Source organism: Salvia hispanica, chromosome 4, assembly GCF_023119035.1.
Source record: "Salvia hispanica cultivar TCC Black 2014 chromosome 4, UniMelb_Shisp_WGS_1.0, whole genome shotgun sequence".
NCBI classification, from domain to species: domain Eukaryota; kingdom Viridiplantae; phylum Streptophyta; class Magnoliopsida; order Lamiales; family Lamiaceae; genus Salvia; species Salvia hispanica.
Window position 1 is genome coordinate 43,631,927 of NC_062968.1, and position 141,285 is coordinate 43,773,211.

Consider the following 141,285-nt stretch of genomic DNA (forward strand, 5'->3'; position numbering starts at 1 on the left):
AAGGAAGCTAGACCCACAGCCCAGTTCACATGGTACCAAAGAAGTCAGGAATACAAATTGTGGAAAATGATAAGAATGAATTGGTGCCTACTAGATTAGTGACTGGATGGAGAATGTGCATTGATTACAGGAAGCTTAATGAAGCCACTAAAAAGGATCATTTTCCTTTGCCGTTCATTGACCAGATGTTGGAAAGGTTGGCTGGAAAGCAATATTTTTGCTTCCTAGACGAATACAGTGGATACTTCCAGATATATGTGGATCCGGAAGGTCAAGAGAAGACAACTTTTACCTGCCCGTTTGGTACTTATGCATATAGAAGAATGCCGTTTGGACTATGCAATGCACGGGGAACATTCTAGCGTTGTATGATAAGTATCTTCTCAGACTTGTTGGAGGTATGTGTTGAAATTTTTATGGATGATTTCACGGTGTATGGAAATTCCTTCGATGCATGCTTGGCCAATTTAGATCTAGTGTTGAGAAGGTGTCAAGAGAAGAATTTAGTCCTAAACTTCGAAAAATGTCATTTCATGGTACCTGAAGGAATAGTCCTCGGCCATGTAGTCTCCGAGAGAGGGATTCAAGTGGATAAAGCCAAGGTGGATGTAATCTCGAAACTACCCTACCCCACGAATCAGAAGGAGGTCAGAGGGTTCCTGGGTCACGCAGGTTTCTATAGGAGGTTCATCAGGAATTTTGCAAAAAATGCCCAACCGCTAACGCATCTCTTGCACAATGATGTGGAATTTGATTTTGATGAAGGATACAAGAAGGCGTTCCAGATGCTGAAGGATAGACTTGTCTCCGCCCCGACAATCCGCGCACCAGACTGGAATTACCCCTTCGAAGTAATGTGTGATGCGAGTGATTTTGCAGTAGGAGCAGTCCTAGGTCAAAGGATTGACGGGAGAAGCTATGTCATTTTTTATGTCTCGAAGACCCTCAACCAGGCTCAGAAGAACTATGATACCAATGAGAAAGAGATGCGGGCAGGGGTGTACTCATTCGAGAAATTTCGACCGTATCTGTTAGAGTCGAAAGTAATAGTCCACTGATCATGTTGCGATTAAGTATCTCCTGGCCAAGAGGGAGTCTAAGCCAAGGTTGATTAGATGGGTGTTGTTGCTACAAGAATTTGATTGGGAGGTAAAAGACAAGAAAGGGACGGAGAACAAAGTTGCAGATCATCTGAGCCGAATATTCAAAGGGGATACGGATGAAGCTATACCGGATGCCTTCCCCGAGGAACATCTTTATTATATATGGAAGTCTGCTAGGTCTATTGACTAGGAAGCAGTGTTCACAGCAACAGGTCTAGGAACATCAGACAGGGGGAAGCGTCCGATGAATGCAGAGCCATAGTTCGTTGACCTGGCCAATTACTTAGTCACTGGAGAACTACCAGGGTCCCACGAAATTTTCCGGGCCTAGAGAATGAAGCTGAAGAGTGAAGCCAAATACTACTTCTGGGATGACCCTACCTCTGGAAGATGTGCTCAGACCAGGTTATCCGACGATACATCCCGGAGTGGGAACAGAAAGATGTTTTGAACCACTGTCATACTTTAGCCTGTGGGGGGGCATTTTGGGCCTAGGAAAACTGCCAGGAATGTTTTGGACGGTAGATTTTATTGGCCGACTCTGAACAATGACTCTTTTGAATTTTTTCAAGTCTGTGAGAGAAGTCAACTGACCGGGGGAATTTCTAGAAGAGATGAGATGCCGCAAAATCCGATAATAGTTTGTGAGATCTTCGATGTTTGGGGCATGGAATTTATGGGCCCTTTCCCATCTTCATATGGGAATACATACATTTTGGTTGCGGTAGATTACGTATCCAAGTGGATAGAAGCAAAGGCTACAACCACCTGCGAGTCAAAGGAGGTAGCTAAATTTCTGTGGGCCAATATTTTCAACAGGTATGGGGTGCTCAGAGCCATCATCTCGGATCAAGGTACGCATTTTTGTAACCGCACAATAGAAGCTTTGATGAGAAAGTATGGTGTACTGCTAGGGATTGGTGCCTCTTGCACAGCGGAAGTCATGCATACACAAATAAATCAGATCTACAGATCTATTTGACCGATCATGGGATTAATTATCTACATATTAAACAATCAAATTGCATTCAAGAACACAAATAATTCATATAAAAGGAATTAAAAACCCCAATTCATGAATTTCCTACGGTTTAGAATTACCGATCTGATTCTCCAAAGAATCGACGATTGCTTGCGCCTTCTCCACGTGATGTTCTTCATACTCAACCACGAATCTTCTAATCTGTATCCCGAACCCATATAATGACCTTTGGGTGGGCAAAGCTTGTCAGAATCGAAAGGGCTTGATTAGAAAGAAGATAGAACTTCAGTTCTATGAAGAACTGAGAAAACCGTTCACTCCAGAGAGGGGAGAACGAAATTTATGTGTTGAATAACATTAAATCTCCTTTCTAATCTCCTTTTATATTGAGTTATGATGGGCCACTGTTGGACTTTTACTAATTAAATTGAGCCCCAATTTAATACAGGTCCAAACAGAATATTATTATAATCCACTATAGTATAATAATATTGATTGTCCGTCCAATCCCAAATTACGAGTAATCCGGGCTTTACCCCTTTAATTTATTATCTCCCGTATTTAAGATATAAATACCAATTAATTAATTTAAGTCTGCTATTTGACTTTAATTAATTAATATCTTTTTCCAAGAGTTGTCTAGTTCAAAATCTTTATTTATTATTCTGGAATAAATTCCAACCGGCCGAGTTTCTGAATAATAAAACCTTTTTCGAACACCTCTTGAGGATATTATCAAACTGGACTCACCCAGCACACGATTCATTGCAATAACAATACTAGCACCTCTAGACATTGATCACCACCACCCAAAATATCAGGATTCTTGGATTGCGAAGAATCCGCACCATTTGATAAATCAAAGTAGTGCATAATCAATATCGTATGCTCAATGCTATATCAACAATGATTAAGAAATAACAATCACCGAGACCTCGTCTTTCAGTAAATAGCAAGAAGGACTTATCTCAACTGTTAGATCCTTCAGTGTTATACCACACCAGTGTCGTTTATTTCCTAAGGTAAGGAAACATGCGGACTGACACTGCAACCTTTCATGATAGGTAGCCAAAGCCTATCTAGGTTGTGAAATTCTATTTCTCTTCTACAAAGAACCGACTGCGTCACCTTCTGTGAACGTCGTTCACGACCAGTCTACTATGTAGAAGAATTAGACTTATTTGCTTCTTATACATTTAAATGTTTGAGAAACATCTTATAAATGCACAAGCAAACATCAATGCGATAAAATTACTTCTTCTCGCCTTGGGTTAAAAGTGGATTGTAGAATTTATTGTATACAAGCAATTCTATCCGTGCAACATGCTCGAAATATGCTTTTCAGTATACCAATCCTAACATGTACATCATCGGTTATCCACACCCTATCATCCCTAGTCGAATGGTCAAGCAGAGATTTCGAACAGAGAAATCAAAAACATCTTGGAAAAGACGGTGAACACCACAAGGAAAGATTGGAGTAAGCACCTCGACGATGCTCTCTGGGCATATAGGAATGCTTACAAATCGTCAATCGGGATGTCACCGTACAGATTGGTGTTCGGGAAGATGTGCCATTTGCCCGTGGAAGTGGAGCATAGGGCTTACTGGGCTGTGAAAGAGATGAATATGAAGGCACATGACTGTGAAGAGGAACGGAAACTGCAGCTACAGGAATTAGAGGAACTAAGACTGGAGGCATTCGACTCGGCCATGTGGTATAAAGAAAGAACAAAGCTCTGGCATGATAAGAATCTCCGAGTCAAGGAACTTCGCGTAGGGCAGAAAGTACTCCTTTTTTCAATCCCGGCTGAAGCTAATGCCTGGTAAGTTGAAATCCATGTGGATAGGGCCATACACGATCATTGGCCTTCGAGCAAATGGAGCTGTAGAGATTCAAGGAAGCGCCCCAAACTCAGTTCCTTTCCTGTTAAATGGGCACAGAGTGAAGGTATACAGAGATAATACAGATATGCATGTGGTGGAAGAGACGCCACTACATGCATCTGCTATTGTTTCTTAGGATGGTCAGGCAAGTGGATATCCTTAATGAATTCCTAGGTCAGGTAAAGTGGGAAACAAAAATTTATTTTTGCACTGACCTATGAAATCTTGAGGATACTCATTTACTATGTAAATAATTCAGTTGCTTTCTAAAAACAAGAAAATCCAAACAAATTAAAATTTTAATCTTCTAAAAATATTTTTCGAAGCACCAAACTCCTTGGGGAAATTGCTTTGTCACTCATGATCTCCGGCCCAGGAATTTGGTGTTTCATTTCTTTTGAAATTCGAATTCCGCTTTTCGAGGAACGTACGGTTGCTTACATCATATTGCAACCGTCCGCCTGCCATACTGAAAAGGGCTGGAGATATTTGATTTTCAATCAGAATCAATCGTTCACTTTTCCTTATACTCTCACAATTCTCTCTCTAAATAATTTTCCCTAAAATCGTTTCTAACCCTAACCAAATCTACCCCAGAAAATTGTGAGTCTGCAGGTAACCATGAAGAAAACACAGGCAACCACAGCGAAGAAGGGAGACCCAGCCGCCAAACAACTGCCGGCTCAGCCGACTTTCTCGGCACTCGATATAGGTTCAGAATGGAACCCGACTTCTGTGCCAGATTCCTCTACCGTCAAAAGTCCCGATGAGGAGGCATTCTTGAAGGAACTGGAGGAGAAGTTCGGGAGTAAGGAAGAGGCCGAGAAGCTTTTCTCCTATTTCTCGATGTTCCGCCATGAACCGCCGGAAATTCCTGAAGAATCAGTGGCCCAACAACCGAGTTCAAACCCAGAGGACTCCAAAACCCCAGATCCGACTCGTGCAGAAACTGGGCCGAACCCAGACATTGCAGAACAGGGTAAAGGCGGCAGCGGACTCGAGGAGGAAAGCGTCAGCGGATTTGCAGACGAAATTGACAGGATGGCGGTGGATCACTCTTTAGATGGAGTCGCAAGGGAAGGTAACGCATTTGATTTACAGTTGATGGAGGGGGAAATCCCTGTGGTTGAAATTGTGGGAGGGGGGGGAACCCCTGTTTCTAAGAATGTAGAGGGGGAAACCCCGAGTTTATATGTGGAGGGGAGAACCCCGTTTGATTCTGAGGGGGCAACCCCAACTTTGCTTGTTGAGGGGGAAACCCCAGTTGTGTCCGAGGGAGAAATCCCTAACAAACCTGAGGAGGAGACTCCGATTAAATCTACGGGGGAAACCCCAGTTACGTGTGCTGAGGGAGAAATCCCTAAGAATTCTAGAGGGGACGAGTTCCCCGTTGATGTTGCAGGACGGAAACCCGAAGAGGGCGGGCCGTTGGATGTAGTGGATCTAGAGGAGGTACCAGAGGACTCACCCGCTGATCTGCGAGCGTCAAGGAAGATGGTACGGCGAAGCTTGCTGGACGAGGTCGATGAGGATGACCAGACGAAGGGATCAGGATTCCTGGCCCCGGGGGCGACGAGCATGCAGGAGGGAGAGACTCCTGACTCTGAAGATGAGGTAGACGCCGCGGAAGAGCGTGGAGTGGCCAGGGAGCACAAGAGGAAGGGAAAGACAACTGTCGTCCCTCAACCCAGGAAATCTCAGAGACTCATCTCGGTCGGGAAATCTCCCCGCCCGCTCCCCAAGGCCTCTGGACTTGGTGATGAAAGTAGCGAGACCGAGGAAGAGCTCGAGGAAGAGGAGGAGACCCCAAACTTCGAGCGAGAGGAGATCTGGATCATGAAGAAGCTCTTGGGATCTATGTCTAAGTTCAACGACTAGAAAAGGACACAGACATACAAGGATCGAAGTGCAGTCGGGAAACTGGCTAAATCAGGGAAGAGATACGACAGGGACTCGCTGAGGGAGATAGAGTGCGAGGAATAATTCCTTGGTCACATCAAGGGAACTTTGAGTGGCTCTTGAACCATAGTGAACAGGAGGTACCAGTGGAAGCGGCCCGGGAATTTTTCTCCACCTTTAAATTCAAGGCAACTACCGATCCAGATGCGAACTCTATCTCTTTCCGTCTTTTCACCATCGAGCATACCATGAGTGTGAGGGAGTGGTCTTTGAGGATGGGGCTATTTACTAAGCAGAGGATGACGAAGGAATTTGGGATGACAGAGTATACGGCCCACCAAGAGACACCCATGGATTCTCATCACAAGCTGCCTGGGAATACTTGACACACGCTAGGAGCGGAATTTTCAAAACCAGCATATCAAAAGGGATCCACCTCACCGACCATCTTCTCCGCTTCGCCCAGGAATTCATCGGGTACAATCTGATAGGCACGGCCAGCTCCAGCATCACCACCACCGAGCTATACTTTACTTGGTGCATGTCTAAACGCATCAAGGTTCAGCTTGGATATTGGTTAGCCCAGGCCTGCCATCAGATGACTGCCAACCCCTCCCGCCACATGTACACTTGCCACCTTCTAGGCGCCTACATAGAGCGCAACTTCGTCATGAAGATTGGGAAGGCAGGGCCGAGTGTTACAATGTATGAGCCCCCGGAGTTATTCAGCATGGAGTACTTTTTCAACAAAGGGCTCTTACATATGGAAGGGAAGGAGTTGTGCTTCTACAACATAGGGGCCAACGTGGACAAGGTAAAGCGTGAACCGGAGCTGGTGGAAGACGTGGTGAATGAGGACGTGTCGGAGCTGCGGAAAGAAATGGCCGTGGTGAGATGAGATATTGGGGAAGTCAAGAAGGCGCTACAGGAGATCAAAGGGAGTTTGGATACCCTGGCTGGACGCTCATCTGCCCAGAATGAGAGGATGACCGAGGCGGTCAAGCTTATGCAGAAAATGGCAGTATGATTGGGAGAGATGTTTCCCCACATCAAGGAGAAGCGGCAGCCCGGTCCGGGAACTTCCTCCCAACAGCAGCTTCCACCCTCTCCAAGCCTTCGGTAGCCCCACTCGTGCCTCCATCCTTGGCGTCTGTCTCTGTGAAGAAACCCCTGTCGAGACCCCCCGTTATTACTGAAGAGGAAGCGTCGGCGTCGCTGGCAAAGAAGAAAGAGAAAGTGAACCGCCCCAGCATACCATCCAAGTCTGGCTCCCAAGGGAGCCGGACCCAGAATTGAATCCCCCCGTTGACCAAGTAAATTTTACATTTCAGTCATTTCATTTTGTTTTCTGTTTTTGTATATCCGTGTTGTTTGTGCTGAGCATGTTTAATTGTTTTCTTATGTTCTCCCACTTAGCCCAATCTTTGGTCTAAGTGTGAGAAGTTTATATGTTTCTTCAGCATGTTTTTTTTGTGATTAGGTGTTCATCTCCCACTTAGCCCAATTCTTGGTCTAAGTGTGAGAAGTTGTGTATATATTCAGTATGTTTGTTCCTGTTATGTCTTTGTTGTCTCCCACTTAGCCCGTTGTTCGGTCTAAGTGTGAGAAGTTTTATTATGTTTTATTTTGATTGTGTGCACCAACTCCCTCATTTCCCCCCTTCACTAGGATAGCTTGGGAACAAGCTGGAGTGAAGTGGGAGGGGGTGGGAGAGTTAGTGCAGTATGTGCTCAGCATGTGAAGAAGTTCTTAGGTCTAGGAGTTCTAGTTTTTTTTTAGGTTATGTGTTTAAGCATGAATTAACAAGGATAATAAGGCAAGATTCCCTTAAGGAGAGTAATTGAAGATAGGATGCACTACAACTTTGAGGTCTCTTTCCTTGATAAGCTAAAATCGGTTTGAAGGAGGCAAGAACGATAGAAGGTGCGTTAGCTGACCTAATTGTGAAGCCCCACTATTAATGTGAGTTAGAAGCCTTAACATTGAGTGCTAACATAATAAAAGGGGTTGCTACCTGATGCTTAGGGAGAAAAATTTAGAGAGGAGATATTAAGAAAATAAAAAAAGAGAAAGAGAAAGAATTTCAAACCTGGAGGCATAAGCTGGACAAAATCCAGAGGAGGAAAATATAAAAAAAAATAAAAAAATGAGGATAGAAGGAGAAAATTCTCATAACCCGAAGCATCAGTAGCAAGAACTAACTATGAGCGATTGATCCTAACATCCCTGGTAAGGAATGAGTGATCGAGCGAATCTAACAATTAGCAGGCTAATGGCTATCTGGACGAGCTGACAAACCAATTAGGTGGAAGAAGGGAAGGGGAGGATTTGGAGAGTGTAGACTATTGGATTGACCTTAAACTTGTGGGGACAGCTGCCCAAAATCTGAACTAATTCATGCCTATGTGCTTTATTAAGTGTTATTGTCTTTTCTTTTTCTTTCATGATTAGTGTCTAGGTCTAGGAGTTCTCTTTGGTCAGGGAATAACCATGCATTGAAATTCGCCTTATTTTTCTTTTCTTGTCTTTATACTTGAGGACAAGTATGTTTTAAGTGTGAGCAGTTTGATAAGGCTAATTTCATGCATTGGTTATAGGGATAAATTCTGTGATTTCCCGGGTCTAACAAACCTTTTTGAGCCAGGTGTGTAGAGAAAATCATCTTTTATTTTTCTGTCTACTTTTGGTATTCGCCGAGCCCTCGTTGTTCGAGGCTCGGCCTTGTCTATTACTATCGTTGGATACTTCGTATTTTGCTATGAATATCACTGCTTTTGTTTCATTTATCTTATCGTGATGTTTGGGTTTGATTTGTTGATTATTGTTGGTTGATCTGAGTTTGGAGTTGTTTTGCAAGAAATCTGTTGTTGATCGGTTGAATCTACGTAAACTTGTGAGGATTGGAGATGGAAACGATGTTTGGTTGTTGCGGATGGCTTGGATCCGGAGTGGATTAAGCATCCCGTGAACGGATTTGATTGTTTTCTCTTGATTTTGTTGTTTAAATTCTGCATTCTTGTTTTACCTCGTCTAGTAGCCGTAGATCTGCTTTAGTTTGAACTGTTCTTCAATTTGTCGGTTTAAATTTTGTTTACTTTGTTTCGATCTTCGTTTTACTCTATTTTAGCTGGTTGTTTCGTGAAGTATATTGGAGAAGACGATGTCGCTGTTAGTTAGTCCTTTAGTTAGTTATTTTGCAGCTTTTTAGTCGTACTCTACCTTTTCAGAAAATGGTCCCCACGTCTAGTTTCTTTCCCAGGTCTAGGTTAATTTAGGAAATTGTTCGTTCGATCTAGCAATTGTCTCACTCTATTTCGGTTAATATGCATGATTTTATGTCTCTGCCTAGATCTATCTGTTAGAGTAGAATATTTCAATTACCAAGTCTAGGAATTAAAGCTCAACCCCAAAAGTTGCATGGCAGCAGCCAAAAATAATAGTCCCCGAGTCTTCGAACATGTTTACTTGCGCATTCATCTCTGTGGATTCGATCCCTACTTCCATGTACTAGTTTTTCTAGCTAAAGCGGGTTGAGGGTTTTGAAGAGGGAGTTAAGGGAGTGATTGTGTGCCCAACGACAGGTAGCTCAAGGTTCTCTGAGTTCCTAGACCCAGTGTCTAGCGGATTTCCTGGACCAAGGGTTTTCTTCATTATTTTTTAGAACACGCTTTCGCTAACCATCATTAGCTTCTAAGTCAGCTCTTCAGAGTCCAGAGAGTCTGTTTCTCCGGCGGCGGACCGCCGCATGGCTTCCGGCGGTCGCCGGACGAGACTTCTCTTCCAAGCGTATTTTTCCGAGGCGGACCGCTGCATTGATCTGCCCGCCGAGCGCCGGCGGTCGCCGTCTGACTCCAGATTTCCAGACTTTGCGTTTTGGCTCTCTTTTTCGGCTCAATTATGCACATTTCTCACAAAACACGTCAAAATACCAAAATAGACAAAATATGCAAATAATGGACGTGTAGAGTGACTTTGACATCGAAAACAGACCAAATAATGGCCTTAAAATAGTGCAAAATCCGAGCGTATCACGGAGGGAAGTATATGTTTGGTAATAGCATGACCATTGTGAGCTTTGACTAGGTGGAGTCATTCGGAACTTACTAATTTTTGTGCTTTATCAGGTTGCATAGTTTTTGTATTTCTAGCTGATTCTCTTAGATTAAGTTGTTCCAACTGACAATGAGGCAGGTAAATATTATCTGAGTACGTGGGAATTGTTAAAAAAAAAAAGGGTAAATTAATAGCTACATTTGAATGAATGCCTTCGTTTGAAAATTATTTCTGATCCATATGTTGATATGTTTGGCTTCTTTCAATTATTTATGCTCACATTTGTTACTTTCCTAGTTTGCAAAGGCTACACAGATTTAGTTTTAGTCAAAATTGATTAAGGAAGAACTGTTTAGCAACTATCTATGTTCTTGATTAGAAAACAAACTGACTCTACTAGTATTTGGAAAATATAGCCCCTACACTAGTTTTTTTTTCTGTGTCCGCCCATATCAATACTACACAATGTACTATACTAAAATATCGCTAGCCGCTTTGAATCCTCCTTTCAAGGTTATTGTCTTTTTTGTTTGTCTCATTTTTGGCAAGCGCGGGTTCCAATTCTCTCTCGATGTTGAACTTATCTTCTCTCCCTTTCTTTTTCTCGCTCTCTATTTCTCTCTATCTACATCATAGAATCATTCCATACCTTGCTCAATGATCTGAAGATTTCCATATTATATTTGATTGTCGAAGGTCATTGTGGTCGTGTTTATGAAATTGTTGTTCCGCGAAACAAAACGAATGTCATCAGTGTGGAATGTGTTTTTCGATCATGACAGTATAGAATACTGTTTTGTTTATCTTTTTTTTATGTTTCCAAACTAATTCTTTGAAAGCATTAATAATGGCCTTTGTTTTTTCTTTAGGGCTTTAAAATTTAAGAAACTTTTCCTCGAATTTTACACGAAAAGTTCGGTAAAATAAATAAGGTAGGGAGAAACCTAATTTTCTTTTGTATCCAAATAGGCTTCATATATAACCCTATTTCAAGTCATACATTTAGGATGATCATGTTTTTATTTGAAGTTAGTGATTCTCATTTTCCGCAATGATATTTTGTTTTCGGACACTTGAGGAAATTAAGCATATTGCTAATGTAGATGCCGAACCACGTTTTTGGAAAGTTTTAAATAAATTTTCATCATTCTTTTTGTTGTTTTTTTTCTCTGTTCTTGCTTATAATATTTTTTTTCTAAATTTGTAGCAGTAATAGTTTTTATTTGATATCCAATAACTAATCAACATTTATGTACATGCTTTAATAAATAATTTTTTTCTATATTTGAACTCCCAATAAGATTGAGTCATAGTTTGCAAACGCATTGATTGCAAGTAGCAATGGTTCAAATAGAGAGTCTCAATAAAATACTGGTGAAGATACCACGTGGTACTTTTAATAAATTCATCCATTTATTAATATCTTTTATATTCATTGTGATTTTTTTTTCTATTGGGTTGTTTATCTCCCTATTTATGAATTATTCTTCGAATTCTTAATCTATTTTCGTTTCATTTTATATTACTTTTTACAACACATTAATCATATACTGCATATCATCTTATATACAACTTTTATCATTGTTGCACATAACTAAACAATACTAAACACTTCTAACAACGTACACTATTTGAACAATTTTTTTTTCTTTTTATATAAAGTGATAGCTAAGTAAACAAAATAAGTCAAACATAAGTAAATTACAACCCCTATGATAACGAAAAAATGATGTATGCATACTAATTAAAATAAAATTATATTCTCCATACCCAAATTTCTATTGAGTGACAGTAAATTTGGAGTGAGAAGAATAGAACTAATGTCAAAATTTCTATTTCGTGAGAGTAAACTTGGAGTCGGATTGATACAGGAACAATCATCATCCATTTGACCAAAACCAATTTGTCTAACACTTCTCTTCATCTTGGAGTAGTGTAGGAAAAGCTTCTCCTTCCATAACATGATCAAAACGTCACCATTCTTGTAAACTTTAATAGGCTGAAGATAATCGGATCTATATTCACCATATATACTATAATCCTTGATAGGAATATGAGTATGCAACTTCCTCCAACATTTATATTCCTCAAACAACCAGATATTGACACAAGCATTACACTCTTTAATAAAATACAAGCAATCCCCCAAAGCATGCAACTTCCCATATCTTATTTCCGAAGGTGGAGAAAAAGTGCTAAAACATTCCGTTTCAACATCAAAACAACATATATAAGACATCCCATTATTTGAAACCAACCAATGAAGATTTCCATTAACAAATGCACCAACGGGGCCGTGCAGGCAGGGATCAAAGGAAAGGCTAGTGGCTTCAACGCTTCTCCAAGAAGCTCCTTTTTCAAGAGTGTATACGTAACATCCGTATTTAGGGTTAAGATAAATAACCTTATGTTGCCCGCTAATTTTGCTCACTCCAAATCCATAAGAATCTCCCCTAGGGCTAGTGTGAGGCCCACGAAGCTCGACAAATTCACGGGTGATCGGATTACATACATAAAGATGAGCACGGTAAGGATTTTTTAGAAGAAGCAAGCCGTTGGCGCAACCTTGTATTGTTGATGCTCGGGGAAAATCAAACTTGGTGATTGTATCCAGCTTGTGCTTGGGTTTGGGATTTTCTTCCAATTTGAAAACAGTGAACTGATTTGAATTTGTAGACACCGGCATCGAGACGACTACGGCAGGAGCGGATTTAGAAAGATGGGACTTGAGAAAATTGGTACTCTCAATTTGACTGAGCCATGGTTTGCAGACGCATTTGCAAGCTGCAATGGTTCGAAGAGAGAGTCTCAACAGGATATCGGTGAAGATTTCTGATGATAGGTATCTAAACAAATCTTGCTTCATTTTTTGATGGAGATAGAAGCATATCAGAATTCCTCTCTCTTCAATCAATGACCTATATATAGGGATTTATGAGCTAATTTAGGAATTCCTATCATGACCAGGTCACCGTCTCCTAATAATCGGAATATCTAACAAAATTGGAAACCCTTGTATCCAAAAATATCATGATTAAGATAAGCTAAAAAAAACACAGATAACAAAAAATATTTATATCAAAAACAAAAACCTCGTTTCTCTAATTCAAAATGAGAATTTCGAAAACAGATAGTATTAATTGAAGCGTATAGATGTGCGAACTCATTATTGTAAAGACAGATTAGAGAGGAGATTACCTTCGAGCAATGGAGGGATTATGGTGTATTAATTAAAATACTAGATCATTAATGTTAGCAAACTCAGTTATAGTTATATGTATTCTACTTATAATTGGCCCCTCGGCCTCGGCCCCGGCCCAACAATTTTAGAAAATATTGGTATTTTAATAATTTCATATATTTATTGATATTCTTTGTATTTTTCAATAGGAGATTACCTTCGATCAAGAGAGAACAACTGAATTTTGGGGAAGAGAGAATAATAAATGCTGTATAACAATATATAATCCAGAATTTTCAAAAATTTAGTTATATTTATTTAGTGGTAATTGGGACGATAAAGTATTAATTATTTTATGTGTATTTATACCTAAATATTATTTTTTATTATAGTCCGACCCTTAATAATATCTTCTTTCTTTAATTATGAGACTATTTTCTATTAACAATATTTCAAGCAATTTACTTTTTTTATTTTATTAATTGTATATTAAAATCCATACTATTTCTAAAATTTCCAGTATTTTGTAACGACGAAGTGAAATCTTATTTACAATCTATTCTATATTATCAGTGCGTCAGTGCCCACCACTAAACATGATTAAAAATAGGGGTGACAAATCGTACGTGTTGTGTCGTTATCGTGTCGACACGATAACGATACGACACGATAACAACACACACGAACACGACCCATTAAGAAAACTCAAAACACGAACACGAACACGACCCGCTACTCTTAAACACGAACACGACACGAATACGACACGAACCCATTAACGACACAAACCACTTCGGGTCAACACGACACGATAACAACAAATATATGACATGATACAATAACGACATTATAATAATATTATAATATATAAATATTATTTCTTGTATTAAATTTTAAAATAAATAAATAAATAAAAATATTATAATATATTAATATTATTTCTTAACGTGTAACACGAACATGACACGATAAGGACATGAATTCAATAAGCCACAATATTATTTCGCAACGTGTAACACGAACATGACACGATAAGGACATGAATCCAATAAGCCACACATACCCATTAATTTTGTGCAGATTCGTGTCATATCAAAAAATTATCCGCCCTAATTAAAAACACTACTAATGATTCCAAAAAATTGTATAGCACGGATTGAATTCTGAAAAAATAGTGAACTTGAAATGAAATAAAGGGAGTAATAAATTTGTCGGCAACATATATAACTACATGGCATTTCGTCTCTTCAATGCCGCAAACTGGACAATAAAATTGTGGATATTTTTTCAAAGCTTAAATTGTGCCTTAAATCTTTATAGTGACTACGACAATTTAAAAGAGAAAATCTTTTAAAAAATCCTTATATTTTCTGACAATTGCAATCAAATTGTTTGTATTAGTTCTCCTTTTACCTGGTTAGTTGAATAATTGCAGTATTTTTTATTTGTTCTAAAGTAATCAAGTCGTCTTTTTAGCTTTTTAAATTTTTTTTTTAATACTCTTTCTGTTTCAATTGATATGAAATATTTGATTTTTGATATAATATTTTATGCAATACAATTAAGTTATGAGTTAATGAAATTGAGAATAAAATAAAAGAATTAAAAAATAGAAATATTAATTTTTTTTTTAGCTACTTTATTAAATCTTTTAAATTTGGCGTGGTAAATGACGGTGTCGGTGGGCACTGGGCAGAAATAGCGAGATGGATGGGTCCCACACTCGCAACTCAATAGACAGGCTGTGTCGACTTTCAAGTTCAATTCCCCAAAATCTCATCACAACCGTTGATTTTGCTCGTTGATATAATAGGTGAAGCTGAAACAAAAAAAAGCTTAGTTAGTTGTCGGTTGCCTTTCCGCTCGCTCATCTTCTCTGTCACACTAAATAAATCTTAAATTTTCCTTGCATTCTGAAATTAACCGTGTGTAAGTAGTAGTTTAATCTCTAAATCCACGCTGCAATCTTGTACAAAATCAATTTCTGACATTTATTGCAGCAATTAAGCCGAAAAATGGAGGCTAGGAGCGGCGAATTCGCGAAGATTGGATTGGCATTGTGCGTGATGGCAATTGCGGCGTGTTTGGCGGGCGCGGCCGACAAAGAAATCAAGGTGAAGACCGTGAAGGGGGAGAAGGTTTGCGACCAAGGATGGGAGTGCAAGGGTTGGTCCAAATACTGCTGCAATCACACCATTTCCGACTTATTCCAGACCTACCAGTTCGAGAATCTCTTCTCCAAGAGGAATTCGCCCGTCGCCAACGCCGTCGGCTTCTGGGACTACCGCTCCTTCATCCTCGCCGCCTCCACCTTCGAGCACCTCGGATTCGGCACCACCGGCGGCAAGCTCATGCAGATGAAGGAGATCGCCGCCTTCCTCGGCCACGTCGGCTGCAAAACTTCTTGTCAGTTTCTCTTACTACTTCTCTTTGACTTTTTTTTTACTATTTTTAATTAATTGCTCTCACTTCTAATCTTGTTATGTTTTGTTGGCGTTGACATGATTACTTGTGATTTAAGATCATGATTAATATTATCTCTTGCGTTTATATCTTAGTCCATCTCCATAGGAACCGATCGGTTCACAAGATTATATCAAATTATGATTAGTTCATCATAGCCAACTACATCCAACGAAAATAATCTCACAACTTAATCCTTGATTATATTTTGGTATTGTTTTATCTAGAAAACCGTACGCCGTCTTAATCTTAGATGGATAATTATTGGTAATTAATCATAGTCACCCACTCCAACTAAAATAATCCCACAACTTAATCCTAGATAGATAATCGAGTCATGCCGACTGAACAACACCTATATGTCAAGATTAGATTGTATCTATGACTAATTTAATCCTAGACAAATCTTATAGTGACTGGTCCTATACTGTATCTCACTGTTAGCTTATCACGAACCAAATGCCACCTAAATCGTGCCCTATAATTTTTTGATTAGTTTGTGGATGTCTTAATTCTTTTTTTTTTTTTTGTATGTTTTGGTGATTGTAATGCTGTTTATGTCTATAATTGGTATGAATTTGGTTGTTTACTGTCAAATAGTAATATCCATAAGCTGCCAGGAAATTAGTCTTTCTGTAGTAGCTAACTTCCATATGTTTGGCATGATTGATGATTGACAGATTAAGTTATTTATAATATGATTGTTGTGCATTTTATAGCCCTTGAAATTAGTCGTTACCGGCTCATGCATTCTGTTTAATCTGTTAAAACCGTGCAGAGTCCTAACCTCCTTATTTTGGAAGAATGTTGCTTTATGTTGCGATTATTACTTACTAATGTAGTCTGTCATATTTAATCCTGAGATATAATCTTGCAAACCGAACAGCCCTTTTCTTGCTATATCGGATGCAACTTTGAATTAAACGTATATAAGGTGAACCATTTGTCTTGCTTCCTTGTAGCAGACTGATCAGTGTGAGAATGATGCAGGTGGTTATGGAGTGGCTACGGGTGGACCGCTAGCATGGGGTCTATGCTACAACAAAGAAATGAGTCCCAGCCAAAAATATTGTGATGAATTCTACAAATACGAGTATCCATGCGCTCCTGGAGCAGAATACTACGGCCGTGGAGCTATTCCAATCTATTGGTACTTTTTGTCTTTCTCTTCGAGCTATTTTCATACTTCTCCCGATTAAAACCTACCGATCTTTTGGTTAACCTTGCTCTGCTATGAATAACCTTATAGTAGACTTCATCGATTTTTATGTCATATGCTATGAGTCTGCTAGGATCGTGTAAAATAATTGTGATATCGTTCCAGGAACTACAACTATGGAGCGATTGGTAAAGGTATAAATCAGGATTTGTTGAACCATCCGGAATACGTTGAACAAAATGCGACCATTGCCTTCCAGGCTGCAATCTACAGGTGGATGACGCCCGTGAAAAGGAAACAGCCATCTGCTCACGATGTCTTTGTTGGGAACTGGAAACCCACCAAGAACGACACGTTGGCAAGACGAGCTCCTGGATTTGGAAGCACCATGAATCTTTTGTACGGTGAGCTCACTTGCGGGCAGGGTGACATTGATCCCATGAACAACATCATCTCTCACTACCTCTATTATCTCGACTTGTTGGGCGTTGGTCGAGAGGAAGCAGGACCCCATGAAGTGCTCTCCTGCGCTGAACAGCTTCCGTTCAATCCCTCTACCACCAAATCATCGTCTTGACGAAGCCTTCATTTCCTATCTCAGTCCCTCTCATATAAGAGATTTGTGTGAATACTGAATTTGTAATATGTCAATTGCTTTTGCTTGTATGCAGGTTTTGTGAATTCAAATTTGTTGTGTTGCTAGTATATTGCTATTAAGGTGTAATATTTTATACACTAATATACTTTCCTCAATTAATAGTAGTAAGTGTGAAATGGAAGAGGGCTTGCAACTTTGGAATATAGAGTATGACGATAGAAAAAACATTACAATACATCAAATGCAAACTTTTAATCAAATTCAATACATTCACTCAGAAAACCAGCACTGAGACTTGTTATTGGATGATTATTGAGAATGGTTCTAGTAGTCAGGATTGGCTTGAACATATGCCTCAATGGCCTTGAACATAGCCATGGCTTTTTCTTACCCTTCCTTTATCTTCTCCTCATTAATCCCGACCTCGCCTTTGGTGTTGTAAATGCTTCTGTTCTTGCAGATGCATCCTCCGTCTTCCGTTGGGACGATCTTGATATTGTAGGGATCAGATCTCTTTATTGATTGGATTCTGAGATGGCTAATCTCAGAAGTTACAAGCCAAGTACAAGACAATCTATTACAAGATTACAAGGAGACTGACTAAGTTGCTATTACAAGTCAGAACCCAAATCAGAGACCCTAGCTAACATCAGATCCTTGACCGGATCTGGAATCCAAGCTATTACTGATTAGGGAACCCTACACACTTGAAATACACAAGTCAGCAACACAAGAAAGTGAACCTTGCGGATCTAAACTGAAATAGCAACAAAAGTTCAGAAGATTTAGGATATGGATCAGGTCGCACACACGACTTCACAGGTCCAAGGACCTTCTTAATCTTCACCAACAAGTCTCAAGGGAACACCGCGAAGTAACCAAACCCTAACCCTAGGGATACTCCAACTGCTACAACACAGAGACTATCTCAGTTGCAAGGATCTCACCGCAACCTCCACACACTGCTACGCACCACAAGAACTCTCAAAGAACCTCCAATCTCACACGAATCCAACAGAGAAGTTGGACAAACCCTAGATCTGAGAAGGAACGCTTAAGCACTCACTTCACACAGAGTCTAACCGAGGAGTCTCTCTAAAACCGAGAAACCACGGTGGAAACAGAAGATCGGAGTAGATAACCGGCGAACGGCGCCGAAATCTAGAGAGAGAAGAGAGAAGCAGGAGCAGTCTACAAGAGAGAGAGAGAGAGATCTGGAACGAGTGAGACAGAATGAGATGAGTCGCAAGACTCATAACAAACACAACCTAAATCCAACAGCCAGCACTCACGATCCTTGTGAGATAGCCACATGGCAGCCATCGGAGTATCCTTCTTAAGTTATCGGGCCAAAACCAATATGGGTCACCAATAAACACTTGGGCCTATGAATTAAATCAGCCCAGCCGAATTAAATCAAGCCCAATCACAATTAGAGTCCATTATACTTCACAGATATGATAAGTGATGGATTCAAGGACACCTGCAAGAGCGTCGCCATCGACGATGCTGTAGGTGTGTGTCAAGTTCTCCTTGTCAATGGCCTCCACGCGGTGCTTAGCGCTCTTAAACTGACTCCCTTCACCGAAATGAATGATCTTCACGGTGCCAGCACCACCATCTCCTTCCACGATCTCCACGTTCTTGATGGCCTGAGGCATGATCTTTGGAATGAGAATGTCGGCGTCGAGCACCATGGCTTTGAACATCTTTGCAGCTGCCACTGACGAAGGAATCTCGATATCATATGTGATGGCAACCATATTGATTATTTTTTAGCTTGAAAGTAAGAGAAATAGATGGAAAATCAATGAAGTATTTGCTTTGAAATGTGATGAATGTGGGAAGCAGAGGTGCTATTTATAGTGTAAAAGTGGTGATGAAATTGTATTATTTAGGTGCAACTATCATGTGATTGAGAATAATTAAGGATATTGGTGAATAGTTAGCACCTCTCTGCGGACTCTTGTTTTAAACTGGAGGATTAATCTTTGCATCCCTCTATCTTTTATTCTTCCTTCCCCAAGGAGTATGAACTATGAGTTCGGCATGAGTTTTACTGCATTATTGACAAAGTAAGAGGTAGATAGATAGAGAAAGTTTATTAAGTATTATTAGTGGATAATGAGTCCCACCTCATTAGAGAGAAGAAAGTTTCCAAAATTAGAATGTTCATATCCTTTTTGGACGGACGAAAAAAGAAATAGTGCATACTTTCGGGAAAGGAGGGAGTATAACAAAGCTTGATTTCTTAACTAGCCGATTAATTTTACATTTTTGTGAAAAATAAATACAAAGTAGATAGGCTAAAATGAGCTGAGTAAATCAGAATAAAATGTAACGCAATTATCATATACTACTAAAATTTAGACTGGTCAATTTAGGAAGGCCAACCTCTAACCCCAAAAGAATGGGCTCACACTTTGTTAAGTCATGCATTTCACATTTGCAATAGAAATATAAATAAGTTAGAAGTAGACAAATCACACGACTTTGACAGAAATCCATGCAAAAACGAATATATTACCTACCATTATCAATACCATATATAGCCAAGTTCCGTTAATTTAATCTAAGGAATATGTAGCAAACAATAATTTATGTAACAATTAAAATGCATCCAGATTTTTTTAATTTTTTTTTTCATATGCGAAACAGACTGAATGAACAACGAAATACAAATTATATTGTCGGTGACGAGTAGGAACACAATTTGAAACTAAAAAGTTGACTTCTTTAAAACAATTTTGCGACTCCGATGTCCCATCGTCGTCGTCGTCGTCATCGTCATCGTCATCATCAGTTTGTAAAAGAGTAGTTAGAACATCCACATTTCTGTCTCAATATAGTCTCATCTTTTAACTATTCATGGGTCTCACTGCACTTTTTACCTCATATCTTAACAAAGAGACAACATCTGTATCTCTTCATTTCTTAATCATCTCATCCCTTAACTATTCATTCAATTTCATTTTTTATTTTTATTTCCAACAAATTCAATTAATATTTCATTGAAATATTAAATTAATACTAATAATTTAAAAATTATTAAAACCACGAAAATTACAACATCCGAAAATACGAAAAATATATAATTGAAATCCTAATAATATTTTGAGATGAAAAGTGTAGGGTGTTTGAGTGAGAATAGATAGTTTTTTTATAGTGGATAATTTGTGGGAATGAGTTGATATTTATAGAAGTGATTGGGGGCTTAAAAAGAATAAGAAAAAAAAAAGTAAAATATTGGAAAAAAAACGGCTATAAACGGCTAGTATTTTTTGGGGCATTTTTTTTCCTTTTTTCGGAATTTAAAAAAAAAATTTAAAAAAATATATTTTCAACGGATATAAACGACGCCCACTCTCAGGCCGGCGAGTGGGCTTCACGGCCGCACGGGAGCTCGCCACGTAGCCAACGCGCGTGGCGAGCCAACTTGCCAACATGCTCTCAGCGGAGGGATACGAGACGAGATGGAGTGGCCGCATCGCTGGCTCGATGTTGTCTCGTCTCGCCGAGACTAGACCGAGCTAGCAACGAGCCATCGCTGTGGATGCCCTTAGGGCATTCAAAACGTGGATCTCAAGTCATGTTCGAGGGCGGGTTGGGGGCAGACGTAAACGTGCTCTTTTTGTGCATGATGTCAAAAAGCATTTAGAGTTATGCAAGCATCAAAACCCTGAGTTGTGCTTGGTTTTGGGAGATACTCACCGACGTCATGTTTGCGTGTTTTATTATGCATAACATTGTCATTGAAGATGAAGACGAATAACCATCAACGCTTCAAGCTCCTCTTATGAAACCAATACAATTGGGCACACCAAATAAAGCTTCAAATTATATTATGCATTTTACCGCTACCAATAAAATGTTTAGGATTTCAATAATGTAATTTTTTTATTTTAAATAAAATATAATTTTCAAATTTAATGAATTTTGTATTTTATTTAAGATTAAAGTACAATTTTGATCTCTTACATTTGCCCTAAAAAAAATTTTGGTCTCATACATTAAGTTTGTGATCTTTTAGTCCCTAACATATTGTTTTGTTGCATTTTGGTTCCAAACAACTAAACAAGGTCGCAAACTTAATGTATGAGACCCGAAAAGAATTTTATGAAAAATGCATCGGACCAAAATTATTCTTTAGTCCTAGATTATAATTAAGTTATTAAATTGATCAAACATTTTGATCGTTAATTTTAACAGAAAATGGTTATTCTGGACCAAAACAATAGGTTTGGAACCAAAAGATACCAAAACAATATGTTAGAGACCAAAATGTCACAAACTTTATATATGAGACCAAAAAGAATTTTAGGGCAAATGTAAGGGACAAAAATTGGGTCGCAAACTTAATGTATGAGACCCGAAAAGAATTTTATGGAAAATGCACCAGACCAAAGTTATACTTTAGTCCTAGGTTATAATTAAATTATTAAATTGGTCAAACATTTTGATCGTCAATTTAAACATAAAATGGTTATTCTGGACCAAAACAATATTTTTGGGACCAAAAGGTACGAAAACAATATGTTAGGGACCAGTCACAAATTTAATATATGGGACCAAAATCTTTTTTAGGAAAAATATAAGGGACAAAAATTGGACTTTAGTCTTTATTTAAATAAGAATAATTAGTTATGAATAAAAGAAATATAAAAGAATTAAATATATTAAGGGAAGTAAGAAGGGTTGTGGCCTGTGGGTGTTATTTATTAAATAAAAATGTGATAAAAAAATCTTGTGCAAGGCTATGAATGCAGTAGTTAAGAAATGAATGTAAGAGATGAGTTGTAGATATCTAGAGACAAAATTACTATAAAAGGCTAAGGATATCAAGATTCATATGAGCTTTTCTTCATCATACTTCTCTAAGTCGAGATTTCTTTGTATAGTAATATGCCTAAGTTCAACACGAATAATAAAGTGAATGGGCAGTGAGCTTGCATCTTCATAATCCACGTCTAGATAGTGATAACAAAAGCAATATATGCATCCATCCATCTAAGAAGCAAACATTGTGAGAGGCAAAAACTCATTCATTCTCGCTCTAGCTGTCCAAAATACTTGCCTGTTATCGTGACAAGGATGTTGAGAGCAATAACTTCATCGTCTACCTCTGTTTTCGCAGCTCGCAAGCTTGCACACTTTCGCAGTAATGAACGAAGGGCTGCACTTGTGTCGGCGTGGAGGGGGCAATCTAGTGCTACACAAAGAGCAAACAACCATAAACTATCCTTGTATGCTAACATGTCTACATTCAACACAGAGTTCACTCGTTTCTTCAGTAGAGAAGTTCGAGCGGCAGAATCCATCTTCAGAATTGCAGAGAGGGTGGGGAGATCAATGGAGCTTTGAGGAGAAGATGGGCTGGAATTGGCATCACTAGTCTCCGAGATGCAAGAACCATCTATAAATTCTAAGCTGACATATTTCTCAGAGGTGTTATCACTCTCAACCATCTGATTCAAAAATTCCTCTTTCGCTGATGTTTCTGCACTGGGGTCTTCAAGGTCTAGCCGCGCAAAAGCCTGAGACAAATAGTTTATTCCATTTATGTCCATGAAAACATCGATAACAAGTAAAACTTAGCTGCTACAAGATACACGAAAACATAGTTCTAAGATATGCTAGATGAAAGCGAGGGTTGCAATATTAACCTCTCTCAGCTGTGAAAAATCAGAAAGAAAACTGTCTTCCCACTGTTTGAGAGGCAACAATTTCTCGGGGCACTTGATAACATCGGGAATTTGAGGCATATACACACTCTGTTCTTTGACTTTATTGACCTTTACAACTTTTACCTTGGGAATTCTAGCAGCCTCCCACCTACAAAACAAGTCATGCACTTCTGAGTTCAGAACTGCAGCAACTAAATAAATTGGCCAATGCAGAAAATTTAACAGATCATATGAACATCCTCATAATCATAACATGCACACAAATTGATAGGTTGGCTGATATTTTTTAAAGGTTTTCAAAACGGTAGATAAGCAAAAGCAACACCAGCATCGGATAGGAAAGTTCAAGGTTCTTACATGTATTAATCACAAACGAACAAAAGAAATAAACATGAATAACAAAGACAAAACTGGTACCTTACACGCCTAAGATATTCAAGTCCATCCAGCGGAGGGCCAGAGTCAAAGTCAGGTTCTCCTGTGACAGAAAAGGCAGGTCTCTGAATACTGTACTCTTCATCACTATCATCATCTTCGCAATAGTCTTCTTCCACTGCCGATGACCCTCTTTCATCGCTAACAGGAGGAAAAGAGGAAGGATCTAACTCGTTCAAGTTATCAAGGTGATCACCTTCAACTTTTGGGCACACTTCACCTGAACAATGTATGTTAACCCATTAGTTAATCCTTCAAATAACTAATAAAGACAATGCAACCCAAAACACAAATTAATGGCCTGAAATTCAAGAAGAAAAGTTTGCACATGTAGGCAAGAACAACTCAACTTCCTAAAACTAACTTCCTATTCCTTATAAGGAGCTAAACTATTGTATAATTTGTATGTGCAGGAGGTGAAATGAAATCCAAATGATATATGAACCAATAAATTATATTCCCTTCGTTCTTGAAAAGTATGAACTTTCTAATTTTGGAATAGTTAAACAACACATTACCCCTACACATCATTTTATTTACAACTTATACCATTACACGACACTACTAATGATGTGGAGGCCACTCTCAACTAACACTACTTACACTCTCTTTTATCTCTTTTACTTTACCAATTATACATTAAAACTCGGTTTGAACCAATGTTCATACTTTTCAGGACGAAGGGCGTAAATGTTTAAGAAAAATATATCTATATTAATAAAACAAGGCATTAACAAATCCTACACACCATTCTTAAACAAGGTTTTAACGAATCCTACACAACATTCTTCAATGCACAAATATAATCATATGTTTTCCTTTCCCAAATGCAGCCGTCACACCCGTGCACATGGAAAAAACTAACCCATCAAATTGACACAACCACAGAAAGACATTCACAAGATAAAAGGAAATACAAAATCAGATTTCCCGCCACAAGCCCTAACATTTACAAAACTTATACACAAACGAAGAAGAATTAAGAAGTAAATACCCAAATTAGCATATTTCTGAAACTGAGGGCGAGGATCAAAGTCGAACCCTGGGATGCTATCTTTCTCACGAGCAGTATCCGATTTGAGCAGTCCATCGTACTCATCCACCACCGCCGGACCAAGCCTGCAATAAATCTCAAACCACTTCTTCTTTTGTTCATCAATCATATCAAACCTCAGAGCCTCCAACTCCCCTCTCGAATACACCAACCCCTTCTTTTCCCTCCTTTCAACAGGATAACAGTTCATCAACCCCGAATTGTTTCTCCTACACTTTCCCCCCCTTCGTCTAGGCTTCTTCTCCTTGACCTGTTGCTGCTTCCAATTCCTCTTACCGCCATTCTCATCGTTGTTAATAAGTTCAGTGTGGTCGATCGTCGGAACTTCTTCACTCGCGCATTTCGTCGAACAGTTAACCTGCACTTCTTCTCGCTCTTTTTCCTCGATTCTCGCCGCACCAATCTCTGCGATGGTTGATAAGACGGCTTCATGTGCACCGGACGCCTGGACGGCGTCGCTGTGGATACTTTCTTCAACGGGAATTGAAGCGCTGATGATTGTAGAATTATTGGCTTCCTCGGTGAAATTGCCTGAACAGTTGGAAGATTGAAGAGTGCTGAGGCTGTGAGGCGTCGATTCCACCGGAGTATCGAAGAAACTACGGTGAACTGCGGCGGCGGCGCGGCCGTCTAGATTCAACGAATTCGCCACGAGTGTAGATTGTGCTGACATCGGAAAATAGTTATACTTTGCGCTATGCAAAATCCGTATATATAATGAATCAGAACAAATTTTAGTGGAATTTCAAATTTATAACTATTGCCTTTCACAGATAAAAAATTAAAAGTAAAATCACTACTTAATACTACTACCCGGGTGAACTACCCGGGTAATAGTCCCTGGGGCCTGAACTTTACGTTTTGCCCGTCAATGATTTCTGAATTTATAAATTATCATGGATAATTCTTGAACTAAAGTGTAATCACAATCATGGTATTTTTTTCACTATTCATCATAATTTTATACCAAAAAATGCCTCCAAAACATAGCGAGCATTTTTTGAATTTTCATAAAAATGAAATATCTAGATACTGGATATAGGGCTGATAATTTTTGGCGCGACACGATAACCCAACATGAATCCCCACCAAATTAAAGGGTTTGGGTCAAAGCTTATTGGGTTCGTGTCTTTATCGGGTCGACCTGTTAAGAACACGAAAATTTCGTGTCGGATTCGTGTTACCCGTTAAGAAATACTATTATAATATTATTAATTTTTATTTGTTGGATTTTGTTGCTATGAATATATTGATGTTATTGCTCACCATATAATATTGTGTAATCAGATTTTTGGTTTTTAATTGGACTTTTAATTATCAAATTCAAGGTTTTGCAAGTTTTGTTAATCAAGAGAAGTTGTTATTAGGTTATAAACGTGTTATCAGGTCGTGTTGTTATAGTTTCGTGTCGTGTACATGTTGTTATCATGTCGTGTTGACCCAAACGATTTGTGTTTTTAATGTATTCGTTTCAGGTTCGTGTCGTGTTCGGGTTTAGGGGTAGCAGGTCGGGTTCGTGTTCGGGTTTGGGGTGTTCTTAACAGATCGTGTTCGTGTTTGTCCTTATTGGGTCGTGTCATTAACAGGTTGACCCGATAACTACCCAACACGCACGATTTGCCACCCCTAACTGGATATGATATTTTCTCTATATCTCTCTAATATTTGGTATAATATTTTCTTATAGCTTGTGTCAGAAATGATATTTTTTATTTCACTTTTTCAATCATTTTATGACAAATCTTTTTTCTCTCTTTCTCTTAAACTTTTAAAAAGTAAACAATAAAAATAAAAAGTACTAAAAATTCTTAAATATATTAATTGTAAAAATAACTTATAAATTTAATTTTAATTGTGATTCAATTATTTTTAATATTAAAAATTAAAAATTATTAAATTATTAAATCACAGTTAAAATTATAATATTAAATTTTTTATTTTGATTTTGGTTATGATTCAATTATTTTTTATTATTAAGATATTTTAATTTTTTATATTAAAAAATAATTGAATCACAATTAAAATTAAATTTAACTTCAAATTAGTTTTATAAATAATATATTTTTTAAAAAAATTTCATTGAATTTCTTATTTTAAATTTTTAAAGGAGCTAGTTTATATATAATCGTTAAAAAACATAGTCAACGTAAAATGTCGGGGAAATCGATCGTCATTTCGTCATAACAAGTTTTAATACTTCATCTGTTACTTTAAATGGTGGACGAATTGATTACTTCCTTAACAAGCAATTATACATAATTACCTATTTTCTATGATAAATGGATGATATATTTTTAATAACATAAAAATCAGAGCTTTTAAATAAAATATAACAATATTGTATGATATATTTACATATCCAATTAGCTGGAGATTTAATTTTTATTCGCATTCAAATAACTCAAGATAAAACGCAATGTAAATAAAAAAATAAATGAACTAAAGAAATAGATTTTATAAAAACAAGGAGAGCTTTAAAATTGAATTTTGCTATATTTTTCAATACGATATATTTACACATTTATTCTTAGATTCCAAAGATAACTATTTGTATTTTAAATTAATTTTTTATATAAATATGATACAAAAATAAAAGTAAAGGAAACCAAAAAGACAAGTGGAGGATAAATAAAATAATGGTAAATAGTGAGATATGGATTCGAAACTGGTCGTCCTTCTGCTGTAATTCGCTGTTGCATCATTGCATGTTGGATCTATATATATCGTGAGCATCCACAATGGATGCCCGATCCCGATCGATCCCGATCGATCGGGCGCGAGATCGGGCGCCCATTGCGACCAAACGCCCGAGCCCGATCTTAAAAAAAAAAATTTAAAATTGATTTTTAATTATAAAAACCGATTTTTAATTCAAAAAAATCGATTTTTAAATTAAAAAATCATTTTTTAACTTGAAATAAAAACTATAATTTCACAACGATCCATACTAAAAGAAGGATCCGTGAATTAGTGAAAGAATATATTTATAGAATATAATCCTTCACACTAAATGAGCAAGTTTTGCATTACTTGAGTAAACCTTTTATAGATAGGTTTTCAACTCCAACTTTCATTGTGACTTCGATGTGGGACAAATGACAATTTTATAGATAGGTTTTCAACTCCAAATCCTTCACACTAAATGAGCAAGTTTTGCATTACTTGAGTAAACCTTTTATAGATAGGTTTTCAACTCCAACTTTCATTGTGACTTCGATGTGGGACAAATGACAATTTTATAGATAGGTTTTCAACTCCAAATTTCTTTGTGATTTCGATGTGGGACAATTAGTTTTACACTTAAAAGAGAGATTTTTGTTGCTTCACACTAAATGAGCAAGTTTTGCATTACTTGACCTTTTATAGATAGGTTTTCAACTCCAACTTTCATTGTGACTTCGATGTGGGACAAATGACAATTTTATAGATAGGTTTTCAACTCCAAATTTCTTTGTGATTTCGATGTGGGACAATTAGTTTTACACTTAAAAGAGAGTTTTTTGTTGCTTTATGTAAAAATTTGTTTGATTTCAATGTATAATCTATATTTAGCCAAATGGTAAATATATATGGGAAAATTATAGAGAATGTGTGTTCAAGTCCCAAACTCAACATACTTTTTTTATTTTGACCTTTATTATACTTTACTCATTTTATTCGATTAATGCAAATGTTTTATTTAAATTTATTGTGTTCTATAATATTGTATTTATATTTTGCTATTTTTTATTTAATTAAAATTAAATATATAATTTATAATTTTTTTTTAAATTAAGTAATGCATGATTTTCATTTAATTTAGTATTTACTTTTTCTATTTATAATATGTGAAAATATAAAAAAATAACATTAAAATTGAAATGAAAAGTGGATAAGAGATAGGGCATCATCCACTAGGGCTTCACCATTGCAGAAAGATAGGGCATGCTGACGTGGCAACCACTAGGGCTCTCATTGGGGCTTCCACTAGGGCATCCATTGTGGATGCCCTAATCACTGAAATGGGTAATGTATTGTAATTATTGAAATTGATAGGTTTAAATGTCTCGAAAATTGCTGAACAATCAATGATTTCACTCACATCTACAGACCACAGTCGAAAATTCTCTTCATTAATTTCCCACAGCAAAATTCTCTGAAAACCAATTTTCCTAATTTCGAAATCCCAAACATACACTCTCCAGTTTGCTTTAAGCAACAAGGGCTAAGTGGCAGTCACCAAACAGTTGCAATCATTTCATTATTTGCTAAGCACAAATCAATACAAGTTGCAAATGTTACACATCATCCGACTTCAACTAGGTTTCTAAGTTCTAAATAGATACTTGATATAACAAAGACGTTTCACCCCTCTCTTCTTCCCACTACCATATAGAAAATCCAAACAACATCAACTGAATATCGACAAATAACTCGAGACGAAGACAATGCTCCCAACTTTATGTTAATGTTTGCATTACCTTGCTTTTGTTGGGATCTTCAGTTTTTAGGCGGTTCTTGAAGCCCAGGAGCTTGTTGAGGGCATTAACATAGGCTCGAACACTTGAGATGACGATGTCCATGGATGCTCCAGTCCCACTAGTTATATAGAAAAAGAAAGTATTAAAAATGACAATTCAAAGAATCAATCTTTTTCTGTTTTATCATCCTTCAGAAAAAATTTGAAAGATGCAAAGTATATCAGTACCTAAATGCACGGTTGACAGATTCTCCTGTATAAGCATGAGTAGCTGTTACACTATCTTCGCCACGAATTAGAACACGTGTTGTGGCTATAGCATCGATGCCTTCAGTAACACCACTCATGGAATACTCGAGAAGTGTTACAGGAACCTGCAAGCAAGCAAAACTGTATATAAGCTAGTTTCGTACGATTAAAATTTACATGAATAGAGAACTAATAAGAGAATCTTGATGTCCGAACATCAAGGCGCAGGTGTTGTCTTATGAGATTTAAAGCCATTAGACCCCTAAACCCCAATAGCCAATGATGACAAGTAATTTCAACCTGCCTATAAATCCCCACAAGATCTTGCTCATAAATCAAGAGTAACAATATATATAATACAGGTTTGAGATCCCCTAATTCACAGCTAAAAAGTAACAAACTATGAAACTTAATTGCTTGCACAAAATGCTTAGTAGCAGAAACTCAAATCAACTAATTTTGATGCATTGTACATGTGTGTATAGTTTCCTTTTTATAGCAGCAGAAGACACTGATTTCGCAGATGTCGCTGGATCAAATTAAAAAGGCAAAACAGTGTAGAACAACTTAAATATTTTGAGGTGTCTAACCTTAACAACAAGGTCTACCGCCTTGTATGCTGCATCAACAGGCCCAGTCCCAACCGAACAAGAAATACGCTCATCACCGTTTGCATGAATGAGTTTGACTGTTGCGGTTGAAAGGCCAAGAGATCCACATGTAACCTGTCGAGACAAGGTAAAAGTATAATAATTTAATGGAATATCTTAATGTACCACAACTATATATATTTATTGATCAACCACTATGTAGAAAGTTATAGACATGCCTGTACATCTTCAAGTTTCCAAACAGTTTGTGGCTGGAAAACTTCATCCGAAACTAGGGCTACTAGGTCATCATCGCTTATATTCTGGAACATCAACAGAATATAAACATGCAGGACATAGTGGTGCAATATTATAAGGTTTAACATGTGTGCATGTATAGCTGGCTGGGCAGTACATCAGTTACAACCAGGCAGGAGAGGGAGAGAGATGATTGGATTATAATATTATATGCAGTTTAAACAGGAGGTGCAATTATTGTGTTCACAAGTTTGAGTCATAATATGCAACACATTCTTCTATTCTTCTACATCTGTCTTGGTAGATTTCAACCAGTACCTTTTTATTTCCAGCTACAGCTTTGAAGCGTGAAAATAGATCATCAAGTTCCTTTCCATCAATATCATACCCAAGCTGCAGATCCATTTGCAGTAAACATTGATGTATAGGTGGAACAATTGCAGAACCTACTTTAATAGTTGAAAAATAAGCTTAACATTGCAATTTACCTCCAGCATTTTGGCTTTCAAAGCATGGCGTCCACTGAAGAACAAAACGGAAAAAATAATGAATAGAACATTACAATAAATACTGATATTCCACAACATGTGCTGATGACCATCATGAAAACAACAATGGTCTAGAAAGTAACTAATTAACTAACAAAGATTGACTTGACAACGAGGATTGAGAGCTCATCATGTTTCTAGAGATTATGAGACACACATGCCTATTAGCTTTGATGTCATTGGTTGACCATAGTCCATAAGTCAGCCTATTGAAACTGTGACCACTTGACCTAGTGGATTCAGGTCAAATAGATGACAATGCCTTGCACGGTATAATTGTTGTGCCTTTTCCTGTTGTCTTGAGACCAGACGAAGAAAGTGTGATTTACATACAGGTTAGCATATGAAATTTACTTTTGTTAGTTTCTTGTGACTATTCAGTAGCAAAAAACTGCAAAGACAACACAATGAAGATAGCAACTCTGCATTTTGTTCATTTCCTACTTTCACTATAATATGTAAAAAAGATGCCAAATTCTCAGTATTGCCGCACATGGGTTTGCATATGAATATTTAACCTGAGTCACAATCTAGTGTTAGTTACAGCACTAATACAAACTGACAAGGGGTAAGGACAATGGCATTTTAGTTAATGTATCTTATTAACAATTCAAAAGGAAAATAAGTATCATACGACTTGAAAACTGCAATTATAGGACAACAATGAAGATGCAGAAATAGGAGCAAGAGAGTAGTAAGGCATGCAACAGCAGTTACGTCCAGCATACCTGAGTTTTCCAAGCACGATACCAGATTCATTAGAACGAAGAAGTCCTATATCTTCAGGAGATATAATTTCATATGTGTTTTTATGTTTCAGCATTCCGTCCTGCAGAAAAAGCTCAGATAAAATGTATAAACAAGAAATTTTTGTTACAAGTTAAAAGGTCCAACTCAAGTTAAACAGAGAAAATTTTGAGATCCAAAGAGCATCAAACATTTATAATCAATTCTTTGATTTTACAGATTCAAATTCAATGGTTCAGATATCCCTTAAAAACTTCAACAGGCAAGTTCACTAATTATAAGATGAACTGATGAAGGTCCATAAACTAGAGAATAAATTTTCAAGATAGAAAATGTTAATTACTTCCAAGTTTCTTTAAATTATTTTTCATACTATTCTCTATTAGGAACTCATTGGAAAGTCACCACCTGCAAAACAAGGAGTAAGACAGTGTTTTTTTATCATGGTAAGACATAGATTTACAAATTCGATGTTTGCAATAAATGAAAAGAAGGTATAGATCAAAATCAATCAATCAACCAAAGGTATAATTCAATGGAAATGCAGAAGACTCTTGCATAAAAGATAACCATCAAACATCAACCTGATGAATTCCACTTTCATGAGCAAAAGCATTAGCTCCAACAATTGCTTTGTGTGGCTGGATACGTAGCCCACTGTATTCTTCTACCTGAAACACAGTGTTTGAGAACATGTATATCTGTAAGAATGTGAATTTATAACTTTATATCTCAAGAAAATGTCAACAATCATAATGATACAGAGGATAGTGTACCATCTTGCTCGCCATGATAATATGTTGAGTATTGATCCCTGTGTAAAGACCATCCAGAGCTTGCTCCCCACGGCATTTTATGGCCATTACAACCTGCAGTGGATCAGAAAGAGAAACATATTCTCAATTAGAGGATCATAAGGGGACCTAGATAGTCCCTAAGTCAACTGGGTGCTCGACAGAAAGATACCTGTTATTTGATGTCAAGAGATATAGGAATAAAATATAAATTATGATGTGCCAAATCAGAAGAAACCATTAAGGGCCCGAATCCCATTAAAAGAAAAGGGGAACACACCTCCTCTAGTGATGCATTACCAGCTCTTTCACCAATTCCATTGATGGTAACCTCTACTTGCCTTGCACCTGAATATGCCCCCTGAAGTAGGATTCAGATAAGCACCAGTGTCAATATCTAACCTGAATTTAGTTGTTAAGCACTCCAAGCGTGAGAAATACATACCGCTATAGTATTAGCAGTAGAAAGTCCAAGGTCATTCTGACAGTGTGTTGAGATAATGACATTTTCAATTCCAGGTGTGTTTGCTTTTATGTCTGCAATTAGCTGTCCAAATTCAGTGGGCAAAGTGTAGCCTACTGTATCAGGGATGTTAAGAGTTGTTGCCCCGGCCTTAATAACCTCTCCCAGAATTCGGTAAAGGAATTCTCTGTCTGATCTGTAAGAAACCAAAGAAAAAGAAAGATGAATTCACAAATTAGCAAGGTTGCATTAGGCCTCAAAATCTATACCAGACACTCAGTGTCCTCTTCCAATCAGAAAATTTTCAGAATTCATACTGCACCCCAACTACCAATTTATGAACCTCGCATTCAAATTAGGGGGGAAAACATCAAATACACTAAACGAGATCATCAAATGCCTGCTATTGGTTGTGGTAGCAGTTTGAATCCTTTGATTGCTGCTGCTGTTGTTGTTTTAGATCTTCAGAAAAGTTTAATTTGAGCTTGAATTGCAGTATTAATTTGAAGCTTCTCCCTAATTTTTTTCAATTTCATTTGATTCATTATCAAATAATTGATTAATTATAGAAGGAGATAAATGAAATGAGAAGGCGTGACCTTCCCGCATCTTCGGGGCTAAACTCGACATCTTGACAGCCCAAACTCCGAGCATAAGCAACCATAGTGGTGGCCTTGTGAACCACTTGATCGGGCGTCATCTTCAGCTTGAAATCCATATGAATCTGACTGGTGGCGATGAATGTGTGGATCCGAGGCTTGCTGGCATGCTTCACGGCCTCCCAGGACCGCTCGATATCCCTCTTATTGCACCTCGCGAGGCCGCAAATCACGGGAACATGGCCGGAATCGGCGGTGGAGAACTCGCGGGCGATCAATTGGACGGCTTCGAAGTCGGCGTCGGAGGAGGCGGGGAATCCGGCCTCGATGATGTCGACGCCGAGGCGGGCGAGCTGGCGCGCGATGTCGAGCTTCTCCTTGGTGGTCATGGTGGCGCCGGGGGACTGCTCGCCGTCGCGGAGGGTGGTATCGAAGATGCGGACGTAGTTAGGGTCGGGGATGTGGTTGGGGATGTAGTGAGGGCGGAGGGAGCAGAAGACGGCGGCGGAGGATGGACGGCGCCCATTTTGGATGAGGTAGACTGGGAGGGCGGGGAATTTGGTGGAGCGGAAGGTGGCCGGAGATGGTGCCAAGGCTGCGTGCTTGCAAATCGAAGATGCCATTGCTAATCAACTTGCCTGAGAGGTGAAGGATTGTATGTCTATACTTTAGAACCCTAAAATATTTTGCAGGGTTTAACAAATGAAATGTGTGTTTTTCACTAATTACTCATACTCAAAAGTCAAAACTAATTACTCACTTCATCTAATATGTCCAAATTCATAACACAGAATTTTAGTCCCTCAAAATATTGTTCATGTTTGACTCAACATGAATTTTAAAAAATATGATGAAAAATGAGTGCAAAAAGTTAATGAAATGTAGATCTCACATTTATGTACTTCTATAGAATGTGAGTGTAATAAATTAGTGAAAAGTGAGGTCCATTTAAAAAAAATATAAAAGCAAAATTGACAATATTTTACGGACATCGAAATGAAAAATTGGACAACATTTTATGAACGGAGGAAGTAAAAAGTATGATTTCAATATAGAAAACTTAGATTTTGCCCACTAATCTTTTATTGTGCATATCTTCTAGTCACAATCTATGTCTTTATATTTTACATTAATATGCTTTATTGCGCATTAAAATATAAACTAGGGTTAACCCACGTGCGATGCACGACGGAATATATTTTCATCATACGATTTTAAAATACTTATTAATTAATTAAAATAAAAAATAATATAACTATATAAGATTAAAAATAGAAAATTATACTATAAATAACAATTCAATAAATATACTCCAGTATTTAAAATGGAACCAAGACCAACACAATTATTTGGACACGAAGGAGAGAATATCAAGTGTTGATACTTTTGAAAAATATGTTTAAAACAATCGTTCATATCTCTCTACTGAAAAATGTAAATCACAATATATACACGCGGTACTCTAACTATTGTAAGAAATATTGGGATACAATTTAAAATATTTATCTTCATTGGAACGACCTTTAAGTGTTGCTGATTTTTTCACCTTCTTCATAACTTGAGGAAAAAAAATTTAATAGTTCTCCAACAGAACAGAAAATAAGTAGCTCAAGCAGAATAATAAATCTTGGGTGAATATGTTGCTCTTATAGAGAATTTAAACAATTAAAGCTACACATATACCAACATGGCCTTTCAGATTCCTTAAGAAACTGGGCTTATCATTAACTCACAATATAAAACTGGGCTGATTAGTATGCAGTAAATTTATTATAATTCCTTGTCAAAACTGCTAATTAAATAAAGTTTCCTGAAAAAAGTGAGAAATTAAAGTGACATTTATTCCAAAAATAAGAATTTGAATGAGATACAGTAACTAACTTGAATAGTTTAGGACAACGATATATGAAAGTCTCAAAAGAGCATAATTTAGTCCGAAAATTTGACAGATATAACTGAAAATATAGTTGTTAGACATTTGTTTTAAATAGTAGTTTAGATAGTTTCATTAAATTGCATAAGTTATTCTTTCCAAAAATAGCAAAAATTGATGTAGAGATATAACATCTGAATTTGGTGTATGATTTTTTTTTCAGCTTTAAACATGTTATATATATCTTTATCTCTTATGCATTGTACTTCTTTGTCTGACCATTCTACACTGTGTATAGGTAGGTACCTTGGCATTGGAAACAAAGAGAGACTCCAAATAGGCTATTAGATGGCAGGAAAATAAGAAGAAATAATTGATTTAAGGTATACTTCTGAATGTTATAAAACTTTTAGATAAGTCTATGTAAATGCATGATAGAATCTTTAATACCAACCTACATAGATGAGTATGACTTAGATAATGGTTTATAGATGCTGCTACTCTTGAAAAAAGGTTGAAATAAGATTGTAATTTCAAAATAAATACTATTGATAACAACACTCTGTTACATATATGTTAGATGAACTGCATTTATTTTAAAATGCAGTTTTATCTAGGTATATTTAATAATAGTTTGTCTAGAATGCAAATAAGTTTGTCTAAATTATATGGATTATAGATCATAATAAAAACTGATTTTGGTGATAATCAGAACCTCAATCACAGCTTCCAGCCTTTCATTTTGTGGTAGAACTATAACATTAAGTGAAGACCAACATACATTAGATAATTAACAAAATAATTTTGAGTGATGTTCTCAATGAGTAAGTTAAGACTGATAATTATTTCACTTTACTAAGTTAGTGAAAATTCTCAATTTGAACCCTTATAATTTAACCATTTGAGTGATAAAGGCATTACAAAAGTTTGCAATACAATCTCATAAAAAAGTCTTGAACAGAACCAAAGATGCAAAGCCTTAACATTATCATCAGAAAGAAAGTACTGAAGGAACAAAACCATCAACCAAAACAGCAAAAACTAAGATGAGCAGTCTAAAATGATATGTCAACTAAACAACCAAAAGGTAAAACATAAGGCAAAACATAGAAACTCCAAAGATTATTCCCAATCTGATCACCAGATTCACCACTAGAAAACTTCTTTCAATTACTGATCGGAGCCACATCAACATTATCCACCACTTTCACTTTCTTCTTATTCTTATTCTTATTCTTGCCTTGATCAACAGAAATATCATCGCAAGTATTAAAATCAGCATCCAAACAACGCTTGACACTGCTTTCAACAATCCACTCACTACCATGATCCTTAGTCACAACAGATAGATCGGGTGTAAGATATCCTTTTTGAGTAACCTAAAATAAAAGTTAAATTTCTGTTAGACAAAAAGTAAGAAAAACGGATGCTATAATTTGGTGAAAAAGTAAAATTACCTCCGCAATGTCTGATCCAAACAGTATATCGGACAACTTCACATCATAATTAAATATTTGTGAGCCAATGTTGACAGGAACATGCTTCTCAACTATTTCAGGAATACTACAAAGTTTGTTCACAGTATAAGGATAATTACGATAAAATTCCTTCCTATTCCTGACTTGAACTTTGAATAACAACTTTTGCCCAACAATTTTATCTTCAACTTCCTTAGGAATACAATCCATGGTAGATCTCTACAAAAACAACAATTAATTAAAAACAAACAAACTATAAAACTGAAAATAAATAATAATAGATATACCTCAAATTTACTTCCAATCAGATCAGTAACCTTTTTACCCAAAAGCTGAACAACTTCTCTATCCCACAAGAGAAGAGAAGCATTGCCTGTGTCATCAACAACGTTGACTACAAATCTAAACCTGCGTAAGAGATAAAGATAAAGAACTTTAATCATCAATTAATATGAGAACATGCTTTAGATGAACTTATACATACTCTTAAAGATAAAGTCTATTACCTTTTCAGTGCATAAGAGAAAGTCTTCAAACAAAAGTCACAATGAAACTTAGTGTCATCCAAGCATCTAACCTTCTTTACACAAGTCTTGCAAGCTAAGTAGAACCATTCTCCATAATGACATTCAATTGATTCAACCTTACCAAACACCCAATAAGACCCATCCTGTTCAATATTAACAGAAAGAAACTATTCCAATATTAAAACAGAAAGTATAATTAATATTGTAATTACTGAAACTCTACAATAATATATTGAAAATCAGATTTCAATACCTCTAGACAAACTACATCTTCAAGAGACTTTACATCCAAATTATCAAACTCACTACTCAACCTTTGTGCAGATTGTTCCAATGAAACATGCTGAGTAAAAGTATGATCACCTTGAATCCTAAACAATACAAATAAGACTTAGTTTATTCATTCTAAGCCATAAGTATAAATGCAAAAAAAATATGTAAAAACTGAATAGACAACAAATAAGTAATTATACCTCTTCCTGAAATCCTTAACTTCAATTATATCTGCATTAATAAGTACCTTGGATGCTTGATAATGAGTAGAAACACCTACCTCACCTTAAACATAAAAGTTAAACCATATAAACAACAAAAACATAGAATTGAGAAACAGAAAGAAAGGTTGCAGAAATAATACCTCGGAATAAGTTAGGCTTGCAAAACTGAACTATAACAATAGGGATGGTTCATTCGCTTTTTTTAAGTTGAGACAAATATGAATCAACATTTGACTCCCATATGGTACACACAATTTTATTATGCCTGCTCAAACACATTCTTGAGTTACTTTCTGAACTGCTTGATATAACTTAAAGATGACATATCCACATTTTAAATACAAACTTACTGCTCATCAGAAATTTCTACTTCAATAAGTCTATATTTAGACTTGTTCACCATGCTTCCTGGTCCAGTAATGACTCCAATTACATCTGTAAAATAAAATATTAAAAATGACAGACATTATGTGTATACTAAAGTAGTTATTACAGTTTATCATAGACAAAGTTTACCAAAAAAAGGATTATGATCTGGATTTTCAAGTTTTGCTATTTCAGAAAATGGCAAAAATGAAAACATAATGGTTGGGAAGGTTTCATCATTAACTTCATACGCCTCTGTTTTACAATTCATCATAAGTCTCTTTTGGTGATTTGTAGCTTTGTTTCTTAGAGTATTATCCTTGACATAGAAATTTTTCACAAAATAAATCCCTCCTTCCTTAGGTTGAGAGTCAGTTTCTCAATTACATATTTGGGAAATGAATCCTGAATTTTTGTACCCTGAAAAAAAAGTGATGAGATATATAAGATGTCGATATGTTAGATATCATAAAAACTACAACTGAAGTTTTAAAAGTTAGCTATAGATTTGTTAACTTAAAAACCACACCTCCTTATCATGGAATATACTCTCTAAACTATTGTCTGTTTCATCCTCCGGAGCATACTTCCAAACGCGTACACAACGAACTTTAATCACAGACTTAGTGATAGCAGCTGAAGATTATTCAGCAAGGTTACATAAGGGGCCATAGCTGTGGAAAAATTAATATAAGAAGAAAACCAAGCACAAATTAGTAAGATATTTAACAACATCATGTAAACAATCGACTGCCTTTTAACTATGAATGTACAGAACTTAAGAAATGCAGTTCTTGATGAATGGACAGAACATGGAGCTATATAAAAACGAATTAAAGAATTAACAATGAATGTACAGAACTTAATGAGATAATCTATTAAGCAGCACAACAGTGAAAAACAAAACACAAATTCCAAAAGCTGCTTGTAATGATTAGGAAAACCCTTCACATAAAAAGAGTTTGTGTAAAAAATTACACTATGAATGGACAGAACTTAAGAAATGCAGTGCTTGAAATCTTTTAGAGCTACCTATTAACCGAAGAAAAAATGCTCAGGAAGTGAATGTTACTGAAGAAAAATGTGTAATTGAAGAATGAACAGGAAAGGGTATTTATAGAGATCTATTTGGCAGAAATATCAGAAACTATTTAATGATTGGCTAAGAACCGTTTTAAGGATGATAGGATTTGAATTTAATGGGCCCAATCAGAACCACATTTGCAATCATTATTTTTTGGATTTTGTCCAATTTAACAACAGCAGTTAATGTATGAGTTAATCAATAAAGCCCTAATAAAGTGCAGCCGCCTCTACTAAATGGTCCAAAATTCCTGTTTTGTCATATTTAATAATATAAAGTTACTGATATATAATATTGTATTTGTTTGCAGGTACAAATGGATTCAAAAGGAGGAAGAATATTGATAGTATTAACATAATACTATCAAAATTTACAACATAATATACCTTTTTTAAAAATGCCATAAAGGGAAACATGAAAACTTTAATATTTATTTTTTTAAGGTTTAATGAAGTGATTGATATCTATAAAGTTACTGATATATAATATTGTATTTGTTTGCAGGTACAAATGGATTCAAAAGGAGGAAGAATATTGATAGTATTAACATAATACTATCAAAATTTACAACATAATATACCTTTTTTTAGGTATGCAACAGAAAAATGCCATCAAGGGAAACATGAAAGATTTAATATTTATTTTTTTCAGGTTGAATGAAATGATTGATATCTATAAAGTTACTGATATATAATATTGTATTTGTTTGCAGGTACAAATGGATTCAAAAGGAAGAAGAATATTGATAGTATTAACATAATACTATCAAAATTTACAACATAATATACCTTTTTTTAGGTATGCAACAGAAAAATGCCATCAAGGGAAACATTGAAGATTTAATATTTAATTTTTTCAGGTGCAAAATTGATTGAAAATGAGGAAGCATATTGATAGTATTAATATGTTATTGATTTTTCGATGAAGCTTACTTGATTGAAAATGAGGAAGCACAATAAATGCCACATTGGAAACATGGAAGTCTTATTGTTTATTAGTTTATTATTTATAAGTCATCACGTGTGGGAGAACAATAAACAATCACATGTGCACAAACAATAAACAATCACATTTATGAACAACCATTTTCCCGCCTAAATGTACCTGAGTGGCATTTTGGTGAATATCTCAACAACTGCCACTTTAGATAGTGATAGATGTCGGTTCTTTCGATATCACTGTTTCTTCTATTGATAGTATTTGTATGCATCTTTGATTTTTATCGCTCATCTCTTAATAACCTTGCCTTTCGCACGACCTCTACCACCAAGGCCGCAGTTTCTTCCGGAGATGCCGGCACCGAGAAATAGGGGTTAGCAAAAGCATCAAAATGTACACAAAAATCATAAACCAACATCCCAAACTATAATCGCATGTGCATGGTTATTTCATATGGGCAGTGTTTGCAAAATTCAAATTGGTCCTTGTACCAATGCATTTTGTTTCATTAGATTTTTTACAATTTTTTTTTTTGTCATTAGCTCTTTATACTTACTCAGATTATTATAAGAAGTTTTTATACTTTATTTTTCAATTTGATTGAATCTTAAGTTAATGTATTTCAAAGTTTAATTAAATTTTCTTGTGTTAATTAAATATATTTATTTTCTTTTTTTTTTCTAAGATATTTTTATAATCCATTCATTTGCAATATACTCAAGAATTATTGGGAAAATGAAAAATTTATCGATATTTTTGTTATCAATTTACAAACTTATGATTTTGCCAATCATTTTCGAGTCAATTTTGCAATTGAATTAATTTTAAAATATATTAAAGAAAATAGATTAAATACACAAGAAAAAATAATTAAATTATGAAGTCCGATAAATAAATATCCAAACCTCTTAAATAAAAATGCATTAATACAATGACCTAATAAAACAAAAATTATAAAAAAAAATAATAATACAAAAAAATTATACAAAAGCCTAGTGAAATGAAATACATTAGTGTATAAGTACCTTCACATATCTTTTGTCTTAAATTAATTGAGAAAATGTCATACTCAAATATCTTAATGCTTTAGCACCCTAATCCAAAATCAAGACTAAATCTCCACCCTTGGATTTTAAAATGAATGGATGAGATTAAAGCTCACAAAATCTCAATAAATAGTAGACAAAATATCAACAAAAGGGTAATATCGTCATTATGTTATCATATGATAATTTTCGTGAGTGTTTTTTTATATCAACATTGTATATTACAAATATCAACAATATGACATTGGAATATCAACACATTTTTATTGAGATTGGACATGCATAATATTGAGATTTTGCCTACAATATATTGAGATTTTTTGTTGCATTTGTTGAAAATAGCTGCTTATCAACATGTACGAAAATTGAAATATAATTTATCAAATTTCATCACCCGAACATCGTCGGAACATATGCAATTGAGATCTCGTTGGAATCCTTATTAAATTATCTTTAATTTGATATATTTTTTGTGAAAAAATAATTTAAATTGAGAGAGTTACGTAAATTTAAAGATTTGAGATGATTTTGAGGATAGAGAAAGTAGTTAGTTATAATTACTACATATAGGATTTGACATTAATATCCTTTTAATTTAATTAATAATTATTTAAATTTAAAATATATTATACTTGGCATCATATTAACCACAAGATCTTCTAATCTAATGGTTGAAAATTGGTCTCAATTTGAGATTAGTAATTAGTTAAATCCCCTCTTTATCTATTCACTATATGTCAAAAACGTACACAATCCTAAAACGGCCTCACAATAAAGTGGATTTCCCAAACATCACATTTTTAATTTGACAAACACCTTATTCTGAAATATAGCCATTTTAGTAGTATTAAACAAAAAAACATAATCCAAGACTAGAGCATCTGAGAAAGAACGACAAAAACACAGCAGTAATTCATAAACTCCTCGTTCTCCCCTAGAATGGCGATAGGGCTCGTCGGCCGCGGTATCAGCCGCGGACCTGACGCTCCCGAAATCACCCGATCTGATCTTCTCCTTGGCCGCGGAGAGCGCAGCCAGGGCGGCGCTGTAGTAGTTCGAGCAAAGGCTGTAAACCACCTTGAGATTAGGATCGGTGGTTTGGGAGAGAAGGGATTGGATTTTGGCGCTTGTTTTTGAAGCGCTGTCTGTGGTTGCGACGATCACGGCTTCATTGAGTTGTCGGAGATTGTCGAGTGCGTGACCGTTTAAGAGAGCGTAGCAGAAGCGCGGGGTTCGGGTTTGAGTGCATATCTCTTGTAAAGAGATGGCTGAGACTGAGACTGAAACTGCGGATACCAACACAAGGGCACAAATGGTTGTTGAGAGTGAGGCCATTGTATTTGTATTCATTATTATTGCTTCATTTTCTTTCTTCTCTATTCTCATTCATTTATACTGATGCATCCACATTAATTTTGCTTTTCGTATTTGGATAATTGGAGTAAATGAGTAATGCCGTTGGATTTTTAGGGATATAGTAATTAATTAATGGAAATTGGCGATCTGCATAATCTCAGATTCTCAGTTATATACTACTAGTAAGGGGTGCGATCATATCATAACTCATATTTATGTGATAACCTAATAACCCTATCATTTTATGGGTCAAAAGTATCATTTTTACTAAAAATGATATTTATACACGATAAAATGATACTTTTATTCCATAAAATGATATTCTGTTCCATAAAATGATATTTTTCGTCCATAAAATGAGGATTATTAGGTTATCACCATAAATATGGGTTATGATATGATCACATCCCCTCCTAGTAATTTGCAAAATCAATTTATTAGTAGTAATTTATTTTGTTTGTGTGGGTGGCCAATTAACTCAACTTTAAAAAAACTAGTTCTACTACTAAGAAATAGAGAGACATACACGATATTTAAACATTTCTAATTATTTAATCCATAAAAACATTAAAGCAAAATTGGCACCGTTGACAAGAATTGGGCGATGCACAAAATTCCTGCTATTCAGGTTCGTGTAACGAAATCTCAATCACAAATTACAAGTAAAGATATACTACTACAGTTTTAATATAAACAAATATACCTAAAATATTGGACAAATTACTTGGTGGAATTTATAAATTGTCAAATTGATTTTTATTTTATTGACTGGGCAGCTAACTCGATCCATTTCTGTAACTAACTAGGCAATCTGCAAAAGAGAAACACAAGACAAATATTTACAAACGAAAATTAAGAAACCAGGACTTAATTTATCAAATAGACTACGTGTTCACATGATTTTTTTTTCCTTTTATTCATTTAATTATATTGTAGATGAGTACTTATATCGAAGCTGAAAGAGTTAGTTACCATGTAAATATAAGGATCAGAGCGGCCTCCTGCTCCAAATCTCTTCACTGCTTTCAACTTCAGCAACCTGTTCATAACAAACAATTGTTTATGCTAGACCAAATGAAAATCTGGCTTCAACAGACTGTGTGATGTACTGATGTTACAAATCAAAAAATCAAGAACGAGAGTGATGGGTTCGAATAGCATCACTATATATGACTATCATTGATCATCTAAGCAATTGTTGCTTTTCCTATGTCATATAGACACTAATCCATGCAAATGATCAAAACACCAACGTTTTCATAAGCATAATCACATTTATTTGATATAATGTACAGAAAATATGTAACTGTGTGACTAACATAAGAAAGGGTCAATTGATGATACTCACATTCGCAAGGCTTTGCTTGTGGATGGGCTGTCTCCGAGCAACTGACGAATCATCACTTCAGAAGCACTTCCATCAGCAAGAAACCTCATAATGGCTGCAGCTTTGTGGCCCATGTGATCGGGCATAAATGGCTCCCTCTCCTTAGCAACAGCACTAGTTTTACTAGTAAGACTCTGCCTGGAGTTGCTAGAAAAGCAAGATGAAACCTCAGTTGTTATCTCAGAGAAAGTCTCGGATGACGCAGAAGGAGCAGGAGTTGCTATTGGCTTGCTGCTGGTTTTCAGTTTCTTGCCATTGGAGATGTAGATACTTCTTGAGCGTTTCTTCTGCACTATCTGAGAATTGTTGAAAAATTTATTCAGGACTGAATTTTAAGCTGTTTTTATGGAGGAGCCAAAAAATGTAGAGAAGCATTGCTAGAGAAGATCCAAATTGAATGGTCATTTTAACTAGCATTACACCAGAGTCTGTGCACAGAGCAAATGTTGTTTCAACATACTTAATAAGTAACTAAAGACGAGCATTAGACATAGAATTTGACCTAGAAAATTCACAACTAGAGATAAGTTCTGAGCATAACACACAGTGAGAAATCTTCACTGACTGATTGCTACTGTAAATTAAACCGACAGCGATCTCGTTGCTAAAGAAGGCTTAAATAACTAAACATTGCATCCATGAATTTGAGAAACGGAGTTTTTCAGGGCTTTTGATCAGTTTGTAAATACATCATGTATTTTACATACGTTTCGTAGATATTAATGCATTTTCACAAGCAATATAATCATACCAAAAGCGGAGAGGACAAATAGCACTGCAAAAGGAGAGGAATCAAATGCTAATTCACAGTTAATCGGTAAATTTGTGATGGATCAATATACACAGAAATCAACTGGCGGTTCAATTTTGGAAGTAAACACATCAGATGTCATAAACAATCATCTCGTCAACTTGACTTGAGCTTCAAGCTCAGAGGAAATCAGAGGGCAAATCAGATCTCAATCAGCTAATAGCAGCGTTTTGCAAAAAGTTGCATTAAACGACCGAAATTTAAAAATAATACGGATTATACATAAAATCGAATGTAGTATAATCAAATTGACGCAACGAAGAGAAAATTCAGACTCAGAAACACCACAATCGACTGAGATCTCCTAAAAACCAAAGCAGAGGATCACCTTGAGCTTCAGATCATGCGATCTGGACACAAACGCCGCCGCCATCTGAGCGCTCGACGACTCATCATCCGCACTCGCTTCTGCCGGCGATCCGCCGATTCTGAGAGCAGAAATCGCCGTGCTCTCGAGGCTCTCCGGACTGTCTCCGTCGCCGCAGCTCATTCCCCTGTGAAGAAAAAAACTCAGTCAAATCCAAATTCAGCGATGGAAATTAAATCATCAAAATAAACGATAAATAGAGGTAAACGGCGATGAATTTCTTACACGGAAGGACAGGAAGAGAGACTGAGAAGCGCGGAGGCGACGCTGCGCTCAATGTTTGAAGGAAATGAAGCTTCCACAGTTTTCGAATCCATTTGTTTGTGTTTATCTTTTTCGTATTTGAAAATGGCGGGACAATTTCGAATTCTGATCTTTCTTTTTTCCTTTTTGCTTTTTTGGTTATTTTCAGATTTCTCTGAAATATTTATAGTAGGAGTATATAAATTTGCTGTAAGCAAAATTACACGCGCATTTCATTCAAGGGTACATTTCTTTTATATTCAGACAATTGAATTAAAATAAATTAATTAATATCTGATTGTTAAATGTATTTCATCTTATGATTGGTAAATAATTCTGTAAATCTATTTATCAAATTCAGAATAACAGTCCTTATTCTATTAAAGCATCTCCAAGGAGAGAAGTAAATGGAAAGGTAAATTAATATAACTATCATTTATCTTTTTTTCATGAAAAATCATTCTCATGATATTTGAGAAGGTACTATACTTTTTTCCATTTTGAAGATGTATCTTTACCTCTTCATCCATGGAGATGTAAAATCTTATAACTACTATATTTGTATTCTTTTCATGAAAAACTCTTCTCCAAAAGGAAAAATATTTGAGAAGATATTACACTTTATATTTTTTAATGCATTAAGTATAAACTCTTTTCCTGTAAAAAATAATTTACCTTTCTATATACCTTTTATTTTTTGAATGTGTTACCTTTTAGAAAGATATATTTCACATTTTAAAAAGGTAAATACATAATATATATTTTCTATATATCTTTTCTCCTTGGAGATGTTTGCGAATAGTATTTGTTATTTGATAATTGACTTTTCGCAAGTTTTTTGAATTGAATAAGTATAAAACATGGAGCAGTAATTTTTTCACTTTTCGCATCGTAAAATAATGGCCGAAATTAAAATTGATGTAATCAAATGTGACAACAAAATCATGTCGATTAGGGTGAATTGATATTGTTTAAGTAACACACAAAATAAAACGAGATTGTTTTATCCAAAAGAACATTGTTATTTTCAACATATTTAATTCTCACATTAATCTTAATTAATTATTGTAGATCTATAATAAAAAGTTAATAAATTTATAATTGTATATTTCCTTCGTCCCACTTTAGGAGAGTCCCAATTAAATTCAATAGGAGTTTAAAAAAATGTAAAGGAAAATGGGCGAAAAATAATAGTGGAATATGAGACTTATTTTTATATAGGTATATAAAGTGTGAGTGGAATGATGGTTGTGGAATGCAGTACCAATTATAGAATATAGTATTATAACTGAAACCCTAATTGAGACGGACTAAAATGGTAAATCGAGACTCCTGAAATGCGACAAGGGGAGTATTAAAATTTCAAAAGTTATAAATTGACCAAAGACTACCAAATTAATAGAAAGCAACAAAAATTTATAATTAATAACTATGACCTTTTAAGTGCATCACTGTAACTTTGGGATGATCGAAGACACTGTCTCACGGGAAAGAGAAGCATATAATTGTATATGATCTTCGTTGAAATAATGATATTGGTCTATAATTTATCCAAAATATAAAACGATTTTGATTTCTGAAGATGATTTTTAAAATCGAAGAAACTCCATGCAATAACATATTACTCCATAAAATAAAGTACAAACGAAATTCTTCACCAATTAACCTAGCATTTTCAAAACTAAAGATAATAAATACTGTAGTAGTAATGGGCATCAAAACCTTCATACAACACTAATAAGTAATAATAATCACGATCACATTCTCGCATCACTTGTTTTCTTAATTTTCTATATTACTCCAACACTAACAAAATCTTCAAATTGTTTTCAATCCACACCAAGTGAAAAGTGACAACTGAGAAGAACAGAGGAGCCTCCCAATTCATTTTTCCACTGCCATGAAGATTGTGCGAAGTTGCTACATGTATTGCCATTGTCATTTGCGATTGCATACTCGACAAGTTGAGCAACATGTGCCGCTTTGCAGTGGACCGTAGCCAGGGACAATTGGTCGAGCTAAAGCTTGCTGGTCTAAACGTGGATCAATTTCTAAGCTATGTAGTCCACCCCCAGCGGTATAATTCTTTCATTCGCTACTTAAAGTTAAAATCTGTTTTTTGTTCTCACTGTTTCTTTTCCAATATTCTACTCTTTTGACAGATCAAGTCAGCTGCGATGTCTCATGATTCACCAAATTTTGATCCACGAAGTACTCCTTTGACTGTACTAGTAGTAAAACTTCCACAATTGGAAGAGTTGCACCTTTTCATAAAGCCATGGGTTGGTCCCAAAGATTTTTGAAACCATTGGCATTGCTTGCCCAAACTTGAAATCATTTACACATCACAACTGTTTCTACAAGAACGGTATATTAATTTTTGCAGAATACTCTACAGCCATAGGATAAACCATGCATAATCTGCGCCATCTCCGACTTGGTCAAGATTTGACCGGAGACAAGCTACTGGAACCGATTCTGGATGGCTGCCCCAAACTCAAATCACTTGATCTTCGGCGATGCTCTGCTTTTGATTATCTGCAGGGCGAAAGGTTTTCCGATCAAATAAAGGATCTGTGGCTCCAATCTGACTCTTTCAGTTTCAGGAAAGGAATGGCAGCGTAACCATGATAGTGAACGTTGGGAGACAAATTGTTCTGATACCACTTGTAATGTCTTTGACTGGGAATTTTATCATTTTTGTTAACATTATATTGATTCTACTAGCTTTGACATCTATTTTGACATTGTGTATGCTAGAGATGTTTTCTATGAAGTTTTAATTATATGCATGACTTCGGTACATCAATTGTATGGAAATGGTGTTTTATTGTTATCGAGTTTTTTGATGGTGAGTTTTGTTAAGAAAAAATATTGAATTAAGTTGAATATTGGAATTACCATTTGTGTTAATAATAACTATTTTTATTTATAAATAAAAATATACTCACTCCGTCCAACATTAAATGTCACACTTTGATGTGATAAAGATTAGTTAAATGTGAGTTTTTACTTTTATTTACTCCATCCGTCCTATAAAAATATTAGCATTTGATAGAGGAGAAAGAGCGAATGAATCAAGAGAAAAGAGAGAAATGAGCTGCGTTTTCATAAGCACATCAGGTGATCCATTCCCGAAGAAAGAGTATGGTATGACTGTGTTAGAAAATAATGAGAATATTAATGTTTAACCGGTGATTAGTAGTTTTGTTGTGAAGATTTTGATGGTTGCCAGAGCTTTTATGAAATTGTTCAGTTGGACCTTTTACTATTCTCTTTCTTTTCTTTTTCTCCTTGAATAATTTCGGCGATATAATTTGAAGGTTCAACATTGATAAAAGTTAAGCATCAATTGAGATTCCAAAGCTCTATTTATGTGTGTTTATACGTACCACATGTCTCAACCCAAAAACAATGTTGAGCCCGAAGCTGTTCACATAGAAGAAAAAAAAGCCTAATCACAATAGCAAAATAGTCCTAATATTTCACAAAAAGAAGAGCCTTATCACAATATAACAAGTAACACCATTCATCTACTCTCCAATTTAGAGCCATATATAATTAATTTGAAACTCATTTATTCGATTTGAATAAGAAGTGCAGTTGAACCGAGGATTCAATTTACAATACATTCATATCAATTCATCACATTAATCAAACCCACGCCCAAGCATTATATATGCACCGAACCCTAACAAATCCAAAACGTTAAGCATGGGAACGATCCAAACTTCCCCGCCTCCAATATCGCCGCCATGGACTGAACTGCTCTGTGATTTGACATTGAATATCCTGCAAAGGTTGCGTAGTCTGCGCCATGTCCGACTTTTTTCTCATGAGATGGAAGATAAGGGACTGGAAGCGATTCTCGATGGCTGCCCCCGCCTCGAATTACTTGATCTTAATGGAGACTCCGGTCTTGATCCACAAGGGGCTCTGGCCAAAAGCCGTTATGCTCAAATAAAAAATCTAACGCTTGATTTTTCGAATTGGCGTAGGGAACCATTTCAACGATGGCTCTGCTATCACATTTATTAGAGTGATTATTATTAGCATTGTACGAAGATTTTTATGGTTATTATTATTTCTTAGTCTTGAAAATGCTAGGTTGGTGAACAATAAGATCATCTCCAACAGTACTATAAAACCTAAAATGCAATAGAATATTACCTTCAACAGTACTGCAAAACCAATCCCATTATAGATTTTTAAAGAAAAAATATCTATCTTTAGGTTTGCACTAAAAGTATACCAAAAACATTTTTCATAGTTTGAGTTATTGCTTTTAAGTCCAAATCAATTCATATTTATAAGAATAGAAGAAAAGAAAGAAGAGAAATTAAAATATAGAGATTGAAAATCTTACAGTGTGATTGTAGCGGCGTGAGGAAGAAGAAGTGTTGAAATAGTAACCTAATCTAATCTTATTAATATTTGATTAGTGAGGAAGAAGAGGTGTTGAAATAGTAACCTAATCTAATCTTATTAATATTTGATTAGTTATTAAATAGTGGGCTGACCCAATATTATATTATTCAATATAATTGAAAAAATAATCTATTGTTTTACTAAGAGCCATTACTTTATAATGTCAATATAGAATCATTTTTATTAGAGTAACTTACAGTGCATAAAATTTATGGAATCAATTATTTTATTAGTTATTTTATGTGCACATTGTAATATGTTTTATATATTTTTACTGTATTTAAGTTTTCTAAATTTTATAATTTATTAGGAGTATTTAATAATTAATAGATTTTATATTTAGTTATATTAATTAGTAAATATTATACTTATTTATTTTAATTTAAGATATTGACAAAGTGTCATAGGATTACTGTGTAATTTGGACGAAATGGAGTTACTGTGTAATTTAGATAAAAATATATAGGTATGATTGAAAAGTATAAGATAAAATATATAGGTATGATTGAAAAGTATAAAAGGTTAGTAGGTGGAATGAAATATTTGCTTTGGAATATTTAATTGATACCCCTCTCCATGAATCACGACTAACGTCTCAAAACAATGTCGAGCCCTAATTCATTCTAGGCCATTATTATTTAACTTGAAACTCATCTTATCTACTACACCAAAAGAGCATTTCACATAAAAAAAGAGCCAGGCCACAATAGAAGATGCGAAATCATTCATTCTCTACTAGTTGAGTATTACTTAATTAATTTAAAACTCATTTATTCAATTTGATAATTTAAATTATAGTAGTAGTACCAAGCATTAAAAACATGACATGAATAAGAAGGGTGGTGGGCATTTGAATCGAGGAGCCTCTTATTTCAATTTTCAATAAATTCATATCATCACAATTCAAACCCACACCCGAACATATTCCAATTTCCAATTTGAACGATGGTGCCATGGACCGAACTGCCCGAGGATTTGACGGCAAATATCCTTCAAAGGCTGCACACTGAAGAGATACTGAAGAGTGCACAGAGAGTGTGCACAACATGGTGGAGAGTCTGCAAGAATCCGACCATGTGGCGCGCCATTGATTTGCACTATCGACGTTGCGCACTTGACGAATTTGAGAGCATTTTCCGTTGTGCAGTGGATCGTAGCCATGGACAATTGGTCGAGCTAAAGCTTGCCTGTTTTGAAGGGGATAAGTTGCTAAACTACGTCGTCGAGAGGTATGATTCTCTCTCTGTTTACAATGCTGCTGTTTAAATTTACCTTTGTGCTCTAACCAAACCTTTATTGTTACTTTCACTTTAGAATTTCTCGAATCAATTATCCCATTTCATTTTTATCATTTTTGGCCTCCATTTTCATCCACTTGCCTAATGCACATTTTAGTTTTACTAAGCCAATTGTGTTGATTGTTGAAGGATGATTATTACTAATATTAAATATGGCTAATAATTAGCTTGTGTTTTGTCTTTAAAAAAAAAAGATTTGAGCAATTGTTCTAAGAAATTGAACTAGTTTTTGGCAACTTAGAACTTTATATGTTGATTTCAAACTTGTAAGGTTTGTGTTCTAAAACTTAGTGAAACTTAAGTGTTGTTGTCACTGGTGTTTGTACAACCGAAATATATTTATGGTGTGGTGATTCTTGCTAATAGAACCTCAATTTTTGTGGGGTTTCCAGAATAACTGATATGGTCTATGTTCAACTCTTTGACAGATCAACTCAGCTTCGATGCCTAACACTTTCGGAACATGGTATCACAGGAATTGCTTTGGCTCGCACAATGAAAAATGCCCCACAATTGGAAGAGTTGCACCTTATTGTCATGCCAGTGCCCACTCTCAAAGATTTCGAAAGCATCGGCATCTCTTGCCCCATGTTGAAATCATTTACCTACTACAACTACTCTTGGGAGCCTCAAGAATTTACAGAGTATGCTATAGCAATTGGAAAAACCATGCCTAATCTTCACCATCTCAGACTTTCCGTACATCTTATGGAACATAAGGGACTAAAAGCAATCCTCGATGGCTGCCCCCACCTCGTGTCACTTGATCTTCAAGGATGTGACGGTCTTGATCTTAAAGGGGTTCTTGGCGAAAGATGTTCTAATCAAATAAAAGATCTGTGGCTCGATTTAACAGAACCAAGTTTTCAGCTTGATGATTGGGATGATGAGGACTTGTATGTTTTCGACAATGCTGAATTCTGTTACAGTGATGTTGAATATGATCCTGATTATTATTAGGATGGATATTACTATTTCTAGTCTTGAAAATGCTTGGTTGGTGAACGATAACTTTGTTTTGTTTTATTGAAATGGTTGTTGGACTTGGCTTCATATTTGAGCTACTCTATCTATTTTTTTAGTCCTTTTGTAGTTTTGTTGACATTAACTCAGGTTTGTTTCTTTGTTGGGTTAAAAGTTTCTTAACCTTTAAATTGGTAAAACTTTTTAGTCACATAGCTGAACATGCCTGCACTAATATCTTAGGGGGCATTTGATTGCCCTGATATGCCTAGATAAGGCGTCGGATATAGGTGTTATCTAGTTTTTGGTTGCCCTGATATACTTATACGATAACCCGGTATACAAGCTCTGACCCGGTTTCAATTAAGATACATCCCTCCCAAATGCGTATAACTCTACCCAGGCTGAAGCCTCCGATATGCGCTACCTCGGAGAACCAGATTGCTGCTACCGCACTCCTTTGTCTAAAACACCCCTCGCCATTGTCCTCAATCTGGGACACGCATAGTTTTTTACGAGCCTAGCTTGTCGTTTTGCTTAGCAACAATTTTCTTTCGGCGCGAATTTTTTCTGTTTAAGCACCGACCACCGTCGGCTGAAGGTCGGCTGAAGGTTTGTCGATATGTGAATTCCCTTTTTTCATTATTGGGTTTCTGTGGGTTGATGAATTCAGACCCAATATCAGCAGTGTCGCCAATCCCGAGTAGCTCCATTCTTGTTGGGGATTATTGAATCGGAGCCCGATCTACATGGCTAACCCAGATGAAATTCGTAAGGTACGCAATCCATGGCCTAATTACAGTTAAAATTAAGTACCTCCTATAAAATTTTGTCAATTTTCTCCCAAATTATTGTCTGTTGTGTTTTGGTGAATGTATTGTTTCACTGATTCAATTTTCTCAAAGCATTTTTTCAGCACCAGTTACATATTTTTTCCGGAGCTTTGTGAACCAGGTATCTGCGTCGCTTTTATTTGCGTTATTGAGGAAATTAAGTTCGAATCCAGTATGCAATCCTTGTGTTTCCTGGCCTTCATGACTGATATTCGATCATTGTATGTTAGCCTTAAAAGCAAATGTTTGTTGTCTTTCTGAGCCTCAAATTTATGTTTGGATTTATCAGGGATCTGGTCGACAGAATGAAATGACAACCATTTTGATTTTGTTAGAAGAGATTATACGAAACTATCAAATAAACTTGTTGCTCATCTCCTTTATGATCACACTTCTTTGCCCGCAAACACGGAAACGTAAACGTTGGGACCGACTAGGATAGTCCGAAGTTTTAGATTCAATACCTGCCCATGTACGTCAATTGGATCAACCTGTGTGTGTTACAGATAGGTTTTTGAAATAGATTTTACAGTTTGGTTGCTTTTATGCTTTGTTTAGCTAGATTGAAGCTTTGGGGCTTTTGCGTCTTATCTCTCTTTTCTAAAATTAATGACCCAAAAATATGCTATACAATGAATTTGAACTCATATTGTAGTTTTTTTTTATTCATATGTTTTTTTTATACACATTCTACACCATTGCTCTAATAGTTGCTGGTGCTAGTAATCCATTGATGATATGGGCTTGATTATGTAGCTTGTTGATTCAAATGCTGAAGTTTGTATAGATTTTAAGTCTTGCGACTCAGAGAAAGAGAGCTAGAATCGCTGACAAGAAGAAGAGGATTGTCAAGGCCAAGTCATAAGCTGCTGAGTACCAGAAGCTTCTTGCAACTCGCATGAAGGAACAGAGGGATAGGAGCAGTGAGAGTTTGGCCAAGAAGAGTTCTAAACTTTCTACTGCAACAAAACCATCAGCTGCTGCATAATCGACATCTTCTGCGTTTATGCTTCTGAATCTGCTCATGTCTTCTCAAAACTGATTGAGTTTTAGATAATTTTGAATCTTTTGCCAAATGTTACAAAACCATGAGTTTTGCCTATTTTGTTTTGGATAAATTTGAGATGATACTATTTTCTTTGAATTCCATGAGCAGCTTTTTTATATTTGAGTTTATCTATATTCTTGAATTCAAATTATTAGTGTCCAACAATGTTCATATTTCCATAGCACTTGTTAAACAAGATTTTTTTTATTTATAATTCAAGGCCAAAAACAATGTTTACAGCTTGGGAATGGCTGATATCCGCGTTACTTGCTCTCCAAATGCAGCATCAGCGAATATAGACGATTATAGGCGCGAGAATTTTGGTTGGACGCCATTTTGATTTTGGGCGTGTATAAGGTAGATTTCCAGGGATACATTGGTCAGTAGCAAAAATATTGAGGGATACAAGTGTCATTCCGCGTTCTTATCATTAGTTTCTGTAAGTCCAATAAAAAACCATATAAGCTATAAAGCGAAGCTTATCAGGGCAACCAAACACCAAGATGAGATAACCCTATATCCACAATATCTCACAAAATCGTGTACAACACCCATATCACACATTGCCCTATCAGGGCAATCAAACGAGCCCTTAGATTTTATAAATCAACTTCAAAATCGTCGTATATTTACAATATAATTATCCATCAAAATTATTAATCTCAACGACGACCATAATATGTAATCATTATAGATCATTATTCTCACTCGAATGAGATGATGGCTCACCGACTGTGTGCGATTTTGTCTTTACACTCTTCAATTGTGTGTGAAATGCCGAAATCTCTATTTTCGTGGCTTCACAATTATGTTCGATATCACCAACCAACTACTCTAAATTTCTCATTTTCCCTTCTCGTTAAATTATTCAATCATTTTTTCAGTATACTTTATCAGGGGAGTGATCAATTGCTAACTAATTAGCAATCCCAAATTAAGACTAAATTTTAGCCATTAAATTAGAAGATCTAATGGTTGAAATAATGTCATATGGATTATATTTTTAATTAAGAAAATTAATAAATAAAATTAGAGGGTATTAATGCCATTTCTCTCTCATTAAAATCATCTTAAAACTTTAAATTTACGTAACTCTCTCGATTTAAATTATTTTTTTGCAAAAAATATATCAAATTAAAGATAATTTTATAAGGATTCCAACGAAATCTCAATTGCATATGTTCCGACGACGTTCGGATGATGAAATTTGATATTTTTTATTTTAGTTTTCGTAAATGTTGATAACCAGATTTTTATCAACAAATATATAAAAAAATATCAATAAAACCATGTAAAAATCTCAATAAATATGTGTTGATATTTTCTTGTACTACTGTTGATATTCTTATGTCATATTGTTGATATTTATGATACACTATGTTGATATAAAAAAACATTCACGAAAATTATCATATGATAACATAATGACGATATTACCCTTTTGTTGATATTTTGTCTACTATTTATTGAGATTCGTAAGATTTAATCTCATCCACTCATTTTAAAATCTAAGGGTGGAGATTTGGTCTTGATTTTGGATTAAGGTTCTATAAGCATTAGAACGTGACCCTACTTTATCATACTCTACTATTTTATTTATATTTTCATATCATTTAAGAATGTATAATCATCGTGAGTCCGATCACAAAACTGGAACTTGAAGTATGTCATTTTGTGTTTATGAGTCGTGGTCTGGCTTCTTATCTAGATCATAAGAGTCCAGATTATGTAGTATGGAACTATGACTGAAACTATGACCGGACTGGGGACTTATGCAATTTTCAAGTGTAGCCTGAAAATGTAATGTAATGTACTGTAATTGTGGCTGAAAATTGTGTCATACTATATCTAGGATATTAAATTGAAGTTCTCGTGTATCCTCAAACATGATTTATTATGTTATTTTGGTGTTCACAATCAAGAAGTGAACGTATATACGACAATTGGAGAAGGGCATCATCGAGGTAAAACTTTGTTAGTCGGATTCGATGAATTACGGATGGAATTTCCTTAGTCCATAGCTAAAAGCAAATTACCTACGTGTAATTAGCGACAGAGTTTTCCGTTGGTAATCCTTAGTAACATAGGTTACTGATGGAAATTTGGAATGACTAATAATGAAAGTATAGTTATTGTTTTTCGTAACGTATTAATATATTAACTGAATAGATTATTAAATATACAGAGTTTCTTTTTCCACCTACCCATAACATTTCATAAAATTCCATTATGAAAATTGTTAAATAATAAAGAAATGAATAAAATGTAAATGATTTTTTATAATAAATAGGAAAGACGTAACATTAGTGAGATGTAAAACAAATAAATAATAATAGTAGAAAGACATAAAGCATAACATATGAAAAACAAAAAAATATCCTCTCTGTTTTATGGCAGTTGAGTCAATTAATTTTCTGCGCTATTTTAGAAAAATGATAATAGTAATAAATTTATATAGAGAGAGTAAAGTAAAATAAATGATACTTAATATAGAGAAGAGTTTTATGTATATTATTCTGTCTTTTATTTTACTTTCTCTCTACTTTAATTATTTATTATCAACGAGTATAGAAAATGAAATGACTCAACTAACTTGGAATATATAGATAGAGTACAAAGAAACTAATAAAAATAGAAAGACAAAAAAAAAACAAAAAAAAACAAAAAGTAGAAACTATAGTAAAAACACATAAAAAAGAGAGAAAACAAAAAAATATTGGTGTCTATACAATATGTGTAGCCTAGTATTGTTATTTGCGCGTGAAATATGTGTTGGATGTGTAATGTGTGTATTGTGTCTGTGCAGCAAGCGCATTGCGTGTATAAGTGCATGTAATGTGTTCTGTGTATATGTATATTGCGTATATGTATATTGTGTGTACGAGTGCATGTAGTTTATATATGTGTTGACGCCTGTGTGTAGTGTGTGCGATTTATAAGCATTCCTTCGTATTTAATTTCATATCAATTACTACTACTTTAATTTTATTAAATAAATAATTTAAATTATACGTATTACTTATTTTAATTCCAATTCCATACAGAGCTATCACAATAGTATTATAGAAAGTTATCGCTCTTTAATATTAGTACTCCAAAATAGTAAATAGTAGTAATGGGCCTATCACAATAATAATAATAATAATGGGCCGTTGCATTGCCCGATCAGCCCAAAATAAGCCGTTGAGCAAAATGAAGCAGCAAGCATTCCTCACAAAACTACATATAAACCCGCAATCTAGGTTTCCTACCGCTCTCTCTCAGCATTTTCGACTCTCCTCTCTCCGCAGCCGTCGGCCGAAGCTTGCTTTCACAAAGACACAATGGTGAAAGGTCGTCAGGGGGAGCGCGTCAGGTTTTCCCTTAATCCTACTCGTTTTTTTGCCAGATTTCGTGTGAATCCAACTCCGATTTATCACTCAATTTTACTTTTTGTTCTTAAACTTTTCTTCGTTTCTATGCAGGCTCTACGTTCGCGGAACTATTTTGGGATACAAGAGGTAAAAAAAAAAGCTAAAATTGTGTTTGTTTGATGTATTAATCGAGATAAATAATTGATAGTGTGTGTGTATTGCGTGAATTATAGGTCGGAGTCGAATCTGTACCCAAACAAGCTACATATGTGTTTGTTTGATGTGTTAATAGAGAGAAATAAACGATTCCGTGTGTGTATTTTGTGTTTGTTTGATGTGTTAATAGAGATAAATAATTGATTCAATGTGTGTATTGCGTGAATTTTAGGTTGAAGTTGAATCAGTACCCAAACATGCTACATTTGTGTTTGTTTTATCTGTTAATAGAGAGAAATAATTGATTCCTGTGTGTATTTTTTGTTTGTTTGATGTGTTAATAGAGATAAATAATTGATTCCGTGTGTGTATTGTGTGAATCATAGGTCGAAGTTGAATCAGTACCCAAACAAGCTACATTTGTGTTTGTTTGATGTGTTAAAAGAGAGAAATAATTGATTCCGCGAGTGTATTTTGTGTTTGTTTGATGTGTTAGTAGAGAGATATAATTGATTCAGTGTGTGTATTGTGTGAATTGTAGGTCGAAGTCGAATCAGTACCCAAACACGTCCTTGATTCAGATCGAGGGCGTCAACACTCAAGAGGAAGTGGCGTGGTACCGCGGGAAGCGCATGGCGTACATTTATAAGGCCAAGGTTAAGAAAAATGGGTCCCACTACCGATGCATTTGGGGAAAGGTTACCCGGCCGCATGGTAACAGTGGTGTTGTCCGTGCCAAGTTCAAGTCCAATCTTCCCCCTAAATCAATGGTGCGTTTACCTGTCAATCGAGTATTTTTGCTGTTTATGTTGATGACTGGATTTCTGAATTGTGATGATTCATAATTTTGTTTGTGAAACAGGGTGCAAGAGTGAGGGTGATGATGTATCCCAGCAATATCTAAGGTGCAAAACTTTATTTTTAGGTTTTTTAGTTTGATGCTAAGAATCTGGATTTATGGATTTTGCTTTGATGAAATAAAACTATAGTACTGCAGTTGTTAGAGCACCTTTTGGTTAAATTAGTGTAGCAACTGAATGTATCACAATAATTTGGTCTTTTGTGAAGAAACTCAATGAGAATTTGCTACTGCACCACTGTTACCTTCACCTGTCAACCCTTATCTTCTACCAATTTTGATGATTACGTTGTATATTGGTTTGATATTGTGCAAACTGTCACCAATCATTTACAGTAAATGGTTAGAGACTTATAAATCAAATTAATCTTTAACCTAGGTTTTCAACCACAGATTGCCTTAGATTCAATCCTCTGTCACAAACGGAAACATACACATTAGAAAAAAGAATTACAAAATATTCAATACATGTGAACTATTCTTCTATTCTGCCCCACCTGTAACCAATAGTCTCTTTATTCCATCTAAAAAAAATTAGTCCCTTTCCATTTCTCTTAGGCCTCTCTTTCCCACTTCCCCCTCTTATTTGTCCAGTTTCCACCCTTAACTAAGGATACTTAAGACTTTTTTTTCTTCTCTCATATTTATCCAATTTACCTTGTATAACATAGTGCCATTTACTACCAGCACTATTGGCTGTATGTAGGCTTAGACTAGAGGATATTATTTTCATTTATATTGACCTAAATCGAACTAAGAATACTCCAATTATTTTTTGTCTCTTTTCTACTTAATCAATTTTACATTAAAACTTGTGATGTTCACTAACACGGCTATTTGTAGTGGATAGGACTAAGACTATTGTTAGTGGATATAGGAGTACTATTTTCATTTATATTTACTCAAATTTGTTTGTTGCTTATTTTGCAGCGATGGATCCTTATAGATTTTGAAGGACTCGAACTCAAAAGTGAAGCCTAGGTTGTGGATTTTTTGGTAGTAGAAAAGTTTTGTGCCATCATTAGTCAAGTTTTCTTTCCGATAGTGCAATGAGTTTGACATTGCAAATGCACATCTTTAAAATTGACCTTTCTATTGATGTTTCCAACCTTGTCATTATGCAAGTTTCAATGAAACTACTTTTGATGGTTGCTTAGTTTTGCTGTCAAGTTATGAACCTTTTGATATTCATAATGATAGTAATTTACTGTGGTCATATTCTTAACTATTCCCCAGTTCATTATTCAGTTAATTAATTTGATTTCTTGTTAAATGTTTATTAAACTATAGTAATTTTGATTTATTTTAAAATGAGCACTAATTTTTCTTTTGTACTTAATGGAGTGCTTCCTTTGTTTCATAATAGTTAAGTTGCATAACTCTCTCGTCCGGGCTAAAATAAAATATTTCTTGATCGGCATGAGATTTTAGGAATTATTGGTAATATGTTTAATTGAAGAGAGAAAATGTGGATGTAAGTATTAAACTAGAAAGAGAAAGAAAGATGCATATTTTAATAGGAGTTAGAAAAAGTTGATTGGGATATTAATTGGATAGATATTTTATAAAAGGGAAATGTGTTATCTTATTTGGAACAAACTAAAAAGAAAAACATGTTTAAGTGAAATGGAGGGATTGATATTTTTTTTAGAGTAAAGGCCAAATGTGGTCCCTAACATATGGTCGTTTTATCAATTTGGTCCTTAACACTATCTTTTTGATTATTTGGTCCCTCACAAATAAACTCGCACCCGAATCGATCCTCACTTAACAGAACCGTCATAAAATAGACGATGACCGCAATTTGACTATATTAAATTACTAATGGTAATTAATTATACTTAATTATAATTCTTTTCCTATTAGCAAAATTGAAAAAAAGATAGTATCAGTTGCAAAATGAAATGAATAATTTGTAATTTAATAGGAATTAAGAATTATAATTAGGTATAATTCATTACCATTAGTAATTTAATATAGTCAAATTGCAATCACCGTCTATTTTTTGACGGTTCTGTTAAGTGAGGACCGAGTCGGTTCCGAGTTTATTTGTGAGGGACCAAATAATCAAAATGATAATGTTAATGACTAAATTGATAAAACGGTCATATGTTAGGGACTACATTTGACCTTTATTCTTTTTTTTATCTGCATACTTTAGTGAGTATCTTTTTATTATCTTTTGCAAGAAACAACACGTATCCTTCTAACTTATTCTCTATTTTTCTGCAGGGGATCTCCTACACCAATTTTTCTACTTCATTTTTAATTTACACTCACAACTTAATAAAATAATCTCACTATCACTTAACATCACTAACATGTTATATGATTATTTTATTAAGTTGTGAAAGGTGGATTAGAAATGGAGTAGGAAAAGTGGTGTAGGAGATCCCCTCCAGAAATTTTTCTCTCTTGTTTATTCTAATTTAATCTATTTCTACTTAACATATTTTCTTGAATTTTGTATCCAAAAGTATTATCTTTGTTATAACTGACGTAGAGAGTATTACTTTTATATTATACTATTGACTTAATTTTTTTATTCCACCTAGCAATTAAAATGCTTAATACTCTTTTCTATTTAAGAAAAGATAATGTAATTAAAATATTCAATAATCTTTTTACAATGACACTAGATATATAAGCTGCATCGTAGCTAAAATTCTGCACGAGATGGATCAAAAAGGTGATAGCTACTCCCTCCATCTACTATTAAATGTCATTACATCGTAGCTTAAATCATGCACGAGATGGATCAAAAAGATCATAGCTACACCCTCCATATACTATTAAATGTCATTGCATCATAGCTAAAATCATGCACGAGATGGATCAAAAAGATCATAGCTACTTCCTCCGTCCCTTAAACGTCACACTTTGACACGAGTTTTAAGAAATACGGTACAAAGGAAAGTGCTGAAAAAATTAGTAGAGTGTTGTTCCTACTTTTATATAGTACTCCCTTCGTCCCATAAAAGATGTTCTCACTTTCTTCTGTAGATTGTAATATTGAAAATGTCACATTTTCATTTTTGAAAAAACAGTTCTCTCACATAAATATAAAATTTATATTTTCTCTCATAACTTAACAAACAAAATAAAACCTCCTAAAATTCCATGTCATTCTACAAGTGTGACATCTTTGTGGGACGGAGAGAGTATTAGTAATAATAACGAGCGAACTACACAAATAGTCTGTAAACTATGCGTTTCGCACGCAAATGGTCCCTAAACTTTAAGAATATCATGGGTAGTTTTTAGACTAAGATGTAATCACAACCATAATACTTTTTAACCATTCATCATAATTTTGCACCAAAAATGTCCCTATGGCATGAAGAGCATTTTGGACTTTCATATCTAGGTACTGGATATGATATTTTTTTCTATCTCTCCCTTTAGTATTGAATATGATATTTTCTTATAGTTTGAGCACTTAAAATGATACTCCATTTTTTAACTCACTTTTTAAATCACTTTATGTCAGATCATCTCTCTCTCTCTAAAATTTTTATAAAGTTAAAAAATTAAAATAAAAATACTACTGCAAATTTCTTAAATTTATTAATTATAAAAGCTAAAATTATAAATTTATTAACTAAAATAACTTGTAGATAAATTTAATTTTGATTGTGATTTGATTATTTTTTTAATATTAAAAATTAAAAATTTAGGATTATTTAAAAACTAAAACTTTAGGGTTAATTAAAAATTTTAGTCCGATTAAAAATAATTGGATTATTCTTAGTTCAATTTAGCTTAATAGTATCCTCCGATTTAGCTCAAGATGTCCACGTTCTTGAGTAAGAGAAAAAATAGTTAAATAATTTAACGAGGAGAGAAGAAAAAGAGATTTATTTCCAAATATAGAAAATAGACATTTTGAGTGAGACAAACTAAAAAATAAAGTTGAATATTTTGAATGAGACGGAGTAAGTATTACTACCTCCGTCCCCCAAAATTTGCTACACTTTGACCCGATACGGGTTTTAAGAAATGTAATGGAAAGTGAGTTGAAAAAGTTGGTGGGATGTGGGTCCTACTTTTAAAGTATTAGTTTTATAATAAAATGTGAGTAGGAATGAGTTAGTGGAATATGGGGTCCATTACCAAAAATGGTAAAAGTGAAGTGTATCAAATTTTCAGGGACGGACCGAAATGGTAATATGTATCAAATTTTCAGGGACAGAGGTAGTATTATAGAGAGGGTGTGGATATCATCCACCACAACAAGATATCATTCTTCCTAGCAACAGTGTCGACGACTGTAGGGTGGGCATGGCACGCAGAGATGGCAGGTAGGTGGCAAACAAGGTTTCTCAATTCTTGGAGGCTTTTTTGATCTCGGATCCACCCCACTTCTCTTCGTAGCTGCTGAGTTCAAACAACAAAAACAAAGTTAATCGTCAAATAGTTAAAACTAAAATTGCCAACTTAAAATCACAATTATTATTATTGAATTAAAACCAAAGAATTTTGCAGGACACATATGAACACCAAAAATATAAATTCATGTGTATTAATTGATCTAGCTATATAGTATTAGTGCTTAAGACTGAAGTTCTCATATTGACATTTTCAATTTTAATACTCTCTTTTCACAAACTCTTTTCACAAAGAGTATAAATATTTGATTCGACATGAATTTTAATGGAGTACATAAATGAAAAGGTAATAAAGATAGAATTTTTTTTAAAGTATTATTAATGGAGAATGATTCCCACACTTTTCAGGGACGGACTAAAAAAGATAAAATTCATACTTTTAAGGGACTGATGGAGTATAGCAATTGCAGTTGCCAACTCAAAGAAGATCGATTAGGCAACTCAAAGAAGATCCGATTCTAAATGATTTATCAATTGTGTAACAAAACAAGGCAAAAATAAATAAATAAATAAAAAGAAGTCCATACATGTTTCCACAGTAACGGCTTGCAGAGATGACAGAAGAAGCATAGCTAGGAGAATCACAACAAAAGCATTCATTATCTTGGAACCCATTTTATTTTCTCTCTCAAAGTTGTGTGTTTTCTTTTATGTAATATGCCTGTTAGTTTTGCTTCTTAATTTATAAAGAAAAATCACACTGGATTTTTTTAGTTGATATAAAGTGTGGCAAATATCGTACAAATCCGTATGACTTTTCCAATTATGTCACGCAACTCTCTTATCGTTTTGTGTTTTCATAAGTCGAAAATAATTGATCACGTATCACAATTTAATTAGTTGGTTAAATGTTTTCTCTATTATGTTTGAGATATCTCAAATTATGTATGTGCATTTGTGTGTAAACTAATTAAGCTCATGAAGTCCGAATCAATTTCACAATATATAAACATGTTCGAGTCAACCTATTAAAACTAGTAAAATTGAAACAAATAACTCAATCAGTGACATCATAAAATACAAAAATGGATAGATATTAAAACATTTGTTAACATTATCGTATCGAATTATAAGAAAATAAATGTGTGGCATGGGAGGATTTTTGAAATTTCTCTTATCTCATTCGTCTTCTCTGCAAATTAATTATGGTTAGCGAACAATGGAAAGTGATATATAATAGAGATAAGTTAGCGAGTGATTTTTTTCCCAATGTACAGTAATATAATATTGATAAGTTGTGAATGATTTTTTTTCCAATGTACAGTAATATAATATAGATTAGTTGTGAATGATTTTTTTTTTACAATGTACAATATTGAAGGAACTGGCAGCGGAAGTGTGCATGAATATTAAATTATATAATAATCAGATCTATTTAGCAGATTATTTAGACAAATTCTATTCGCGTAATTCTCACTTGTATCATGCTCATAACTTGAATTAATCATGCTCTAAGTGTAATTGAAACCTAAGCATGCTTTTCTACGGAGCAGAAATAATACCTTATTAATTCTCCAAAGAATTGATGATGGCTAGCGACTTCGCCACGTGATGCTTTGAATACTAGACCACGGTTCTTCTCTCTGTTTCCCGAACTGTACTCCAATATCAGTGTGGGCTGATCTCACCAGAATACTAGGACTTAAATAAAAGAGACAGAAAAACTACTCCACGGAGGAGAAGGAAATTCGATCAGCTCAATATGAGAGGGGCGAAATTTCTGAAAATTTTAAGAATAAAAATTGTGATGATTCTGTCTCATTTATTCTCCTATTTATATTAAGTTCCTTTTGGGCCCAGACAGGGATCTATAGAAGGTTTTGGATATGAGCTCATCCAATTTACTTTTTACTAATTAAATTGAACCCACAATTTAATATAAGCTTAATTGGAATATTACGAGCAACCACTACAGAAGTAATATTGAACTCTCGCCATCCAAATCCGAAATTATAAGTCATCCGAGTTTCCGTTTTATCTTTCATTTCCCGCGCTTAAGATTAAAATGTCCATTAATTAATTAATGTCTGCTATGGATTTAATTAGTTAATATCTTATTAATTCCAAGAGTGGACTTAGCATGAAACGCTTATTTATTATTAATAGAGTAATCAAACTCCAACTAGCTAGGTTCCGAATAATAAAACCTTGTTCCGCGCTCCTCTTGAGGACATTATCAAACGAGACTCACCTCGCGCACGATTCCATATAATAGCAATCCTAGCACCACTAGATATTAATCACCACTACCCAATATATCAGGTTTATTGGGTTACGAAAAACTCACACCATTTGATAAGTCAAAGTAATGCATAATCAATACCGTATGCTCAATGCTAACCTATATTGATTAAGAAACAAATATTTATCAAGACCTCGCCTTTCAGTAGATATCACAAGGACAAGTCTTGTTGTTAGATCCGTTCAGTGCTATACCACACCAATGTCATCTTATTTCAGTAAGGCTTAGAAATATGCGGACTGACATTGCAACCTTTCACGATGGATAGTCTAATTTCATCTAGGTTGTGAAATTCTTCTTTTTCTTTGTTTAGGACTGACCGTGTTACATTAAAGTGGACGCCGCCCACAACCGGTCTACTAAAACAAAGACTTAGACTTTGTCAAGTTAACTGATACATTTAAACATGCAATTAACATCCATTAAATGTAAAACACAACAACATTATGACAAAAATAATCTGTTTTATTCCTTGGAAAATAAAATAAGAGTTTTACAGTATTCAATCACTTGAAACGTGATTTCTAGTATACAAACTCTAACAAATCCTATTTGGTTAGAGATGAGTCATTCTCAAAAGAGTGATTTATTAGTACTATTTATTTTTTTTGTTATTAGACCCAGGCTAATTTAGCGTTTATGTGAACTAGTATCAACCCCGTGCGATGCATGATACATTGTATTTCATTTTACAAGTATAATATCAAATTATTATGTATTAAAAAAAAATTATAAAATTCAATTATTAACAAAGTCTTTTAACAATTTTCAATAAAATGCAAAAATATAACACAAAAATTTTAGTACATACTTTCATACATTCTTACAATAATATAAGAAAATAGGTTAAATTTTTGCATTTTTAGATGATTATCAAAATGTTAATAGTAAATAATAATAATAATAATAATAATAATAATAATAATAATAAAAAAAAGCATATTAACAATGGTTTGTAATAGGAGCCTGGACTCTATTTCTTCTAAAAAAAAAGCAAATAGAAACGAGTGATCGTTCCTAATTTGTCACTAAACTTATTTTGTAAAATGCAGGGAATGTACCTTGAATCCTATTGTCCTATACGATTTTTTTTAAATAATTAGTAGTTTAGATAAATAACTAAAAAATGTATTAAGATACGAAACAATACCTATACCGTATAGCCATGGAAAACACATTCCAAGGAAATTACATTATTTGGCTCCACGTTTAGCCATTTCAAAAACATGCACATACCGGACTTTGATTACTGATGAAGTATTGCTAGGCTTTAGATTCTTGAAGAATGAACATAATAATTGCACAAAAAGAGTGCTTAAAATAGATGAATATAAATATACTGAAAAGAGTAAGAACCGTACTGAAAATAATGTCTTCTTTTGTAGAAATTTCGTGATGCAACAGAGGAAAGTATTGTGGAAGTGAAATATAAGCAGCTAGCATACTATACGTATTTATAGACAAAAAATATTAAGTCATTATTGTATGGAGTAATTAATTTGGCAATTTAAAAACATACACCGCGACATGGACAACATAATAAATTGTGAGTCTTAGAGAAATTAATAGTATAATCATATCATATGATTAGATTAAGAAACGCGACAACATGAAGTAATTTTATTGTTTTAATTCTAAGTTTATATGGACTTTTATTTTTGTAACTGAAACAGAAATCGGACAACATGAGTTACATTCCATTTATTCCATTTTCTTTTCAATACATGACCTAATTCAAATACATGACCTAATTATTAGGTGTACTAACAAATAACAACCGTTACATTAGCACAGTCAATTAACTTTTACATACAATAAATTATGACAAATGACTATGGTTTTTCTTCTTCTTCCAGTTATTGCATTAAAGTTGACACACAAATTAAATAAATAATTGCATTCAAAATTTATAAATATTTAACATCCTGCTTAAAACTTATAAATATTTAAATTCATACCCAAAATTTATAAATATTCAAATTAAGGTAAAAAAATTGTCTTTTATATATATATCGATAATTGAATATTCCTTTGTCCTACAAGAATATACGTTCGTTTCTTTTCAGTCTGTCTCATAAAAATATGCATTTTCTAATTTTAAAAAATATTTTCTTTCTAATAAGGTGTGACCTATTATTCACTAACAATACTTTAATTACTTTTTCTCACCATCTCTCTCTTACTTTATTAATTTTATATAAAAACCCGTGATAAACATAAAATGGACATTCTTTTGGAACAGATAGAGTATGAATATAAGGCGCCGAACCTATACATGGGTTTGAAGTTTTTATTAAGCCCAACCTCAGATTCAGATTGAGCTCTAGGACTTATATTTCTAGAATATTGCTAGGCTATTAATATTTTTTGTTTCTCTTTTTTTTGATTGGTAGAAAAATAGAAGGTGAGAACTTTTTGCCTTAGATTTAACTAAATGACACTGCTATTAAAAAAAAAAAAAAAACTCATGGGAAAAATATAAAAAATAAAGCCCAACTCACTACTTGTTAATCTAAGCCCAACCCAAGTGTTAACATTATCTGAAGCCCAGTTCCAGAAAAGCTTGGGTTTTGCGACGTCAAAATACAAGATAGAGATTTGAGTTTGACTTGGGAATAATATATGTATCGTTTAACAAGAAAAAAAAAAGAAATTTAAAAATGATTTAGAGAATGAAGAAAGCCGCCATCGCTACTGTCCACCTTCACTGAATCAAATGTATATATACACAGATGACAGAACAGATGTGATGATCATCTTACTCTGACGCCGCCGGCTTCTCTTTCCCCCCTTCAACTATTCTCTTCAACTCTTCTCTCCGAATTCCGAGCATCATTTCAAATTTGAAACGGACTTCTCTACGCAGCCAGATTTTCAATTAATTGCTCTGGAACACCTCAAATTCGATTTGAGGCAAAACATTATTCGCAGATGGGCGGCTCGAAGAAGAAGAAGAAGCGGAGTGGAGGCGGGGTCCGCCGCGCCCAGTCAAAGGACCATCATTCCACTGTAGCCGATAATTCTGAAATTTTAACCGAGGAAGTAACTGCCTTGTGAGTTTTTCCTCTTCTTATTCTATTTATGTTTTTTATGATATGATCTAGAATGTTTGTTCAATAGTTTGAGGATTGTATTAATCAGCCTCGTGTTGAGATTATTTTGGTTTGAATTGTTCAAGCTATCTAAAAATAGCTTCATTTGCTGCTTATCTTTGATTTTCGAGAAAAGAACAATGTCATTAATCTAATCATACTACCAATCTTATACTTAATAACTCACCATCCATGATAGAAAATTTCTCAAAAGTAGACTTCAATTTGAGTTGAAAACTGGATTTGTTTGGTGAAATTTACTCCTAATATTGGTGTGTCTTTGAATTTTATTTCTAGAATGATATGATTGAACCACAAGATATAGATAACGACTTTGTTTCCTGTTGCTCTATCCTGTTTGAATTCATGGTTATTGTTCCAGGAGTTTTATTTGTTCAAAACTTAAGACTCTTTCTGACTTCGATCTATGATATTCTACTTTACGAGTAAGTTCATGCCTCCCCTTGCAGGTGTGCCATATTTCAGGAAGATTGCATAGTTGCTTCTGAATCACCTCCTCGTATTAACATCAAGCTCAGGTACCAGATTTGTGATAATTTATTGACTCTAAATCCCAGGTTTCATTCTCTCTTTTGTTGAGTTTTTATTGAATGACACTGTAGGCCATACTCAAAGGATACAGGATATGAGGATTCTGATGTTTGTGTCCAGCTCTCTGTGAGGTTTGGACCAATATTCATTTTCCTCTAAAGGTGCTTGTTTCTAACTTTTTACTAAAGTGTATGTTCTTGGCGCAGATGTTTACCAGGTTATCCATACAAATGCCCAAAGCTGCAGATAATACCCGAGAAAGGCTTATCAAAAACTGATGCTGATAATCTTTTATCTCTACTTTATGATCAGGTAGGGCCTTAGTGACAGCCATATATTCAAGAAGACTCAACTTCTTGCAAGTGCTCTAACTGTCTATCGGTAACTTCTGTGAGTTCTTTATTTTAACCTGTGAAATGATACAAATGGTAGCCACAACAAGCTTATCTTTCTCTTTGTACTCCATGCCTAAATCCTCTATCTTGTCGGCTGTTGTTGAGTGCAGGAGGCGCTCATCTAAAATTTCAAATTAGATTGTTGTATTCTTTTAGCTTGAAGCATCTTTGAAGTATCTCTGAATCTGAATGTTAGATTCAGCTTGTAAACTTATGCTTCGAAGTTGACTGATTGATAAAGTTCAGATATGTGCATCGCATATATATTATTAATCTATTGACCTGATTCCCCTCCTTGCACTTATTTTTACACATTTCCTGTAAAATCTTGATGTCCCCTTTCTCTTTTTTTTTTTAATCATGACCATCTTGTGGCTACATACTGCAGGCTAATTCTAATGCTCGAGAAGGGCGCGTGATGATTTACAATTTAGTGGAAGCTGCACAAGAATTCTTGTCTGAAGTTCTTCCTCAAGAGCAGACTCGTGAATCTGTATGAACAATATCTTTCTGAGATTTCAGTTGCAAGCTCATTTCCTGGTCAAGTTGCAATATTGTTATCCAATCACGCCAGTGATAAATAATTAGTAATATGAGACTGGGGAGATAGGAACCTTGAAACTCATGCATTGTGTCAAGGCAAGATGTATGGGGTAGATAACTTTTCCACTGACTTGATGGAAGAATGCTTAGAATAACTAAGAGGGACTCGGGAATCAGGATAAGATTCTATGATTTGTGTAAAAATAACCAACCTCATTAAATTGATATTAGTTCTACGTAAGGATATCTTTCTATTTAATTATTACTTTTGAACTACTGATAGGTTTAATTATACCTGCAACATTATGACCGAACTATTTTGAAATTTTGTAGTATTAAATAGCTCTAGTATATGATTTGAGATTTTTAAAATTTTTGTAAATCATGCTTTGATTGATCAAGAAGTACTTTATCTGACTAGAGTCAAGGGATCCTCATTATCTTGATTGGTTCTTCTTTAGGTTGTCTGCGATGGTACTGATAAGAGTTGCCAGCTCCCGACCAAGGAGGGTACTGTCAGAAGTGGCATGACCTGTTCATCTAGAGGACCTTTTGTCTTTAGTCATTTAGATCTTTTCAGTGGTTCTGGAGAGTTGTGGCAATGGAACCTAGAAATGGAAGAGAGCAACGAGGTAGTGTCTTCTCATACAATTGGCAGTCCAAAAGCGGGAAATGGTACTTTGGACAAGCAATCAGACAAGTCTATGAAGTTACCGTTGGTTGACAGTTATAAGCCTGAGTATGTAAATAATCAGTCATTAAGATTAGGTACTCTTGAAGAAGAGAGTGAAGATGAGACAAAAAGTACTGATTTGAGTTCTGATGAATCAGTTGGAAATGGTACCATTAACCACGTAAAGGTTTAGTTCTTTTTTCTCCTTTCCTCCTTTTACTAAAAATCACAACTAAACCTGTGATCGTATCGTTTAAAGTTCTTCATTTGACTTTCTTTTTTAGCATAAGTTTGCTTATAATCTACAATCAACTCCTTTCTATTTTTCTCACTCCCTTGTCTTTTCTCAAGAAATAACAATTTGTTTTACAGGATATGTTTGTAGTAGGAAATCTATCAGAAACTGACAATGATAGTTCAAATAGTGATTCAGAGTTGTCTGAGTCTGAGTTCGCCAATCAACTTCAATCTTTCCAGACTATGCAGAGGGACTTGCTCTTGGTAAGTTTTGTTGCTTTGACAAGTCAATCCTTTTCGAAAACCTCCATTTACCATGTTTTTTCTTCCCGTAGGCCCACTTACTTCGTCTTGCTTGTGCTCCTAAAGGAGCACTTGCTGATGCTTTACCGGAAATTACATCAGAGCTCCTCAATCTGGGGGTGTGTATTTTCTTGTGGCTTACATATGTAATAAAATGTTTGTTTGCACTCACTTCATATACGTTTGTTCTTTTCCAGATTGTTTCAGAAAACGTGCGAGATATGGCTATCAAACCATCATCATCTTATGGCAAAAATTTTGATCGTGTGTTTGGGAAGCATATTGTTAGTAACTGAGCATTTATTTCGAACCAGAACCATGCTAGTTTGCTATCCATTTAGTCAGTGATCTTATTCCTTATCTTGAATTCCATGTGACAGAGTTCATCAAAAATATCCGGCTTTTGGAAAACTGCTTCTGATTTAGGAGGCCAAAGTTCTTCAGTTCAAAATTCCCGTTATTTAAATGACTTTGAGGAGCTCCAACCTCTTGGTAAACAAGTACATTTTCAGCGTGTACGATTTGCATATAGGCTTACATTTTCATTTGCTTGTATCTTGTGGATTTGGAATTATGATCCTGTTTGTTTTTTTATATGTATAAAGTTTCTAGGATAATGCCCTGTGCTTAAAATTAAGTGCAAATAATCAAACTCTGTAATATCTCTTTGGGGAAGAACATGGGGAATATTACAAGACTTAAAGCATCTCTGTCTTTTTAAGTGTTAATCTTGTTTTGTGTCCCCAACCTTTAGCATTTAACGGAAAATGTCCACAAGTAACATTTTCACTTCAAAAATCCTTATCATGTGACAGGATGATAAGTTAAATTGTCGAATTATTAGGTGTAATTTAGTTTAATTGAGGTGTTAATATTTTCTACCCCACCCACTTAGCGACATCATTTCACTAAGGAAAAAATGTTAATCATGTTTTGTGACCCCAACTTAATGTTTTCCGGAAAGTGTCAGCATGTAACATTTCCACTAACCCCCCCCCCCAAACTTTTGAAAAAGTTTGATTTCTTTCTCACTTGACATAATTCGGAAACAGATCATAGTCAGCTTCCCATATTAGGTGGATAATAGTTTTATTAAGATGGATTTCTTTTCCACCTCTGACCTCACCCGCTGAACAAAAAAGAAATCCTTCTCTCTTCTCCTCTGCCTTGTCTGCATTTTCTGTAATTTGTTGTGAGCTGAAGAGACTGAGATGAGAAGGGTTTGATGTGATCCGAACAGAGTGGGAAGAAGAAGGGGCAGACAAGATGGAGAGACGGGACTTTGTTCTGAAAATTAGAGTGTAATTGAGTTGAATTTTTTATCCTTTTTCTTAACATGACATCATTTAGTGTTGAGGTGGAAATAATCTACAATTAAATTATAGTCCACCCAATCTGTAGGTCTGACTAGTCATTATCCCGCCAGATTATGTCAAGCGGGACATAAATCAAACTATCTAAACGTCAATGGTGTTTGAAGGGAAAACTTAGTAGGGGACATTAATTGGAAACGCTGAAAGTTGGAGATACAAAGCATGATTAACATTTCTTTTAACATGATAACTGCATGTGAAAGCTTCAGTTTTGGATTCACTGAGTTGATTTCTTGATACTACTTTCATACCCCGTGCAACTAACTATGCAATTATTTTTGTACACTGGCAGGACATGGTGGGTTCGGTCACGTGGTGTTATGCAAGAATAAGCTAGATGGTAGGCATTATGCCGTGAAGAAGATCCGATTAAAGGACAAAATTCTGCCTGTAAATGACCGCATATTAAGGTCTGTATTCATATTATACATTTCATAGGCGTATTTAAATTCTAATTTTTTTTTGTCATTTTTAATGTTTACTGTTGACTTTAATTTCTTTGCACTTATGTGAAATGGTTTGCAGGGAAGTAGCTACTCTTTCTAGATTGCAGCATCAGCATGTTGTACGATACTATCAGGTATTAATGTATGAGAAGTCATTTTTATACTCCCTCTGTCCACCATTCAAAGAGCCATTTTGCCATTTTTGGTTGTCCAAGATTTATAGAACCATTTACTTTATTCCACTTTTAGTATGCGGGCCCCATATTCCACTAACTTTTTACACTCAATACATTATAAAACTAATACTAAAATGGGTCCCTCATTCCACTCACTTTCTCCCCTTACTTTTTGTTCACAAAGTCAAAACAATTTCTTAAAACACGTGTCGAGTCAAAATGCTCTTTAAATGGTGGACCGAGGGAGTATTTATTTTGCATAGGATGTTGAAGCTGGATTGCTTGCTGAGTTAGTATAATTCATGAAACACATACTTGTTCATGTCCTTTACTTTTTTTTTCTATCAGGCTTGGTATGAAGCAGGTGAAATTGGAAACCTTGGAGGCCCTGCATGGGGTTCTACAACGGGCGTGAGTTCCAGTGTCAGCTTCAAGGAAACTGATTCTTCAGAACAGTTTGCACATGAAAATAAGCTTGAGTCAACCTACCTCTATATTCAGATGGAATACTGCCCTAGGTAGCTATGTTGTTATATCCATTCCTGCTCCCACTGAGATCAACAAGAAATACAATTTTTTTAACTTCAGCATTGCTAAAATTCCTCGTGGAACCCTTGATTCACCAATTAATATACATTTCATAAAATTTAGATATATATTTCTCAAGTTGTTGTCGTCTCTACTCTCTACGGTGGAAGTGTAACGGAAGCATTTTCTAAGGTGATGGAGTGAAAAATTGACTATGTTTTGAAATTACAGATATCCAGATTGCACTTGTCTAAAGATAAAAGTTCATGATATCAAGATCATAAATGCTTTTAGTGCAAAAATAACATGAAATAAGGAGTTTACTACCCATACCTCAAGAGATTTGAGCAAGTTAGTTCTTGGTTCTTTAAGTCACTAATCAATTATGCCTAACTTATACTTTCCATATATGATTCAGGACTCTGCGGCAAAAGTTTGAATCCTATAATCACTTTGATAAGGAACTTGCTTGGCATTTGTTTCGGCAAATTGTGGAAGGCCTGGCACATATCCATGGACAAGGAATTATCCATCGCGACTTGACTCCTAATAACATATTTTTTGATGCTCGAAATGACATCAAAATTGGAGACTTTGGCCTTGGTAAGAGTCGATTCTTGCTCATTTTGGAATTTAAAATAAATATGAATTAATCATTCAAAAACTTGTAATGCCTAATAAGATCAAACTTAACATTGCCTTGGTGAAACACTTTTCTTTTGGTTTTGGAGCTCCTATGTGTATTTGCCTAAATTCTATTTTGCGTACATGGCCGATCATGTATGACTATAGAACTTTGCTGTGCCTACACGAATTTTCTCCAAATTATGGTTTGGTATTGAGATAATGATTCTATCTCCAAATACACGAACTTTCAATTGTTTTTAGTTTTCACATAATTGTTAATTGATTTGCCAGTTCAGCTAGCCACAATGACTTTAAATTTCCAGAAATTGATAACTTTGTGAAAATTAAGAACAACTGAAAGTTTATGTATTTGAAAGCCAAATTTTAGTTCATGTGGAAAAGCAGAATTGGGTGCAAGTTAGTGTATTTAAGTGCAATTATCTCTATTTCGTGGATGATTATTTGCTTGCATTAGGGTGATGTACATGCATGTTTTTCATATGTGGAGCCTGGCGATGTTTGTTTGGAATTTTTACTTCCTGCTCCTACATGGATTTACTTGTCCCATTTGTTGTCATTGCATATCCCTTTCCTAGGAGAACAATTAATATGAAGTGACATTAGGTGAATATATGGTACTCCCTCTGGCCCATAAGAGTATGTATTTTTGGTTGGACACGAGTTTTAATGCACAATTGGTAAAGTAGGAGAGAGATAGAAAGAAAATGTAATTTAAGTATTGTTTGTGGAGAATGGGTTCTACCTCAATAGAGATAAAAGAGTTTCCAAAAGTAGAAAGTGCATACTCTTGTGGGACGGACTAAAAAGGAAAAAGTGCATACTCTTGTGGGGCGGAGGGGGTATAATTGTCCCCTGACTGCTAAAACATGTTATTACCATGTAACTCCCTGTTCACTTTGAGAATTCCAGGCCTGTCTAGATTTCCTTCAGGGTCTCTTTACATGAGTTTTTGTATTATATTTCAGCCAAATTTCTGAAGTTCGAGCAACTGGACCAAGATGTGGATGCAACTGAAACCGTTGGAGTATCAATTGATGGTACAGGTCAAGTTGGCACATATTTCTACACTGCCCCTGAAATAGAGCAAGGCTGGCCGAAGATTGATGAGAAGGTCAATTTTAATTTCATCTGTATCATATACTTTAGTGTTTTGTTGAGAAATTGTCTACCCGTGCTCATCTTGTTTCACTATCATAGGCTGATATGTACAGTTTAGGAGTTATGTTCTTTGAACTATGGCATCCTTTCGAGACAGCAATGGAGAGACATGTTTTGCTATCTGATCTGAAACTAAAAGGACAGCTTCCTTCTATCTGGGTCACAGAATTCCCAGAACAGGCAACCTTGCTTCGACGCTTGATGTCTCCAAGTCCATCGGATCGGCCTTCAGCCACGGAACTTCTTAAGCATGCCTTTCCACCTCACATGGAGTATGAAATGTTAGATAGTAAGTGATTGATATCCGCTTACTGAATTTTAATATAAGATTCTAAACTGATGCTAATACAATTTTCGATGTGAGAATTATAGAAGTACACATAGAATTGTAGATTGACCAAGCTTTTGTGTGCATTAAAGATGACTATCGTCTTTATATCTTCTAACATAATTTGCATCCCCTTTACTACTTGGTTGGTTATACTTGGCTAGTTATATATAGTCTTATATACCTGAAATGTTTACAGGATCCTTTTGGTTCCTATACAAGAAATTAATGAAAAAAGCAATTGATCTCATTAGAAACGAGAAACTTAACTGTTAAATATTTCACCATCGTATTTGTAATAGAAATGTTATTTATATTTCTAGCTAGATTTCAGTAGGCATAGATTTTAATAAGTGTGAAATTTAGTTTTCGAAGGTCAGATTTACTTGCTATTTTCATAGTATGTACCAATGGGGGCTTTTGTAGAGCACTAATGTATTTAGGTTTCCTCATATATCTGTAACCCTAGTTTTTCCTATATATATATGTGTGTGTGTGTGTGTGTGTGTAAGGTCTCTTGTATAATAACTGAATGAGAAATACTATTCTTCTTGTCTTTACATGTCTCTATACTTCACTGCTTAACATGGTGCTATCAAGGTGTCTGCCCTAGTTCCTAAATTTCATAAAGACACCCTTAATTTTATTACTAGTGAAGTTGTTTCTTTGAATATCCATTTTCTAACTTCTTCAAGCTAAATACATACCTGAGCATATACTATTCACAATCAGGTTGTGGAAATAAATGATAATGTCACTTGTTCACTATTCAGTTAAGTCCTTTTTCTACCTGGACTTGCAGATATGTTGAGGACAATTCATACTTCAGAAGACACAAGTATATACGAAAAAGTTGTGTCTGCGATTTTTGACGAGGATAAGTTAAGGACAAAGGACAGGCATGAGAATGTTGAACGACTGAAATCTATTCGAGATGATATCTCGACAACTTGTTTCACAGATGTAGATACTGCTAACCGTGATCTGGTTGTTGATACTGTTAGAGAAGTTTACAGGCAGCATGGTGCAAAGCATTTGGAGATCTTTCCAATGAGAATATTGGGAGATGGCCATCAAGTAAATAGGTACCTGACTTTTTGTCTGCATCATTCTTTAGAAAAAAAAAATATTCCCTTCATTTTCATATACATGTGAATTTCATCTCCAGAAGCTTATAATGACTACTTTTTCTGTTTCTTTTTCTGGAACTCTGTTGAACTACTAAAGGAGTGCTGTCAAAATGCTATCCCATGGAGGAGACATGATTGAGTTTTGCCATGAGCTACGCTATCCCTTTGTGAATTGGGTCATTGCAAAGCAGGTTAGTTTCTATAGGGGTCGTCACTTGCTCTCTTCCAGAATCTGACCAACTCCTGCCGAGTACTTACTACTGAGATGTGCATTTAAATGACCACAAGGCCCATTTTATTAATTTCTATTTTTTGTTCTCACAACTTCCATAAATTGAGTGTAGCATTATCATAGCAGGATTTTCTGCTTTATTTTCTTCTGTTCCATTACATTCATCTTTTGCAGAACGTTGTGTATTGTAATCTTTACTAATTTCTACATTCCAGTTGACCCTTTTAAAAAAACACTATATGCACGCTTTAGATGTATTTCACATGTTTTCATCTCAATCATTTGCAATAGGTGCCCATAGTTTCCTTTTTATTTTAACTCAATGTTTTCCATTGTATTTTCATCATTTGCTTCCACTGGTGATATACTAGTTGAGATCTTTCCTCGAGAAATCAATTATTCTGTCTCTTGCAGAAATCATTTTTCAGGAGGTACGAAATATCATATGTATACCGAAGAGCAATTGGCCATTCACCTCCAAATCGGTACTTGCAGGTCAATTTTATTTTGCATATAAATTTCCACAGTAGCACTTGGTAAAGGAAACAATGTCCTTATTAGCTAAAAACCATAATTTTACAGGGAGATTTTGATATTGTTGGAGGAGCAACTGCATTGACAGAGGCAGAGATCATAAAGGTCCTACACTTGGCATATAAATATATACAAAATATGAAATTAACATAATGATAATAACCCTGAGCATGTTAGAGATCAATGAGATATAAAGCTTAATGTTTTTTTTTTTGTTGTTGTTGTTGTTGTGTTACAGGCTTCCGTCGACATTGTTTCTCAATTTTTCAATTCAGAATCGTGTGACATTCATCTAAACCATGCCGACATATTGGAGGCAATATGGTCTTGGACAGGAATCAAACCTCAAAATAGACAGAAAGTAGCTGAGGTTAGATTGATAATAATGATTAAGCCATGTTGACAACGTATTAATTAATAGTTTTATATGGTTGCAGCTTCTCTCACTTTTGGGTTCCTTGCGTCCTCAGTCTTCTGAAAGGAAGTCAAAATGGGTAGTTATCAGGCAGCAACTTCGACAGGTCTGCAAGCTCTTTCTATATGAATTTTTGCACAATTATTCTGTTGGATTTACTAGTGGTAAGTAAGAGATTTTGGCTATGGCCTTTTGCTATGTTTAATTTGTCACGGCATGTAATCAACTATAAAGAGTGAGTATTCATAACATTCGTTTTCAATTAAATATAAAAAAGAATGCTCAGCGACATAAGTGTTCAGGAATCTTTGGAGGATTATCATCTGAAGATCATGTTTCCCTTGGTTGAAATTAAGCTGTGTTATATAAATGGAAGCATTGGTATGAAATGATTCTACCTTGAAAAACAAATAAAAAATTCATTCATCAGATTAATCACTCTGTAGTCTAATAGTTTATCTGAAGAACTGTTTAATCTTTCGAGAATGACGATAGTGATGATTTGAATGTTTTCTTTCTTTGTTATTTCAGGAACTTGATCTTTCTGATGATGCTTTAAACAGATTACAAACTGTGGGATTGAGGTTCTGTGGGACTGCTGAACAGGCACTACCAAGACTACGAGGTGCCCTGCCTGCAGGTATCTTTTCATCAGTTTGAAACTTTTGTATACAAATATTTATATCTTTGGAAATCTGCCAATAGCAGAAGTTGTGATAGATCATGATTGCAGATAAGTCAACACGCAAGGCACTTGATGAGGTTTCCGAACTTTTCAACTATTTGAGGGTTTGGAAGATTGAAAGGCATGTCTTTGTTGATGCACTAATGCCACCAACTGAATATTATCATAGGAACTTGTATTTCCAGGTACTAGAACAAGTTCTTATGCAAAATATTTCTGTCAGATATGCATTCTCTGTCATTTAAGGCTAAGATCTCAAAGTTTCCTCTGCAAAAAATCTGGGTTTTTTATTTCTGTATATTGGCTGTCCTGCCTTAGTTTGCTCTGATAAAACTTAAACCTCAACTGTCCACAATTTTTTTCTTTGTAACTGGAAGAGTCAAATAAAAAGAGACAGAAATGTGCTTTCCGTGAACCGGGATTTGTAGCTAAACTTGTTGAGGTTCTGTAGTAATTGTTACTAGCTTAGAGGTGGTGATCAGAAGCACTTTAGCTCGTGCTGTTAAAACATGAGTGGAACATTTCTTTGATACTCAATTTCTTTATGCAGATATATCTCAGAAAGGATAACAATCCTGTTGCACTAACAGAAGGAACGCTGCTTGCTGTTGGTGGCCGTTATGATTACCTGCTTCAGCAGACGACTGATTCTGAATATGTAGGTTTTCTGAAGTATATATTCCCATGCTTGCATCTTTGGTTTGATTATGGTGAGAATAGATATATGATTTGGCAGAGATCATGCTCTTTTTTTTTTGTTTTCATTTTTTGACAATTCGAAGAAGAGCTTTGAAGAAGGAACTCGTAAAGTATAATTCTTTTCCACTCAGGCATTAAGCCACTAACAATCTTTGCCCTTTCATTTGCTTTGGCAATTTACTGAAAAAGTATAAACTTGACCACTCATATTATACTGAGTACTCCTGTGTCCATTTTAGGGTAGGCAGTCAAAGGTGACACTTGTTTGCTCAGCAGAAAGACATTTTTTTTAAGTGGCCCAAAATAGAGAATTAAATGCATAAAATAAATAGGGGAAAGGTTCCACTTTTTTTTGGTTTAAGGGCTGCTCGCCCTACCGAAGTACCACTTTTACTATAAATGGCAATAGGGTCCCACCTTCCACTAACTCATTCCACTCACATTTAATTTAAAACTAATATATACAAGTGGACCCCTATTCCACTAACTTTTTTCCACACTTTTCTTAACATTTCTTAAAACCCGTGCCGCTCATAAATGGGACTCCTAATGGCAGACGGAGGGAGTAACAGTTTTGACTCTGTCCTAAATATATGTTCTGGCTCATGTATGGTTGGTTATGTTTTCACACTAAAGTGTTTTAGGAAGAATTATCATATTGTCTTTTTTTATTTTATTTTTGCAATATGTAGTATCTCTCCCCAATTTCTTTGTTCCCATTGGACACTGTACTTGTTCCTAGCAGAAATCAGGAATCTGCTCATGATTGTTTCTTTTTGCCAGAAATCAAGTCCACCCGGTGCAGTTGGAACTAGTATTGCACTAGAAACTATTTTGCTACACTCTTCTGTTGATAATAAATCTCATAGGTGATGATCTTTTCTTGTATGGATCCACTGTTGTTGCTGACTGTTCCTATTTAATGCATCTACTGAATGTGGGATTATCTCAATGACATGAACAGAAATGAAATAGGCATTAATGTTCTTGTCTGTTCGAGAGGTGGGGGTGGTTTATTGTTCGAGCGCATGGAACTGGTGGCCGAGTTGTGGGAGGAGAATATCAGGGTCGGTAATCTGATCTTATGCAAGATTGTTTGGTATTTCTGCTGCACATATAATAGTTACTGAAAGCAAGTTTTACAGGCAGAGTTTGTCCCCTTGCGTGATCCAAGCCTTACTGAACAGTACGAATATGCAAGCGACCATGATATTAAATGTCTTGTTGTCATCACTGACTCTGGTGTATCCCAAAAAGGCTCTGTTCAGGTTGGACTCTGGTCTATATGTACTGGCATGTCTTCTTTGCAATGGTATCTCTAATATTTCTAGCTCATTACTTAGGTTCGGCATCTAGAGCTCAAGAGAGAGAAAGAAATTGAGAGGGAAAACCTTGTAAAATTTCTATCAGAGGCAATGGCTACTCAATTTAGAAACCCGTCTATCTGGAGCTAGGTCAGCTCGAAATTGTACAGGTATCACCTTGCGTTCTTGGTTTTATTTACTCTTTTGTCATCTTTGGTAAACATGAGAAGTCCTAATTTCTTTTTCTTTGCTCCCCCCTTTTACCTTTTATGTTTGTTTGGTTGTTTGAGAATCCAAATTTGAACTGCAGTTTGCTTCATCTTCACTTTCTTGAACTTTTGCTACATGAGATGAAGTGTTTTTTAATGTTCTTGCATTGTGGATGCATCCGCACTTAGTATTGTCTTAACTTTACAAAATATTGTATCATGAATCATGTTACTCCGTATATTTGGTAGGGCATTAAGTTCAGTAGTACTCTCTCCTTCAGGTTTTAATGTGCAATTGGTAAAGTAAGAGAGGAAAAAGACAATGGAAGTAGTGTTAGTAGATTGGGAGGTCCACATTATTAGTGGTGTGTAATTAGTTAAAAACTTTCTATATTTAGAGTTGGTATAATTTTAGGGGACGACATAAAATTAGTCTATCTTTTGAGGACGAGGGAGGATTATTTTTTTCAGTGCCATGTTATGTGAATTCCATTGTCATACTATAACATACCGTATCGTTGACAGGTACACTTTCTTAAGGAGATAGATCAGGTGAACTAAACTCAGTTGCTGCAAAGTTTTGTACCTAAGAATTTTAAGTTAATTACTTTGTACAGTTATACGATTTTAATTCAATATTTCACTTCACTTGGCTTTTATCGTACTCTCTCCGATCCTTCTATCTTCAGACTACTTGTGCACGAGATTAAAGGAACTAGTATTGTTTGAGCAACTATTTGTTACTTTTATTCGACTTTCAGGCCATCTTTTTTTTACAAAAAATATTTTGTTCAGTAATATCTTGTTTAGATTTTAATAAATTTAATTAAAGTGGATTTTTTTTGGTTCACATTATTCATGTTCTATTAAAGCTGAATAAAAAATTGTGCTTGTAACTCATAATCATACTACTCCAAATTTCTTCATCTTTTTTCTCTTAAAAGCAAAGAGAAAATCAAACAAAAGAAAAGCCTGTTTTTAGATAATTTTATTCATAGCTTGAACAATTAAAACAAAAATCATCTCAACATGACATCGGATTAATACAAACCTCAAACGAGATCAAACTATATTAAACAAACATTGAAGATCGTCACACTGCAGGAAGTATCCACACATTGCACAGTAGTTGTGGTTCACTATAACAAAAACATACAGTAAATAAAATAAGAGGAGACCTCTCAAAATTGCAGAATTGTCGGCTACAGTGGAATGATGGTCCTTTGACTGTATGTTGTCGGAAATTTAACTTGAAGATAAACTATTTTCTTATCAGTCTATCTCTGTAAAGTATAGAATAGCTAAATAAGCAATACATTACTCATACCCATAATTTTATTTATAACTTATATCAACACTACACTATTAAGATGATGAGTGTTCACCACTAAGACTACTTACAATACTCTTTATTTCTCTCTACTTTACCAATTATACATTAAAATCCGTAACGAATCAAATGTTCATATTTACCAAGGATGGAGAGAGTATTAGGTTTAGGGAAAATCTGGCTGCAAAAGCGGGCGGCGTCTGAGTAAGATCATCACATCTGTTTTGTTTATATAAACATATGATTCAGTGGCGATGGTGGCTTTCTTCATATATCATTCTCTAATTAATTTTAAAATTTCCTTTTTTCTCTATATTCCCACTAGTATCAATTGCAATACCCAAAAGAGAAAAACAAAAAGTGGGCTTAGATAGTATGGACACTTTGTTTTGGGCACAGAATAATGCATGGGTTTGAAAGTAAAGTAGTGAGTTGGGCAGGGTTCATTTATACAGTATTTTGCAAAAAACAGGTATTTATAGAAGAGTGTCAATTAGCTATTATGCAACCTTTAATAACAATATATGAAAAAAGTATAAGTCTTGTATAGGTTTGACACCCTAAACTCACATTCAATTATTCAAACATAACGCCAAATTAGCATTGGTCTAATAACCAAAAGAAAAACAAAATAAATCACTTTTGAGAATGACTCATCTCTAACCTAATACATTGCGAAAAAAAATCTTTTACAACTTATCTATATTATATCACTATCCAATGTTTGCTAACCACAATTAATTTGCAGAGAAGACGAATGAGATAAGAGAAATTTCAAAAACTACTCACATGCCACACATTTATTTTCTTATAATTCGATAAGACAATGTTAACAAATGGTTTAATAAGTATCTATTTTTGTATTTTATGATGTCACTGACGTATCGTAATTGAGTTATTTGTTTCAATTTTACCAGATTTAATAGGTTGACACAAACATCTTTGTACATATATTGTGAAATTGATTCGGACTTCATAAGCTTAAATTCTTAATTAAAAACAAACTCATTGTTTCTTAAATACAATTCACACACAAATGCAGATATTTATGCATTTGATATCTCAAATAGATTAGAAGAAACGTTTTACCGACTAAATTGTGCTACATGGTCAATTATTCTCGACTTATGTAAACACAAAATGATAAGAGTTGCGTACGTGACAGAATTGGAAAAGTCATACGGATTTGTACAATATTTTCCACACTTGTATCAACTCAAAAAATCTAGTGTGATTTTCTTTATAAATAGAGAAACCTAAACGAACAGGCATATACATAAAAGAAAAATACTTACATAACTTAGAAAGAAAAAAAAAATGGGTTCCAAAATGTTGAGTGGTTTTGCTTTGATTCTCGTAGCCATGTTTCTTCTATCATCTCCACAAGCCGTTGCCGGAAGGGAGCTTGCACAAACTACTGTAGAAACATGTATGAATATTTCTTGCCTTGAATTCGTTACTACTGTAAATCATTTTAAAATAAAATATCTCGATCCCGAGATTTTTAGCCTCTTGCATTAATATTGTATATCGCTAGTCAATTCACATGAATTTATATTTTTGGGGTTTATTCCTGTCCAGCCATTACTTTTGTGAATTTATATTTTTGGGGTTTATTCCTGTCCAGCCATTACTTTTGTTTACTTTTTCCATTTCACTATTTTCATGGCATTGAATTAATTTTTTAATTAGGCAATTCTAGTTGAGTGTATACCAAATTAGAATTTATAGTAGTTTGACGTTTAATGTTGTTTCTTTTGTTGGTTAAACTCAATAGCTACGGAGGGAAATGGGGTGGATCCGAGATCAAAAAAGCCTCCAATAGCTCTAAAACCTTGCTTGCCACCCACCTGCCATGTATGCCGGCCCTGCCCACCCCCCAATCTTCGCGGCTGTTGCTAAGCAGCCGTCTCAATTCTCAACCTAATTACACTATTTCTATGTATTTCTTATATATTCTAGTTTCATACAAAATTATGCAACAACGATGTGTTGTTATGGTTGACGATTCTATAATATCAGATTTTGATTATTACCTGTGTTCATGGATGGAATAAAAATATAAACAAGTTGATATTAAGATATTCAATTTTATTATTATAATGTTTTTAGAATTTTTAAAGACGCTAGATGATAACAGTTTTCTGGTCACAATTAAAGAATAAATTCATTGTAATTTTTTAAAATTTTCCTATCACATTTACAATTATATTAATTAATTAGCAATCAAAATCTTTGCTAAATTTATCAAAAACTAGTACTCCATTTGATATTGAAGAAATCAACTTTGTCAAAAAAATAAATAAAAAATCTAGTATAGTATATAATTTTAAAGAAAACTATCAAAAGTAAAGAAATGATGCCCATAATATAAATTCCTCTCGTATTATTTTTTTTCTGCACAATTTTGCAACTTATATGAATAGTAAATTACTAGTACAAATTATCACGCGTGAAGGATTGGACTCTAAAGCATCACCAAATCCACGGCATAATATTTTCCAAGTTCGGATCTAATTAATTAAGTACTACTATAATCATAAAAGTGAGAGAAAATAAAGTAATAGTACATTACTGACTCAACCTAAATGCGTGACATTGAAATTAATTCCACAAAAATGATAAAAAATTTAAAACCAAATAAATAGAGTACTTAGTAGAAAATATTGTACTGGGCCCAAATAGCTTATAAAAGAAAGGGCCCAAAGAGATAATAAAACAAAGTCGTCTCAGTTGTCCCCATGGATTTTGTAATATCTATTTATCTATCTATCTATCTATCTATCTATCTATTTTTCATAAGAAGCCAATGTCAGGTTGGGATGCAATGCGTCGCCCATGTAATCTCTGGGTCCGGCACCGTCCAATTCCTCGCTGGAGCGACTACTTTGCCTGTTGTGGTTTCATCACTAGACCTGTTATTATATCGTCGTAAATTCACTAACTTTTTATTACAGATAAGAAAATTTAGTCGCTCGTATCACACATTTTGACCAAATTTTGAATTTTCCCATTAACTTAAATCCTGGTTGTAATTTAGAATTTTCCACGATTGTAGATTCCGGCGAAATGTGATTCTTACTTGTCTTAGTTACTCCATATACATTATGCAGATGACATAGATGTAAACGAAGATAAAAATTGCTACTCGTTCCATGTTAATATAAGTGTTTCATTTTCTACGCTCGTTTTAGAAAATAATACTCCATCCATTCCATGTTAATAGTGTTGGCAATTGAAACATATAACTACCTACATTGGTATCAAGAAAAAACTGAAACTAGTATATAAATCTCATGAACCACTTCTCCTATCACCAATTGGTTGTAGGATGGAACCCATGGATTTCTATAATGGTATCAGAGCGGGTCACCGATTGTGGGCTAAAATTAACTGACCCAGCAGTATCTGGGCTGAAACTGAAAAAAAGACTGACCCAACAGTATATCTGGGCTTAAAATTTGGTCTAATGGTCCAATTAACCGGGAAAATAACTGGGCCAATCGTCCAACCGATAAGAAAAAGGTCCAATCCCTCCAAGGTTCACCTTGAAGGGTTTGAGAGAGGATGTTGGCAATTGAAACTAAAAAAATAACATATAACTGTCCGATATCGGTGTCAAGAGAAAACTGAAACTAGTATATAAATCTCATGTGCCACGCCTACTATCACCAATTGGTTTTATGATGGAACGCACAGATTTTTATCAAATAGAGACGTTTCATTTTCTGCACTCGTTTTGAAAAAAACAATACTCCCTCCATCCCATAATAGATGGCACACTTAGGTAATGACACAAGATTTTAAAAGATGTTTTATGCGTTAAGTGGAGAGAGAAAATTTGATATTTATATTAATATGCATGAGAACATTTTCCAAAAAAAAGAAATGTGACATCTTTTGTAGAATAAATTAAAAAGAAAAGTGTGACATCTATTATAGAATGGAGGAGATAATAAATAGTTAAAATGAAAAAAAGAAGATTTTTCTCTACGTTATTCTCTCTCTTACTTTATTTATTTTTCACTTTAACTATTTATTAATACTATTATTTTTTCAAAGCTGAGTTTAAATGATGAAACACCTCTATTAAGACTTAATAGAAGATATACTATAGTAAAAAACTTTATGTATGTGTAATCTCTCTAGCATTGTTCTTCTCCTCTAGCCTTATGCCTCCCAAATATATAAGTTCCATTAGATGAGCGTGTATTGTACTAGTGGTGAGACCATAAATTTCGAAATCGACTATATTGTGATGGGACCTTTAAAATTCTTTTTCATTTATCAATAAATAAAAAGCTCTCCGTCTACTCGGCGCCCACCCTCGCAACTATCATGATCTACTCCACAAATGAAAACAAAAAAAATCTTACTTAGCATTAAATCATTGCTGATGGATAATGGGAAAAGTTTGCTAAAAAGTTACTCATGCACTCTATAATCAAAAGTCATGAGTATATTTTATTTTATATTTTAGTTCATGTTCAAGTTAGTTTATTTTTTATTTTATTTTTGGTAATATGATATGTACTTTTTTGTTCATATATCTCTCGTATTTATTTCAATTAATAATATTATACTCTTTTTTTTTTCCATAAGTTTGATCACATTTTGACCGGCTACGAATTTTAAAAAATATAATGAAAAGTGATTTGAAAAAATTAGTGAAATATGGGTCATACTTTAATACTAGTATATTAGTTTCATAGGAGTAATAAAATTGGAGTGAGAACGTTAGTAGAATATATATGGTCCATTACCAAAAAAGAGTAAAAAGTGAAATATGACAAATTTTGTAAGACAGACGGAAATGAGAAAATATAAATAACTTTCTGAAACGGATGGAGTAATTATTTATTAGATTTCCTTTATATCAATTTCACATTAAAATTGGTATTCCTTTCGTCACAAGGTACTTGGATCGTATTCCTATTTTGTTTGTCTCAAGGCAGTTGAGTCATTATATGTATGTGTAATAAAGTGTGTGTTTGCTTGAGAGTATTTTTGTAATGATATATATATATGTATACACGTAAGTTATTAATAAAAGTAAAAAAAGTGATGACATTTTTAGGGATATGAACTATACATGTAAATTATTTTCTTCAATTTTTGGCAAAAGCTATCTCTTCTCTCGTACTTTACTCTTTTTTTTTCTCTCTTACTTTATTTTCTCTTATACTTTATTCTCTCATCTTTAACCTTTAACACTTCAATTTCTTAATTCTCGTGCCCAAAAGAAATGCTTTAACTACTTTAGGACGGAGGAAGTACTATAATTCACTACTGATATAACTATAGTTTAGTGAACAAAGGGAGTACTACAAATCAGTGAACCCAAAGGTCTCATATTATAAATAGAGTAAATGTCAATTTTGGTCATAAATATATGACCAAAATAAGAATTTGGTTCAAAACATTCATTTTTTGAGAAACAGGTCCATAACAAATGAAAATTTCATCGAAGTAGTCAATTTTTTGACGATTCCGTAAAAACACTAACGGTCAACGCTAATTGCATGGTGGCATGATCGTTAGTTTTTTGACGGAACCGTAAAAAAGGACCACTCCGACATGGATTTCATTTTTATGGACCTGTGTTTTCAAAAAGTGAATGTTTTGGACCAAATTCGTATTTTGGTCATATGTTTAGAACCAAAATTGAAATAATGCTCCCTTCGTCCACGATTATAAGTGCACATTTGATATGGTCGGGTTTTAAGAAATGTAGTAGAAAGTGAGTGGAAAAAGGTTAGTGGAAGATGAGTCATACTTTTATATTATAGTGGAGAAATTTCTTTCTAGTACGGAAATTAAGAAAAAAGTGTGCAGTGTATTAAATAAAAAGATACTATAATAAAGTAGGTGAGAAGAAAAAGTAGAGATAATAATGTTACAGAGAGGAAGCAGTAAGATAGGAAAAATGTAATAACTTTTTACTGAAAAAAAGAAAATGACTCTAATACTATGGAACACACAAAATTGAAAAATGACTTTATTACTATGGAATAGAGGAAATATTAGTTTTATAATGAAATGTGAGTGAGATAAAGTTAATGAAATGTAGGATCTTTAAAAAAAAAAACAAAATAAATGAGACATTTATTGATGAATGAACGAAAATGACAAAATTTGATGTTTATTAGTAGACCGAGGGTGTATTGGTTGAACCATATTCTATTACACGTATATAAGGATAGTTCACTCGTGAACACATAATGATATTAATTAGACCACCTCCATCGGTGACTTTGAGATGGGGGTGAAGCATATCTAAGCAATAAAAATAAAGCAAAAATGAAATTACCCAACCCAACCCCTATTTTCAAGGCTTGTCAGCCGGCCCAACCAAAAGTGAAGGCCAAAGGACACGTGTCGATTTTTCATTGGCTCCATGTATTATTATTTTTATTTTTTTTATTTACTATTAATTATTGATTATCACTACTTTATTTAATTATGTACATGTTTTAGAATTGTATTCTATAAATATGATTACTAAATATTTTAGATAATCACCTTTAGAATATTTTGAACATTGTGAATTTATGAAATTTTTATTACTTCAAGTTATTAATTTTAATTTATTTAATTACTATTACTTTTGTCTTTATATATCATTCAAAACTCATGTGAATTATTCTTCCAAACATTCATGTGAGTCCCGCAGACTAGGATGCGAAAAAGGCCGCGAAGACGGCTTAATGGATAAGGATGCCGCGAGGTTTTGTATTGGACCACCATATGGGCAAATGCCTCATGCTTGCCCGAAAAATCACCGAAGTTGCGATACATTGCCTCTTTCAGCCTTCGAGAAGATTTGATTGAGCACATTTGGATTAAATTTGGCACAAACAATTAAATATGTACTAATGTTTATCTTGTTTAAGCTAGCTTTTTTTCCACTCTTCATTTGTATTTTGGTTTATTTATTTCTATTATCGTATTGTATTTTTTAGTGTATGTAATTTATTATTATATTGTGCTTTAATTATTTGAATATCTAATATTTTTTGTTTTAAATTTGAATCATATACTTTTTTATTATAATTTTTAGACATTATTTAATATATTTAAATTAATTATAAATCAAAATATTAATATAAAATATATGAAAAAGAAAATATTGGGTGGGGTTGGGTTGTGCTCCCTGATGGAAGTAAAAAAAGTTGATGGGGGTTGAATTGAGTGAGGGTTATGTATGTAGAGGATAGAGAAATGAATACTCCCTCCGTCCCGTTTAAGATGACACGTTTTCCTTTTTAGTTTGTCCCAATTAAGATGATACATTTCCTTTTTTGGTAACTTTTCTCTCTCCAATTAATACACTCAACCACTTTTTCTCACTCCTATTAAAATATTCATCTATCTTCATCTCTCTACTTTAATACCTACACCCACCTTCTCTCTCTCCAATTAAACACTTTAACCAATAACTCCTAAAATCCCGTGCTGGCTAAGCAATGTGTCATCTTAGCCGGGACGGAGAGAGTATTTTATTAAAAAGTTGATTGGAGTTGGGTTGGATGAGTGTCACGGATAATCTTACTAACTAGTAGTATATTCGTTTTTAATTTAAATATACTATGTAAATTAATTTCGGTTACTATAGAATTTAAAATTAGAAACGACAATAATTCAGAAAAGAAATGTATCCATAGTGAAGTTTTACTTTCCTGTCCCATTTCAAGTTGTACATTTTCATTTTTTTAGATGTCTTACTCTTTATATTTTTAAATCTAGAAATATCATATTTTCTACTTTTTCTCTCTTTTTATTTATTTTTTTCACTTAACTCACAAAATAATACTTCCTCCGTCCCGCCTAAAATGACACATTGCTTAACCGGCACGGGGTTTTAGGAGTTATTGGTTAAAGTGTTTAATTTGAGAGAGAGAATGTGGATGTAAGTATTAAAGTAGAGAGATAAAGAAAGATGGATATTTAAATAGGAGTGAGAAAAAGTGGTTGAGTGTATTAATTGGAGAGAGAAAGTTACCAAAAAAGGATATGTGTCATCTTAGTTGGGATAAACTAAAAAGGAAAACGTGTCATCTTAAGCGGGACGGAGGGAGTAATACATAAAATCTAAGGTCGAATTAAAAGTGCTCAACTTAAAAAGGAACAAAGGGAGTATAACTCAAGAAATAAAAAAGATTCTCGTAAAAATTCGTATTATGTCTATTCCCTCCGTTTTTTAAAAATAGCAACTCTTTCCATTTTAGTCCGTTCCTTAAAAATAACAACTTTCAAACTTTCTATTTTAAGAAATCTTTACACCTCTATACATCAATTTATTTACCACTTATACCACTAATAAAGTGGACCCTATTAGTGGTATAAGTGGTAAATAAATTGATGTATAGAGGTGTAAAGATTTCTTAAAATAGAAAGTTTGAAAATTGTTATTTTTTCTCCCTAAAATTGATGTTCACTAATATTAATTCCATTACTTTTTTTTCTCCCTCTCTCTTACTTTACTAATTTTTCTCTTATTCTCTTTTACTTTACTAATTTTTCTATCCGACCTCTCTTAATTTACTAAATTGTGCATTAAAATTTGTGCCATTTCAATATTTTTATTTTTAAAAAATGGAGTGAGTATATGATTAAAAATTGATTGAAGTAATTTCCGGTCAGTCACTAACTCCCAACTACTGACGTACGACACTATTCGATTAAATTTATTCTCCAGCATGTGTAAACTGAATGGCCTATGCCCTATATTATTAAATTTTCCTCGAGATGTGTCATATCTTAATTTGTGAATTTACTTCTTTCCTTTTTATTGATAAGAACATACGTGGTCCTTTCTTAATTTGTGAATTTACTTCTTTCCTTTTTTATGATAAGAACATACGTGGTCCTTACCTGCCTACCAAAATGATATTACGTGTTAAACTAAGCCGAAATATGATATATATTAATATTACAACGAAATCAAGACTTATATATACTCCTAATTCCTTATATGTCAACACTGGCAACTTGCTGCATTTTATGTTGAATTTTTTTAGTTTTTAGCTATAAATCTGTATAGTATGGTCGTAAGGTTGTTTATTAAGTAAATTTCATTGTTAAAGATATATGCTTCAATACTTGACCATTTGTGTAACTTATTAAAGGGCATATAGCTCTTTGGAATATACGGAGTACTAATTCTTGAAGAATATAAAAATATAAATTTTGTTATGAACATTACTTATATTTTGTATTTTTGTTTTAGTTGGGAGATTACTTCTAATATATACTTCCTCCGTCCCATAAAATATGAAACATTTGTTTTTCAACATAATATTTTATATAGTGTTATTTTATGAGTTAATAAAGAGAGATTAAAATAAGAGAGAGAAAAAAATAGAGATGATGATATTTATATTTTAAGAAATATTTCATTTTAATGGGACAATCCAAAATAAATTTCATTTTTAATGAGACAGATGAAATATTTGCAAAGGTTATCTGGATATTTTGTAAAGCAATACAAAAAACTTATCTTTTTAGGACACAAAAATTAATACGCAATTACATACATTGATTTTTTTTTTAAAAAAATAACAACAATTTAAGACGCAAAAGAAAGCGTTCATAAATTAAGGACAATTAACTTAATTTTTAGCTATTTTAGGACGCTTTCATTTGCGTCCTCTAATTTTAATCGGGTCACCAACAATAAAAACACTTTATGAAGTGTATGCGGCATATTTAGAAACACAATTTAGTGTCCTTAATTGCATTGAAAATGTTCTTAATGATTTTTTTGATGTAGTGTTGATTGTAAAATATTTATAACTCTTTAAAGCTACTGACTTATACTCCATGAGTCCCATTAAATATGAAACATTTACTTTTTAACAAGGGATTTGATATAGTGGCGGATCTATAAATTTGAGATTGAGGGTGCAATATATAATTAAATCGGCATGGAGATATAAAATTTAATCAATTTTTTTTTGTCGTTATCTCAATTTTTTTTAGCAAGTCACTTCGTTGTATATAAAAATAGATGATTTTAAGTGTTATTACTTGAAAGATTTTTACTACTATTTAAATTGAGGTTCTTTTCTAATTGAGAACTTATTTCAGTTTTAAAATAGTTTTTGATATTTAAAATAAAAGAAAATGCATCATATATTTTATATAATTTTAAATATGAGCATAATTGAAAACTATAAATAATCAAGATTAATAGATTTAATTATACATGCTTTTATTGTGTAAAAAACAAATGAAAACTAAAACTAATAAATGATACTCTATATTTAATCGTACATTAGATAGATATCACTAATAATAGTAAATGCTTAAATTAAATAATACGTAATAAAAGTTAAACAGTTAATAAATGCAAATAAAAATACAAGACTAATAGTAACAAAAATAAAACGGTTAGCAAATGAAAGCAAAAATAAAAGACTAAATAGCTACAAAAAAGTACGCCTAGGAGATTGGAACCTGGATCAACACTATAACATAGGAGCATTTTAGCTCAAGGCAATTCAATATTTTAGGGTTATAGTCGTACCCTTTTTTCTTAACTCTAGCAGTCACTGATTTAATCTTGTATTAGTTAACGAAGAGAAAATAAAATATAAAGAAGAAAAAGTAGAGATGATTTAATTTCATTTTAGAAAATATTTTATTTTTAAGAAACCGTTATTTGTAATGGGACATGGGAGTACTAGAATTCTAGAAAGTTGGGGGTTTAAGTCATTTTGGAGGTTGATATTTTCATTATTCATTATTTTTTTAAAGAAAAGGAGAGGAAGAAAAAGAATAAAAATACTTGCTTTTCATAAACTATGTTCCATTTAAAATATTCTTTCTTCAATGAAACGAGATTTAGATGGAGTTCTTGAATGTATAAAATAAATAGGAAAAAATAATTGAATATTTTATTTAAGAGAAAGAAGAATCAGAATGATTAATATTTTGATATAGACAAATTAAAAATAAAGTAGATATTTCGAAGAGAAAGATAACTGCTATAGTAGTATTTTATTTTATAAACTTTGTAAATTTTTAAAAAATTAACTGTATATATTTTATTTTATACTACTACTATTTAACAAAATCCAACGCCTACTAATATAACGTTTATAACGAAATAGAGATATAACCCTAATGTAATTGACAAACGAAGCACTTTTACTCATCAAATATTGAATAAGTCAACGTCAATTTGAATATCACAGTAGCACGTCTAGTAAATTAATGAATATAAGTTGGTGTCGAATTGATTTCAAATCAAGAGATATATATAAATAACAAAACACTTATCGATCAAAATACTTCAATATTCACTTGATCAATAATAGATATTAAAATATACAGTTAAACTACTTCAGCTAATCACAATAATTAATCTTTCCATTATTAAACTCAAGCGTATCAAAGTGGCCATGAGATTTCGTATAGCCTAATTTATTACAAGGGACCACTATGCGTTGTCCATATCATTTCATATCCCTATACAGAAAGAGTTTCAATTACCTAGAAACAATATATAATAATAAATTAAAAAATGAAATTAATAATAAATTAATTTATAATTTATATTATTACTCATTTTTATTTATTTAAGTAATATAATAATTTTGATACTTTATTAATTGTCCCTTGATGAAAATTGACGGCATATTGACATGACACGTACATATGTAAAAATTAAAAACATGAATGATTAAATTTATTAAACAACACTATTTATGTAGTCGAACATTTTGTTAACATTGTATTTTCTATTTGCCCCACTACCAAAAAGGGTGGTTTGCCGATGACATTACCGACAATGGTCAATCCATCAGGAATTATAGACGGTAAACAGTGTTACCGATGGAATGGTATACAAAAAATAACCAACATGTACGGAAATTTTTCCGTTGGTAATCCGCCGGTTGCCGATGAAAAAATAGGAGTTGGTAAAGTTGTTGTTTTTCTAGTGACATCATACATAATTTTCCTAAAATAGTACTCCATCCGTCCGTCTGTAGCTTACTCGTATTCTTTTTTGGGTTGTCCTATTGTAGATGGGTCATTTCCCTCTTTGGCAAAAAGCAATAACTTTCTTTGTCTTACTTTACTCTCTGTTCATCTTTCTATCTTTTTTTTCTTTTCTACTTTATTATTCATTTTCTTAACTCATACTTAACACAATTTTTTTTGAATTCCATACCGAAAAGAAATGCCCATACTACAAAGGGACGTAAGGAGTACGACACTATGAGATAATTTAGAAAAATATCAAGTTATGATAGTAATTTTTTATTTTTAAAGTTACAGGATTGAACATAACCTGACCAAACCTGATGGTTTTCTAGCAAAATGCCCTTATTTAGATTGTTTCATTTAACTTTTATTTTGATTAAATTGTCTATTGTAACCAAAATTATAAGTTACTACTACTTTTTATAGCAAAATAGAAAGAGAGTGAAGTAGGAGAGTAATTACAATCTTTTTTATGCTATAATTAGGGATGTCAATTCAACCCGAAACTCGTGGATTGGCCCGAACAATCCGGTAAAATGAGCGGGTTAGGGTTGTAATTTTATTACCCGAATACAAAACGGGCTAAATGGGTTGGCCCGAATGGGTTGGCGGGTTAAACGGGTTGGCCCGAACGGGTTGCGGGTCGGCCCGATAGGTTGCAACTTTTAATTAAAATTATTAAGTTTTAGGTTTTTTATATTTTTGAATCCTCAATCTTTCTACATAATCATTAGTCTTATAGTTAATCGAGATGAAATGCTTCTTTCCAAGTATTATTGTAGAATACTATGAAAATATGAAAATTTTATATGATTCTAACTAAAAAGAAAAAAACGTATCTAAAATTTAAAATCATTTTATAGAAGAAAATTTCGATACAAGAAATTATTTTCGAAAGCTTTTAGGCCCGAATAGCCCAAAGGGTTAGCCCAAAACCCGGCGGTTTAGGGTTAGGGTTGAAAATTTATAACCGAAAAAATCCATAAACCGAATAGCCCGAGCCCAAATAGCCCGGCAACCCAAGTGGATTGGCCCGAACCCGAACGGATTAGCCGATTGACATCCCTAGACATAATATCATATGGGTGAAACATAGTTAGTTGTTTGTTTATTTAGGGATATAATTGACGTTCAAAATATATTATATAGTATCACAATAAATAATGCTTATCAAATGCAAATACATATATTAATAATATATATAATATAAAATTGAAATATGATAGTTCAAGTTGACATCATAAATGTATTAATAACAAATGTTAATACCCCTTCCATCCTATTCTAGGTGGAGCATTTCTAATTCAGTATATAATTTTATGTAGCGTTGTTTTGAGAGTAGAGAGAGAAAATAAAGTAAGAGAGAAGGAAAAAGTAGATAAGAGTGATGTTTCTATAATTAAAAATGTGTGATTTAAAGTGAGACATCCCAAAAAAGAAAATATATACTTAGAGTGAGAAGGAGGAAATCCTATCTAGTGCAATATATTTATATACCACGTCTCACAAAAATAGATATTATTTTTATTAATATCAGTGCATTAAAAATAGCTCATATTTATTTTTACTACTAGTGATTTTTTTTCTTTCGAATAAGGTAGGACTCAATATTTATCATATTTTCTCTATATCTCTCATCTACCTTACCATTTGTATATTAAAATATATGTTTATTTAAAATATTTATTTTTATGGGAGGTGAAGTACTCCCTCCATTCACCATTAAATGTCTCATTTTTCCTTTTTCGTCCGTCTGCCAATAAATGTCTCATTTCATTAAAACGGAGAGAATTTTGAATTTAATTGTTGAACAGTATACTAAAATAAATAAAAAACACTATAAAATAAAATTAGGTTCGAGTAAATTAATCATGAGACGTGAGCCTCGCCTATATAATTAAGTGAAGATTGAGGGTAGCTCTATCTACCATTCTCTCCACTCTTTTGCTTATATACATTAAATATTATAGTGAAAATGGGGTTGCATGGAAAATTGGTTGCAGCAATAGAATTCAAAGCTGGTGGAGATGTCTTCCATGAACTTTTCAAGCACAAACCAGAGCATCTTTCCAAAGCTAGCCCTATTAGGGTCCAAGGCTGTGATCTCATCCAGGGGCAATTTGGTCAAGTTGGTGCCATCATCTGCTGGAGGTACACCCACGGTAAGTCCCCTGTAGCCGCGTGACATCCTCTTATTAGTACTATTTCATTATTTTCACTAATTAATACACTTTAATATCTAATCAACATGGCTTTGTGAATTTGATCAAACAGAAGGGAAAGAGAAGAAGGCGAAGCAAGTAATTCGGGTGATGGATGAAGAGAAGAAGCTGATTGAATATGAGATGTTGGAGGGATCCGACTTGTTGGAACTCTACAAAACATTCGACATAACCATCCACGTCGAGACCAAGGGCGACATCGACTTGGTGACGTGGACGTTGGAGTACGAGATGCGCAATGATGATGTGGAGCATCCGATGTCGATGCTCTCGTACTTCATCGACATCACCAAAGACATCGAAGATCATCACTTTGGCAAGCCATGAGTGATCCTTTCACTCTAGCTTGTTAATTGTATTTTCTAGTGTTGAATAATGTGTGATTTATAATAATGAATAAGCCATTGTGTTAAGATGGGTGTTTATTCCACCAAGAGGGGAGAATTAAAGAGTGAGGAAAGAGAGGGAAATGTGGTGGTGCTTTGTCTTCACAAGGTACTATAGATGGAAGATGTATGCCCTTCCATTTGATTGTGTGTGTTTTTTTAAGGTTAATGCTCTTTATGCTCTTGTGTAATATAAGGTGTGGTTGTTCTATTATTTGTATGATACTATAACTTATCTTTATGTACCATATGGCTCATAAAATCTTCATCTGTTACTGTTATAAGAGTACAAACTTTTAGAAGAAGAATTGGCTAGACAAGAAACTATATTTAGTGAATTAATATGCATTTTGATCTCGAATCGAGTTGCAAAATTTGTTAATCTTTTAAATATTTCACTCCTAAAGTAATTATTTTAATAATATTTATCATCAAAATAAAATTTAATACTCCCTCTGTGCATCATATTAAAAGTCATTTTGACTCGGCACGGATTTTAAGAAATTGTTTGACTTTGTGAAGAAAATGAAAGGGAGAAAGTGGGTGGAATGTGAGACCCATTATTAGTATTAGTTTTATAATAGATTGTGAATGTAAAAAAATCAGTGAAATGTGAGGTTCACATATTAAAAGTTGAATAAACAAATGATTTTATAAATCGTGGACAACCAAAAATGACAAAATGACTCTTTAAATGGTAAACAAAGTGACTCAATATGTAACTTAATACATGTAGAAAATAGTAATAATATAAAACTTTATTGTATAATTAACTTAATAATGGTTAAACTTGGAAATTTGTTATATAAAAACTTTATAGTTATAAAAAACTTTTAATGATCATTTATAAAAAATTGACATTAGTTATTAAATAGTGTGGTCCAAAGAGTATCTCTTCTCCAAATACAACTCGAAAATAAGGGTGTAGCTAACGCGTTAAATATTTCATTTGGAAGTATGATCAAAGGAATTGACGGAGGCGGGGCTTGCTACGGTGTAGATGCAAAAGATGATTAGAAATTTGAACCAATATTATATTATTATTATTATATATAGATTGATGCAATATTTGACTTAGGCTGCGAATCAGTGCGTTGCACCGAAGTATCCCATTGGTGATGGACCAAAAAAACAGCCGGTTTGGCTGTGAAATGGCCAATGGTCGGAATAGTTTTTGTATTTTTGATTTAATAAAATATTCCCACCATCCCAATCGATATAAAATATTTGGTTTTTAAAATAAGATTTTATATATTGTTATTTTGTGAGTTAACAAAGTGAGAATAAATAAAAAAGTTAAAAGTAGAAATGTTCTTTTATTTTGAATTTTTATTTATTTTTAATAAGACAATCTAAAAATAACGCTTAGGAAATACATGATACCAAAATTTACAACCAAAATTTACAATGGCCCCACACTGGAGTTGATCTTGGGCCGCCCATAAATAAATTGGTAAAACATACACTAAAACAATTTACGTGGTGACTTTTTTTTGGAATCATTTTACAATATTATGCCATCGTTTTTCAGTGTAGGCCGTAGGGTGGAAATATTTGTTTATAATCCCATATTCTAAAATCTTTTGCTTTTATTTTTTTCAATATGAAATGCAAATCTGCTGTATTCACGTGGGATGGTAGTATGCAAGTTGGCGGCCGAAGCCTGGAGAAGTGGAGGGAAAATTGTCCATAACTATCGTCAATTATATATAGAAAAGAGGTTAGAGATGTGTTTAAATAAATAAAAAAGAGGTTAGAGATGTGTTCATGAATCTTGCCATATAAATTGTAGATATGGTATTGGGATTAGCATTGAAAATATATATGTGACTATTATCAAAGATTTAGTTATACTCACTCCGTCCTATAAGAATATTCATTCTTTACTTTTTAGTCCGTTCTACAAGAATATGAACTTTCTAATTATAGAATTTTTTTTTTCTTTCAAAAAAGATGACATTCATTCTCCACTAACAATACTTTAGTTACTTTTTCCCCCTACCCCTCTCTTACTTTACCAAATTTGCATTAAAACCAATGTCGAACCCAAAGTGTATATTCTTTGGGGACGGAGGGAGTATTATTTTATTCATGTACTCCCACCGTCCCTCTGTAGCTGAGTTGTATTCCTTTTCGGATTGTCCCGCTATAGCTGAGTCATTTCATTTTTTGGCAAAAAATACTTTACTTTCTCTTACTTTACTCTCTCCTCATCTTTGTACCTTTTTCCTTTCTACCTTATTTTCCTTTTACTTAACTTATTTAAAATATTTTTTCTTAAATTCCGTGCCGAAAAGAAATACCTCTACTAAGGACGGAGGGAGTATAAATTAAAAGAGAGTTTAACTTAGGTTTCTTTGCATATTAGAAATGGAGGCAGATTATTGAAATTATAGTTTAACGTGTTCTTGAGCTTTGCTCTTGGTTTCTCCTATTCCTAATTCTTGTAGCATCGTTCTCGTCTTCGAATAGATTATCGACTTATCGATCGAACTTTCACATTCGATTGTGGCGTCATTCACTTTGATCCCATCATCCCCATATTCCCTGTCGAATTCATATCCATCATATTGCAAAATCATCTTCCTAAATATAATTCTCAAATTGGAGGAATGTCATTATCTTCAATTTACAACAAGTATCTCAAACCCTGTCGACGACAGAGGATAATTTGTTCATAGAAGTGTCACGAGATCGTGGCGAGCTTACAAGGCACGCATCATATAGACTGTCTATTGCTGGTTGGCTTTATCAATGTTTGTATCTTCTAAGACTTTGCACACATCAAATGATACTATTTCTTCCTTCTTATTGTGGACACGTGCAACAACTATCCATTCCTGCACAAAATTTGATGTATCAACACCCATGTGTTATCTCAATTAAACAAAAGAGATCCCGCGGCTAAAATCCATTACATAATAAGCAATCACCGGTTGGAGTACTATAAAATATATTTAAGACACGCAAACACAGTCATCAACAAAAAAATACTTAGAAGAGAGTATTTGAGACCTAGCCCGCCTAGCCCGTTTGGGCTGACCCAATTAGTCCGATTCCTTACCGGGTTATGTTTTTTTGGCTCTAACCCTAAACATTTAGGGGGTTCATTGGGCCAACATCGAGTTCGGGCTAAACTAACATCCCTATTCCCTATCAATGACATTGTAGAAGTTCCTTGAACTGATGCTAAACTTTCAGTAAAGAATGAACTCCATGATAATAGCATAAGGTATCAATGAAAATTGAATAATTCTTGAATATGAGTATAAACTATTTATCAGACTGAATATCATGGCTAGTTAAGTAATGAAAAAAAATCGTTACTCAACTTGAGGAGGGTGTTGGAACGAAGAGAACAATAGTGATTGAAGGAAATAATCAAAATTATAATTAACGTCCATTCTAAAAAGGAAGAAATCAATTTAGATTAATCAAATATAATTCAGTATGTATTTTTTACTTTCCTTATTAATGTAGAATTGAATTCCAAATAAAGAGTTGGATGTAATGGAGTTGATTACCGAACATAATACGATACATAATATAATTTTTATTATTTCTTTCTGTCTTTTATTGTTTCCATTAGTCTTTTGTATTCAGCATTCTATTGTCCATCAATTCAATTTTTAAAAAGACAGATAAATGTCATTCTACATTCTATTTTCTATCAATTTAGTTCTAAAAGACTAAATAATCATTCTGTATCAAATCGAGACATATGGGGAGAATGATTGATTAATTTTTTATAAATAAATTGATTAATAAATATAGATTTAAATATTTAAAAAATTACAGAGATATGTGCAGAATGATGATTAATTTTTTATAAATAAAATCGAGGAATAAATATAGATTTAAAGATTTAAAAATGTATGCGTATCTCATCCATGCATTAATATAGATCTGGCGTGTTGAAGCTAATGATCAGTAATTAATAAAATAATTATAAAATTATGAATAGCAAGTATAAAATAATAAAATAAACTTTACAAGGACCCCTTTAGCCATGTGCCCAGTCCAAATATAAAAATTAATATGTTTTTATAAATTATAAAAGGAATAAAATTGTGAAACTTAGACTAAAATATTACAATTGGGATAATAACCATCCGGGAGCATTGCCTATATAAAGGGAAGATTGCAAAGAATATCTTTGTACCATTCTCTATACTTCAATTAAATTTATAATATATTGATAATCAAATTAGTTGGGATGGGATTACATGGGAAATTGGTTGCAGCAATAGAGTTCAAAGCTGGTGGAGATGTATTCCATGAACTTTTCAGGCACAAACCGCATGATATTTCCAAAATTAGCCCTGAAATAGTAAAAGGATGTGATCTTCACGAGGGTGAATTTGGTCATATTGGTTCTATCATATGCTGGGAATACATACATGGTATGTATTTATGTGTCTCTGCTACAACATCATATATAATAAGCTAGTATTAAAATTCCATGTGCATCTTTATTTATTCACAATATACATACTATAAATTTCAGATAAAATGACCAAATTTTTATAGCTTTTTTAACCCCACGTCAACTTAGTAATGAACTATGTACCATTTCACACCTACTCTCTTCGTTCCATAATAAAAGTCTTATATTTGCCATTTCTGTCCATTCGATAATAATCGTATTTCATTTTTACTATAAATGGTAAGTAGGCCCACACTCTACCAACTTATTCCTCTTGCATTTTATTATAAAACTAATAATATATTAGTGAGTGAGACCCACATTTTACTAACTTATTAAATCTACTTTTCGTTACATTTTTTAAATCAATTCTCAAACCAAATAGGACTTCTTTTGTGGGACTGAAACGGAGTAAGTATAAGGAATCCTAACAATAAAGATTAAAACATTGTGTGTGACGTGCAGATGGAAAGGTGAAGAAAGCAAAAGAAGTGATCCAATTGATTGATGAAGAGAAAAAACTAATTCAATTTAAGGTGATTGAAGGGGACTTGATGGAGCTTTATAAAGATTTGATTATTACTATCCACGTAGAGACAAATAATGGCATTGATTTGGTGACATGCACCATGGAATACGAGAAGCTTAATGAAGATGTGGAGCATCCCATTTCTATTCTCTCATTGTTCATTGACCTCACCAAATCTATTGAGACTCACCACCTTGCCCAACCTTGAATTAATGGTGTCATTTCCAACTCTACAATGGAGATAGATATGTTTTACTATTTAATAATGACAATAAGAGTGTTTAACTACACTCTATCTAGTGTGCTTGATTTGTGTGTGTGAGAGACTCACCTTGTTATGTATGTTTAAAGTTTCCAAGCTGTTGTATTTTTGGCACTTGTTTTTTTATTTTGAAATTGAGTGGACTTGGTTTGTGTTTCATTGATATATTATCCGATTTTTTGATTATGTGAAAAAGTTGAAATTATGACATGAGGTAAAATTATTGACCCAAACCGTATGTGTCTATGGATAATTTTTAAAATTTAGAATATAATTGATAGACCCTCGTATTTGCTAAATTTTCTTTAGGGTTCCTGAAGACAAGTTAAATATTAGCCATTTCACATATAATTCAAATATTAGTCCTATTTATCGACAATATGAATTTTAATGATAAATCGGTAAAATAAGAGAAAAAGATGAGAAAAGATAGGTAAAATAAGAGAGAGAAAGAAAAAGTAGTTACAGTATGAGAGAGGTTTTAAAAATATAGGTAAAGTATGAGAGAAAAAAATTCCATTTTTAGAAATGAGACTATTTTTTGTGGACATCCAAAATAGCAAAATGAGATAGATTTTTTTGTGTAAAAAGGAGTATGTAAAAATTACAGACGTGAGTGATTAAGTTTGTTAAACGAAGCTGTTTAAGTTGCCGAATATTTTATCGACATAATATTTTCTTTTTGCCACACACTACAAAAAAAGGTGGTTTACCGATATCATTACCGTCTACCAACAATGGATAGTTCTCGGTAATAACAAACGATAAACAATGTTGTCGACGGAAAGGCCAACAGAATAACTGTAGTCCGTCAATAAAAAAATTAACTGACATGTAAATTACCGACGATAATTTTTCCGTTGATAATCCACCGGCTATCTATGGGCAAATATGAATTATTGATAAAAAATTTCTTCCATTAAATTGTTGTTTTTCTAGTGACATCATACTTAGTTTCCCTAAAATATGATATTATGAGACAATTGGAAAAATATTAAATTCATGATATAATCGTTCATTTTTAAAGTTATGAGATTGACCAATAATTTGACCAACTTTGTGAAGGAACTGGCAGCGGAAGCGTTCGATAAATCAAACAAATAAATCACTAATAATCAGATCTATTTAGCAGATTATTTAGACAAATTCTATTCGCGTAATTATCACATGTATCATGCTCATAACTTGAATTAATTATGCTTTAGGTATAATTGAAACGTAAAACATGCTTTTGTACGGAGCAGAAATAATACCTTGTTGATTCTCCAAAGAATCGACGATGGCTAGCGACTTCCCCGCATGATACTTTGAATACTAGACCACAGATCTTCTCTCTGGTTCTCGAACTGTACTCCAATATCAGTGTGGGCTGATCTTACCGGAATACTAGGACTTAAATAAAAGAGACAGAAAAAGAATCCACTCCACGGAGGAGGAGAAAATTTCAACCACCACTATAGGGGGGGGGGGACAAAAATTTTAAGAAATAAAATTGTTTTATTTCTGTCTCCTTTATTCTCCTATTTATATTAAGTTCCTTTTTGGGCCCAGACAGGGATCTATGGAAGATTTTGGATAAGGACTCACCCAATTTATTTTTTACTAATTATATTGAACCCACAATTTAATACAAGCTTTAATTGGAATATTACGAGCACCCACTACAGAAGTAATATTGAACTCTCCCCATCCAAATCCGAAATTATAAGTAATCCAGGTTTCCGTTTTAACTTTCATTTCCTGAGCTTAAGATAAAAATGTCCATTAATTAATTAATTCCTACTATGGACTTAATTAATTAACTTCTTATAAATTTCAAGAATGAACTTAACATGAAACACTTATTTATTATTCATAGAGTAATCAAACTCCAACTAGCTAGGTTCTGAATAATAAAACCTTGTTTCACGCTCCCCTTGAGGACATTATCAAACGAGACTCACCTCGTGCATTATTCAACATAATAGCAATCCTAGCACCGCTAGATATTAATCACCACAACCCAATATATCGGGATTATTTGGTTACGAAAAACCCGCACCATTTGATAAGTCAAAGTAATGCATAATCAATACCGTATGCTCAATGCTAACCTATATTGATTAAGAAACAAATATTTATCAAGACCTCGCCTTTCAGTAGATAGCGTAAAGACTCGTCTTGCTGTTAGATCCGTTCAGTGCTTTACCACACCAATGTCATCTTATTTTAGTAAGACTTAGAAAATGCGGACTGACATTACAACCTTTCACGATAGATAGTCTAATTCCATCTAGGTCGTGAAATTCTTCTTTTTCTTTGTTTAGGACTGACCGTGTTACCTTAAAGTAGACGACGCCCACAACCGGTCTACTAAAACAAAGACTTAGACTTTGTTAAGTTTACTTATACATTTAAACATGCAATCAATATTCATTAAATGTAAAACATAACAAAATTATGACAAAAACAATCTGTTTTATTCCTTGGAAAATAAAATAAGAGTTTTACGGTATTCAATCACTTGAAATGTGATTTCTAGTATACAAACTCTAAAACTTTGATGGTTTTCTAGCAACCGATCCTTATTTAAATTGTTTTCATTATTTATTTTAAAATTTTCACTTGACTAAAATATCTTATACAACCAAAATTATATGTTACTTTCTATAGCAAAAAACGAAGATCTTTGATCAAAATAAAGATCGTGACCTGTAGCTGTTGGATGCGTGTAGACCTGCCCAAGGTTTACCGAACCGGCAGTTAAAACCGAAACCATGAGAATTTATCCTAACTGAAACCGTCAATTTTTGAACCGTGGTTTGGTTCAAGTTTAAAATTTTTTGAACATAAATAGTGCCGGAACCGCCGGTTTCGGGCGATTCCAGGTGAAAAACCGCTTGAAAATCGTGAAACCAAGCCGGAAGTGCAGAAAACCGGCGGTTCAGAACCCTGAAAAACCACCAGAAAACCATCGGTTCGGAACCAAAACAGAAACCGTCGGTTTTAGAACCAGAACCATAACCGCGAAACACCCTCGCGGTTCGATTTCAGTTTGGCAATTTCCAAAATCGGACCGATGGTTCCGGAACCGTGGGCACCTCTAACTATGTGAGTGTGTTTCTTCACTGAGATAAGTCTTGTGACTCACTCTCTCTTCCAGATTATTCGATACTCTTTCTCTTTCTTCAGTGGTTTTCTCTCCGCTTCTCTCTATCTCTCTCTCTGCTTTGATCTTCACCGATGATGTTCTCCGGTCTCTCCTTCTCTTCTCTTCTCTTTGTGAGTTCTGAGTGAGGATCTGTCAACTCCTGTGTTGATCAGTTGCTTTGGTCAAAGATTGAACGGTTCAGTTCAGATTAGTTCCAAGGAGAATGTCTTCGGGTGATTCATTGAGATCTGCGAGATCCATGACTTCTTGAGTCTCAAGCTATGTGTTTGTGAGGTGATTCGTTGGTATTTTCGGTGGATTCCTAGAGTTTGGGTTCTATTGGTTTCACGGTGCTCCCTTGTGACTTGTTGGTGAAGATAGTGGAGGTCTTTGCCCCTGTGAAGTTTGCGTGTGCAACCTGAGTCATATCCTAATATTCTAGCTTGTCTTTTGTACTTAGTATTCATTTAGATCCGAAAGGATCTTGTTCTTGTTTTATTGACTCGGTTACTCAATGTGCAGGTGACGCTGAGGTATAGCTAGAAGTCTGATGCAGATAGGATTTTCTTTCAGTACCTTGTACTTCTTGAGTCTCAGGCTGTGTGTTTGTGAGGTGATTCGTTGGTTTCGGTGGATACCTAGGGTTTGGGTTCGATTGGTCTCACGGTGCTCTCTTGTGACTTGTTGGTAAAGATAGTGGAGGTCTTTGGCCCTGTGACGTTGCGTGTGCAACCTGAGCCATATCCTAATCTTCTAGCTTGTCTTATGTACTTTGTATTCATTTAGATCTGAAAGGATCTTGTTCTTGTTTTATTGACTCGGTTACTTAATGTGCAGGTGGCGCTGAGGTATAACTAGAAGTCCGATGCAGATATGATTTTCTTTCAATACCTTGTACTTCTTAGTAATCTGTAGTATTGTACTCTTCTTTTGTATTTCGGCTTGTATCTTCCGAGATTAGTCATTTCAGTAACCGTATAATAGCAAAAAAGGCCCCGGTAATTAGTGAATCCTGTCGATCTGATCCCTACAATATTATTATATATCAATTAATGCAATATTTGACTTATAGGGCTGCGAATTAACGCATTGCACATACAAACCACCGAACTATCCCACTGGTGTGGACCAAATAAACAGTCGGTTTGGCCGTGAAATGGCCAATGGTCGGAACAATTTTCGTATTTTTGATTAAAAATATACTCCCGCCGTTCAATAAATATAAAATATTTGATTTTCGACATAAGTTTTTATGTAGTGTTGTTTTGTGAGTTAATGAAGAAAAAAAAAATAAAAAGAAAAAGTAAAAATGAAAATGATATTATTTTCATTTTAGGAAAATTGGATTTAGAATGAAACAATCCATAAAAGAAAATATTTTATTTTTAATTAGACAAATGACTGTGTTATACCAAAATTTCACAATGGCCCCACACCGAGAGTTGATCTTGGGTCCATAAATTGGTAAACATACACTTACAAAAAAATATTAACGTGGTGACTGTTTTATAGAATCATTTTACAACATAATGCCATCATTTTTCAATGTGGGGTGGAAATATTTGTTTATAATCCATGTTCTACAATCTTTTGCTTTTATTTATTTCAATATGAAATGCGAACCATTTGTATTCACGTGAGATGAAGTTGCATCAACTTGTAAGACAAACCTGAGTGCATTAAAGCTTTACTAAAGATTACTAATAAGTAGTATATCTGATTTTGTCTGTCACAAAAAATTTTACTGTCGGATTACCATCGGCAAATAACGTCACTATATCATTGTCTTAAAAATGTTATGGGACATTTATTATTCTGTCATTATATAATGCCGAAAAATTCCGTCTGTAATATTAATCCATATTTTTTAATCCTCAAATAATAATTTATATAAATTTATTGATCAATACTTAAAGAAAATAGTCACAGATAAAAATTTGATTAAGTGAAAGACTCCTCGACCGCAGCAATAAATATATTACTGCTTTAAAACAACGTTCACAAATCGAGAATGGAGGGACTGAGTTTTCATCTACCTGCTATTTGGAAGATAGTCTGATGTGATCCTCACTTCAAGCCCGAAGAAACGTTCGAAAATAGCTAGAATGGAATGGGCTGAGGTCTTGATTTGGCGGAAGCGTGAAGAAGTGGAGGGAAAATTGTCCGTAACTATCGGCTATTTTATGTACTCCTGAAAAGAGGTTGGAGATGTGTTCATGAATCTTGCCATATAAATTGGATATATGGTCTAATATTGGGACATGGAAAATATGACTGTTATCAAAGATTTAGTTGTATATTACTTTTATTCTTGTATTCGGTAGAGGTGAGTTTTAACTTACTGTTGCTTTGCATACTATAATTAGGAAGTATATAGTATTTATTAGTAGTAGTTACTCTCTCTGTTTAATAATATGAGTCATATGCATAAGTTGGTGAAATGTGAGTCCCACTTATATATAATAGTTTTATAATAAAATATGAGTGAAATAAGTTGGTGGAATATGATGTCTACTTACCATTTATGGTAAAAGTGAATGAAGACTTTTATTATGGGACGAACGAAAATAGAAAAATAAGATTGTTATTGTGGGACGGATGAAGTATTTAAGTAGGAGGATTTGTTAGATTTGGTATACCATATTTTTGCCTACTAAAGGCGTGTCGTTACATGAGAAAAAGGCAGGCGGATTATTGAAAATAAATTTAACGTGTTCTTGAGCTTTTCTCTTGGTTTCTCATATTCGGAGTTCTTGTAGAATTGTGCTCTTCTTCGAATAGATTATCGACTTATTAATCGAACTTTTATATTCGAATGTGGCGTTATTCACTTTGATTCCATCATCCATATTATTTCACGTCGAATTCATATCCATCTAATTGAAGAATTATCTTCTAAATATATGTCTCAAATTGGAGCTAATGTCATGGCAGATTCATTATCTTCAATCTACTATAAGTATATCAAATCCTGCCGACGACGAAAGGATAATTTGTTCAGAGAAGTGTCACGAGATCGTGGCGAGCATACGAGGTACACATCATATAGACTGTCTATTGCTGGTTGGCTTTTTCAATGTTTGTATCTTCTAAGACTTTGCACACATTGCTGCACAAAATTTGATGTATCAGCACCCATGCGTGATCTCAATTAAACAAAAGAGATCCCTCGGCTAAAATCCAATGCATACCAAGCAATGACCGGTTGGAGAACTATAAAATATATCTAAGATACGCAAGGACAGTCATCAATAAAAAAAATAGAAGAGAGTATTTGAGACCTAGCCCGCCTAGCCCATTTGAGCTAACCCAATTAGCCCGATTCCTAACCGGGCTATGAATTTTTGGCTCTAACCCTAAACATTTAGGGGGTTAATCGGGCCGACATATCGTGTTTGGGCCAACATATTGTGGTCGGGCTAAACTAACATTCCTATCAATGACATTGTAGAAGTTCCTTGAACTGATCCTAAAAAAAATGAAGAATACATGATACAAGCGTAAGTATTAACGAAAATTGAAAAACTTCTGAATATGAGCATAAACTATTTATCAAAGTGAATATCATGGCTAGTCCTGTATTGAAAAAATAGATACTAAACTTGAGGAGAGTGGTGGAATGAAGAGAATACGCGTGATTGAAAGAGATAATCAAAACTATAATATTCTAGAAAGGAAGAAATCAATTTAGATTAGTCAAATATAATTTAATACAGTATATATTATTTACTTTTGTTATTAACGTAGAATTGAATTCCAAATAAAGAGTTGAATGTAATGGAGTTGATTACTGTAGGGATCAGATTAGGTGCGGATTCACTAATTATCAATACCTCTTTGTTCTTCATTAAGGGAGCTCAGTCAAACTCCAACCACGCGACTGATATGTACAACAGATTACAAAGGAGAATCCCTCACAACTATTACAATTACAGTAACTAGTTCTAGCTAGGGTTCTTGAGTAATCTTGACTTCTTGATACACCTACACACTCAAGAAGATTGTTAGTATAACAACACAAGATCCTTGCGGATCTCAAACAACAACTAACAAGAGAAAGCAAAGTGAAACAAAATAGATCACAGAATATGGCTCAGAGCCCACCACATAGCCCAGATCTATTCAACTAGAACCAAATCCAAGGGAGCACCGATGAATCGACTGGAGTCTACCCACGCACCGTCAATACCTTCACCACACAGCCCCTTCGCACCGGATTAGCTCACTTAAACCACCTCAGAACAGAAACCCTAGTTCTCACACCACAAGCAACCGAAGCAGTTGCCTTCCAAACAACTCAGCACTCGAATATTCACACAAGAATGGCGAATAATCTCAAGGAATCAACCGGAGAAGCAATCGGAGATGTAGAGAGAAGACAGAGAGTCAGAGAGTAGAGAGAGAGAGAGAGAGAGTTTATCGAATGAGAGAACACACAACCGGCTCACATCTCACATAAACAAACACATCCCACAAACCCTTAATCCAACGGTCAGGAAGCAGGATCCAAGTGAAGAGGCACGTGGCAGCATCTGGTGAGAAGGGGAAGCAACTGGGCTTCTGGGCCAAGTCCAAAGAATGGATAAAAGGCCCAGACACAAATTAAATCAGGCCCAAGCAATAATAGTCCACATATATTCAACATACTCCACCTTGGACTCTTATTCTAGGAAACCAATCATGGGCTAAAGGCTAAGGCATTTCTCATCATTACCCACAAGGTTAGTTCCTGACACAGAGAGCATAAAACTGATTAGTCAAGGAAATAACCAAAGCATTGCCTAACAAGATCACAAGAAGATCACCAAATGGCTAATCAACTGGTCTTGTAGGTCTTTCAGGCCCAGTGATCTCATAGAGCCAAGGCTCACAGAGTCAACTAGGAATTACCCCCGGGACATGCACATGCTAACCACAATCAAAATGCAAAATCCTAATGCAAGTGAGCAGTTTATCAACAGGTAAGCATTTAGTTCCCATATCAGCAGGGTTTTTGTCAGTGTGCACCTTTTGAAGAAAAATTTCACCTTTTTCAACAAAATGTCTCTAATGTAATGAAATCTCACATCAATATGTTTTGTCTTAAGTTCAGAGAGAACTCCCTTTAACCAAACAACTTCTTTCATTGCCTCAGTGATAGCAATATATTCTGACTCAGTAGTAGACAAAGCCACTATATGCTGCAGCTGTGACTTCCAACTAACACATGACCTGCACACAGTAAACACATAGGAGGTAGTTGACTTCCTCTTATCCCTTTCATTAGCATAGTTGGAACCCACAAAACCAGTTAGTAAAACACCACCATCACATTTAGAGTAACACAGCCCATACTTGGCAGTGTGCTTAAGATATCTCAGAAGACACTTCAAAGCCTCCCAATGAACAGAACCAGGATTTGCCATATATCTACTAAGGCAAGACACAGCATAGGCAATATCAGGCCTAGTGCTAACCATCAAGTACATCACTGATCCAATAGCATTAGCATAAGGGACTTTCTTCATGGCATCAATATCAAGCTGAGACTTAGGGCACAAATCTTTACTCAATATAAAATGAGCAGCAAGGGGAACAAAGGCAGGTTTAGCATCAAACATGTTAAGTTTCTTCAACACTTTATACACATAAGGTTCCTGATGCAGAACAAGAGAACAAGTTTTCCTATCTCTCTCAATGCATATGCCAAGAATTTTTTGAGCATCCCCTAGATCTTTCATGTCAAAATTATCACTTAAAGAAGATTGCACAACCTTAATGGTTTTCAAACAAGGTCCCATGATCAGCATATCATCCACATATAGTAAAAGAAACACAGGAACAGAATCAAGATCTTTCATATACAAGCATGCATCAAAGGTACTTCTCACAAAACCTAACTTATGCATACAATTACTGAACTTGATGTTCCATTGCCTGGGAGATTGCTTCAGACCATACAGGGCCTTTTTCAACAAACAAACATGATTAGGAAACTTGGGATCAACAAAACCTTCAGGCTGTTTCATGTAAATAGATTTATCTAAGTCACCATGCAAGAAGGCAGTCTTAACATCCATCTGTTTTAATTTCCAATTAAAATGAGCACATAAGGCAAGCATTAATCTCACAGTGGTAAATTTAACAACAGGGGCAAAAATCTATGTGTAATCTACCCCCTCTTGTTGGGTAAAACCTTTTGCCACTAATCTAGCCTTGTACCTAAGGCCCTCCACTTCATTTTTCAATTTATAATGCCACCTGCAATCTACCACAAAAGCACCAGGAGGCAAAGGTACAAGAATCCAAGTATGATTAACAAGCAGAGAATGCATTTCCTCCTTCATGGCTTTATGCCATTGTTCTTAGAATTTAGATTTAACAGCTTGCTTAACAGATTGGGGTTCTTCCCCATCAGATTCATACACATTGAAAGCCAGATTAACAAGGGCAACCAGGCCCACATAGCCATCATACCTAACAGGTTTATTCACATTAGTTCTCCTAGTTCTATCTCTAGCAAGCACATAATTCTGCAAGTCAGGCACATCAATGGCATTCTGAATACCAGCAGGGCTATTAATCACATTCTGAACAGGAGCAGGGGAAACATTTCTAATAGGAGTAGCATGCTCATTAACACCAGTAACATTCACATTTTGGGGGAGTCAACTCATCAATCACATTTAGGTTTCCCTCATGGGTGTGTCATCAGGAGTGTAGACAGGGTAAGTGTTCCAGAAAGGTTGCTCCACCTCACTTGGAGTATCACTAGGATGCTCCACACCAGTGAGAGATTCTGTGGACTCCACCTCCATAAGAGGCTCATTGTCCACAGCAGCTGGAGTTGGGTTATCAGGTAATTTCAAGCAAGGGAACTCAAGCTCATTAAACACAACATCCATGCTAATTACTACTTTAAAACCGGGTTGATCTCTTAACTAGATCCTATATCCTTTAACACCCTCAGGATACCCTAGAAAAACACCCTTTCTGGATCTAGGTTTAATGGTATCAGAGCCCTGGTTCAGGGCTGGGCCTGTGTGGCTCGGGGTTCGGTGGTTGCGCTTGCAAGTTCTCCGATGTGATGAGCTCGACCAAGACCTGTGGTGACCTGGTGACCTGTAACATGGGGTAGGCATGTGGTCTGTGGTCCGGTGGTCTTGGTATGAGGGGAGGATTGAAAGGGAGCAAACCATATCCAACATCGGAGAATGAACAAGACTTGCAAGTGTATAAATGGGCTACCCCTACTCCATTAGTATGAGGCCTTTTAGGGAGTACCCCAAGAACAAAACCGTGAGGGCTTTGCCCAAAGCGGACAATATCATACTAATGTGGAGTTCGGATGTGCGCCACCAGAACCCAACAATTACCGAACATAATCCAATACATATAATTTTTATTATTCTCTCAGTCTTTTAATTTTACATGTTTTTTGCATTCAACATTCGATTTTCCATCAATTCAATTTTCAAAAGACTAGATAAATGTCATTCTACATTCTATTTTCTATCAATTTAGTTCTAAAAACACTATATAATCATTCTGTATCAAATCGAGAGATGTGTGGAGAATGATTGATTAATTTTTTTATAATAAATCGATGAATAAATATAGATTTAAAGATTTAAAAATGACAGAGATATGTGGAGAATGATGATTAATTTTTTATCAAGGAATTAATATAGATTTAAAGATTTAAAAATGTCAGCGTATCTCATCCATACCATCATATAGATCTGGCGTGTCTAAGCTAAATGATCAATAATTATTAAAATAATGATAAAATTATGAATAGCTATAAAATAATAAAATAAACTTTACAAGGACCCCATTAGCCATGTGCCCAGTCCAAATATAGAAATTAATATGTTTATATAAATTATAAAAGGAATAAGATGGAGAAATTTAGACTAAAATATTACAATTGGGATAAAAAGGGAAGATTGCAAAGAATATCTCTGTACCCTTCTCTCCACTTCAATTAAATTTATAATACATTGATAATCAAATTAATTGGGATGGGATTACATGGGAAATTAGTTGCAGCAATAGAGTACAAAGCTAGTGGAGATGTATTCCATGAACTTTTCAGGCACAAACCGCAGGATATTTCCACAATTAGCCCTGAAATAGTAAAAGGATGTGATCTTCACGAGGGTGAATTTGGTCATGTTGGTTCTATCATATGCTGGGAATACGTCCATGGTATGTATTTATATAATAAGCTATTAGAATTCCATGTGCATCTTTATTTATTCACAATATACTTCCTCCGTCCCATGAAAATATATGCGCTTTCTATTTTCATCCGTCGTACAAAACATATGCATTTCATTTTTGGAAAGTTGTGTCAATTTAGTACCTATATACATCAACTTATTTACAACTTATATCATCATTAAACACTACTAATAATGTGAGTCTCACTATCCACTAGCACTACTTTATCTACCATTCTCCTCTTCTTTCTTACTTTACCAATTTAATTTTAGTTCTCGTGTCATATCAATTGCCCATATTTTTATGAGATGGAAGAAGTATCTAAAGTTACGATAACGTAACCGAATTTTTAAATCATGTTTAACCCTACGTCAACTTAGTAAGAATTATGTATCATTTCACACCTATAAAATAGTACTACTAGTATTAAATCATTGTGTTTGACGTGCAGATGGAAAGGTGAAAAAAGCAAAAGAAGTGATCCAATTGATTGATGAAGAGAAAAAATTGATTCAATTTAAGGTGATTGAAGGTGACTTGATGGAGCTTTATAAAGATTTGATTATTACTATCCACGTAGAGACAAATGGTGGGATTGATTTGGTGACATGCACCATGGAATACGAGATGCTTAATGAAGATGTGGAACATCCCATTTCTATTCTCTCATTGTTCATTGACCTCACCAAATCTATTGAGACTCACCACCTTGCCCAACCTTGAATTAACGAAGTCATTCCAACTTAATAATGGTTTGCTCTGCATTAGTTGAGACAATAAGAGTGTTTAATTACTCTCTATATAGTGGGTCTGATTGTTGTGTGTGAGAGAGAGCCACTTTGTTGTGTGTGTTTAAAGATTCCAAGCTATTGTATTTATGGCACTTGTTTTTCTTATTTGAAATTGAGTGGACTTGGTTTGTGTTTCATTGATAATATTGATATTATATTACTCCCTCTGTACTACTAATACGATCCACTTTCCTTTTTGGTTCGTTTCAACTAAGATAAAGTACACAATATAGAAACACTTTTATATCTACTTAATTCTGTCTTACCTTATTCACTCCACTTAAAACACACAAAATAAAGTTGTATAAAATCTTGTGCCAACAAGAAATGAATCATTTTCTTTAGGACGGAGGCGCACGAACGTAGGTCTTATTATATAAGTAGGGAGGTATAAGGTACGATTTTTCGATTACGTGAAAAAATATGGATAAATTTTAGCAAGTTGAAATTATGACATGAGGCTAATTTATTGACCCATCTATGGATAATTATTGAAATATAGAAAATAATTGATAGACCACCATCATATTTGCTAAATTTTGTTTAGGGTTCCTGAAGAAAAGTTAAATATTAGTCCAATTAACATATAATCACTGTACAAAGAAGCTAAATATACAAGTCTAATAAAAATAAAGTCTTTTTCTTAACTTAATGTGTAAAAATACCTTGTTCAAAGTTAAGGAAAAAGGATGAGATAAAAGAGGAGGATGGTTGTTTTCAATCAAACCGCAGCTCTCTCTCTCTCTCAACATCTTTTTCTCTCTTTCTTCTTTTTCGTCGGAGAATAGATATTCTCGGTTTTATCGACTATTGGATGTCCAAACAATCTCCGATCTTATATTAGTATAAAAATTATAATGGAAATAAATAAATTGAAGGTTAATTTATATATATTTTTACTTTTTTGTTTTATCAAATTTATCATTGAGCTATTGAATCAAAATTGTAAGGGTCCTCTTATATTGTTTATAGTATCATAACTCAAAATCAAGACCAAATCTACACCCATAGATTTTAAAATGAATAGATGAGATTAAATCTCACGAATTAAAATAAATAGTAGACAAAATATCAACAAAGGGGTAAGATCGTCGTTAAGTTATCATATTATAATTTTTATATCAACATAGTTTATCACAAATATCAACACAATGACATGAGTATTTCAACACAAGTACACGAAAATATCAACACAGTTTTATTGAGATTTTACATGCATTATATTGAAACTTTTTGATGCATTTGTTGATAAAAATCTGTTTATCAACATATACGAAAACTGAAATAAAAATTATCAAATTTCATCATCCAAACGTCGTCGGAACATTTGTAATTGAGATCCCGTCAGAATCCTTATAAAATTATCTTTAATTTGATATATTTTTTGCGGAAAATAATTTTAATTGATAGAGTTACGTAAATTTAAAATTTTGAGATTATGTTAAAGAGAGAGAAAGTGGTTAGTTTTAACTATGAATTGACATTAATACACTTTGAATTTATATAATTTTTATTTAAATTGATAATATAATCTACTTGACATTATTTGAACCATTAGATTTCCTTATCTAATGGTTAGGAATTGGTCTTAATTTTGGATCACTACTTACTTAGGAATTCATCACCACCCTCAATTGTAATATTGTATACTCTCTTCGTTCATAAAATTAGCGCAACTTGAAATGACACATGTTTTAATACACAATAAGTATAGTAATAGAGAGAAAGAAAAAATATAGTGGAAGTAAAATTAATGATTATTAGCAGTGTTTAGTTCAAAAGTTTTAGTATTTAGAACTAATATAATTTTAAGAAACGAATAAAAATTGCAAAATTAGTCTATTTTATGTGAAAATAGAGAGTAAATTACTATGACATAGATCAAACCTAATTCTTCACTCCCTCACTCCCAAAAACCGCCACCCCTCTCTCTCGATTTTTGTGCTTAATCCTCAAGGATTCTTCATCCCTTACTTTCCATCCCTTACTTTTGTCCATTTTTAAGGAATATTCCAAAATACCAAATGCAGTCCACTTTTAAGTAGGAGCTTAACCGGTTCTCCGATTTTCGGTTACAATAAGAATCGGAACAGGCCGGTTAATTGAGGAACCAGGAACCGGAAAATTGGTTTCAATTTCGGTACCGATTCCATTTCTTTTTTAAAAATAAATTTCGATTTCCGGTTCTAACCGGAATCGCACGGTTCTTAACCGGGAATCTTATTACATTTCAATTTTAATTTTATTTTATAATTTAATATACTAATAATAAAATATTATTGTTCAAAATTTCAAATCCAAATTTTCAACCCTATTTATCCCATACCCAATTCACGTTGCCGGAGCTGATTTTTAAACATAGAAACTATGTTAACATGGTCCAAATTGTATAGATGGTGGTTGATAACAAGAAGACTCCTTTTGTAAGACTCCTTTTGTAAGACTCCTTTTGTAAGCGTGATTTAATTATGATAATTAAATGCAATCCATTGTCTTTATTCATTAATTATTATATTTCTAGGTATTGAATTATAATTTTTGTGGTATTGAATTATTTAAAATTACAAATAAATACACATTAAAATCACAAATCGACTGGTTCTTAATCGACTGGTTTGGAACCGAAACCGATAAGTTTCGGTTCAGATTCCAATATTAGGATTTATAAAAAATTAAAATCGATCAACCGATCCGATTAAAACCAGATCCGATTAAAACCAGAACCGACCTAATAAAGAGACTTACTTTTACCGGACAAAGGAGTAATGATTAAGAGGGACTCAGAGAAATAATTTTGTCATTTCCGCAACATATCTACCGGCATTTACACAGCATGTGTCTATCAGTTTGCCTTGAGATTTGAAACAGGCATTAATGACCACATGCAAATTGCTCCGTGCTGTTCATTCTTGGTGGTGTAGGATAATTTATTTTTATTTTATTTTTGGAAGGAGAGATTTCTTAGGTTTAATTTATTTATAGCACATAATTCCCCAAGTAATTATTTTGTGTTTTGGGAAGGAATGAATTGTTTAGGTGAAAGCAATTATTGCAGAAAATTAGTTTTTCTTGCCCTTTTTCCGGTTTTGGAAGCTAGGTCATGTTGCCACTTGCCAAGGTACTCCCTTCGTTCCATAATAGTAAAGTCATTTTGTTATTTTAATACGTTTCATAGTAGCAGAGTCATTTTTTTATATGTAAAAGTCAATACTCTCATTTCTTCTCACTTACTTTATTCTCACTTATTTTATTATCTCTTACTTTATTTTCTTTTCATCTTTTCATCTTTTTCATTTCCTACTTTATTTTTTCTTTATTTAACCCACTTAAAATAATTTTTCTAAAATCGTATGTCAAAAAGAAATGTCTCCGCTACTATGATATGGAGGGAGTATATAAAATATAGAAGATGGTTATATTAAATATTATTTCTTGTTGATAAGAAGAAATAATGTAAAAGAAGGATATGATTATGTTATAGTAGTATATTAATTTATTTCAATAATATATATATCAATTAATAGCAACATCTTTTTCAGCAGAAATATAGTAGTATATGTATATGACAACACAACTTACCTAATAAAAAATATAAACTAATAGTAACATCTTTTTCAGCAGATATATAGTGATAACACAACTTTACCTAATTCATGTGGAAAAATAATTCTCCTTCCATTCCATTAAAATATTCACTCTTTCCTTTTTAATCTATCCCACAAAAATACATTCGCTTTTTAATTTTGAGAACTTTTTTCTCTCTATTGAGATGGAACACATTCTCCACTAACAATACCTTAATTACTTTTTCTTTCTAACTCTCTCTTACTTTTTCAATTATGCATTAAAACTTGTGGTCAACCCAAAATGCATATTCTTATAGGACGGAGGAAAAGAAGGGAGTAGTTACTCCATCTCTCTGCATTACATGTCATTACTTTATTTTTTGTCATTAGTTACTTTTTGGTCCATTCGTCAATACTAATGAAACATACTTTTGGTAATCGATCTCACATTCCACTAAGCTCATTTTTATTCACAATTTATTAAAACTAGTACTACCTCCATCTCATAATAGATGTCACACTTTTATTTTAGTTTGTCCCACAAAAATATCATATTTCCTTTTTTAGAAAAAGTTTTCCCACGTCAATATAAATATACTATTTTCTCTCTCAATTTAACACACAAAACAACATCTCCTAAAATTCCATGTCATATCCAAGTGTGTCATCTATTATGGGACGGAGAAAGTATATATAAGTATGCTCACATTCCATATTTCACTAACCTTTTCAACTCACTTTCCGTTACTTTTATTAAAATCCGTACTTAATCAAAGTATGATAAGTAACGCGGACGGAGGAAGTAGTAATATTCAATTTGTATATATTGATTACAATATCTTTAACAAGTCAATCTTCCTATATATACTGATGACAATATAAGTTAATGTGAAATAGTAGTAGGATTTAACCAATTGGATGCAAGAAAAATAGGGATTCAAGCCTTCAACACACCCTCTATGTTTAGGCCTGTAGAATTATCCAATACTTAGTTATAGTATTTTGTTGAATTCATTAGTATGACGTCTATCGCGTGGACATATATACTTTAATTGTGAAATCAATCAAGATATATCCAGCCATCGTAAATGATCAGATTTGCTTAACTAATCCAACATATTTTAAAATATCCTTAACTCAAATAATTAGAAATAGTCGTATCTCTCCTCCATTTGTATGCAATTTATTTGATTCAACGCAAAACTCTCTAGCGTGCTAAAATAGCAGTAAGATTTTGTAGGGCCAAATCCCTTTCCAAAATCAGCAAAATAAATTTCATGGAACCCACTACTAGGCCACTGCCCAAAAATAATTATCAAACAAAAATTTAATACTATTTGAATGGGAAATTTAGAATTAAATATTACATGTGATGTGTATAATGACTTCATCATGTTCGCCTATATAAAGTAAAGATTTGTGGCTACTCTTTACATATACATTGGAAAAGACAATTTTAATTAAATAGATTTGGAGATGGGTTTACATGGGAAATTGGTTGCAGCAATAGAATTCAAAGCTGGTGGTGATGTGTTCCATGACTTCTTCAGACACACACCACATGATGTTCCTACAGCCACCCAATATGTGCATGCCTGTGATTTGATTGAGGGTGAATTTGGCCATGCTGGTTCAATCATTACCTGGACTTATACCCATGGTACGTTTTCACCATCGACTTCCTCACATTCATTACTTCACACTTTTAGTACTGTTTACATTGTTATTGGATTTACTCAAATAGTTGTAGCATTCACTCTATTAGGATTGTTGAGAGCACATTAGTAGTTTGATATTGTCCGCTTTAGATATTGTCCGCTTTGAGTCAAATTCATATAATTTGTTTTTAGGTCACTCCTGAAAGTTAGGATTGTCGAGTACGTTATAATTTGTTTTTAGGTCACTCCTGAAAGCTAGGATTGTCGAGTACGTTGTTTGATACTGTCCGCTTTGGGTCAAGTCCGCACAAATTTATTTTTAGGTCATTCCCGAAAAGCCTCAAACTAATTGGGGTTGGACTGCACTTATATACTGCTTTCGACTTCCCTTCATTATCCGACGTGGTATGAGTTTGCAACCCAACACAATCGTGATAAATAAACACCCATATATATTTGGGGTATTTGTATACAAGTACTAAACTTTTGTCAAATTCTGGTTTTGCATACCAACTTTAAATCCGCCTATAAATTACCCAACTATTGAAACGCAGATGGGAAACAGAGGAAAGCAAAAGAACTAGTAGAGACCGTTGATGAGGAAAAGAAATTGATTGTGTTGAAAGTGCTCGAAGGTGACTTGTTGGAGCTTTACAAGAACTTCGTCATTACATCCCATGTAGAGAAAAAGGGTGATAATATTGATTTGGTGACGTGGACTTTGGAGTATGAGATGCTTAATGAAGATGTGGAGCATCCCCTTACGTTGCTCTCCTACTTCATCGACATCACTAAAGACATGGAGTCTCACCTCGTTGCCAAATCTTGAACCGTCCAAACTCTTGAAGAAGGTGTCACTATCATGTACTGGTTGCTTCTCATGTGTAATAGTTCAAGACTTTGTTGCTATGATTTTATGTTTGTGTCTATGTTCTATAATGTGGCGTGATGTTATTATTCAAATAAATGTGTCTTGGACCTATGCTTTATTATTGAGACAATAAATGAGGTGATTGTAATTTATGAATTGATAAGATCCTTAATAATGGAAAAAAAAAATATGAAATTCTCAATTAAAGAATGGTGGAAGTTATTGTAATATATTGATAAGAAAATCATAAATGAGAGAGCTTGAGAAGAAAAGGGAGAATTGCAGAACAAATAATTAGAAAGAAAAAGTACTCTAAGAGGCGCTCACGTTGGGCACTCTTTCTGACGCCTAGCTGATCAATTCACTAATATACTACTATGTCCACCAATTAAAGAGTCATTTTGATTCGACATGAGTTTTAAAAAATTTATTTGAGAATAAAAAGTTAGTTAAATATGAGATTCGCATAATTTTTTTTTTATTTTTTGAAATTGTGGACAATCCAATATGACAAAATAGTTCTTTAAATGATGGACGGAGAGAGTATATCACAATTCATATAAGTCACGATTCGTAAGTTAGATCATCAAAAAATTGATGAGAAAAAAATCGAGCTACTTAGGACGCAAAAGAAAAAAATCCTAAATTAAGGACAAGTTAACTTAATCTTTTGATCTTTTAGAACGTTTCCATTTGCGTCCTCTAATTTTAGTTGGGCCACCAACAATAAGGACATTTTTTGAAGCGTTGATGGTATATTTAGAAACAAAAATTAGCGTCTTTAATTGCATTAAAAAAACATTCTTAACGGTTTTTTTTAGAGTCAATATTTTTTTAGATCACGAACATTGTTAAACTATCATTTTTGGTCCGTAACATTTGAAAATATCATTTTAGATCCGTCAACTTTGACTTAATATCATTTGAGCTATTTTTGTTTTGGACAGAAATACCCTTATGATCATGAATGGCAATTTAGTCTGTTCACTCTCTTTTATTCATTAAAATATTTAATTTCCCTCTCTTTCTTCCTCCTTTCATTATTCTCTCTCTTCTTCCTCATCTCAATTGTCCTAATGTAAGTCGATTTCTACACACATTTGAAAGTGAATTTGGGTTCTTGTATTTGATGCTTTGAATTCTTCAAATTGGTGTAGGAATTGACTTGAACTGGGACGATTGAGATGAGGAAGTAGAGAGAGAAGGATGAACGGGAAGAAGAATAAGAGGGGAATTAAATATTTTAATGAAGAAGAGAGAGTAAATAGAGTAAATTACTCTTCATGGCCATAAGGCTATTTCTGTCTAAAAAATAAAAAAATATCTCAAATAATATTAAGTTGAAGTTGACGCACCTCCAATGATATTTTTTAAATATTACGGACTAAAAATGATAACTTGACAAAGTTTGCCTATTAAAAAATATATTTCCTAGTTCTTTTTAGTGTCAATTCCATCGATATACAAATCAGTATCACGTAACATAATGTAGCTCATAGTAATTAGAAAGTACTAATAAACTTTTGAACCCGTTAAGGTTGCTCGATGGACATAACCTAATCTTTAGCTACCTTGCCGACACCTCCTAAACCCTAATCAAGGTTTAATCATAATTGAGTATTACTCCTTTCGTCCTAATTTAGATGTCTCATTTGAGTTCAACACGAATTTTAAGAAATGTAAAGGAAAGTGTGTGATAAAAGATAATCATAATTGAGTATTACTCCTTTCTTCTTTCCTATGCCCTTCTCCCCTTTGTTTCATTTTTTTTTCTTCATTAGTTTGAATTTATGATTTTAAAATTTGTATATAACCTACACCTCTTCGACATTTTCCACCATACAAATTTATAGTAAAAGTAAAATAGAATATTTATTGGGGATGTATGACAAAGAAAAAATAAAATATTTAATGACGGACGGAGGAAGGAAGATAAAGAAGCGGAAGAAAAGTATAGTAGCTCCTTTAAAAAGAAAAATAATTAAATGTTCTCCGCTTAGGTGGGGAAAAAAAATTCACATAACTTCATATAAAATATTAGCGAAAATCCAGAAGTGTGACAAGTGATGTCCATACCAATATTTTATACATTTACTACATAGAAGGTTTGAATGTGTTTCCCGAATATTGCTAAGGTCGAGCTACTTTTGAAAATCGACCCAAAGATAGAAGTGACAAGCAATAATTTTCCTTTCAAAATTTGTAAACACAATAATGGGAAGTGATCAATTGTTAACTCATCATTTAATTGCTAACTACAACTAATTTAAGGCCATAGGATTTTAGAAAATGTGTGGTCTACAATTTGCCACGTGTAACTTCGTATTTATTAATTAAATCGAAAAAGATAAAAAAAAACTCCAAATTAGAGTTTTGGATGAAAATGTCAATATAGTGTTCCGAAAATATCAACTCAATTCTTTAAGAATGTCAACACAATGCTTTAAGAATGTTAACCCATTGCTTATATTGACATATTTTATATAGTATTTTGACATTTCTGCTTGTACGAAAAAATTAAAAATTTTCGAAATTTTTTTCAAATTTTCACGTCGGAACATATGCATGTATGATATCGTTGGAATCCTTATGAAATTATCTTTAATTTGATATATGTTATATGAATTTAAAGTTTTGGGATTTCTTTTAAATGTTAGTTATAACTAAACAAGTAGTTAATTGACATTAATACCCCTATTGATATTTTTTGGAATTAATCCTATGGCATTATTAACGTTTTTCATTGATCATATTGACATTTAGGGATTCATGATCTAAGCCCTTAATTTGAATATCTAATGACTATTATTTAGTTGTAGTTAGCAATTAAGTTATGAGTTAGATCTGGTGGCCAACTGTTTTGCTGCGATTTTCATTTTTTGTTGTGTTCCTCGCCAATTTCTCCCGTTGCTGAGCCACTCCCGTCGGTGGTGGGGTTGCGACTATCGATTTTGGACGTTGTTGCTTGGGGTTTGGGGGAATGGCTGACGAGGGCGACTCAGAAGTTCAGGAGAGTGGAATTGAGGAGCAGGAGGATCCAATTCTGGCTGAGGGTGATGATTTAGATTTGCCCTCAGTTAGGCGATCGGAAAGGAAGAAAGCTCCGCGTTCTGGCGCGGCGCGCGGTCGTCCAAAAAAATCAGGGCCAAAATCGCCGATGATGAGAATGGCGGAGATGAGAAAGGGGGGCTTACGCGGCAGAGCTCTGCGCCATTTGGGGCTGAAGGAGATGGACGGGTCCGATCTGAAATCTAGCAAGGGAAAGAAAGGACGTGCAGGAAGGGGACTAAATATGCTAATGATAATTCCGGAATGTGGTGATGCTGATGGTGGTCCTATGGAGGGTTTGGGTTTAGAGGGAAGTGAGAGTGGTATTGAGGGTGCTCATGATGGAGCTGTAGTTGCCTTGGCAGGGGAGGTGGAAGGTAGGCTTGTGAATGTTGAGAGTAGACTTGCTGATGAGGTGTTTGATGATTTTCCCCAAGGGGTTGGTGGGGATGATGGAAATATGTTACTAGTGAAGGAGGCTAAGGTGGTTAGAGAGTGTGATGAAGAGATTACAAACCTGGTAACTGAATCCATGGTGTCTATGGCAGAAATGGATAATGCACTGGATCTTTGTGAGGCACAGCCACTGCAAAACATGGATTTCCTACTACCAAAAGAGAGCATGGAGGTAAGTAAAAACACAGAGATGCTGGAATCTGGAGAAGATGGTGATAAAGGGGTGAAGTTGCAGGAGGTAAATTTGCAGGATCATCTGATGGGTGGGATGTTTTCAAATGAGGATTTCCCACCTCTGAACAAAAATACTTCACAGCCGATTAAGAACAAGGAGGTCTCATCCTCAGCTGAACAAAAGGGAAAGGGCAAACAAGGGACAGGGGAGCCCCAGTCTGGGGTACCTGGTGGAAGCAGACCCCCTTCTTTTATGCAGCGTGGCAGCAGCTCCTCAATGCTACAACAGAACACCAAGGTAGGGGCAGTTAAAAATAAAAATGGGAATGAGCAGAGGCAGTCTTTTGCGAATATGATTAAGAATGGAGATAAGGATCCTATATTCTTTGAGCCGGAAAAGATCAAGAAGATTGGTATAATAGGAGAATCCTCAGGATTACCCTCCATCTATTTCTCTAGCTCAGACACGTCCTTTCTCGCGGAGAAACTGGGTCATGCGATTGTTGGAAAGTTCTCACACTCCATACCTACGGCTCAACAAATCCAGAAAGCCTTCCAAGGGATGAAACTTGTGGGTGAGTATTCTTGGAGTTATATCAATGCAAAACATATTCTGGTACAATTTAAGTTGATTGCAGATTATGCCAAACTCCTTAATGGACCGAATGGTATGCCGGTTTGGTTCATAGACAGACATCCTATGAGAGTTTTCAAATGGACTCCGGAGTTCGACCCGTTCTTTGAGTCGCCTATAGCAGCCATCTGGTGTAATTTAGTGGGACTCCCCATACATCTCTTTGAAAAATCGGCTTTGTTTGCCATTGGGGGATTACTAGGAACACCAATACAGGTTGATTACGCCACCTTTACTCAAAAACGTTTGTCTTTTGCTAGGATATGTATTGAAATTGACATTTCTAAATCACCTCCAGAGGAAATTGTGATAGATATTCAAGGGAGGGAAATACATCAAAAAGTCATATGGGATAGAATTCCTCATTATTGCCAGGATTGTAGACATGTGGGGCATTCGAGGGAGGTCTGTTATGCAAACGGTAATAAAGAGAAGCCGGTAAGAAGAGATTACAACGCCCCTTATGCTAAACGGCAACAAACTGATGAGAAAGCAAGAGAGGATAGTGGAAGACAGAAAGAGATGGAGGTCGAGCTGGCCGACCCTCAGACAACAATGCCTAACCCTGTGGCTGACATTAGTTTAGGAGAAGGAGTGATGGCAGGAAAAATGAAAAACCAGAGGTCTTCACAGGTGATAAAAGGGGGTTCCCCGGGGTCTAATATAGATGAGGAAGGCTTTAAGACCTTTTGGAGCAAGAGGGGAAGATCTGGAGGGTTCAGGGGAACGGGTCAGGGTAGGGGCTTGGGGAAGTCATATTCGTTTGACCGGGGCAGGGGAGGGAGAGGTGATCTTCGGGGTGGGCTTAGCGGGAGCCTGGAGGTTAGAGGAGTAAAAGGTGGTTTCCGAGGTGTGACGGGTGAGAGCTCGGACGACTCCTATAAGGGGATGTTTGATATTCTGGCCTCACAGCAGGAAAATGAGCTGGGGGAGGAATCTGGGATTTTAGCGCAGAGCTCCTTCCATAATCCCATGTTTCTTAAAATGCTGCCTAATGGTGATTTTGAGAACGAGGTATATGAAGATGAGAAGGATTGGGAGCCTGATGAGGATCAAGATGAGATGGAGAGATTGGAGTTTGGAAACCTGTTAGAAAAAAGGGAGGCTGGAGCAGATGACACTCGAGCCCAGATCGATGATAGTATGCATAAGAAGGGGAGGTTTGAGACCTCGGGGGAAATACAACTGTACTGATGACTTTCAACATGTTAATATGGAATGCTCGTGGTGTAGCTAACAAAAATACACAGAGCACCATTAAATTCTTGATAAAATCGCACAGGATTTCGATCATGGCTATCATTGAGCCACTAACAGCGCCAAAGCCAGATCTCTTCAGCAGGATGTTTGGCCTTCAATTCAAAGGAGTTAATGACAATGGACAAATTTGGATTTTTGCAGAGAATGGTTTGGAGACTGATAAATGGGATATCTCGGAGCAGGTACTTCATGCTCGCATATCCTCTAATCTTTTTCTTGTTCCTTTTCACCTTTCAGTAGTATATGGGAAATGCTGGAGGGAAGGGAGACTTCCTTTGTGGGACAAACTCAGGGACCTTGCGGCTAAGATGGAGGGCCTCCCGTGGCTGGTAGGAGGGGATTTTAATATCTTCCTCTCAGAAGAAGAGAGACAAGGCTCTAACAAGAATAGAGCAAGGGAGATGGTGGACTATGCAAATGCCATAAGTGACTGCCAGCTCCTAGATCTTGATGCAGATGGAGCAAAATTCACCTGGGCCAGAGGAAACATTCTTGAAAGATTGGATAGAGCGTTGATTGGGGAGGGGTGGCTGAATCTCTTTGCAACAACAAGAGTCACTAATCTGCCTAGAGTGATGTCAGATCATGGACCGTTGTTGATCCAATGTCAGATGCCAGGCCCTCCTATTCGGCCATCTTTCAGATTTCAAAATATGTGGGTAAGACATCACACATTCTTGAATGAGGTTGAGAAGAGCTGGATGGAGCCCACGGGTGAACATGGTATGCTGAACTTGCAGTTGAAGTTGGGACGTACAAAAAAATGCCTAAAATGGTGGAATAAAAATGAGTTTGGAAATGTTTTTGAAAGGGTGAAGCAGGCTGATCTTGAAGCTCAGGAGGCGCTCAAAAAGTTTGAACATGATCAATCTCCTCTCTCTAGGATGGAGATGAATAGAACAGCGGCAGAACTAGTGCTAAGATTAAGAATGGAGGAAGATTATTGGCAACAAAAAGCAGCCATTCAATGGACAGTAGAAGGGGAAAGAAACACTAAATTCTTTCAAGGGTGGGTCAAACAAAAAAGAGCAAAATCTAGAATCCACTCTATTGAGGAGGAAGGTCGAATCATAACAGATGATGGAGAGCTGCGTACCTCGGCTGTTAACTACTTCCAGAATTTATTAACCTCTGACATTGAACAATTACAGGAGCCAGAATTGGAGCTCTTGGCTTCCCTGCCTCCAGATGTCAACATGAGTGTGCTAGAAAGTCTACCTACGGAACAGAAAGTTAAAAGAGCAGTGTTTGGAATAAATGCAGGTAACGCATCGGGGCCGGATGGATTTTCTTCCATCTTCTTCCAAACTTGCTGGGATATTGTTGGTATGGATGTTACTAATGCGGTGATTGACTTCTTTCAAGGAACTCAGATGCCAAGAGGCTTGGCGGCAACCATGATCATTTTGATACCTAAAAGAATAATCCTACTATGTGGTCGGAATTCAGGCTGATTAGCTTGTGCAATGTTTCAAATAAAATTATCTCAAAGCTATTAGCAACAAGGATGGCACCCTTACTCCCTAACCTCACTGTTCCAAACCAAAGCGGTTTTATTAAAGGTCGTCTCTTGAGTGACAATGTCTTGCTTGCCCAGGAAATGTTTCATGAGCTCTGGAAATGTAATCCTTCACCAAATTTGGCTCTTAAGCTAGATATGGCTAAGGCGTATGACCGTGTTCAATGGCCGTTCTTAATAAAAGTGTTAAGAAAGATGGGATTCTCGGAGATGTGGCTGGGGATGATTGAGAGATGTGTAAATCCGTGCTGGTTTTCTATACTTATTAATGGATCCCAGCGGGATTTTTCAAATCCTCACGGGGCTGCGACAAGGGGATCCCCTATCCCCATCCTTGTTTATTCTGCGGCAGACTATCTTTCTAGATCTTTGGACCGTCTTATTTTGGGGAACAAGAAGATGAGGTACTGCACGGCTAGATACTCAATGGGAGTGTCTCATCTGGCTTATGCAGACGATATTATTATCTTCACCCAAGCTAGGAGGGCTTCCCTCCGGAAGCTCAAGAATTGCCTCAAGCATTACATGGAAGTTTCAGGGCAAAAGATTAATGAGGGGAAGAGTTGTTTCTACATTGATAAAAAGCATGAGGGGTGGGCAGCGGGAGTCACATCAGTGGGAGGATTTCAGCAAGGTAGTCTCCCATGTACCTATCTTGGTGTCCCCATTTTTCGTGGAAGAAAGAAGACAAATCTGTTCATGTTTATTCGAGATAAGATCTCACAGAAGATGTTGTGTTGGTGTCACAGACACCTCTCCTTTGGGGGTAGGCTCACTCTAATTAAAAGCATTCTTGAAGCTATCCCGGTACATATCTACCAAGTCCTTGAGCCAACAAAGGGAGCTCTTAGAATGCTGGAACAAGTCTTGGCCAGGTACTTCTGGGGTTCTTGTAACACAACAAATAAAACACATTGGATCAAATGGAAGGATGTTTGTAGACCTACCTCAGAAGGTGGCCTTGGCCTTCGATGTATGGCAGACACAGTGGAAGCCTATAGCTACAAGTTGTGGTGGAGATTCAGGGAGAAAAATTCTCTATTGGCCCAATATATGTATAAGAAATACTGGTCGATCTCGTCCTCTTTAAATATTGAAGGGGACGAGGTCTAGGTCGTATGTCCTCGATGGTTTCGCATGTGGAATTGGAGTGTATCCAACTGATCAGGAAGAGATTCCCTACCCAGCTGAGTCGTTGATACGACGACCGAGACCGGACTTCAAACAAGTTTCCTCAACCCACTTTTACTAATTAGTATAGCGGAGGTAAGGGTCGAATCCCACGAGGATGGACACGTTTAGATAACTCGTGGTGACTTTCCTGGGTGTTTGGTTAGCTACCACGCTTGGGTTGAGATTTACCTAGACAGAAATAAGGTAGTACTCTACCGACTAGTAGGCGGGAAAATAACAGACATGTGGGAGTGTTCGTGAAAGTAGGGGACAAGGTGTATCAGAGACATGTGGAAAGTAGACAGTTACTAAAAGAGGAAAGTTAGAGAACAAAGTGTATCTGATGGCTGGGGCTTTCTGGTACCTCTGAAAAGTGGGGAACAAAAGTAAAAAGTAACTTAAAAGTAAAAGTGGTTCAAACTAAAGTTGATATTGACGTTTTCTTCTTCACCAAGTATTGACAAAAATCATATGAACACAGACACCATAACTAAACTTCAGATTCATGCATTCAAACTCAAGATCCATCGATTAAAATGCTTAAACTTAAATTAAACGGTAACTGCAACTTTACTTCTACTGGCTGACATGCAAGGTGATAATCACGGCGCAGAAAAGAAACTCATGCACGAAAATTTGACTAACTTAGCTACAACTTCAAATCAACAACTCCCGAATAGAAAACACTTAGAAATTGAAAGCAATAACTAAATCTAACTTCCCTAGGCAGAATGAAGCAAACTCAAACCAAAGTGACATGCGAAATAGAAACTTCATAACGTAAATGTTGGAAAATAACAAAGTACTTCAAAAGAGCAACAACGATGAGTGTTTGCAGAATAACTAGTTGATGAAAACAAGTAAACTTTAACTAAGAAAGCGATTAAGATTGTTTGTGCCACTCCGGGCGATGATACTACTACACTGCTACGATAACTGGCTGGAACGACGGACTGATGACTTCTCCGGCAAACTCTGGACGTCAAGTGACCATGGCTGTGGCGAGGAACGAGAGGTAAGATAATGCTGAAGGATGGATCTTCTAGAGAGAATTCCACTAAGTGTGATTGTCAAATTCCGAACCGAACTCCTTCTCTCTCTCCAAATGGCTTCTTTTATAGGGAGGCTTGCCCTTGCTTTTAGGGTAGACTTCTCCCGCATTTTGACCTTTTTGCCCTTGTAAAATAATCATCCCAACTATCCTCCTTCTCCATCTCGAGCCTTTTCTCTGGCATGCATTCTGGTCAGTATCGCACCCTTCTAGTGCCCTTTTCACTTTCGTCACACGAATCGTCACCTACTGACTTGGATCCTTCAATCCTGCACACTTAAGCAACTGTTTTGCAGATAATACATGTATTTCACGACATACTGACCAGTAACCAAGGCTTAGAATATGACTTATCAAACATCTATAGATCCAGTAGATTCAGCCCTATATGGAGACGAATGTTCAAGGCTGGGATCAAATGTCAAAGGTTCATTAGATGGATGCTGGGAGAAGGGAAGATAAGCTTTTGGGATGATACTTGGCTAAAAGATCAGCCGATTTCTGAATTCTGCTCCATGACGGGAACTCCATCGTTTGCAAGAGTGGAGGACTTTTGGACAGATACTGGCTGGAATGAGGAGGTTACCCTTGACGTGCTGGATGAGTGGGGTGTGCCGAGAGAGGTGTGTGAAGAGATCATGGATATACCAATTAATACAGGGGCTAAGGACATTGGCAGATGGACCTTGACCCCACATGGAAATTTTACTGTGGCCTCGGCATGGGAGCTGATAAGGAACAGAGGAGAAAAAATGGAGGTGTATGAGTTCATCTGGGGCAAAGGCATTAGTCCTACAATATCTGTGTTTCTTTGGAGACTCTTAGCCAACCGAATCCCTGTGGATGCAAAGCTGCAATGGAGGGGAGTTTCTCTAGCCTCTAAATGCCATTGTTGCTCGGAACCAGACATGGAGACAAGACTACATCTTTTTGTGAATAGCGAGGCAGCAACTGGTGTGTGGAATCACTTTGCAAAATGGTTCCCGCAGGCTCCGAATTTTGATAGGGGAGGGTGTAATCTGGAGGATCGGTTAAGGTGGTGGCAAAGACACAAGAGATGCAATAATAAACATCACCTCTGTATTTTGATCCCTTGCTTGATTTACTGGTTTCTTTGGACAGAAAGAAATGGGTGCGTCCATTTAGAGAAAAGTTTCAAAGTGGAAAACATTTGTAGAAGAATTGTCATCTACTTGAGGAATCTAGTTTTGGCGGGTCATCTGGGACCGGAGCAATGGAGTGAATGTGAACCAAAAGTAGACTTCATGGTAGCGCAGACCGAGAAGAGCAAGGAGAAGAGAGTGGAGAAGGTCCTGTGGAGGCCACCTGATTGGCCTAGAATAAAAATTAATACTGATGGATCGTTTGAGGGTCGAACAGGTAGAGCAGGGGGGGAGGCATTGTGCGTAATCACCTTGGAGAAACTTTGGAGGCTTTCTGCACCCCGTTGGCTGCAGCCTCTGGGTTTGAAGCTGAATTAAAGGCCTTGTTAGAAGGAGTGAAGGTTGCAAAGCGTCACAACACCAATTTGTGGCTGGAAACAGATGCAGAAGTTATGAGCTTGCTTCTGGAAAAGAGGCAGCTGGGTCCGGCAGAAACAAGACATACCATGGCCAAAATCATCTTGGAGCTAAGAGGGACACAGTGGAGGATATCATACATTCGACGGGAAGGAAACAAGGTTGTAGATTGTCTAGCGTTATTAGGGAGAGACAGCCAAGCATTGGAAAGATTTGAAGGAAACAATATCCCAGCTCGGGCAAGAGCTCTGGCCAGATTGGATCAACTCGGCATGCCCAGCTTTAGATTTTGAGTTTTTGGTTTTTTTACTAGAATAACTCTTATCTGGTTGGTTGAGGAAACTGTAGTTTTGTGTAATACGTTTCCTCTTTGGGCCTTCCACTTTTGGGAATGGTCTTTGTTAAAACTTTGTTTACATGATATATATGGGATGAGGGACCTACTCAACCCTCCACCGTGAAGGTGTTAACAACAAAAAAAAAAGTTATGAGTTAGCAATATAACACTCCCTAATACCTCCATATCACAAATATTATCACACTTCAACCTGACGAGTTTAAAGAAATATAATAAAGAATAAATTTAAAAAAATAATGAAATATAAGTTCTATTTTTATGTATTAATTAATTTTATAATAAAAATTTATTCTTTCAATTATTTATAAGCTTTACTTGTTTACCGATACCTCTTTAGTCAACTAGACGTGAAATATTCAGTCTCACAATTAACAAACCAATTACACACTAATACCACTTATGAAATAGTACAACTGAAATTTACAAATCTAAATAGATCTATACCACAACATGCAAGATCTACAAACAATAATTCATGATGCACACTCTTATTGAAGATCTCAATGAGATCCCAAAACCCTAGATCTGGCCAAGAACAACACTACGAATGAACATTAAACAAAACAATGAGAGATTCTTATACTCCCTCTATCCCAAAAAATAATCTATTTTTGTCATTTTGGCTCGTCCCTTAAAATTAGTACACTTCTATATTTGATATGTTTTCTCTCTCTGATGAGATGGAATATATTCTCCACTAAACTATACTTAATCCCTTTTTCTTTCTCCCTCTATCATACTTTACCAATTTTGCATTATAATACGTGTCATTTCCAAATTCCCTATTTTTATGGGATGGAAGGAGTATCTCTCAAATAACACCAAATCCTTCGACTTTTCAAGGTCAGAATCTGAAGGAGTTTAAACCATAGTCGATATATACAGATGAAGGAAATTGGAGGCAATGGAAAACACACGAAAATTCCGATCAAAGATGATTGGAGGAGACCGGCAAAGAGAGTGTTAAGAAGATGGACACTCAGGGCGGGACGGGTTGGAGCAGATAAATAGGTAAGGGTATTAAAGGAATTGTGCTCAGTGACTGGCCTCACAAATAAAAGAGATGGGCCACATTATATCACAACACTAACAAAGGTTGTCTACAGAAATCTCACCACTATATATTAGTGAAACCAAATCAGTTGTGCAAAAAGCTAGCATTTTTAGTGTATAATCATTCAAGGAGCGCTTCACTTGCATGATGCAAGTCAACATTCATCCAAACCCTAATTTGGATCAAGGCTTAAACCAAATCAAGAAAATAGGGTAAAAGTAGACTTCGGTTTGGTTTAAAAGTTAAAGCAATACATGGATGCCGACAACATAATTTATTGGATTGGCCATGCTCATAAAAATTCGTAGTCACTCTTGCTTGACAAATCTATTACACGATGAATGTATTTTGTTTTAACCTTCTCATATCTCTGCAGATCCTCCCTTGCCACTCAAAAAGTAAAAGATGTTTTTATCAATTAGATAAGAACAACACCGACTATAGTTTCAATCAATTTGCCTCGTGATTTGTGCGGCACGCAAAGGGGCCCAATAACATTAAGCCCTAGTATTTACATTACCTAGACAAATCGCGAGATCTGGGACTCCGACTATATAAGTTTCATGGGTCTCTCTAACCATCATCAATTAATTTTTAAATGGAACCATGAATTTCTATTATGGTATCAGAGCAATAGTTAATTATGGACCAAATTTAACTGACCTAACAACTTATCTAGGCTAAAATCCAAAAAAGAAGACTGACCCAGCAATATATCTGGCTTAAAATTTGGGCCAGTGGTATCGGAAAAGAAATTGGGCCAGTAGTCCAACCAACAAAAAACACATTGGGCCACTGGTCCAGCATATAAGAAAAGGAAAAAAGTCCAACCCCTCTAAGATTCACCTTGAAGGGTTTGAGAAAGGATGTTAGTAATTGAAAGTTGAAACGAAATACTCCCACCGTCGACAAAAAATAGACAAGTTTTGCCATTTTAGTCCGTTCACAAAAAATAGACAAAGTTCAAAAAAGAAAGTTTTCAACCAATACTAACCTTACACATCATTCTAAATGTGGACCCACAATCCACTAACACTCATTCCACTGTTTTTTCTCTCCATCTCTTTTACTTTATCAATTATACATTATAACCCGTGCCGTTCACAATTTTATCTATTTTTCGTGGACGGATAAAGTATATAAGTATAACTATTCCATATTGGTGCTCATAAACAACCGAAATCACTATATAAGTCTCATGTTATCACAAAACACTAAACTAAAACTAGTTAAGAAGGTTTTTCGAATGTGAACATAAAATTAGAAGATCGATGTGGACATAATTTTGGTTTTGAAGCATAGTTGTGCTGACCAAAAGGCACGGCGGTGACGCTGCTTCTTCCTTTATACCGATAAATATAAAACATCAATCCGCGACAGGACACGTGATTGGAAATTAAGATCATTAACGTATTTGTAAATTTCATGATCTCAATATCCAATACAAAATTAGAAAAATTATTACACATTTGCTGCTTTAATTGTCAACCTGCACAAATCATCAACAAGTATTTATTGCAATTTTGTATACAGCCTGTGTTTTAGATTTGCCCTCGAGTTCTGTATAACTTGATCTTAGTCTAATTTCTAAATATTTGCAACGAAGATGCAATGAATTTTAATTGGTACATGTATCTATGCATGTATTATTATTTGACTCTATGAGAACTTATGGGACTTAGAAGTGAGAATATTTGGCATCTATAAAGGTATATATTTGTGGGTTTCGAACGTTTTGCACATATATTTGATATGTTAATGACTGATGTAGGAGGAGAAAGTATTAAGTAATTTGTACTTTTTATTTCTTGAGAAGACTAAGTTTAGTGTTTTGTGTTAGTTTATAACAATAATTCAGCAATTAAAGATGAGATATAATCACTCATGTTGGTGCATACGCATGTGATGATGGAAGAAGTAGTCATTAAGTACTTACGTGCAGAGATGATTTAATATTTTATATTAAGCTAGTAGAATCATATTAAAATGCATACATTATCCAATCTACGACTAAGATCAATCACATGCCATTAAATCTTAAAATGGATGAATGAGATTAAAACACACGTATTTCAATAATAAATAAAATATCAATAAAAGGGTAAAATAGTCAATCTCTTATAATATAATAATTTTTACAGTTTCTTTTATCAACGAAAGAGTAAAATAGTCAATCACTTATAACCCTAAGCTAATAATTTACACTAATTCCAAAAAAAACAACTGTTAACATTGTTTTATTTAATTAATAAGTTAATTTATGTTTCTAATTGCACTACATATACTTCAAAAACAATGATCATTGTCAGTATCCTAAGTAAAATTAAGGTACACAAAATAATCTGTCCTACAACAAATATATCTTCAATGCTTTCCCCGGGCCCTAAATTTTGATCGTTTTTCACGAATAATCAACGCAAGTACTTGTATCTTCAATTTTATATCCTTATAAGAAGAGATTGTTTTAGCGTGTGTGACCTCTTCCTAGAAAATTCTACAAATTGGGACCTGCCCGCCCACCTGAATCCCGCTGCGGGATTCAGGTGCACGCATTCATTCCTCAAATGGTAAATCTCTCTAGATCTTTACTACCAAGATTTGTCAGTGTGCTAAGAATACTAACAATAAGAAATAGTTCTAATCTTCTCTACACGCTCTTTTTCAATTACATCTCTTAATAAGTAAACTATATTGACATATTAACTACTAAGATATTATAAACTATTACACTACATTATTGATCAAATTCAATCAATATGTACTAAAAATAGTAACATAAAGAGTTGACATATACCTACCATCTACCCAAGCTTATCTCGAGTTTTCCATATATCTATTTTCTAATCTACCATATCAAATTAAATATTAGACATGATATTGTGTAGGGCCGTTATGAAATGTATTACTGAATTAAATTAAAAAATATAATGATCCGCACTGTGCAATTCAATAATTCACCCAGACAGAATATGGACATTCATGATCCTAAGAATGATAATAATTATAGAAAAGAAACAAAGAAAATAAAACTATAGTGTCGTGAATCATGAAATAGGAGGATGGGCTTCGCCTATATAAACATGAAGACTACAAAGAGGTCTCTGCACCCTTCTCTCTTTCTCTTTGTTAAATTAGTTGATTAAATATTGAAAATGGGTTTACATGGGAAGTTGATTGCAGCAATAGAATTCAAAGCTGGTGGAGATGTGTTCCATGAAATTATGAGGCACAATCCAGAGCATTTTTCCAAAGCTACCCCTGAAAAAGTCCATGGTTGTGATCTTCATGAGGGTCAATTTGGGCATGCTGGTTCCATTATATGCTGGACGTACACCCATGGTAAGTACTCATGTCACACTACGTACCACATAGTAATAAGTTATACTGCTCTCCCGTCCTTTAAAATTTGTCATGTATTGACTCAGCACAAATTTTAAGAAATGTTATAGAAAATAAGTAAAAAAAAGTTAGAAGAATGTGAGTCCTCCTTTTCTGGTGTCTACCTAGTTCTCCTTCAATTTCAAGTTAATAAATGATAGTTAGGGTTTACTATTTCATGATTAGAGTATGTAATTTGTTTAAGCTTCATATTTTTCATTGTAGTGATTTTTATTACATGTGCAGTCTAAATAGAACTCTTTACAATGTTATGTTACAAATTTAATTTGTTATGTATAGATGGGAAGCGGAAGAGAGCAAAACAAGTGATCCAATCGATCGATGAAGAGAAAAAATTGATTCAGTTCAAGATGCTTGAAGGAGACATTATGGAGCTATACAAAGAATTTGTTATTACAAACCATGTTGAGACAATGAATGACATTGATTTGGTGACATGGACTTTGGAGTATGAGATGCTTAATGAAGATGTGGAGCATCCCATTTCATTGCTTGCCTACTTCATCGAACTCACCAAAGACATCGAGTCTCATCACTTCAGTACCAACGCTTGAACTACTCTCTCCCATTGCCCACTCCATTATGGAGTTGTGATTTGCTTCTTCACAAGTTAATAAGCCCTTTTGTTGTGAGATGTGTGTTTCTCCCCATGTAAAGGGGTGGGGATGTGTGCACTTGCGCGCACATGTGTGTTTTCAGTATATTTGTGTTGTTTCTCTTTTCTGTTCTCTCGACAATGTTGATATTATATCGCATATTGTATGTATTTAATAATTATCGAGGATTCTCTATCTACATATTTTAGTTTGCTAACCTGTCATATTATTACATTCATTGTATTTTTAAAATAAAAATCTTTAAATGTTATAATGACATATTACTATCTTATATCTTAATCCAATTTATCCTCTAATTATGAAATTGTATAAATTTTCAATAATCAATCATGGGAAATATCAATTATTATGTTGAAGGATAAGTAGATAATGTCCCACAAAGTATAACATGATTGCATGAATTTAAAGTTTCACACTCTCTCCCTCAAACAAAAATTTCACACATTCAAAAACCTTGAGTTTGGGCTCTTCAGTAATCATTTAGGTAAATCACAGTTCTTCCCTTCAATTCATTCTTTCACTACATTATTTACTAGCTAGTTAACCTACGTTACTTTTTACTTCATTCCTTATTCAAAAAACAATACCCCACAATCACGATCCATCATTCCTTCACTTAACGAGATCCAGATTTTTATTTCTTTAAATTAAAAATGTGGATTAAGAACCACAATTTTATATTTATTGTTATTACATATTTTTTGAAATTAAATACTAATGTGTTTCAGTTTAACTTGACGATGCAAAAACGTGAATGAAAATGAATGAATTGAGAGGTAAAAAAAAAACCCTAGTTTCTTGAAAACGAAAATATTATTATAAATAAAAAATTGAAGTAAAAACAATGAGACACACTATTTATAAGCGCTTAGGAAAGCATATGAATTTAAAAGGAAATAAAATGAAATTTAGGAAATTAAAGTTAGGAAATTTAGGAAACCAAATTTATCATTCATCATTACATGCGTCGTGCGAATTTCAAGTCATTTTGACACAAAACGATTACCGCCCTTTTTCAGCGTCACCGACATTTACTGCTGCATCATTCGAGTTAAACTAGTAATGGGCAAAGCATTTACAAAAGGCCGATTAATATAGAATATTTCGTGGGTTACATTCTCTCAACAATATTTATAATATATGTAACTTAAGAAATACACCAATGCACCCAGTGGCGAAGCTTAGGAGTATAATTGGAGCAAGTGAAGGTTTTGGAATAGAATTTTAATTCATTATTTTGGATTGTAAATATAAGAAATTTGATAGCCAATTTGTCGGATTATAGCCAATTTTTTACTAAATTTATTATCATTTTGTTCTATATCAAATTGTTGTTATATACGACTCCATATATTTATTTTTGTTTTGCATGATAAATATTAATTATAAATTTATATTAATTTAAAATAAATAAAAAATTTGTACATCACAAAGTGTTACATTAGTTTTACATAATATACGTATAATACATTATTGAAATGGAAACAAGACTGTACCTCCTCAAGTCAAAAAGTGTGAGAGGCCTAACACAAGAAAAATATTTAGCGCCCATAATCACTTTGGCCCAACATAAAGACTAATTTTATTAATGAACTCGAAACAACAACCATAACACATTTACTACTTAAATTGAACTCTCAAATTGGAATAAGTAATATATTTTTATTCATTAGAATGTAAATCAATTTCAGGTATTTTTTCTCAATTTTCTCTTCAAAATTTAATTAATTTTGGTTCAAAAGACTACGGAGAGAAAAATTAGCAGCCCAACTGAAATTTAATTTGTATCAAAAAATATAATACTCCCTCCGTCTCATTGAAGATGACTCACTTTCCTTTTTAGTTTGTCCCAACTGAGATGACCCATTACTTAAAATAAAAACACCTTTATCTCTACTTTATTCCCTCTCTCTTACTTTACTCTCTCATCTTAACACACAAAATATAACTGCATAAAATCCCGTGCCGCCCAAAAAAGGGGTCATGTTCCTTGGGACGGAGGGAGTATGATATTCCCTTCGTTCCACCATATTGAGACATTTTATTATTATGCAAAATTTCATTGTAGTTAAATCATTTTATTTAATCTAATAAATATATTTTTCTTAAATTTTTTGTACCCAAAAAAATACCTTAATATGGCGGAAGGGACGGAGTAATTTACAATTTGAGTGATTATAAAATAATACTCCTTTCGTCTCATTCAAGATGGGTTTTTCACGGTTCCAAACCGGCGGTTTCCGGCGGTTTTTGGCGGTTTCGGCTCGGTTTCACGGTTTTTCGTGGTTCCGGTCTGGAATCGCCCAAAATCGGTGGTTCCGACACGGTTTCGGTTCTGGAATTTTGGAAGCTGAACCGAACCACGGTTCTAAAAGTGACGGTTTCAATTCGATTTAAATCTCACGGTTTCGGTTCCACGGTTAACCACCCGAACCGAAAACCTTGGGCATCTCTAATTGTACTCCACCAATAATTTTTGTTTTTGTATTTTGCGGGCAGTCATTGACTTATTATTGTTTACAATTGTACCTTTAGGCACTAGGTTCATATTAGAAATTTTATTTTTGACTGATATAAGTTTAAAAAATTGTTTTTACTTTATAAACAGAAATTGTAGAAAAGGTTAATGAAACTTAGGCTTACTATTATACATTAATTGTAGAGATTTTGGTCCCAAAAACCTTTAACTTTTTCAAAAATCTACTCCCTCCGTCCTATAATAGAAGGCACACTTGAGAATTGACACGGGATTTTAGATGATATTGTTTTGTGTGTTAGGTGAAGAGAGGAAATAATATATTTTTATTAATATGAGAGATTTTTTTCTAAAAACGGAAATGTGACATCTTTTGTGGGACAAACTGAAAAAGAAAGTGTGACATCTATTATGGGACAAACTGAAAAAGAAAGTGTGACATCTATTATGGGACAAAGCGAGTACTATATTTTCCATAAACTATAAAATTGGTACGCAAAACCACAAACTTTGGCGAAGCGCGTTTATTTCTCACCCGACCCGATTTTAAAATTTTCTGGCAAGTTACATCTACGTGGACATGGTAAAGTCTGCGTCTGCACACCAGAAATTTAAAACCTCACGACATTGTTTTCTTTCCTAGATTTTTCGATATGTTTAAGAATTTGGCTGACAAATCATAGTAGTTTGAAGCTTCCTAGGTTATAATACTTTGAATCGAGAAAATGGAAATGGTCTGCATAGTATTCTTCATATTTGAGGGAACGATTCATATACTATTTTGTTTCTTAAATATTTTAATTTTAACTATAGGGTTTTACACATCATACGCCATGTAAAGAGAAGTAGTGACAACTAGAATTAAAAATGTCAGGTAATCCAGTAGGATGGATCAGTGTTCTGACCTGTCAAGGGAAAAAACAACCGGCGCCAAAGTTTATGGTTTCTTGTCCCACTTTTATAGTATATGCGAAATAGCATATTTTTTAGAAAGTTGAAGATTTTAGGCACCAAACTCCCTTGATTTTATAATAAAATGTAAGTGGGGCAAATTAGTAGAATGTGAGATTCACTTTTCATAAATAGTAAAACTGAAATGAGACTTTTAAAGGGTGTTAATGTGGTATATCGTACAGAAAATGTCATACTATATATCATACGAATATTCAATATAAGTAAAAACCATATCTTTATTTTATTGGAATTTTCAATATATACGGTGATTTGGTATTACCGAATTTTCAATATATTCAATTCAAATACTGATACTCCTATACTTCCTTTGCGGTATGTTATACCGATATATACAGAATTTTAGTACTATGTAACCCGATATTGACGGTCAATAGCTGGGATATTTTTACCCTATCATAGAAAACTTGGTAAATTAAAAAAAGCAAGAAGCAAAATGTAGTAGTCTTCTTCAATATTGAAATTGAGATTTGGGGAATCAAGAGTATGATTTTTTTTTTTTTGATAATCAAAAGGCTCAACCGAGAAACAGTGGGCAGGCAAACAAAAAACAACACAGTCCAGAGTACCAGAAGTCTAAAGCCAAAGCTAAACTAACAACCAACCAAACAAAGGCACACATACCTCAAAAGAAGTACACAAACGCTAACCACAAGCATGACCGCACAACAAAGCACAAAACAACAAGTCGAGTGAAAGAAGAAGGTCACCTCCCCAATGATATTTTATTGCATTCTTGGTCCTAAGCTTGTAGCCCGACCATCTTCTAATCTTGACCTACTCCTCGTACATTTGCTCTGGTAGGAAGGGAAAAATTGGACACCACCCTTTGATCAACGACCCTAGTCTCCAAAGTAGTAACATTTTTTCCATTTCCAAATTCGGGACCACCTTCTCAAAGATAACTTTGTTCCTAAGCCACCAAATGGACCATGCTGTCACATAGAAGAGAGAGGTCCAAAGCTTTCTGTCGAACTTGAAGAAAGGTGCGTCCATCCAGCTATGAAAGCACGAAATTGGGTCTTTGGGCAGGCATATGGAAAGATTCCAACAACTGCAACCAAAATACCAAAGGCTACTTGAGCACCTACATCCAAAAATGACATGATCGATGGTCTCTGGTTCCTCTTTGCAAAAAGCACAAAGATTATCTTCAACTCCAGGGAACCCAAAACGGAAAAATCTGTCTTTTGTATTGAGTCGCCCCTGAAAGATAAACCACACCAAGAGTTGCGCACGTGGTTCGACTTTTCTCCACGCCAACCTTCCATGGAGACACTGATTGTTGTCATTTCCCATCATACGAGCAACCTGTAAACAAAAATTAGAAACATAAAAGACCTTGGATTTGTCAAACTTCCAAACTCTTTTTTCGCGTTCGTTCTCATTCACGGACATATGACCCACAGCTAAGTAGAGACTTTCGATCAAAAGTTCCTCCCAGACAAACAAGTTTCTTCTCCAAGTAAACTTCCACACCCACTGACCATTCTCCCAAGTGCCCATATCTCCAATGAGGCCATGTTGTTGCGTAGAGATCGAGAACAGTCTCGGGAACATCCTCTTAAGAATATCTCCCTTAGTCCACTTATCATGTTAGTATCCTCTTAAGAATATCTCCCTCTGTCTAATGTGTGCCTATATATATGGGAGTAGAGCACATAATCTGTATCTGAAAACTGCAGTCATAATACAATTTGTTCTCCGTTTTTGCCCGTGGACGTAGCCAACAAAACGTTAGTGAACCACGTAAATTCTGTGTCTATTTACGTTCTTTTGTTTCTCGATTCACAATTGCCC

General features: G+C 34.6%; 16 protein-coding genes and 3 long non-coding RNA genes across 30 annotated transcripts; 13 read left to right on the forward strand and 6 right to left on the reverse strand.

Annotated features, from left to right (window-relative positions):
- The first annotated feature begins 14,886 nt into the window (after positions 1–14,886).
- LOC125221711 (chitinase-like protein 1) lies at positions 14,887–17,480 on the forward strand. Its single transcript, XM_048123920.1, has 4 exons — positions 14,887–15,034; positions 15,106–15,511; positions 16,559–16,718; positions 16,893–17,480. Exons 2-4 carry the CDS (start codon positions 15,121–15,123, stop codon positions 17,302–17,304), a joined length of 963 nt encoding a protein of 320 aa, XP_047979877.1. The 5' UTR covers positions 14,887–15,034; positions 15,106–15,120; the 3' UTR covers positions 17,305–17,480.
- Positions 17,481–17,512: 32 nt separating this feature from the next.
- Positions 17,513–19,141, reverse strand: LOC125221712 (probable intracellular pathogenesis-related protein T1). Its single transcript, XM_048123921.1, has one exon. The coding sequence runs from the start codon at positions 19,086–19,088 to the stop codon at positions 18,768–18,770; it is 321 nt and encodes a 106-aa protein (XP_047979878.1). The 5' UTR covers positions 19,089–19,141; the 3' UTR covers positions 17,513–18,767.
- A 3,109-nt stretch (positions 19,142–22,250) lies between these two features.
- On the reverse strand, positions 22,251–25,212 carry LOC125218453. 2 transcript variants are annotated; one of them, XM_048120124.1, is made up of 4 exons: positions 24,439–25,212; positions 23,427–23,664; positions 23,133–23,157; positions 22,251–22,859 (listed from the first exon to the last, which is right to left on the reverse strand). In XM_048120124.1, the coding sequence occupies exons 1-4, from the start codon at positions 25,169–25,171 to the stop codon at positions 22,368–22,370; spliced, it is 1,488 nt and encodes a 495-aa protein (XP_047976081.1). In that variant the 5' UTR covers positions 25,172–25,212; the 3' UTR covers positions 22,251–22,367. The 2 variants fall into 2 exon arrangements, with proteins under 2 accessions (XP_047976081.1, XP_047976080.1); XM_048120123.1 differs by having other exon boundaries at positions 22,989–23,157; positions 24,439–25,209.
- A 3,155-nt stretch (positions 25,213–28,367) lies between these two features.
- On the reverse strand, positions 28,368–33,891 carry LOC125222724 (2-isopropylmalate synthase A-like). Of its 2 annotated transcripts, XM_048125490.1 has the most exons (13): positions 33,206–33,891; positions 32,589–32,802; positions 32,424–32,504; positions 32,126–32,218; positions 31,934–32,020; positions 31,331–31,431; positions 30,543–30,576; positions 30,373–30,447; positions 30,036–30,119; positions 29,797–29,931; positions 29,186–29,331; positions 28,959–29,076; positions 28,368–28,494 (listed from the first exon to the last, which is right to left on the reverse strand). In XM_048125490.1, exons 1-13 carry the CDS (start codon positions 33,826–33,828, stop codon positions 28,492–28,494), a joined length of 1,794 nt encoding a protein of 597 aa, XP_047981447.1. In that variant the 5' UTR covers positions 33,829–33,891; the 3' UTR covers positions 28,368–28,491. The 2 variants fall into 2 exon arrangements, with proteins under 2 accessions (XP_047981447.1, XP_047981446.1); XM_048125489.1 differs by lacking the exon at positions 28,368–28,494 and having other exon boundaries at positions 28,708–29,076; positions 33,206–33,890.
- A 2,147-nt stretch (positions 33,892–36,038) lies between these two features.
- LOC125221146 lies at positions 36,039–42,350 on the reverse strand. Its single transcript, XM_048123271.1, has 8 exons — positions 41,995–42,350; positions 41,877–41,896; positions 37,557–37,641; positions 37,337–37,454; positions 37,063–37,226; positions 36,844–36,964; positions 36,536–36,775; positions 36,039–36,457 (listed from the first exon to the last, which is right to left on the reverse strand). The coding sequence occupies exons 1-8, from the start codon at positions 42,348–42,350 to the stop codon at positions 36,245–36,247; spliced, it is 1,317 nt and encodes a 438-aa protein (XP_047979228.1). The 3' UTR covers positions 36,039–36,244.
- A 573-nt stretch (positions 42,351–42,923) lies between these two features.
- LOC125221147 lies at positions 42,924–45,253 on the reverse strand. The gene is made up of 5 exons (XM_048123272.1): positions 45,162–45,253; positions 44,898–45,063; positions 43,720–44,054; positions 43,344–43,410; positions 42,924–43,182 (listed from the first exon to the last, which is right to left on the reverse strand). The coding sequence occupies exons 1-5, from the start codon at positions 45,251–45,253 to the stop codon at positions 43,174–43,176; spliced, it is 669 nt and encodes a 222-aa protein (XP_047979229.1). The 3' UTR covers positions 42,924–43,173.
- A 2,338-nt stretch (positions 45,254–47,591) lies between these two features.
- LOC125221148 (putative F-box/LRR-repeat protein 23) lies at positions 47,592–49,217 on the forward strand. The gene is made up of 2 exons (XM_048123273.1): positions 47,592–47,800; positions 48,980–49,217. Exons 1-2 carry the CDS (start codon positions 47,592–47,594, stop codon positions 49,215–49,217), a joined length of 447 nt encoding a protein of 148 aa, XP_047979230.1.
- A 1,335-nt stretch (positions 49,218–50,552) lies between these two features.
- On the forward strand, positions 50,553–51,865 carry LOC125221149 (putative F-box/LRR-repeat protein 23). The gene is made up of 2 exons (XM_048123274.1): positions 50,553–50,836; positions 51,334–51,865. Exons 1-2 carry the CDS (start codon positions 50,553–50,555, stop codon positions 51,863–51,865), a joined length of 816 nt encoding a protein of 271 aa, XP_047979231.1.
- A 233-nt stretch (positions 51,866–52,098) lies between these two features.
- LOC125218062 lies at positions 52,099–53,867 on the forward strand. Of its 4 annotated transcripts, none has more exons than XR_007175867.1 (3): positions 52,099–52,480; positions 52,554–52,644; positions 52,774–53,867. It is a non-coding gene; the product is annotated as an uncharacterized LOC125218062 (long non-coding RNA). The 4 variants fall into 4 exon arrangements; XR_007175866.1 differs by having other exon boundaries at positions 52,785–53,867; XR_007175869.1 differs by having other exon boundaries at positions 52,557–52,644.
- Positions 53,868–56,967: 3,100 nt separating this feature from the next.
- LOC125223700 (60S ribosomal protein L35a-3) lies at positions 56,968–59,273 on the forward strand. Its single transcript, XM_048126963.1, has 5 exons — positions 56,968–57,104; positions 57,214–57,249; positions 57,800–58,028; positions 58,121–58,163; positions 59,048–59,273. Exons 1-4 carry the CDS (start codon positions 57,073–57,075, stop codon positions 58,160–58,162), a joined length of 339 nt encoding a protein of 112 aa, XP_047982920.1. The 5' UTR covers positions 56,968–57,072; the 3' UTR covers position 58,163; positions 59,048–59,273.
- Positions 59,274–62,259: 2,986 nt separating this feature from the next.
- On the reverse strand, positions 62,260–63,173 carry LOC125185566. Its single transcript, XR_007170186.1, has 2 exons — positions 63,033–63,173; positions 62,260–62,494 (listed from the first exon to the last, which is right to left on the reverse strand). It is a non-coding gene; the product is annotated as an uncharacterized LOC125185566 (long non-coding RNA).
- A 4,225-nt stretch (positions 63,174–67,398) lies between these two features.
- On the forward strand, positions 67,399–81,140 carry LOC125222079 (eIF-2-alpha kinase GCN2). Of its 7 annotated transcripts, none has more exons than XR_007176466.1 (30): positions 67,404–67,800; positions 68,310–68,378; positions 68,463–68,522; positions 68,598–68,703; positions 69,175–69,279; positions 69,791–70,189; positions 70,375–70,503; positions 70,575–70,661; positions 70,740–70,826; positions 70,923–71,034; positions 72,208–72,325; positions 72,441–72,495; positions 72,886–73,055; positions 73,484–73,668; positions 74,679–74,824; positions 74,911–75,160; positions 76,002–76,284; positions 76,427–76,520; positions 76,976–77,056; positions 77,144–77,200; positions 77,334–77,465; positions 77,533–77,616; positions 78,042–78,150; positions 78,244–78,380; positions 78,746–78,853; positions 79,678–79,763; positions 79,859–79,961; positions 80,044–80,162; positions 80,238–80,368; positions 80,933–81,140. XR_007176466.1 is itself a non-coding variant. In XM_048124504.1 (30 exons), the coding sequence occupies exons 1-29, from the start codon at positions 67,679–67,681 to the stop codon at positions 80,346–80,348; spliced, it is 3,708 nt and encodes a 1,235-aa protein (XP_047980461.1). In that variant the 5' UTR covers positions 67,408–67,678; the 3' UTR covers positions 80,349–80,368; positions 80,933–81,140. The 7 variants fall into 7 exon arrangements, 6 of the variants coding, with proteins under 6 accessions (XP_047980466.1, XP_047980465.1, XP_047980467.1 ...); XM_048124504.1 differs by having other exon boundaries at positions 67,408–67,800; positions 80,040–80,162; XM_048124505.1 differs by lacking the exon at positions 67,404–67,800 and adding an exon at positions 68,704–68,781 and having other exon boundaries at positions 68,314–68,378; positions 68,598–68,608; positions 80,040–80,162.
- A 1,773-nt stretch (positions 81,141–82,913) lies between these two features.
- LOC125185334 lies at positions 82,914–83,769 on the forward strand. Its single transcript, XR_007170107.1, has 2 exons — positions 82,914–83,166; positions 83,515–83,769. It is a non-coding gene; the product is annotated as an uncharacterized LOC125185334 (long non-coding RNA).
- Positions 83,770–95,640: 11,871 nt separating this feature from the next.
- LOC125220097 (kirola-like) lies at positions 95,641–96,581 on the forward strand. Its single transcript, XM_048122232.1, has 2 exons — positions 95,641–95,890; positions 96,003–96,581. The coding sequence occupies exons 1-2, from the start codon at positions 95,704–95,706 to the stop codon at positions 96,275–96,277; spliced, it is 462 nt and encodes a 153-aa protein (XP_047978189.1). The 5' UTR covers positions 95,641–95,703; the 3' UTR covers positions 96,278–96,581.
- A 3,931-nt stretch (positions 96,582–100,512) lies between these two features.
- LOC125185417 (kirola-like) lies at positions 100,513–101,739 on the forward strand. The gene is made up of 2 exons (XM_048081940.1): positions 100,513–100,739; positions 101,228–101,739. Exons 1-2 carry the CDS (start codon positions 100,553–100,555, stop codon positions 101,497–101,499), a joined length of 459 nt encoding a protein of 152 aa, XP_047937897.1. The 5' UTR covers positions 100,513–100,552; the 3' UTR covers positions 101,500–101,739.
- Positions 101,740–112,639: 10,900 nt separating this feature from the next.
- LOC125220110 (kirola-like) lies at positions 112,640–113,816 on the forward strand. The gene is made up of 2 exons (XM_048122247.1): positions 112,640–112,873; positions 113,340–113,816. The coding sequence occupies exons 1-2, from the start codon at positions 112,687–112,689 to the stop codon at positions 113,609–113,611; spliced, it is 459 nt and encodes a 152-aa protein (XP_047978204.1). The 5' UTR covers positions 112,640–112,686; the 3' UTR covers positions 113,612–113,816.
- A 4,855-nt stretch (positions 113,817–118,671) lies between these two features.
- Positions 118,672–119,883, forward strand: LOC125222695 (kirola-like). Its single transcript, XM_048125453.1, has 2 exons — positions 118,672–118,905; positions 119,458–119,883. The coding sequence occupies exons 1-2, from the start codon at positions 118,722–118,724 to the stop codon at positions 119,730–119,732; spliced, it is 459 nt and encodes a 152-aa protein (XP_047981410.1). The 5' UTR covers positions 118,672–118,721; the 3' UTR covers positions 119,733–119,883.
- Positions 119,884–129,529: 9,646 nt separating this feature from the next.
- Positions 129,530–130,902, forward strand: LOC125221150. Its single transcript, XM_048123276.1, has 2 exons — positions 129,530–130,469; positions 130,547–130,902. The coding sequence occupies exons 1-2, from the start codon at positions 129,530–129,532 to the stop codon at positions 130,900–130,902; spliced, it is 1,296 nt and encodes a 431-aa protein (XP_047979233.1).
- A 4,222-nt stretch (positions 130,903–135,124) lies between these two features.
- On the forward strand, positions 135,125–136,233 carry LOC125222694 (kirola-like). Its single transcript, XM_048125452.1, has 2 exons — positions 135,125–135,360; positions 135,700–136,233. Exons 1-2 carry the CDS (start codon positions 135,174–135,176, stop codon positions 135,972–135,974), a joined length of 462 nt encoding a protein of 153 aa, XP_047981409.1. The 5' UTR covers positions 135,125–135,173; the 3' UTR covers positions 135,975–136,233.
- The last annotated feature ends 5,052 nt before the right edge of the window (positions 136,234–141,285 follow it).

What these genes read in the sequence shown, in the direction of transcription:
- LOC125221148 (XM_048123273.1), top strand. Translation starts at nt 47,592, where the DNA reads ATGCATAATCTGCGCCATCTCCGACTTGGTCAAGATTTGACCGGAGAC. An exon ending in TTCAGGAAAGGAATGGCAGC is followed by an intron (nt 47,801 to 48,979) that starts GTAACCATGATA and finishes TATCCTGCAAAG; the next exon opens with GTTGCGTAGTCTGCGCCATG.
- LOC125222079 (XM_048124504.1), top strand. Translation starts at nt 67,679, where the DNA reads ATGGGCGGCTCGAAGAAGAAGAAGAAGCGGAGTGGAGGCGGGGTCCGC. An exon ending in ACGAGGTGCCCTGCCTGCAG is followed by an intron (nt 78,151 to 78,243) that starts GTATCTTTTCAT and finishes TCATGATTGCAG; the next exon opens with ATAAGTCAACACGCAAGGCA. An exon ending in TGTGGGAGGAGAATATCAGG is followed by an intron (nt 79,962 to 80,039) that starts GTCGGTAATCTG and finishes CAAGTTTTACAG; the next exon opens with GCAGAGTTTGTCCCCTTGCG.
- LOC125222695 (XM_048125453.1), top strand. Translation starts at nt 118,722, where the DNA reads ATGGGTTTACATGGGAAATTGGTTGCAGCAATAGAATTCAAAGCTGGT. An exon ending in TACCTGGACTTATACCCATG is followed by an intron (nt 118,906 to 119,457) that starts GTACGTTTTCAC and finishes ATTGAAACGCAG; the next exon opens with ATGGGAAACAGAGGAAAGCA.
- LOC125221711 (XM_048123920.1), top strand. Translation starts at nt 15,121, where the DNA reads ATGGAGGCTAGGAGCGGCGAATTCGCGAAGATTGGATTGGCATTGTGC. An exon ending in CGTCGGCTGCAAAACTTCTT is followed by an intron (nt 15,512 to 16,558) that starts GTCAGTTTCTCT and finishes AGAATGATGCAG; the next exon opens with GTGGTTATGGAGTGGCTACG. An exon ending in GGAGCTATTCCAATCTATTG is followed by an intron (nt 16,719 to 16,892) that starts GTACTTTTTGTC and finishes ATATCGTTCCAG; the next exon opens with GAACTACAACTATGGAGCGA.
- LOC125218453 (XM_048120123.1), bottom strand. Translation starts at nt 25,171, where the DNA reads ATGTCAGCACAATCTACACTCGTGGCGAATTCGTTGAATCTAGACGGC. An exon ending in TCAGAAATATGCTAATTTGG is followed by an intron (nt 23,665 to 24,438) that starts GTATTTACTTCT and finishes TACATTGTTCAG; the next exon opens with GTGAAGTGTGCCCAAAAGTT. An exon ending in ATTTTTCACAGCTGAGAGAG is followed by an intron (nt 22,860 to 22,988) that starts GTTAATATTGCA and finishes TATTTGTCTCAG; the next exon opens with GCTTTTGCGCGGCTAGACCT.
- LOC125222724 (XM_048125489.1), bottom strand. Translation starts at nt 33,828, where the DNA reads ATGGCATCTTCGATTTGCAAGCACGCAGCCTTGGCACCATCTCCGGCC. An exon ending in AGCCCCGAAGATGCGGGAAG is followed by an intron (nt 32,803 to 33,205) that starts GTCACGCCTTCT and finishes GGTTTCTTACAG; the next exon opens with ATCAGACAGAGAATTCCTTT. An exon ending in CTGTAGCTGGAAATAAAAAG is followed by an intron (nt 30,120 to 30,372) that starts GTACTGGTTGAA and finishes TTGATGTTCCAG; the next exon opens with AATATAAGCGATGATGACCT.
- LOC125221712 (XM_048123921.1), bottom strand. Translation starts at nt 19,088, where the DNA reads ATGGTTGCCATCACATATGATATCGAGATTCCTTCGTCAGTGGCAGCT.
- LOC125223700 (XM_048126963.1), top strand. Translation starts at nt 57,073, where the DNA reads ATGGTGAAAGGTCGTCAGGGGGAGCGCGTCAG. An exon ending in CGTCAGGGGGAGCGCGTCAG is followed by an intron (nt 57,105 to 57,213) that starts GTTTTCCCTTAA and finishes GTTTCTATGCAG; the next exon opens with GCTCTACGTTCGCGGAACTA. An exon ending in ACTATTTTGGGATACAAGAG is followed by an intron (nt 57,250 to 57,799) that starts GTAAAAAAAAAA and finishes TGTGAATTGTAG; the next exon opens with GTCGAAGTCGAATCAGTACC.
- LOC125221149 (XM_048123274.1), top strand. Translation starts at nt 50,553, where the DNA reads ATGGTGCCATGGACCGAACTGCCCGAGGATTTGACGGCAAATATCCTT. An exon ending in CTAAACTACGTCGTCGAGAG is followed by an intron (nt 50,837 to 51,333) that starts GTATGATTCTCT and finishes ACTCTTTGACAG; the next exon opens with ATCAACTCAGCTTCGATGCC.
- LOC125220110 (XM_048122247.1), top strand. Translation starts at nt 112,687, where the DNA reads ATGGGATTACATGGGAAATTAGTTGCAGCAATAGAGTACAAAGCTAGT. An exon ending in ATGCTGGGAATACGTCCATG is followed by an intron (nt 112,874 to 113,339) that starts GTATGTATTTAT and finishes TTTGACGTGCAG; the next exon opens with ATGGAAAGGTGAAAAAAGCA.
- LOC125221150 (XM_048123276.1), top strand. Translation starts at nt 129,530, where the DNA reads ATGCTGGGAGAAGGGAAGATAAGCTTTTGGGATGATACTTGGCTAAAA. An exon ending in ATCGTTTGAGGGTCGAACAG is followed by an intron (nt 130,470 to 130,546) that starts GTAGAGCAGGGG and finishes CGTTGGCTGCAG; the next exon opens with CCTCTGGGTTTGAAGCTGAA.
- LOC125221146 (XM_048123271.1), bottom strand. Translation starts at nt 42,350, where the DNA reads ATGGCCTCACTCTCAACAACCATTTGTGCCCTTGTGTTGGTATCCGCA. An exon ending in ATGCTCTAGTCTTGGATTAT is followed by an intron (nt 37,642 to 41,876) that starts GTTTTTTTGTTT and finishes TTTATGTTTAAG; the next exon opens with GTGAGGTAGGTGTTTCTACT. An exon ending in TTCTCTTATGCACTGAAAAG is followed by an intron (nt 36,965 to 37,062) that starts GTAATAGACTTT and finishes TCTCTTACGCAG; the next exon opens with GTTTAGATTTGTAGTCAACG.
- LOC125185417 (XM_048081940.1), top strand. Translation starts at nt 100,553, where the DNA reads ATGGGATTACATGGGAAATTGGTTGCAGCAATAGAGTTCAAAGCTGGT. An exon ending in ATGCTGGGAATACATACATG is followed by an intron (nt 100,740 to 101,227) that starts GTATGTATTTAT and finishes TGTGACGTGCAG; the next exon opens with ATGGAAAGGTGAAGAAAGCA.
- LOC125222694 (XM_048125452.1), top strand. Translation starts at nt 135,174, where the DNA reads ATGGGTTTACATGGGAAGTTGATTGCAGCAATAGAATTCAAAGCTGGT. An exon ending in ATGCTGGACGTACACCCATG is followed by an intron (nt 135,361 to 135,699) that starts GTAAGTACTCAT and finishes TGTTATGTATAG; the next exon opens with ATGGGAAGCGGAAGAGAGCA.
- LOC125221147 (XM_048123272.1), bottom strand. Translation starts at nt 45,253, where the DNA reads ATGGATTCGAAAACTGTGGAAGCTTCATTTCCTTCAAACATTGAGCGC. An exon ending in CTCTCTTCCTGTCCTTCCGT is followed by an intron (nt 45,064 to 45,161) that starts GTAAGAAATTCA and finishes TTTTCTTCACAG; the next exon opens with GGGAATGAGCTGCGGCGACG. An exon ending in CGCATGATCTGAAGCTCAAG is followed by an intron (nt 44,055 to 44,897) that starts GTGATCCTCTGC and finishes AACAATTCTCAG; the next exon opens with ATAGTGCAGAAGAAACGCTC.
- LOC125220097 (XM_048122232.1), top strand. Translation starts at nt 95,704, where the DNA reads ATGGGGTTGCATGGAAAATTGGTTGCAGCAATAGAATTCAAAGCTGGT. An exon ending in CTGCTGGAGGTACACCCACG is followed by an intron (nt 95,891 to 96,002) that starts GTAAGTCCCCTG and finishes TTGATCAAACAG; the next exon opens with AAGGGAAAGAGAAGAAGGCG.